Raw genomic sequence first — 144,179 nt, forward strand, 5'->3', positions numbered from 1 at the left:
CACTGCCCATGGGCAGGCAGGAGTTCAGCCATCTCCAGGACAGCAGGGCTCCATCACGCACAACAGTTACTTGGGAAGACAAATGCCATCATTCTGAACATCTCTCCCCTTCCTTTTTCTTTCCCCAGCTTTATGTACTGACTCTGATGTCATAAGGTATGGAATATCCCTTTGGTCAGTTGGGGTCAGCTGTCCTGGCTGTGTCCCCTCCCAGCTCCTTGTGCACCCCCAGCCTATTCACTGCTGGGGTGGGATGAGAAGCAGAAAAGGCCTTGGCTCTGTGTGAGCACTGCTCAGCAGTAACGAAAACATCCCTCAATTATTCAACACTGTTTTCAGCACAAATCCAAAACACAGCCCCATACTAGCTACTATGAAGAAAATTAACTCTATCCCACCCAAAACCAGCACATTAAGAAAACTGGAATTTCCTCGTTCCTCTGAAACCCATGTTAATATCAAAAGCTACTGTGATTTCATGAATACTGTTTAGCTTGCTTCTGACTTGGGATACAACTCCTACTTGATCATGTCCCGTTAAAATTGACGTTTCATTGCTATTCACAGGTAGCTTTGTTTATCCTTCACAAAATCCTTGTGGTTATTACTTATATTTCCTGAAGTCACGTATCCTTTTCCAGACCATAAGTAGAGACACTGTACCAAATTTCCAGACAATGTAAAGCAACAATTTCTTGTCTTTATCAAGTGCAAAGTATAGGAAGATTAACCCATTACAAAGATACGACATGACAGTGATATTTAGACTGACTGTGAGAGGCAGAAGTTGCAGAGAGTTTTTGTATTTATATGAAAGATGAGATGAAGTTTTACAATTACATAACAAAAGGGTTTGTATTGTGTCAGATTCATTTCCAAACCACATGCCTCAGAGAAGATCCAAATTCTTGAATGAGAGACCACAAAGCTATTCAGATAGATAAGCTATGAGAATGCAGGTGTCAGCTTCCTTTGGACTTGCTATATTTTAGTGAAGGGGACAATACATTTAGGCACGTGTCACAGTATGGTTTTAGTTGCATCTTCAGTTTTCAAGTGGAGTAGAAAGGCTGAATCAGGGCATTTGGAAGTTATTACAGGGAGGAAAGAGGGAAATCATTGATCTTTTTTTGGTTTGGGTTTAGATTGTTCCCAGTAGCTGATTCCTACAATATGTAAGTGAAATTTTTTCTATGCCTTTCAGTGCTGGTGATTCAGTGCCTAAAGGGAATCAATGAATATTTAAACAGATTGCACTAACCAGAATGTATAGTAAAAAAAACCAAACCAAAAACCTCAAAATCTGCTTGATGGAAATATAGTGATTTGTAAGCCTTAGTTATCATAAAAATGATAAAAGAAAAATAGAAAGGTATATTCTCCTCTATGCCTATATAGGCACTGGAATTAATCTCTGTTCCCCTTATAGGAATTGTATCTTCTGAAACAGTTGCAGGAAATGCTACAAGTCATTCTAACCTAAAACCTTATTAAGATTGTCCATTATTGTAGGTCTACCTCTAAATAAAAAGCCAAGTGAATGTCAAATATGTCCTTTCTCATGCTGCATGTTTGCAATCAAGTGTTAGAAATTAAGTCATATAAATTACACAATTTGGTGTAGGACTTTCCTAGATCTTAATGCACAGTAAATAAAATTACAAGAAAATAATCAGATGGGCTACACAAAAATGACGATCATATAAGATCCTAGCACAAATAAGAAGCTGCCAGAAGTTAGTTCTCTGTGAGTTGGGCTCCAAAGAAAAAGAGCTAAGAGTAGGAGATAATGGGCTTGGGAAATCTCACAGAAGTTAATGGTGCTTGTAGCACTGTGTGGTATCAACTTTGCTCTGTGGCCTCTTATAAAATATTGTCACAGCGCTACAAGAGGGACAGGGAGGGAGATGGCATCTGTGCATTGTGGGGTAGTGGGGAACACAACAGAGTCTACTTTTCACTTTGGTTTTTGGTCTGACGTAGCATTTGTGATTCTGCCTCTTCCCACGTCTACTAGATCTGTTTTTCAGGTGAGTAAATAATGAATACTACTAATTTTTACACCAAAGATGTTCAGGGATGAGTTTCCCGTGTGTTTCTGTGTAAGTTGGACTAAGTAAATCTTGAGAAAAAGAAAACTCTTAGTTTACTTTCAGGCTGAATAGACATATCTGCCATGTTCTTATTCCATGTTGTGTTGCTTTCTCCCTAGCAAAAAACATTTTTGATTACTCAGCTTGAAAGATCTCTCGGTACTGACTGACCACTGACCCCAATTCTCAACTTCTGTTTTAGTTATATTGCGATGGTTGCAACAAAATGAGATTTAAAAAAAAAAAAAAGTACATTGTATGCGTTTTCCCTGCCAGATTTTGGGCACTTTCCTCATCATATCAGAGAGAATACTCATCCTACCTGACTTAAAGCTGTACATGGGATGTATTGGGAAAGAAAGTCTCTTTCTCAGATCTTTTTCCCCCTAAAAAAGAGATCCCAAATAAGAGTTTCTGACTTTCTGTTCAATATTTAAATCACTTAGAAGCTCCAGTAATTTTTGGAGAGGTCTTCTGCCTTCTGCTTTCATTTCCTCCCTTTTAATAGGAAACTCTTTGTTCCTGCATCTGAAAGTGAAGAAAAGTACACTTCATTAAGCCTGCAATTGTTTAGAACTCAGAAGTGTAGATTGATTAGCAAATACTCTACAATAGCTCTTATAATGGAGAGCTTTAAATAAATGGGTTTTAAACTATTCTTACAGTTTCTAGTGCTTTTTATACAGTCTAAACATGCTGTGTACACTATTCTTTGACTCTGCTGTGTTCCTGGAGGGGAATGAATTGGAATGTTCTGAATGCCTTATGTAACGTATTTAGAGAACTTTTTTGTTTGTATCTTTGTTTGAATTTCTTGGACGGAATTAATTAATGGCAAAGTATAAAGGCCAACTTTGAAATCCTAGCTGACTTATACACTAGAGCTCAATTTGTATTCTACATCAAGGAAATGTTTGGATTTGGAAGAAGGACACCATTATCAAAAAGATTTCTGTAGATGGCTCTGTTCTTCAGAGCGCCATCTCTTTGCCACAGAAGTGCGGTTTTAACATTTGGGTAATTCAAAAGGAAATTGATTTTTTGATCAGAGTACATGTTTAATTCCTTATTAAAAATTAAATGCAGAGCAGGAAATAGAAACTGATTTGGGATAAGAAAAAAAATTGTAAAGGTTGGATTTGTTTAAAACAATGTTAATTTCAGAGGAAAGGTAAAGAGAATAAAGTCTGTGGCCTGCGCTTTTATGGTTCCGTAGAAATCTGATGGGGTGACAGCTTTTAGGAAAAAGTAAGATTCTTTTCATATCCATATTTGCATTGCAATTTTGTAACTGTATTCCTTCGTACAGTAGTACACTACTGTAGTAATATGTAAGGATTAGTTCCTCAGTGGGTATAAATTTGTCTAGCTTCACTGAAGAAAGTGGAATAAAGAGAATTTACATCAGCTTCCAGAGTCTGATCAGCTGATCACTGCAGCAATGGGGAAGTTGGCAGGGGAATCCTGCCTTTTATCTTTGCAGAAAAGGGGTTATTCATGAAACACTGTGTTATGTTTTACAGACAACTAAAGCACTGTCTTACAGTATGTTAGCATGTGTGTGCTTCACCACTCTGCCCGCTCCATTGTGAGACGGGCAAAGGAGAACAGGCAGAGGTTCTGCTTGCACACCTACACTTTCCTAGATTTCAGGTTCTACACTCAGGAAGGGCTTTCCTTGTAGGCAAAGCAACTCTGCCTAAGTAATAACAAAAGAAATTAAAAAAAAAGTAATTTGGGGCTATAATACATACACCAGCTTCTGTTAAAGCTACTGGAATTTCCCCAGAGTATATTGTAGGAGCAATATCAGCTCTTGGTCTGTATGTGGTGGAGCCCAAGGGAAGTTTGACATGTAGTATTTGCAGAAGACTACACCAATACCTGTGTTACAGCAGTAGGAGGCAGGATGCACAACAAGGAAGGCCAGAGGGTTTCAAGTCCATGCATTGAATTCAGGAAGCAGGAGGGAATTTTTTCCAGTTTAGAGATCTCGAAGCTTGGAGAGGGCCAACCTTGCTGATTTTTTTTCTGATCTATTCCTTGTGTTCTCAGGCATTGAAGTTTGTGTGGTCACTCAAATCTGTGCAAAGCCAGTGTAATGCTTTGGTAGCTCATATATAGTGCCTAGCAGTAGGGTATTAAGACTTCTAGGTAGATGAAAGATCTTATCTTTATGCTTTCCAGGATTATCCTCCCTGTCAAAGAGAGATTAGACAGGAGGGAATAAAGAGTTGATAACATCTTTTATGCTTTTGAATATTTGTAGGGTAGAGAGGGGATTGGTTGAGATGGTCTTTTCTGGTTTTAAAATCATATTTCTCCTCGCACTAGTAACTCTCTTTTTTTCTTCTCAAACGTTATGTATTTTCTGCCTCATTTATTTATCTCTGTGGCACCTTGGCATGGTCCTGAGAAATGTTAAACACTGTCCAGTCTGTGTCTTTAGAAACAGTGGAGCATTTAAGACAATTTTGTAGCATCAAACTCTAAGTGAGAATATTTATCGCAGTCCCATCATATTCCTTTGTCCAATTTCTCTGATACCAACAAACTTCCATGTTCCTACAAGAGACAAGGAATTAGGATACGGACGGTAGCTGGTGCACAGAAAGTAGTCCAGCTTCTCTGGCCTATTTGACACTGGGCGATCATGGATTTCCTCCAGAGCTGCCAAGAGCGCTGTGGACAAGCCCGTGTTTATATTCCTGCAGTACAATGTGAGCAGTGGCACAGAAAGGCTGCTGGGCTCCTGCCAAAGGGCCCCACAAAGGCAGCCAGATCATCTTCCTGCAATGCAAATACGATGACCGTGGCAGCAGGGGAAGCCTGGTTGCTCAGCCACCTCCTCCTCGCTCCTGCTCACCCTCCCCAGCTCTGGTACCAGGAAAGTATACGTACTGAGAGGGAGGCGACCAGGAACGCTGACTGCAAAGGGCTTTTGGGACGCATCCTTCCTTCAGAGCTCAAAGCTCAGACCTGTGTGACTTTGGGATAGGACTAGTAGCATCCCAGGTCCCTTATTGACCCTTCACTTTGGGTGTCTTTTGTGTTTGGCTAGTGGCCAGAGTGGGCAGGACTGTTCCCTGCATGAGGCCCCAACACAACTTTCAACAAAACCTCTCTTCTCTGTGCCCAGATGAGGGGACTGGTAGGAGCTGGGGGAGGAGCACCAGGAGGGCAGTGCGGAGCCTTCTGCAAGGGGAAGGGCCCACGGAGAAGTTGCCATCTCCAGCATGAGCAAGGGCGGCTCCTCAAGCAAGGATCCCAGCCGATCACCCTGTGCGCGAGGTACAGCAGTCCTGGGGCAGAGGGAGACTGGAAAGAGGGAGGAAAGGGAACTAGAAAAGAGAGAGCAACTAGGAGAGGAAGGTGATGAAGACAGCAGAGAAACCAGGATGAAGGGGCTTGGAAAAACATGACCCACTGCCTGCAGGGAAAATGAGATTCAATGAGAAGTTCAGATATGTGGAAAGTAAGGAATAGTGATGTTATGGGGAGCCGAAGGAGAATTTATCGTAGAATTAATGGCTTGATGCAATTCTGAGTATGCAATGACTGAGGGATTTGAGTGGGAATATCCATGTTATACAGGCAAATATAATGTGCATTTTTAAAAAATTTTTACTCTGCTCACGTTAGGTATATTTGTCTGGTTTCCACATGTCTCCAGAGTTTAACAACATAAAATTGTATTTTCTTCTACATTGCTGATCTTCTCCTAAGCCATAAAGTTGGAAAACTGTCTAAAAACAACTTTCAAAACCAAAAGTTTCCCTTCCTGAAATCAGCAAGTAAGGGATTCACTACTTGTCAGTCCATTAAGTTTCCCATCTGTTCAAAAGGTTATGGCTGCTTCCATGAAAGGAATACATTTTTTTATTTATATATTTTTGGAGGAGAGGAGTACATGATTCAGGAACAAGAGGAGGGCGAGTACATGATTCCGGAATAAGGTGTAAGAGATGGTGTCCTTTTCTGAAGGGATGGTTAGATCTGCTCGCATGTGAAAAAGCTCAAATATGGTTTTTCTCTTGGACTTGAATGCCTTTGGATTCCGGATGCTCGAAGATAAAGGTTTTCTTGTTTGTTTGTTGCTTGTTTTCTGAGTGGAGTCTTATTTATTTATATATGAGCAGAATGATCTATTCTACTGTGTGGGATGTCAGACTGTTTATTTTGGTACCTAGTTTGACAAATAGGTGCATTTACTGTGCAGCTGAAGTGGTTTTGCTCTAAGTCCCCTTAGGATTGTAAAACCCACCAGAGTAGTGGTTCACTGCAAAACAAAGAGTGAATAGTACTTGGCTTTATGAATTTCTCAACACTTTCCACACTCTGTCAAATTCGTGCATATAACCTTCCATTTTCATGAATCTCACATGGGTCAGCATGCTTGGATTTACTGACTTTTTTTTTTTTTTCCCCATTTACATTCTTATTGGAAAGCTAGTTATGAAGGGTATTAAGTTCCAGATGTCTTTATTTTGATACAAGATTGTTTACCGCTTGATTAGGAAAACTTGTCCAAAACAACACTGTATATGTCATGGCAGAATACTTTCTATACAAAATGTTATTTTACAGTATTCCCTATTCACAGTTCTCGTAAGACTTGCTTGGTACTTGGAAGGCATGCTGGAGACAGCTGGCCAGTACAGCCATTGCTTAAGCCTTATCCTATCGTTATCAAATGCACAAAACATACAACACCATATACAGGATAGGATGTCTATCCATGGAGTGGCTACAAGCCAGACTTAACTCGCTGGGTAGTATCTGCTCAATAAGAGAAAGCAGAGCTGGGAACAGCAGATATAGTGATGCATCTCAGCCATCTCTGAGCAATGTGTGAGTATATGCATTCAGGCTGATGGGGCTCTCCCATGTCCCTGGGACACTGGAAACACCCTGGGAGAGAACAAGTAGTAGATTCATCCCTCAACTTCTTTGCTGTCCAGCCAGACTGGTGATGGCTGCATGAGGCTCTTCTTTCACCTCTTTGGTAAATACAAATGAGGCAGCTTAAAATACAGCCTTAGTGTCCAGCTGGAAGAGAAGTGGTGACTTTGCTGGGAGGTCATGCTCTCCAATCCTCCGTCCTGCCTAGGGCTGGCCTGTCCCCATGAGCTCCACGCTCCTCTCAGGCAGTGGGCTGTAAGAAATTATCTGCCATGGTCTTTCTTGACTGCCTGCTGCTAAAATCGGTCTGCTGATATCTCACTTTCCAGAGCAACATTTCAGGATCTTCATTTTCATTCAGAAGGTGCAATTTTGTGTTTTGCTTTTTGGTGTGAGGGAATGTTGTGGTCTGATATTTCTCTGCAGATATAAATTTCAAGCTTTTAGGCTTAAGGGATAGGGTGGAGTAAGTATCTTCCTTTTTCATGCTTATGAAAATAACTGTGAATGTAAATAGCTACATTAATGAGGCTTATTGAAAGTATTTTATTAGGGAACGTGCAAGTCATTAACTTTTCAGTAGGAAGTGTAAATGGCCTTTCTTACATTTGCATGTGAAACTATAAAACTTAATTTCCTATGCATATAAGAGCATTTTTGTCCATCATAGTAGCCAAAGCACTTAAATAAGTAATTTTAGTTTGAAATAGTGCTGTCAATTAGTACTGTCATTTTTTCCTCCACCACCTTAACATTCCCAAATTCTTTCTGAAAAGACAGTGTTGTGAATGTAAAAATAAAAACATGGGTGATGTTCTGTGGGTAGAATCCTCATTTTTGGAAGCTGGTTTGGAGTGGATAAGCACCATTACTACTGAATGGAAAATTTTCTTTACCCAAGTAGCCAGCTAGTTTTACTAGTGGCTTGATAGGATGTTTTGTTGCATTTGTTTTGGAATTTGTCGGTGTTAAAAAGCATGCTTGCTCTGTGATTCATGTGCATGTTAGCAGCAATGTAATAGTGGACAACGTAGAAAGAAATAAAAATGAGGAATTTATTAACTTAGGCTATTTTCATAGGTCCTGAAAATAAATAACAATTTTATATCACCTTACTAAATCTAATTTGGCTGTTCAAATTGATGATATTTCAGTTGTTGATATCATGAGAAATTTTTATTATAGAGAACTTTCCCCTAAGTGAATGTATATGGCATAAAGTACAGAGCATTGGGCTCTGAGAATTATTCAAAATTAGTAGCTGTGTCGGGATGACACACAGAAGAGTAGCAGTGGTGGACTGGGGCACAGAAAGAAGGTCCACAGAAGAAGGTGCAGAAAGAAGGGTAGGCACACTGCTTACAGAGAGAAATGTCATGGCAAAATGAAAACAGAACGTGACTAGAAGACAGAAACCTAACACCAGATAATTTTTTTCCTAGTAGAAGAATGTAGTGAATCTTTGTGTAAGGGTTGTAAGAGATCCACAGGAAGAAATCTCATGGCAAGAAACATACCCCACTGAGGTCTAGTGCCATTTTTATCTACAATATTGTCTTTGTTGTTTAACTCCAATAGTTGTGAAATGTATCAAATTCACATGAAACTGAAACAATTTCCTTAGTCCTAAAACAATGATTTTAACATCCTTCCTATTTCTAACAGCAACAACAACAACAAAAAAATGTTGGAAATAATTTAAGAGCTTCCCTTTTATGGATGCACTTGTATATAGCACAGAGAAACCAAGTGTCATTGTAACAAAAATCATCATGTGCACTTGACAACAGCAGACCTTTGTGTTTTTCCTTAAGGCTTGAGTCAGCTGAGAAAAAAATGCCATGTTGAGCATTACACCATTTTTCTCTGGATATTCAATGTGTGAATTATTTCACTATTATTTAACTGTTTCCTTATATACTAGATTTCAAGAAAGCGATTTTATGTGTACAGTATTCAAGCACCCAAAAAGGCCTGCTGACATTTGCAGGGATTACACATAAAATCCTGCCGCAGATGCAGAGAATACTCAGCTTCTTCCTCCAAAAGGCTAGTCATGTCTTCACATATGATAAGATATTTATTGAGCACAATGTTAACAGCTACCATATTGCTGTACTCCCACGTTGACGCAAATGTTGGCAAAAGCTACTGTGCCAGCTGCCCACTTAGACACTCTAGTGGCACCTTTGCTATTCCTCAAATCCACAAATTGCTATTCTCATCCAATTAATGCTCAAACACTGGTGGGTTTTTTCTGCCTCACGTATTAGCAGATTTCTGTCAGAAAATAAAAGATGAAAATGGATTCACAGGAGCCTGTCAAACCAGACCAAACCCAGCAAAGTTAAGACTTTTCCAATATCAGAAAATACCCTGGAGTGGTCCATGGGAATATTTTGAAAGAGAACCAAGGATTAGAGCAGAGAGGAGATTAAACCTTAATTAAAATGAGCACTTGTATACAGTACATATGGTAGACAACTATTCTTACAGCTGTAAGAGAGCAGAAGTTTTCCTGCAGTTACAAGGTCCTACCTCACATCCTGCCCAAGAGTGGGTTTCTGCAGTGGCTGCTAGAGGACATATTGTTTAGGTCAGTATAGAAACATGCAACTGCAGATGACTCCCCATGGCATGGTGCTTCTCTGTAACAGGATAAGCTGACTTCCACAATCAGCATTTGTATCTAAACTGCACGTATGGGTTTTACCCTCCTGCTCATAAACTCTGCTCCTCCAGACCATGATGGTATGTTTACTATCAAGCCAAAGCATGGGGGCTGCATTCCCCTCCTGAGTGCACAGTAGTGGAGGTGACAATCATTGCTGGTAACTTTTCATCTCTAGAAGTATTTATTTCAGATCTATGATAGTCTCTGCCCACTGACCTCCAACAGATGCTGCAAGGCATATTGAAGACTTACATTTGTATCCCTTTTTATTTTTAAGTATGTTTACACAATTTGCTAATGGAGTTATATTTCTCATATTTAAAAAAATCAACTTGATTTGGTGCATGTCATCTCTGTGGTTGTGTAATCATTTTTCTCCATCCATGAAGCTTTATTTTGATTATCAGGAGGGATTTTATATTCTATAGACTTGTGATGAACAAGAAGCATATAAAAGATCATACTGGGGTGGTGATGATGATCATCAAATTGTGAGGAAAAAAACCCTGCAACTTTTGATATACATCCTTTCATAACTCAATGGCCACTTCAATATTTTGACATAGAAATGCAGAATACCAAAATATATCTAAATGACATGCCAACACCTTTCCAAAATACCAGCAGTACCAGTTCTTGTCTGGAGTTTGTGTACTAAGTCAAGAGGGGTTCTTCTGGAGTGTCACTGTTTGAATGCTTTCAAAGCTCCTGATGTTGTAATCCATTGCTATCCAATACTTTATTATTCTCAGTACGACAGTTATTAAAGAGGTGAAACATGAGTAGACCATAATTAATCCTTTCAGCAGTTCTAGTTTCGTACTCGCAGTCTGCATGGAACTATTTACTCTTAAGTAGAAACCTGAAGAGTCTCTGCATTGCTAGTATTCACCAGTATTCCTTTCTGACCTAATCTGTGTTATGGTGTAATGTTATTTTAGGGACATGTTTGATAGTTTAGGAGCAAAGTCTAGAAATGGATATCCACTTGTACATCTCTTAAAGCAGCGGGGCTTCTGCTGCTCAGACTCTCTGGTAACTTCATTCCTTTGCTTTATTCAGGGGTTGGTGCACATAAAGCATTCCTCCAGATCATTGCCAAATTATTTGTTTATAGTTTCAGGGCATATTATGTTTAAATTACTTGAGATAGTGTCATAACAGGTATAAACTAATTATTCTAATCAATGTTGAAATACAGTACCGTCAAGTTCCAGGTGTCATTTTAGAATATCTTCCTGTAAAAATCGTACTGAGGCTAATTGGGATGGATCCTTCTGTTTCAACCCCTGCGTCGAAGTCAGTGAACTTCCTTCTTGCTATCACTCTGGGAAGAAAGAACATAATCTCTGTTTTAGGGGACTTCATAAGAGATATTTTATCTTTACAGTTTTCCTTACCCTCTATTCCTTACTTGGCAAATAAATAGGTGTTATATATAAATACATAAGTATTTATACTGCATATACTATGTTATTAGGTGAATGAATTAAAAAGGCAACTCAGCAAAAAGGGTTGGGGGGGAGTGAAAACTATGACTTCGGTGCAGAAGGAAAAGCAAAAAGTTTGCAGAAGCAGAGAAATACTGTTACTTCAGAATTCTAATAAGCAGTATTAGTGACTTTTAAAATAATAATGTCTGCTGGGGCACGTACAGAGGAGCACTAAGAAAGCTCAGCTATCTGGTGACTGCCAAATGATCCTGCTTTGCAGCCACTGCCTCCAACACAAATAGCTCAGCTACATTTAAGTATCCTTACTGGAGGCAATCAATCACATATGGAACAGAGAAGTTATAAATAAGGTTTGCTGTTGATATACATTCAGTTATTTTTGCAGATAAGCTATATTTGCATCCAAAAGAAATATTTGGATAGCTGAATGTCTCCCTCCTAGGAGGAGTGGAGGAAAAAAAGAGTGCAAATTGTCAGCATAGGTCAAGAAATAATTGAAATTCATAATTCAGTGCCTGGATGCATTTCATCTTCGGAACCAAAGCGTTGCCACCCTGTGCAACCTTTCGAAAGACATTGGTGCCTTAGGCTTAAGTACCTAATGTCACAGTGAATGAAGAGATCCAGACAGCCAACTTACTGCTTGTGATGGAAAACAACACAGCAAGTGGAGGGAGGAGGAGCACTGTAAGAATACTATAAAAATTGCAGAGATAGTTTAAAGAAAATTGTTTATAGAAAAGGTATCTTTGAGCAGAAAGTTAGCTTCTTGAAATTCCCTATGTCTCTGGGTTTCTCAATGTGACAGTAGCAAAATGCTTTAAATACATTGATTTTTTTTTTTTTTTTAGTATTTTTGCTATCAATGTCTGCCCCACAAAGAACAATTGTTTGAGAAATTTCAGTCAAGTATTTATCTGCACACTGTGGGTTACCAGCTTTCCAGAACTATCTCGAGGAGTCTGTCTAAAGTATGATGAACTGGGTTGCATATATAGCACCAGCGAGACACACAAACAGATAACTTGCTGGGCATAGGACAGCAAAGCAGGAGACTCACAGTGCTGACACGTGCCACAATAGCACTGAGCAACAGAGCCAGAGAGCTCAGTAGGGCTAATGCCATTAGCTGCTGTGGTGACACGTCTACTCACAGTTAGTAACTCAGCAATAAACATGTGAAACTCTCATTTTCTTAATTGACTGAATCTAGTCAGAAGATTAATATGGCATCACTAGTTTTTCCCCATGAAACAAGAACATGCAGTATATCTTCCACTAGTTTGGGGGGGGGGCGGTGCGTGTCTGCTTACTTTCCCTCTTTTTGGACATTCTCTCTACCTTATATTTCAGAGCTATTCTGCAGGGCTTACGCAAAGACAGGTGCAAGTACTGTGTTTGGATTTCTGCCTGTGATATTTCATTGTAAATGAAGCCAATGTTAGGAGCTTTAACCTTTTTTTCCTCCAGTTTGGCCTTGATCTTACTGCCAAGGAAATACATATTAATCAAGGTTTTGCATTTTAAGGAAAAAATGCAAACAGGAAAAAAAAAAGACAAGTTTTTGATAAAATATGCATGTTTAGGCTGTGTTTTGTGTTTGAGAGGCTGATAAAGTCCAGCATGAAAAACATGTAATGTTAACTAATTTCAGAATTACAGCTTTTGAATAGAAAAAAACCACAGATATGAGCCCCTTTGTTTACACATAGTGTAGCGACAGGGCAGAGGTGAGATTTCCTTAGTTGCTTCTATCTTTAAGAATCCAGTCTTCACCAATGCATTATTCCAAATCCTTCACTGAATAATTTGCATAATAATTTCAGTTTCTGGGAGTCTCATCACCAGCAAATTCATTCATTAGGATGTATATGAAGGACAAACATAGAAGGAACAGAACACAGCTGAACTGAATTCATAAAAAAGTTTGAGCAAATGCTGGTGGATTTTTTTTCCAATATTTTCTCAGCTCTCTTAAGAACTGATTCAAATCTCATCTAAAAGCAGTGAAAAACCTCCATCACTTACTGAGTTTTGTAAATCTCTGAGCTTTCTATATATACCTCATGCTCAAAAGTAAAGACAGGACAGACCTCCTGATTTTGATGTTTTTTCTGTAGGTATGAAACTTGTTGAGGTATTCTCACATTACTACAAACAGCCTCCACCCATGAACATTGTTAATCTCTCTGGTATGTTCAGGTCTTCCGTGTGTTGGCTTTTTGCCATTTTATTTGAGCACAATGTTCTTAAAGCTTGCAATATGACACGTGATATAGCAAAGGAAGAAAAAGGAACAGACAGTAATAAATATGAATGAACAGGGTAAAAGAGCCTCTTCACTTTTTCCATCCATTCTGCTACTCTTGCTTCTTTATCTTTTGTTTTACATTCTCCTCTCTCTGCTATCAAGATTTTAAACATTTTAAGTCATTCCCTCTGTCTTTCTCTACTCCAAGCAGGAGTTATGAGGAGTGAGCAATAATGAATGAATGCGCTTTTCCTTAGGAGCAACAAGCAATACACTTAGAGCAGCGGCTGCTGATGCAGCACATGGGGAGACTTTGAACAGAGTAGCATGACATGGTTTCATAAATCAGCATGCAAAAAAAGTCAGACATTGTGTGTCACCACGTGGTAGCTGGTTAGGAAGAACAACGTGTTTTTCTCCAACCTGAACCTACCCTAGGAACAACCCATTTGCTATCTCTAGGCTCCAGAGTTTGGAGATTTTTGTTCAGTTTTGGTTTGGTTTTACTTAGGATTTAAACTTCCTTGCTTAGTTACCTGCCATTTCATTCACTGAACATCTGATTAGCTAAATACCAGGTAGTGGATTATCACACAGGATTCTGTGATGAGGTGAAACTCTATTTAAGTTTATTGTGTATATTTAAAAGAGGATGAATTGTATTTCTGTTGGCTTTTTATTAGCTTTGGATATTCAGAAAAGACTTTCAAGATTGCAACACCTGTGTTGAGCTCCAGATCCTCTGCTGTTTTGCCGTTCAAAGTTTGCTCTTTATGTGTTTTCTTTCTCAGTCCTTACATAAGGAGATTACATAAAAGAAGACTGTAATCTTCAAAATCATTTACCATATTAAACAACAACTACCATCAACGGATCTTTATCGTTTGCCTGAAGCAGAAAGGAGACACATAGCTGTACATTTGGAAACCAGTTGTTTACAGTACTCATCAATGCTTGCTGCCAATCGTGGGCAGATGTCATCAACAGTCGTTACACAGCTCTGAAAATAGAATCAAATTTGACCTGGACAGGTCCTCAAACAATTGATAGACTGCCTCTGAATGATGGAAATACATGGAGTCCATTCTCTCCACCAGCTTCCTGCTGCTCGGGGATCTTGCAGACTGAGAGCTAGGGTGGTGTGGGGAGCGGGTACTCTGTTGGGGTGTACGTGCCAGGTACTCAGTCAGGATGTACATGTCAAGCTGAAGTCTTCTCACCCCTAAGAGTACGGTGTCTCTGTGCATTCCTGATCTGTCTTCATGGAGAGGAGCATGACCAGCATGTGCCTGCTAATCCCTGCAGCAGTGCTGTGTCATCTCTGGAAATGGCAAGTTATATTTGCCCCTTATTGCTCTTCCTTTTTCCCCCACAAAACACTGGTAAGCAAAGAGAGTGAGCAGGAGAAAGCACTTCGGGGAGAAGGGCAAAGAGGTTTTGAGAGTTCCTCTGCCGTATGTGTGCTGCTTTGGCTGTCCCTGCCACTGCGCTATGCCCCAGGAAGGGAGCAGGCTTTGCCCACTTTCCCAAACTGTGTGAACTCTGCATTGAGAGCTGGCGTCGTGGCTCTGACAGAACTCCCACAATTGCTGTGTTGTGTGGAAGGGGACAACCTGCCATGATCTCATATTCATATGTTTTCCCAAATCTGGCTTCCTCTGCTTAGCTCCCACGAGAGGATAAAGAGTACAGAGAGCGGCTTCCTTTCCCTTTCCTTCCCCCTGTCCTGCCACAAGGCTTGAGAGGAACACTGCCTTCTCCTTTTCTTTGAGAAGTGCTGGCGAGCATGGGCTGTTACAGTCCACCGCACACAGTGCCTTGGCATCAGAAGCAGTCAGCTGCTCCCATGCTCCTGTTTGCTTGCTGGCATGTGGCAGAGGGCATGAGAGAAAGGCAAGCAACACTATACTTCTGAAATGAGGCATAGCAAGCGTTCTGTGCCCGCAGCTCCAGCCCAGCCTGCCAGTGTTTGTCTGCTCTTTAGTTAGCAGGTAGAACATTACAAGTGACTTGCACTTAGTTGCTCCCCTGTGCAAACCCCTCTGATCTCCAGCAGGCGTGGGAGACATGATTTAAGGCTGTAAGAAATGTGTTGCTTAGCCTTTTTGGAAGCGCACAGCTAGCATTCATGTGGCAATGTTATCTTTGAAAAACAAGGCTGTTTTGTAAAGGCTACCAATACCACTAAATGTAATTTTTAAAATAGGTGTCTGCCAAAACAATATTCTGTTTGTCAGAAATATCCAACAGTCCTCCCACAATGAAAGAGGGCTGGATATCTCTTTGCAATTTGCTTCTGCTCCTTTACAGTCTCTAGAAGGGTGCACGCAGAGGGGCTTTCTGTTTGTCCACTTTCCCAAAATGAGAACATCACAGCAATGATCTTTTGGTGACAAAAATGTTGGACTGAATCAAAGTTTGTTATGAGCTATATAGCTGAACATACTCTTATGCTTTATCTGTGCAGGGAGTGATCTCTTTATTTCACAGCAGTTGCAGCAACAGAAATGTTTTTGATTTTGTGCTTTTCCGAGCATTCTCCTTCTCCTTTTTGATTGTTGTTGAAGTTGTGACATGAGATCAGGGAAGCTTAAGAGCTTAAGTGACTTCTTAGCGTACCATCATTTCAAGATGAATAAGCGTTCATGAAGACAGCCTGCAGGAAGGGAATTGATGTACTATTTGAATGCCCTGACTTTATAATTCATACAAAACTCTCTCAGCAGGAGTGTGACCGGTGCTGAAAACTTTACCTTAGGGTTCAGATGGATCAAGCAGTAATAAGACTCCATGGCTAGTTGAGGGGGAGGAAGAGGAGAAAACAATTTAAAAGCAATGAAAGAAGATACCCACGATCATTGTTGTAGCAAAGCTTTTGCTCCCACAGCCTGTGGAACCACCACACAATAGGTTGGAGAACTGACCCTGCTCTCAGTTGCCTGCCTTGCAGCTGCACGTAGAGTTGCAACGATGGTTTGGGAACAACTGGCTGAAGGAGAGGCAGCTGGCTGCTCTGCTCAGCTGTGTTTTGAGATGAGCAATTTTCTGTTGAGGTCAGCAAGAGTTTGACAGCATAAAGAGTTCAGACTATCATCCCTAGAGAGGGTGGAGAAATCCAAAATGAGAAAATAGGGATTAGACCATACGTTCTCTCTAAAACTGGTTGCATGTTCTATTTCAATCTGCATATATTTGTCCATAATGTGTTTTTCCCAGCAAGAAACAGGAAGGAGTTTTTACTCCAAGATGAATTCACAGTTTGCATAAAGCTTGCATAATATTTCCATTTAGACAGTGCTGTCAGGCAGTCATTTTAATGAGTGCTGAAAACCCCAAACCAACTGTAGTCTAATCCCACTGCCTGCTCCTATTTCTGTATTGACACTCCTGGCACCTCCCAGGCATTTGCCTTCTGCAACCAAACAGCCGTACATTGGGAGTGAGCATCTTTGCCCAAACTGTCTGCTGTTTAATAATGCTTGCTGATAACAACTGTTCTCATCGGTTCTAGATGGCACGGTTTCAAATGCTGAAGCACTGTGCACCAAAATAAAACCCATGTTAGCCATCAAGTTCATTGCATATTTTTTTAGATGATATTTTGCAAGTTTTAATTGAGAAGGTAATTTTGAACTACCTAGTGGGAGAAGTGGGGGACCAATCTCTGCTTTCACAGCTGGGTTTCCCTATGTGTGTCTCATTTGTCAGTCGGCATTCCTTATCCCACTCAAGCATTGGAATAAGCCCTGAAAACATCTTGGAGCACCTTTCTCTGTTTTCTCCCTGAATTATTTGCTGTCATGTTTTTATCGGACATCACTGCTCCTGTGCTGGAAGCAAGAAGGTTTGCTTGCAATTCAGGTAGAGGCCAGTCATGTATTTTTGGTGTTTGTGATAGCCCTGTTATTAGCTCCTGAAGGCGTAAGACTTAGTGGTCAGGCTATAGATAGCCTATGGGTCTGATAACTGCTAATCTCATTAACCCTTGGACTTAGCTTGATTTATACTTCATTTGCTCCACCTGGTTTATGGTGATATATTACTCAACCTCAAGAAAGAACAAAACCACAGGGTAGATGATAAAAATGTGGTCATGGAGCAATGTTGCTTAGGCCTCAAACTCTGCAGAGAGTGGAGGATGTGGATATAATTTAGTGCCACTGGCACTCATTTCTATTGCACTATTAGGCAAACATGAATAGTCCTTGGTTGTTGCTAAAGAATTTCAGTTTTCCATCTCTCCTTAGGCTGACTCTGTGCCATATCTGTCTTTTCTGAATAACTTTGCTTGAATAAATTTTAAGAATGTAAACACACATGTAGTAATAAGTTTCTAGAGTTTTTACTATAAATGAACATTTGGTTCTGCTCCAAGAATACACACGGGTTTCAGTACTGTAGTAATACCAGGGCTAATTCATTCCTGGCAGGAGCTGTTTAGTGGTATACAGAAATTAAGAGGGTTTTGTGCTCAGTTTTTGTATGGCATTAGCTGTATCACTGTAGACATGTATAATTAGGCTGGTGCAACCTCTACATTAATTTGATGGAGCTACAGCTATAAAATATGTGTAAAAGAGTAGTGACTGTTCTAAAAATTTACGGAAATAAATTTTATAGCAGTGCAGCTATTGCCCACACAAAATAGTAGGGCTAATCTAGATGACTAGCATTTAAAGTACAAAACTGTATAGCTCTGCTTACACCATTGCTTTTGTTGATCTGCTGGATCTGCTATTGTAAAACTTTTCCGTCACTTAGATGCACAAATTCATATTTCCACAGCATGACAAGGAATATGTTATGAGACTGATAAAATCCATGAAGACAGCTTTCTTGTCTAGTGGCAGCTATTGTAAATAGTTATGCTAAGGACAAGACACTAGAAAATTTAATTTCACTAAATAAAAACAACTACTTCAACATAGAAGGCAATTTTTTGCCCTTTTGCTATTCTCTACCTCATTTCCCCTCCCTGCTCCAGAAACGACCAGGTGAATGTCATGTGGGCAAACCTAAAAAAAGTACTGTCAGTGGCTAAATTGAATTTATGTGGAGATATATTCATCAGAAGCTGACATAGAGACAGATGGGAGTAGATGAGGTCAGACTAAAAATGGAGAAAAGTAAGAACAGAGAGAATTAAGAAGAAGAAAAAAAATACTGGTATTAAAAGGAAAAAAGAGAAATAACTCTAGTAAATTTAGTAAAACTCATGTAAGACATCAGGTTAACAGTTAACATGGAAGAAAAAGAGGAAATTAGAGAAAAAGAATTTATAGGTGATGGTCTTCTGACATGAGTTCAGCAGGTCACAGATAAGCAATGATCAAACAAGTCTGAAAACAGACCTGTGTTCCATCACACAGGAGCGACTGTCAGACCTTGTCATTAGGCAACAGCTGTGACCGGATAAATGACTGCTTGTTCTGCTTCGCAGCCAACACTGGCCCTCTGAGCGTGTGTACGTTAAGCCCCCTGAACTTTGGACAAGGAGGTGAGGGGCTAGTGTTAGCCAAGGAGAGAGAGTCTTGCAGTATTTGTTTGCTGTTCTCATTTCTCATTCCAGAGTATATTGCAGATTATCAGAGTCAGCTGTTGCAAACACATATAAGACTAATTTAGGAGACATTCACAAAGACTACATTTAGCCTTGGGATGCTTTTCTCCCCCAGCTTCCTGTAGCATCAAGAGAAAACAATTCCTCTGGGCCAACCCAGAGGACCTACGATGAGCTCCAACTGAGACACTCTGCTGAGGATTTTATCACTCCCCACGGGCTGTGGGAAGATCCTGAGGCAAATAAGCTCCTTAGGCTAAAGGTGGCCTTTGCAACTGTCCTCCTGTGCAGCCAGGTTTAAGATCCAGGAGCAGTGAATCAGGCACTAACAGATTTTTGAGTCAGTTCTATGATTTTCAAGGCTCACAGAATGCCTCAATTCCTTCACTGACTTTAAGCACTCTGGGGCACTGCATATGTACAGCAACTGGAAATCCGTAATGACTGCTATAATATCAATAAATAACATAATGCAGGGCTGCCATATATTCAGAACACAAGTAACAGTGATGGGACACAATTCAAAGCAGAACATGGTTTAATTAAAATGCTTGTGGATGTTATTAACAAAACAGTGCTATAAACTAGCGGTCATTTTATTGTCTATTCATGTACTCTCTCTAATCTGCCTGTATATGGGTGCTAGGTGGGCATATATTCCTACCAGAGCAAACGCACGTAAAACACAGCTCTTAATTGCTGTTTCTAATGTATTTCCTTGTGAAATTCTAATAGTGGATCACATATTTAAATGATCATAGATCTGAAAGACAGTATAAGAGCTTGTAGTAAGTGACTATGATTCAAGTGAGTGAAATTTAAGACTAGTCTCGCTACACATCAAGGCTCTGAGCCAAGGAGAGGGAATGTCTGGATGTTCCTCCTGTCATTCATTTAACATAATTTCCCTTCTGTTTCCTTAGCAGTTAATTAGTTGTGTTCACGGTAGCAGTGGGGGATAAGACAATGGTGTCTTTCCTGTCTTGCCTTGTCACCTCAGTCATACATAGCAGATCTTGATGGTACAAAAGGTGCCAGGTAGCAACATTAATCTAGCATGACTGTCTTCTGCGCTTATCCAAAAAAATCTTAAAGCTCTATAGTTGTAAGAAAACTAGATCATTAGATGACATTGAGGAACTAGCCACTTAGACTTTCTTTATTAACTTCATGTATTACTGAACTATACCTCCTTCTTGGCTGTTTTTGAAAAGTTTTGATGTCATCCAGTGAAAGGATGTAGTATTATGAGGAAAATCTAAGGCACAGGATCAGTTGAGAGAGTTTAAGAAAAGCCTTTGTGGAAAGGGGAAGGGCAGTAGGAAAGACTCTAGAAGATACTGTAATGGAAAGCCTGCAGAAATGTGTCTGGTTCCAGTGAAAATGGGAAACACTGATGGGAGAATGGGTCATTGTGAGCTACTTAAGCAAGTAAAAGTAAAATATGAACTGCACTGGAAACAGAAAACTGGAGGGCCACCAAAATAGGCTTTTATATTCCAAGTTTAGTGCATGTGAGAAAAACAGGGACAGCATGAGGATACACTGAAACAGCTGCCAAGAGGTTAAAGATAATATGAAGAGACTGTTATAAGTCCTGAAGGCACAATAATGCAAAATTACTTGACCAAGAAAATATTAATTGTAATTAATTTGTAACACAAAGATAAATTTTGAGACCAGTTCTTATTCCCACTAAAACTAATTGGACTTTTGCCATGAAGTTTGTTGGGAAGGGGATTAAATTTTTAATAATATCTTGGTTAAGAAATCATTGATGTAATTGTGAACTGCTGGGAGAAAGTAACTAAGAATACATAATGAAATATCATCATTTGAACAAATGCATCTGAGGTGTCCCTTTGGGTATTTATAGAACTGATAGAACAACTAGTTGCTAAAAAAACCCACAGAGAATTGAGGAAGCATCAGGAGACTAATAAAGTGTCAGCATGTCACAAGTCTTTAAAAATTGAATTAAGAGTAACTATGGAAACTATTGTCTAATGGGCATGGCTCCAAATTGAAATAAATAATATAAATATTAAAGCAGAAGTGGAAAATGTATTCATAAGGTGGTGAAGAGTATAATGAGAGCCAGATATGACACAGATGTACTACAGTAATCTAAGGCATACAAATTAGAATGTTTATCCCTCCACTTCTTTTTAAGATGAAGCCAGAAGATTAGTAGGGTACAGAACAGCATCAAGACTTCACAAAGGCATTTGACCTTCTGCCACATAATATCTTAAGGGACTTGCCGAAACAAGTCAGCTTGAGCTAAAATTCACTTAAAGGTATCACAGGCTGGCCACTGAACTGTAGACAGAAAGTAAATCTGAATAGCAGTCAGCATTGTCAAGGATAAGCAGCCAGCAGTATCCTTTAAAGGTTAAGATATGGTCCAATATCTGGAGGAGAAAGCACTAATTAAATGTGAAAATGATACTAAAGTAGGAAGAATGATCTACAGCACAAAGAGAAGAAATACAGAAGGTTCTAGTTGTTCTCTAGGGATATTGTGGATCTAATAAAGTGAGGCTAAACTTAAAAGAAAAGCAAATTAATAAATTATAATACATTAACAGCACTTTGTGTCTATTAGGCAACAAGTAAATTTTATGAAGCTACAAATACATTCTTTTTGTCTATGAAATAATTTGTCTTTCTTAAAATCTTATTCAGGCTTTATAAAGCTCATCAGAAAACTGAAATTTAGAAAGCAGCAGCATAAATAGCATTAATAAAATGATAATCTGCTTGGTATCTTTCTGTTTATCTGAGAGGAACATTTTTAATTGTTTACATTGCTCAGAGTAGGTTGGGAGTTGCACAACCAGACGTTGGAGGGCTCCACACTCTGAAGTGTTCACTATGAACGAGGACCATGTGGTGGTGGTGGGTGGAAAGGAGTGAAGGCTTAGATACCAGGGTATTTCCTTCATTGTGCTGGGTCAGCCCAGCATAGTCTCCTTACCAGTGGCTGAAAATGGATGTTTACAGAAGATGAGCAGGGCAAGCACATGTAACAGTCTTCAGTAACTCTTCCTCAGACTCTAATAATGTTCAGATTAGGGACTGAATCACTTGTGGGTTTAGTAACTCTAAAGGATTTCTTTTCCATGAACTTTTCCAGCTTCTTCTTGAACAAATGTAAACTTTTAGCATCAACACTATCCTTTGACCTCACAAGTGTAACATCATTTGCATGAATTACCACCTCCTTCTGTTTGTTTTGAAGCTGGTTGCTATTAACTGCGTTTGACACCCTCTAACTCTTGTACTGGGAGACCTGGCGAACAGTCAGACTTTGGCTACCCTGTTTGTGCTATTCATGCTTTAGTGAATCTCTATCATGTATCCCCTTGGTTGCTTTTTTTCATGGACTGATTGTCTTTTTATCATAGTAGACGACTAGATTTTCCCCATACAGAAGCCATTTTCACATCATACCATACAAAAAACTACAGATTCATGAGTAGGTCCCCTGGCGCCAGAAGTCACAAGATTACCTCAGAATTGTGTGTTTGACGTTTTAAAGTATGCTTTATGGCCTTGCAAGAAAAGCCTGAATGCATGAACTGAATGCAGTTGTTGAAATGAAGTCTTCCTAACAGGGAAGAAGAGACATTTTGAGATGTATGAGCTACTGCATACATCTCACTGGAGAGTTCCCAGAAATAGTGAGGGCTTCCCAGCATCACGAGTAACACCAAAGCAGAAAACAGTAGACAGACCCCTTTCTAAGAGAGCTGCAGCCTCACCGCTAGACGTACGGTCAGGGGGCCTGGCTGCAGTTGTTACCTTTGCAGAGAGTGGGAGAAAGAGGGAGACAGGCTCACTCCAGAGCTAAGACTAAGCACTGCTGCTCTGCCTTGGATTTTCCTAGAGAAAAAAAGGGGGACCTGTGCCATCCTCATCCTTGTTTGAGCACTTGAGGAGGCTCTTGCTTTGCTATCTGAGAAAAACCAAAGAGGTTCCCAGTGAGATACTGTGCCTAGTGCTCTAAATTGTCATACATCGATGTCTGTCTCCCTGTAGGGAAGGAAGCTGTGTTGTACTGCACATTAACTGTACATAGTCAGGGCTTTCACTTAGGGTCTTAAATATTTTTTTTTTTTGTCTTTCTGTCACCAGTATGTGGATTTTACTTCAATCGCATGGTATTTCAAGAATATCTTGCACACAATTCTTTGCAAGTATGTGCCTTTGCATGCTGAAACACTGACATGTCCACTAAAGACAAAGAATAACTGTGAAATTGCAAAGCATTTTTCCCATGAAACTTCAGGAGGTAGTTGCTAAGCTCAGTCAATGCTCCTTTTAGGACTGACCTAAAATGCTGGATACTGGTTTTGACCTTTCCATTTCTCTGTCCTTTAATATTTTGCTTTTCTCCTCAAAAGTGACATATTAATAGAAAAAGAAAAAAAAAAGAAAGAAAGAAAAAGAAGACTGTCTTTATTTCCTCCCTTGTTTTTCTTCCCTGAAAACTACGTCTGTAGCCTTTCTGCTTTCTGCTTGCACAGTCCACTGAGCAATAACACAAGTCTTTTTTTATTCCCAAATGGGAAGGAAAAGCTGGAACACTGAGTCTTGCTAAAGTCTGAGAAAGGAGGTTTCTTTTATAACTTGCAAATAAAAACCTGCTAGTGTGAAATACAAAAGTGTTTTCAAATAGGAAGAGCTGAGTTGCCTTACAGCTCTGCGGTGTACTCCGCTGCAGAACAGTTTTCCCAAAATGGAGTGCAGCACAGGTGGGACAGACCTTTGTAAGGGTGTGTGGATTGGTTTGTGGGGAGGAGAGGAGCACACGGCACCTTTTCCTCTCGCTTTTATGGCTTGAATGAGGTTGTGGCTTTTAGGAAAGAAGCCACAGACCTCTCTGGCTGCCTGCCTCTCTGCCTGTCTGCTGTAGAGTGGCAGCCCTGCAGCAAGGTCTTTGGTGACCTACCTAGGGGGTTTTGAATGCCAGGCTGAGGCACAAGAGCCGAGATTGTTGAACCTAGCAAGGCTAGAGGTGTGTGTTGCAGCTCATGTTTCCTGGGACATGTATCATGCTAGCAAATGCTGCTTCTCTCTCCTTTTGTGAGGGTGCGATAACAACAGACCCACTCTTGTTGCGCTACAGAAATTGGTAATACTCTATTTAATGTTGAAAGTGCTAAAGGCTGCTGTTGTGGCAAATTCTTTGCAAGCTTCTGTAGTTCTAAACACATGATAGTCTGTTGTCTCGAATGTTGTGCTGCCATTGGCAGACTTCCCATTACATAATATTGACCCATATTTGTGATATGTGACTTTTTTTCCAAACACTGTCAGGGATAATCCGTCACAGAATAAACTTTCTGATTACATGCTGAGACTCTATCATCCTTTAGCACAAACGTAACTTGTGCTTCAGACGATGCTATTCCTTGTTAAGACAAGCAGGGTACAATTCTTTCAGGCAAGAAAAACACCAAGAGAGTATCTTGTGCTTTGAAACTGAAATGCCTAGGACTAAATTCACTGCAGAATAATTGCACAGAATCGCATCTGGGAGTAATTTGAGCTTTAAAAAATGTTGAGCCCTAGCCCAGGTGATGGGAGTAGCGATTGGCTGTAGGAAACATGAAGTCTGAAGTATGACTTTGCAAAATGCTGTCTCAGGCAGGACCAGCTTGTTTCATGGTTCAGAAAAGTGGAGCTGTGGAAAAGGTTTCTCTGCTGTACTCTTCCACTGAAGTCTGCCAGTGTTTGTAGACTAACCAGCCTTTTCTTCCAAAGAAAAGGGTAATGGTGCGGGGAGATAAATAGATGTAGCTTAGCCAGGGGTTATTGCTAACAGGCAGCTGAGAAATGAGAGGCTTTGGAGGAATGGGAACACCCCCAAAGCTATCTGCTTTCACAGAGCTATGCAAAATCCATCCGTTCTTAAAAATCTGATTTCAGTTGCATAGAATAGAAAATAGAGGAGAAAAAGGTGTATAAAATAGAGGCAGAGAGAATAAAACTGGAATTCTCTCAGTATTCAAGAACAGGGTCTGCTTCAAATGGACTTTATATAATGTAGCAAAGAAGTAACAAGATTGTGTGAGCTGCTGGAGCGTCTGCCACATTGTAGAAAGGAATGAATGTGGGACACAAAGCTGAGAGACTAAATACGCTGGCTTCACAGAAAGAAATTTTCCAGCCTTACGTAGGAGATGACTGTGTGCTAAGAACAGTTGCAATATCGAGGAGAAAGGTTTTGCTTCTGTGCAAGGAATGAATGCTTGTCAGAGCCAAAATTAAAACCTGATGAACGCGGTCTCACCCACTTTCATTTCTTCCCTCTCAGATTCTACATTTGTCCTCATTCTGTCTCTGCATTCATTCATATATTCCTCTCTCTTCCCACCTCCCCATTGACTCACACTCTCCCTCCCTGTTTGTTATCGCTTCCTTTTCATTTTCTTTTCCTTTAGGTTTCCTTCCCACTCATTCCATTTCTCCTCTGCCTGACCCCTCTGCATGCATTTTCCTTCATGGTGAAAAAACAGCAGAGAGACAAAGAGGAGGAAAAAATAGAAGATGAGCCAGGAAGGGAGGGGTTGAAGAGAAGGCAGTGCAAGAAGGGTGCTCAGCGTTGCACTTTTTCCCCAGACTGCACTATGGACTTTTGAAGATGTCATAGGAGTAAGGGCTCCTATAAACCTGTTCCTTTCTTCCAGGCAGCAGCACTTGGCAGTGGCTTTGTGAAAGGTAATGCCAGAGCTCATTTCCTCAGATTAGTGTCCCTAGAAACCATCATAAGTAATAGAATAATCCCAAAGTGCAGTGGAAAGCCACCTCTGAGTGACAAACATCTGGCAGTGCATGGAGCTTGCTACCACGTTGGGCGAGTGAGGGCTGGCAGGAGACCGGGTGCCTCTTGGGACTCCAGAATGGGAAACGGGAGCTTTCGGAGTACTTTGGCCTTGCTGGCATGCAGTGCTGACCAAGAAACATCATGGCCTCAAGCTTGTCAGGAGCCTTGGTGCAATGAACGGGTGTTTCTCAAAGCAGCTGCTGCTGGTGTCTCAAAATCCATGGCCAAATGGTGCCAATTTCAGTTTAGTGAAACAACAGGAAGGTGCCAGGAATGCTTATTGTAATGTGTCGTAGGAAATGGGCTGAAGCCACTTTCTCTGGAGACTGGCGACCCCATCCCAGCACAATGAGCTTAATCCCAAAGTCAGTCCGTAATCTGGAGAAAGCGCTGTGCTCCCGCAGCCCCCAGGCCCAGAGGCTGCTCCTTCATGTGCCCTGCGGACCTGCAGTGAGGAGGGAGCTGAGCTGTCACACCCACTGATGGTGCAGTGCTGCACAAGTTCTAATTTCGTCTCCTATTGCTCTTTATTTACTTTTTCTCCTTTTCTGGCCCCAATCTTGTTCTTCAGTCTATTAACTGAGATGGAATTGTTTCTCCCCAATTTAAAAAAAAAAAAAATCTTACTTTTCACAGAAGCTTGGTAGAAATAGCACCAGTAGACTGCGGGTTATTTCTCCTTCCCACAAAAAGAGCAAGAGGGAAGTGTGCAGGGCAGATAGCCAGAAACAACGCGTTCCTGTACCCTGTCCTGCCGTCTGCAGCCTTCTGCCAGCTTTTCTTATCAATTTAACAACGGCTAACATTTCTTTCTTCAAATTCTTGCATAACTGAAGGATCAAAGTGAACGCACAGAGCCTTTGCAGTTTAGCGTGAATTACGGACAGCGTTTGCGGCGTACTGTGTGCTTAGGGAAGGGAAATCAATAACGGCGGGTTGCTGGAGTTTTTGCCTTAACGTGCCTCTCCACGGGTCGAAAGAACTCACGGAAATGAAACGCCGAGCAGGAGGGGTGTGGGTAGCTGTGCCCGAAGGCGGCCGGGTGAAGCCCAGGCCGGCTCTTTGCAGCGGCTGGCGGGCATTAACCCCCCGTGCAGGGACCGGCCGCCTGGGCGCCCGCCCGCCGCGCGCCCTCTGGGGCGCCTCCCGCCGGCCGTTACTAACGGTCGCCGCGTGAAGGGGCCGGCGCGTGCCCGGGGGGCTGCAGGCTGTGAGGGACAGCGCGGCGGCGGGGTAGGGACCGGGAAGGGCCGGGCGAGGAGGCTGGCGGGGCCGGGGAAAGGAGAGGTCGGGCGGCTGGCGGGGCCGGGCGAGGCTGCCGGCGGCGGGCAGGGGGAGCTCGGCGGGCGGCGGCGTCGCTCCTTGCCGCCGCCGTTACATAAGGAGGAGTGGGGGAGGGGAGCGGGTCGAGCCGCCGTTTTGACGCGGCGGCCCCTTTAAACGCGGAGCCTGGGGTGCGATGAGTGCGCGCCTCTCTGCTGCCCCCTCCCCGCCTCTCTGCAGTGACAAATCCGCTCCCCGCCCGCCTCCGCCGAGCCCAGCCGAGCCGAGCGGCGCCGGGAAGCGCTGCCGCGCGGCTCTGCACCGCCCGCCCGCCGCGGAGCCGGCCAGCCCCAGTCCCAGCCCCCGGCGGCGCGACAGCAGGGAGCGGCGAGGGGCGCAATGGAGGCTCCGCGCCTGGCGCACGCCATGAGCAGCCCCACTAGCCCCTGCGAGGAGGTGATCAAGAACCTGAGCTTGGAGGCGATTCAGCTTTGCGATAGGGACGGTAAGTCCAGCCGGGCTCGACACGGCTAATCCCAGCAGATGCAAAATGCTGCTGCCCTCATGGATGCTAATGCAAATTAATCCCCGCGGCGTATGGCCCTTTGTTATCCCCCATGTATTTGTAGGTGCAAGTGTTCCCCACCCCTCCCGCCGCCGCCGCCACCCTCCTACCATTGAGAACAAAAGAAAAAAAAAGAAGGTTGCACCTTGCTGGAGGGAAGGGAGGGAAACCCGCCGCTCCCTAAGCCATCTCTCGCGTTGCAGTGCGTTTACCCCTGGGCGAGCCTGCTGCACAACCCTGCCCCTGCCAGGAATGGACGCTGGGGTTTATTCTGGGAGAGGCAATAAGGAGAACTAGAGCAGGCGCTGCAGAGAGTCCGGATCGGGAGACGGGGTAGTGGCCCTGGTGGTTTTTTTATTATCCGTGATCTCCAAACTCCTTTGTATTGTAGGGCAGATCCTGCGCTTAAAATACACAGACGAATCTTCTGGCTGGCGTGGGCTAACGGCGAGACTTGTTGCCGGTCGCTTGTGCGAGCGATACGGCGGGGAGTGGACCGACATTGGGGCTCGCAAGAGCCGCAGCTCAGGGGGAGACGAAGCGGTAGGCGGCGGGTCCGGAGGGCCCCGCGGTTCAGCACCGCGGACAGCACCACGCCGGCGGCGGGCCCGTGTGTGCCGTGCCGGGCGGCCGCAGAGCCAAGGGACACCACGGTGCCCTGGAGGCAGCGGTAGTCCTTCCCCCGGTAGACACAGCCAGAACAGATGAAGTTTGGGTTTAGAGTTGCAGGTGCGGATGTGAAAGATTATGTGGGTCGAAGCAACCAGAAAAACGTAAGGTGGTGATGAGGGACAGCCAAAACAAATTGACGTGCTTAAAGCAACACTGGAAGCTGACTATGGTACGAGTAATATTGTTTATCCATAACTATGACAAAACCGAGCAGAGAAACTGATAGTCAAAGAATGAAAAAGTATTTTCTTGTAGAGTGGCATATAATTTGTGTTCGTATATCAGATTATTCTTATCTTCTCATTTGACATTGAATTATCAAAAATAACTTCTCATTTATTGATGCAAAATGTGCTTTGGGTATGGAATATGTTACCTGGTAAATATACCAAGAAATGGAGATGTTGTGTCAGTGAATGGTAGAGTTGAATTCATGAAACTATTTCTTTGTTGTGGGTGTATTTTTGGAGTATAACTATTATAGGTGATGATTATACAAAGAGTGAGTCCACCTTTCTTGGTTATTTTTTTACAAATTAGTTGCAATGAAATATTTCACTTTTTTGACCTAGACAGACTTAATATTTGAAATGCTGGATTTTTGTAAGCTCTTTCTTTTTCTTGACATATTCAAGAAATTGATAAGGCATTGAAAAGTCTTTTCAGTAATTATTTTTATCGTTGGATTGGAAAGTCTTTGAATTTTTTGATGTTTGAATTAAGATACAATATGCACTTCCATCCACTCATGCCTAACTCACTGCCTAGAGAAACTGAGCTATGTTTACAGTAGCGGAGGCTAGACTGTTCTTTAGTTAAAACATCTTTTGATGTATATTTCTTTTTATTAATACTAGAGAGAAATTAAAATAAATTATGCAATACTTTATACTTGTCTACCCCAAGTAATTGTAGTGAAGTACTCAGTGTTAATCATTGCAGACTCTATTTGGTTCAACATACCGTAGTTAAGGACTGCTCCACTATGTGGAATAGTGTCATGCAGACAAATAAATGGAAAAATGCAGTCTTTTCCATTTTAATTGCCTTTTAAATAGGCTTCACCGAAAAACAACAACTTTCTTGTAGATCTGGCTTTGAAAACTAATCTTAATCAAGTAAGCCACTATCGTACAGAGTCATTGCTTCCTACAATACATGATTGAATTTCTGAAGGAGGCTCCTATATTGGGTATGTAAAATATGCAACTCAGTGCCTAATTTGGCACAAGACTGCTCTTGAACATACTTCAGTATTTCCTACAGGTGGCACTTATGTATCATAAAGCTTGGTTTAATGGGAACACAAAAACAAGCAAGCAAAGGTTAAGGCATTAATCTTTCCAGGTAAGCGTGCAAATGTATATGCAACACATTTAGATTCCTAATTCTGTACATGGGTTTAGTGAGTGCATTTGTATTATAAAAATTTATGATCTATTTTAGGGTATCTTTGTTGTAAAAGCTGTAGTTCTTTAGGTGATATCTTGGCATCACTGGGGTTAATCAAAGTTTTGTGACAAATAATATATTACCTGGAGTGAATTAAAAATATGCTAGATTTTTATATTCTGAAAATGTCCTTGATCTCTAAGGTGTAGTAACTGTAAAGGCAACCAATGAAATGATAACATTACATGTCCAACTATGATAAATTGTGCAGCACGCTTAGTTTGGGATTGCAAGCAGTGCTGCAGTATAAACATAAGTAATAATGGAATATTTATGCAGATAATAAAGTATTTTTATTGTTTTCTAAGATGAGGGAATTAATATTGAAACATTTTGTATTCAGAAAACTGGGTTATACCTCCTATGGAGGTACATGCAGAAGCCAGAAATCCAAGTACTGGAGTGACCCGTTAATAATATCACAACAATTCATATATTATTAGATTTTTTTTCTGGTTTTTTCAGTGTTTGGGGGTTTTTTTTGCAAGCACTGTCATCTCTCTTAATGAATCAAGACCATTTAGAAAACTTACAAATGTTAAATACAAGAAAACAAATGTATGCGTTTTGGAGATTATTTTAAAAAAATAAAATCAGCTACTAAGATTTGGTTTAAAGTGAATACAACACTACAAAGCCAATTATCAGCTCTTACTTTCAGCATTCTGTTATTTATAAATGCATCTTGCATTATTTTTTCTTATTATTTTAGGTGGATCTGCTGGCACAGCATAGTATTAGTCTATTGCACAGTCTAACATGTAGTTTCCTTAGAACTCTGCTGATCTCATTTTGTGTATAGGAAAAAATGTACAATTTGTTATTTTCCTTTGCTGTATTTGAACATTGCAGCCATATTTCTGTAAACTTAGTCCAGGAAAGAAAGTTTAATCTGTGCTAAAAGCTCCAATGACCTTTTTATAAAATTTGTATTAGCCCTACCTAGGGATTAAACCTTTATTAGATGGCTGCCCTTTGTGTCATGAGCAGGCCAATTCTATGAAAATATATCTAACTTCAGGAAATCATAAGCTTTTGAAAAAACTGTGCTTTTCACAGACTTGGTAGAACAGTCTTAGATCTTAGCAGCTGAATTTCCTGAAGCTCCACATTGTGGCTGCACAGCGCTCCCCCTACAGATACTGTACTTTGGCTGCCAGGGTCCTGCCAGAGTAAGAGCAGTGATGCTGTCATTTGCTTTCTGTCCTCTGACAGTTGGCATAGACAGCTGGGATGCAGAAGAGACCTATCGAAAAGCAGAGCAACAAAACTTCTATGAGGATGTTGGAACTTGGCGGGGACAGAGTGGGGAGAGGAGCAAGAAAACTGGCCCAGAAGGCACTAATAGAGACTGAGGCAGTGGCTGGTCAAGGGTAGAAGAACAGGAAAGACTTAGAAGCTGGGGATGTTTGTGAGGATTAGATTAAATGGGAAGGTGGAAGTGGGCAAAATGACCCTCAATGAGAACAGGAAAAGAAGATGAAGGAGCAAGGGAGGTAATTCAAGTTCAGGCAGGGTGTCCAGGGAAGTAAAACTGGGCAAAAAAGATGAGCGAGCATTCACCCAGATTAGATGAATTGGGTGAATGAGAATGGAATGAGAACTGGGACCCCGTGAAGAGTAAACCTGGAGAGGTGACTGCAAAGAAGAGAAAGTACAAGAATGTGGAGGGAGGAACTGGGCACTTTGGACTACAGAGGTTAGGAGTAAAGGAATGGGACTAGGACTTGCTGAGCAAAGAGACTGGGACTGAAAAGACAGCCTTAGGAATGAAGAACAGGACTTTTGATGTGTGACTGGGAAGTAGAAGAAGGGGTGGGACAGGAACAAATTCAAGGAACAGGGCAGAAGTGGCCATGTTTTGGTGGGACAGCCAGAGAAAGGTCAGTGTGTGTCAGCATGTGCCATCTTCCAAAGCCACACACATGACCACAGGATAACAAATACTCCTTGTTCATTTGCCAGCAGAGAGATCTAAAATCCACTGGCGAAGCATGACATCCATTTTCAGTGCTTAGCTACGTGAAGGATAGCAGTCTGGTATGGCTGATGGTTGGCCCATTAGCTCAAATGGTAGCATCTGTGCCTCTCGCTGTGCACCTACATGTTCCAGCACTGCAGGTTACCCATATGAGAATTGACATGACCCACAGGTAGAATTTTAATCTTTTTTTTAGGTGCCATTTTGTAAAACCTAAGAAATAGTAGACATATAATGGGTTACTAAGGGTACCAAGTTAAGCAGGCAAAGCTAGAAAATGGTGAAAGTTTGGTCCTCTCTGCAGAACCGGCATGCTGTTGGGATGCTTATGTTGTGCAGTGAATACTGGGGATGTTGAATAGTGGGTTATAAACAAGGTAGGGGAAGAAATAAAGGAGAGAGAAATTTAATTCTAACCTGGAGTCTGTTCCAGACTTTCTGCATGGAAATGAGCAAGAACTACCTACTTTTCAAAGGGGTTTGTTCCTTGTTGTGTTTCTCCTTTTCTGAGTGCTCGATCCTGTTCCATGGTGTCAGGGCTTCAGGGGTACTGAGAGTCAACAGCTGCAGCTGACTTAAGAGAGAGTAGGAGTTTGAACATACGAAGTGCAGTGCTAAATGCTTTGAGAAAAGAGATGTTAACCGCCTTAAATAGACACTGGAAGTTAGTAACAATCTTTCAACTTTTCTGTGCCTCAGTTTTCCTTGTGTACAATGGAAGCAGTATTATTGCCTTCCCTCACAGAGATGTTTTCAAAATAAACTAATGAATGTTTGTTAAGCAGCCAGGCACTGTAGTAGCCTGGAAAACCCACGAGGTGCATGTAAAACCCACGATGAAATTCATAATTTTGTCTTCAGAGCAGAATATGAATAATGTGTAGCAAATAAGTCCTGGGACTACACACTGAACAATAGCGAATAGCTGTTACAAGAAAAATAGTTCATTATGTATGCACTATTCATTATGTATGCTGAATGAGTCAGAATTTATGTGGAAAAAATAGTATGTAATCATGCAGTTAAAGACTATATCATAATCTGAACAAACAAAGGGCCCAATTTAAGGTTATTCAAGTATGCTTAATTCTGATGTTTTCTAACTATTGATGGCTTAAACGATAAAATCTCAGTAAAGTGCTTTCAAAGTTGGGTTTTTTTTTTCCTGTGTTCACTTCATATATTTGAAGATAGTATTTGGGTATCAGGATTAGAACCAGAATTGATGTCTTGGCCAGTTTCAGTTGTGTAAATTAATTTCATCACCTTCCAAACACTTGACACCATCAAAATTGTTTAGTCTAACAAGCTTGTGTAAAAGCATTACATCACACAAGCTGTCATTTCTGTCTTATGTAAATAACTTGCATCTGTGGCTTTCCACGTTATTTGAGCATGTGTCATGTTTTCTTATTTATTGAAGTTTATTATTATGCTGGATTTATTGGAGCATTCTGAAAGATATTTCTAGAGTTTGTAAATGGGTATTTTCCTGGCCATATCATGTACACATTTGCCTTTCAAACAGAAGGCATAAAGTGGTATCATCCAGTCTCTGAATGCATTCTTCAAATCCCTTTTTTTGGCATTATGGAGTAGTATCACTGCTACTTCTGAAATGTTATTCTTTAAGTCTCACAGGTGGGGAAAAATTGAATTTCTAGGTAGAATCCCACACGAAGGACAATTTAAGAGATCCAAATTTCACAGTAACTCTTAGTGTCCTGAATGGTTGGACTTGCATTGTTGCTTGGGTTTTTTTTAAACTATGAGAGTTCTGAGCACGGGAATAAACAATTGGTATTTTCGTGTCCAACATAATAGATAGGTGCTTGTAATTGTGATATTTTGACAGGACACAAAATTCAGAGGCATGTTTACTGTTCTTTTTATTCCTCTCTACAACTGCAGGTTTGGAGATTTAAATTCACTCTCTTCAAAATGCAGACCCTTTTCTCGGGTTTGAATGATGGAATGGCCAGCTAAGAAATGTATTTCTTCCATAAAATTTTGTCTAACCTGGCTGAATTTAAAAATAGTGATTTTTTTTTTAATTTTTTTATTTATTTATTTATTTTGTGGCAAGCAATAATGCTGCTTCAGGTAGGAGCTAAAATCTAGTCAGTGGCTTCAAAACCTCTCTTGTTGCAAAGAAAAATACTTATTATGGTTTTAGCTTTACATTCTTGCCAGATGCTAATATTTTCACATGTAATACTCCTTAGTGTTAGGACACAGAAAAATACTAAATGCAGCCAAGCAACTATTTTAAAGTCTTCATAAATGGTCTTTAGAATTGTGGAAGAGAAGAAAAACAATTATTTGCTTATGTCTTTCACTTCAGCGCACCACTGCAAGTATTTTATCCTGACTTGTTTTATATCATAAGCAATGATGCCACTAATAACTAGTGAGGCTTTACTACAAACTGACTATTCAACATCCTTGTGCCAAGAAATATAGTCATCCCCATTCTTCCTCTATATTCTTTAATTTTCAGAGTTATTTTCCTTCCTTCTTCCTCCTTCCTCATCTCCTTTTAGAGCTTTATACCACTTAAATCTGTGTAATTGATTATTGACTATTTTGACTGGCAATGACCAAGTTATATATTATTAGCTATTTAAATCTTGCCTGTTATTCTATTTGTGCCCCTATTGATTCAATTATTCTTCACTGAAACTTTTCTAGATCCTTTATAAAGCAACTGAAATGTTTGATGTGTAATTATGCCAGATTCACATACAGAAGCACTGTTCTCTCCCAGTGCTTATCACTGATATTACTAAGTTGAAACTCAAATCTATAATGTGGATTTTGTAGTGAATTTCTACTCATTGTTATAATTAAGGCTTTTTAAACATTACTGTCTCCCATGTATGTCCCTTCTTCTTTGTGTTTGTTTCAGATTATAGTTCCCAGATGCATTCTTTTATTCTGTAACAGAATCCATTTTATCATTTTCTGCCTATGTTTCTAAGCCATCTTGTGCTTGCAGCTCCTTCTATTTTAATGTTGTCTGCAATACAGAAATGTTATCTCTCTTTCCAGATCATTCATAAAGATGCTTATTTAGCCTGGAACTAGCCACAGGCTCTATGGTAGCCCAGCAGACACCCGAACTCCTTAGCTATTTTGCCATCTATCAGTCTCATCTCTGCCAGCCAATGTTCAGCTCTGCAGATCAGGAGTTCTTAATAAGTACAATGGCAGGAGTAATCATTTAGGGAAGAAAATTCTACTCCCTCCAGCATCTGAGAAGCAGGAATGCCAAGCCAACCCCTCACTTAAAATTTCATATATCTTCCACAAATCTCAAAGACAAAACCTGTTTTTCTTGAGTAAGAGTTAAGCCATTAGTATCCACTTAATCTGTTTCATCTTCCATTTCAAACTAGATGTAGCAATTTTCTTCTCAGCCTACTAATCTGATGGCTCTACCACGCCTGGCAAGCTGTGTTCTGAGCTCGCTTCTCTGAATTCGCTATTTACCCTGCAGTTATGCCTGTATATTCTCAATCAGAGTCTGCCATTTCAGCTTTTACAGCAGCTTTCCAGTGAGGTCCCTGGTCCCAGAGCCATAGCTTCTAGAACAAGCAGAATATTGCTTTTGTCATGTAAGGTGGGGGGAGGAGAGACTATGTCACATTCTTATTTAGAGTTCTTTAGTATTTCATCATTCATTTTTGAATGGGTTCTGGTCAGGCATTGTTTTGTCTCCAAAGGCTTGCTAAAGCTTATCTCCCTGACCTTGGGTTTTCCTTCTGGGACTTCCCTGCTTCATTAATTTTCCATTTTTTCCTCCCAAATCTAGAAAGATCTTCTTTACCAATCCTTTGTAATTTCCTCCACTTTTTATTATTCATTGCCTCTGTATACCATGCTGGAGGCCCCAGCTTTTCTGAATAAGATAATTTTCAGTTTCCTTTGTGCTGCTGAAGGAGTGCCAGCATCTTTAACCACAATTGAGGAAGTAATCTTTAAAAGTTCTTACAGTCTGGGTTTGTTTTTCTTAGTCCACTTGGTACAGTAGGTACATCTGCCGTGCTGCCAGCATGCATGGCCTTTTGTGCTTTATGTGACCTGGAAGTCTACATTTAATTCTGGCTGAACACATCCCAGAATCATCCACTAGGTTGTCTTTTCTCTTTTGATAGAAGTTTTAAGCATTTCACTTGCAGACTGCTTTCTTCAAAAATTTATAAACATGTCTGAAAAAATAGTACTAACATTACCACTATATGACACATTTTATAAAATATGTCACTACTATAGGAAAGTATGAACAATTACAATGTTTATGATGTTGGAACTAAAGAAAGCACTGCTCCAGGATCATTTCCTGTGGTTTTCACACTAGGTTTTGTTATGCAGTGGAGCTTCCTTTATTTGACCTTGAAAATGTTTCCTTCAGCACAGAAGCTTTGGTTAGAATTCATTGTAGTGTTTGTAGCTGGATCAATTTTCACAGCGGTGTTTGTAGTTGAATCATTAATCAATTTTATTTTATTGTTTCCAAAGAATGTTCTTGTTTTATTTATGCTTGAATGAACAAGCTGTTTTGCATGGATGTTTTCAAAAACAATGATTAGCTAGTTTTTATAACCTAACAACAGTTTCTCTGAGCCGTGACGGTTCTACCTGCTGCCAAAAAGGGGAGACCTTAAAACTAGTTTGGTGTTACTCTTTCATTCCTGCAGAATGACAGAAAGTATTATGAGTTGCACTCTTTCTTAGTTCCAAGTATAGAGTGGCATCTGACGTTTATTTCTCCGATACTGTTAAGTCAGACACAGCTGGCAGCTCTAGGAGAAGCATAGTTTGAGGAATTCCCATGTTGAGCTTTGTATATGCACTCTCATTAGGATAATTCTGCAGTTTGCAATTGTCAGAAGCATCCCATAAATTTATTCTCTGAGCTGTTCCATTGGCTTCAATAAGACTTTGTGTAAATTTGCATTCGTAACCCAGCATGATTAAGATCTTACAACTACTGTATTTTCCTAACTTTTGTTGTGTGTATTCTACTTTATTTCATATAGATAGACATTTTGGAATTTCTCTCTTTAAACTGCAGTTTATCTGAATTTTACCTGTCTTTAGTTTTGGCTTAGAAATAACATTTTAAAAAGAATATTCTGGGGGTTTTTTGCAGTTCACTTCTATGTGCATTCATAGCTGAAGACATATGGACTTCAAAATCAGCAGGATAAAAAGATGTTAAAAGACTCTTTCAACCTTGGCCAGCCATAAGTACTAGTATACAAGTATCGGTGAAGTGATTCATGCTGTGTCGTTGGTCCCTTCAATCTAACTTATGTAAAGGGAAATTATACATGAGTTTATATAAACTAAGGGATAAAATTAAGAACAGAGTGTGCAGCAGATTGTATTTTAATGCTTCTAAGGTACATCTGATGACATAAAGTAAATATACACTTACACTTTTATGATGGATTTTATGCTGGTAATTTAATATAAATGCTCAGTAGTAAACATATGGCTTTCAGAATGCTAATATTTCTGACGAATTTCTAGCCTTTACACTTTCAATGTAATTTCAAAGCATATTTCTAATCATAGGAACTGAAAATGCCCCAGCCTATCTGCTCACTGAATCCATTACATCAAAGAGTTCTGTTCCTCTTGTGTGGAACATACTGGATTTTTAGTCAGTATTACATGTGCTCTGATGACATAGCTACAACCTTACCCTTTGTGAAAGGACAGATTTGAGCAGTAAGACTTCACAGGCAGTTTATTGGGATTGTCTCACCTCTGCCCATGTGTAGAGGTTACTTTCTCTTCCCCCCTAGATGGAGGCACCTGAAACTCCAGGTACATTTCTTTGTTTCCTCTGTCTATGAACTGTTTTGTACCATGCTTTGGAACCTTGGCCCATTGAATATGTTGCTTCTGTACTTCACTTTGTCACTCTTTAAGTAGCATGGGGCTCTTAAGTCATATTTGATTTACAGAGATCTGAGTATAGCAGCCTTTCTCAAATATGAGAGTTTAATTTCATATTTTGTGACATGTCAGGTAGCCAGATGCCCCAGCATGATCTGTGTAGTAGGAACATGTCTGGTACTCTATGCTTTCTTGTAACTGTACAAGTACAGGGAAGACAGAATCAGATTCCGTATGTGAAGAATAACATACTGATTCTCCTCCTTCTATTTTTATATATTCTGTAATGCTCAGCTGGTTTCTGGGTTGCTTCCTTGAGCAAACCATCAACAAACCACCTAGACTGCCTGGTGAGGCTGTCAGCCCTAATGCAAGTGTGCAGTTCTTGAGATGGAAGACATACAGTGAAACTAAATTCTTCAGTATATCTTAGTATGCTTGTTATATTTAGCTCATATAGTAGGGAGTCTGAGTTGGAAAGCATTACCTGAGATGCTTTTAAATGCTGTAAATCCAAAAGATGAAAACCGAAGCTAAATATGAATTCTTTTAAAGTAACACACCCAAGGGGACTTGGATGGCTTAGTGATTTTGTAGTAGGTTGTGCAGCTACTCCTTTATAGGTAATAATTCAATTTTGTCTTACCGTGATCATAACTGATCACTTGTTACAATCTAATGACTGTTTGATAGCCTGAATTATAAGACTACAGAAGACTTCATAATGGAAAATATTTAAAGTATCCAACTCAGCTGTACTTTTTAAAAAAATTAATTCTGGAACTATTGAGGACCTTGGCATTCCAATGGTTTTGAATCTGACAGTTCAGAATTGTTATATGTTTCTTTTAATTACATCAAAACTTCAGTCTGAGTTTTCTCCTCTTCATTAGACAATCTTCATTAGAGACTTCTAGTAAACCCACACAGTCTATATGCCATACCGTGTCTTAGAGAGGGGTGAACTCTAACATCAACAAAACTCTGCTTAAAGATTTCTTTTGACTATAGTATTCATAGCTGTGTCATTTGTATATTCTAGTATCTGTGACAAGCTTGAATTCATTGTAGCTTTCCCCTTGATAAGTGAGTATGTAACAGGGTCCTCTCTAATTTCTGCATGCTTGCCTACCTTAATGAAACTGGCAGCAACCTAAGTTCTCTATGACCTCTCTACTCTTGTCAGAGGTTCAAAAGTTGGTAACAGTCAACCAGTGACAGACCCACATCCAAAGACCTTGACTATGTTTGGTTGCCCTGGGAAACCAGCTAAAAATGAAACAAAACAACTCCAGCTCCTTCCAGAAAAGGCTCTCAAAACCCCTATATCCTTTATTTGTCAGGGCCTGAGAGAAAGTCTGAAACCTGCATAAAAAGTAAATTTTAAAAAATTGTACAAGTTACAGAGTAGAATTTCCTGAACTATTGTGAATATGTAATACATTTCAAATCACAGTTAAAAAGCACAAATGGGTATAAACCCGAGCCAAATCCTATCCCTTACAAGAGATCTGTGTGAAAAGCACACAGCAATTACCAGTGTGCTGAAGTAAAGAAATGCTCATTCATGCTGCAGATTGCCTGGGTGTGCAGTGAGTTACAAAAGCCCACTCATGCTGAGCACCCTAATTTCTCAAGAAAAATGCTTAGTAAAATTGTGTTCCCCAGCCTTGAGTTCTCTCTGCTGCCCTTCAAGTGATGAGTTTTGCCTTTCTCTCTGGGCTTCCCTTTGCTTGAAAGAAAAGTGGTTTTTAAATGAAAATGCTTGTGTGATCAAGGCAGTTGCAGTTTTCAGACAAGCTGGCAGGTCAGATTAAAGCTCCTTTGAATACAAGGCTGCCTCTCCTTGCTAGATTTGAACTCACATGACTTAACTTGAAGTAGAGAACACATTTTTGGGTTTGATTAAGGCAGAGCTGCAATAAATGGCACAAGTTATTGCCAGCCAAATAAGAATGAGGTCAACAAGTATGAGCGTGAGGTCCATGGTAATAAACTGACGTGAAAGTGTTTGTTTGTCTCTCTCTTTTGTTGAGTGACATGTGAAAGCACAAATCATGAAAGAACACTCACTTCTCTAATATAGAGTTAATACTAAAACCAATGAAGATTAAGGCCAATGCTTTGCCCTCAGTTACACTGTGTTAGATGAAGAGCATTGGAGCAATTAGGCCAGTGACCCAGAGCAGTGTAACTTGGATCGGAATCTGGCCCCAAGCAACTTGTCCAGGGTCATACAGTCAATGTCTTCATCTATGAGATCTGTTTTCTTTCATTGTTAGTCTTGGAGACATAGGCAGTTCCACGGTCTCAGAGGCAGCTGTACTTGTTTATTCATCAGAAGAGAAAAACCTCGTGCCATAAGAAACACCAGATCCCCTCCTGCTCCAGAATCTGCCCTTTAGTAATCAACAGGGTGGGGGTCTGTTGAAAAAGGTCACTCCCTGTTTTCCAGCAAAACAGTACTGAGATAGCATCATTCTGAAAATACACCACAAAATGGGTCTGAGTGCAGTCTGAAGTATGGTCAGAATTTCATAAGGATTCATAGATACCTGACCATGCAGACTTCTCCTGCTAAATGAATAAAGTACACATGATAAATTGATCTGCTTTTATAGTAGTCTTTCTGATGTAGTTACTTGCTTTCAAAATATGGAATTCCATGTAATCGAAGGTATGCATTATATGCAAATTCTAGTATGTATAAGTAGCTGTAAAGTTCGTTTTAATTTTTAAATGACATTTAAATTAAGCTAGAAGATGGTTTAGAGCCTTTTACATCCCTTATTACTTTATTTCCCTTTCAGCAGCTGAGAAACATTCATTTTAATTAAAATTTGTTTTTTAAATACATCTTGTAGTCAACACATGCTGAGAAGAGCCGCTTACCACCCATGTACTGTAAGCTTGCTGTGCTGAGCAAAATGGGAGCATTACTTTAGTTAGTAGTAAATACTGTGGTGGTTTAGCGTTTGTGGTCTACTATATTGTCCTGTTTGATTTCAAGAAGGTAGAATTTCACTAGTCTAGCTCTCACAGTCAGAGGCATAAAAACCAATGGTTTGCCAGTAGGAGTTGTAGTGCAGTGGTAGCTATTTTTGCCACACTGCAATTCTCATTCCATAGAAGGTTGCAGAGAAGCTTGTTTAACTTCAGCATGACAAGGTACAGTAAAAAATAAACCCACGTCTTTAGTATAAGCAGTGTAGGAGAAGTGCTTATCAGTATAAGTCTTTTTGCATATACGAGTCACTCAGCAGACAGGATGATGGGCAAGATGCTGATGTTTGGCGGTGTTATTTGCACTCAATCTCAGCTTATGTGGCCAATTCAGTTTACTTGGTTTTGATATTCATGGGTCATAAAAGGAGATCCCACCACTCCTCTCTACCCCAAAGATTTGGTCAGTGCTTAGAGCATGGTAGGACTGGTACATCTGCATATCTTAGAGAAGGGGAAAAGTAGGCATGATGGCATGTCAATTTAATCTTCTGTGCTAGGTGGTTTTTTAGTGTCTTGCAGTTTTCCTGGTGCTTAGTGAAGAAATGTGTACATACATGATTATTCACAACCTTCCAGTTGCATGTTTTTATCTGATAATGAAATTCCTCCTTTTTCATAATTTACCCATATATTTTTAAGACAATGAAAATTAAATTTTGTGTGCGCACATGTGTGTTTAGCTTAGCATTTTACTGAGTTATCACTCCTCAACTTACCTGTAATAAAAATGCAAAAAAAAAGAGGAAAATTTGGGTAATAGTGGCCCAGCCTTGTGGAACACCAAGTACTTTATAGATAAGCATAGAGGCATCCAGTTTTCATAAAAATATTTTTCCAAAGAATATCCATAAGGAGTAAGGGAAACTCAAAAAGGTGTCATTGTATCAACAGAGACTTACATCTATTTCCATTTCTCTATCAGAAAGTCTAGGTTTTTGGTTGCTATTGACATTCTGAAAATGTGGTTTAGTTTTGAATGAGTAAAGTATAAATACTAAGCACTTCTAAGACATCAGGATACCCAATAAGAATTTAATCTTTCTGAAAGAATAAGGTCAGCATTGCCATATTAGCCATTGATCAGATTTTCAGTCAGGTTTCGTCTTATGCTTTGGGTTTGTGAAACTCATGTGACTCATGTGTGCCTCCACAATTCACTTTCAGCCGTAGGTATGAATTGTTAAACATTTGCAGCCAAGTTTTCAGAAGCTCTCAAGTAACTCAGCTAAAATCCCATTAATTTCAGTAAGATTCTTCTAAATCATTTAGGTACTTTTGAAGATGTTACCAAATGTTACTTAATTTTTTGCTTCAGCTAAGGATGGGTCAAAAATCAAAGGAAGTATTGACACTGAATTGAAACAATTGGCTGATAACAACAGAGGACAACTCACAGTGATAGATCTGATTTTTCTTTATGCTAATAACAAAGGAGGAAACAATTATTTTGAGAAATTAGTTTAATGATGCAATTAAATACATAATTTTTATATTAAAATTAATTAAATTACCATTATTAAATAATTTAGCTATAATTGCAGTTAGCAAGATATAAATTAATCCATATTCAAGCTTAAACAGTTCTGAGATGTTTGATCCTATTAGTGCTTTCAGAAAAAATATTGTGGGGATAAGTGAAAAACTCTGAAGTATTTCACACAGAAATTTGGAGAAATTATTCTTTATCCCTTTTAAAGTATCAGTCCAGAGGATATTTCTGAGTCAGTGAGATGCAGATTTCTTTGCTATGGGAGTTCAGAAATTAGCCGCAGTGTAATACTTTTTTCCCCACCATATTCTTTTTCTTGTTTCTCTTTGGCAATATGGTGGGTTGACCCTGGCTGGACACCAGGTGCCCACCAAAGCTGCTCTATCACTGCCCTCTTCAGCTGGTCAGGGGAGAGAAAATGTAATGAAAGGCTCATGAGTCGAGATAAGGACAGGGAGATCACTCACCAATTACTGTCATGGGCAAATCAGACTTGACTTGGGAAAATTAATTTAATTTATTGCCAATCAAATCAGAGTCGAGTAATGAGAAATGAAACCAATTCTTAAAAACACCTTCCCCCTACCCCTCCCTTCTTTCCGGGCTCAACTTCATCTCCGATTTCTCTCCCTCCTCCCCTGCAGCGGCACAGGGGGACAGGGAATGAGGGTAGTGGTCAGTTCATCATACGTTGTCTCTGCCGCTTCTTCCTCCTCAGGGGGAGGACTCCTCACATTCTTCCCCTGCTCCAGGATGTGGTCCCTCCCACGGGAGACAGTCCTCCATGAACTTCTCCAACGTGAGTCCTTGCCGGAGGCTGCAGTTCTTCCTGAGCTGCTCCAGTGTGAGCTCCTTCCACAGGGTGCAGACCTTCAGGAGCAGACTGCTCCAGCGTGGGTCCCCCACGGGGTCACAAGTCCTGCCAGGAGCCTGCTCCAGCATGGGCTTCCCATGGGAACGCAGCCTCCTTCGGGTGCATCCACCTGCTCTGGTGTGGCATCCTCCACGGGCTGCAGGTGGATATCAGCTCCACCATGGACCTCCATGTGCTGCAGGGGGACAGCCTGCCTCACCATGGCCTTCTCCATGGGCTGCAGGGGAATCTCTGCTCCGGCACCTGGACCACCTCCTCTCCCTGACCTTGGTGTCTGCAGGGTTGTTGTTCTCACATCTTCTCACTCCTCTCTGGCTACAATTGCTCCTGGGTTTTTTTTTCCCCTTCTTAACTATGTTATCCCAGAGGTGCTGCCACCGTGGCTGATGGGCTTAGCCTTGGCCAGTGGTGAGTCCGTCTTGGGGCTGGCTAGCGTTGGCTCTATCGGACGTGGAGGAAGCTTCTAGCAGCTTCTCACAGAAGCCACCACTGTAGTCATCCACCTAACAAAGCCTTGCCACATAAACCAAACACATTCCACCCCTCACCTCTGTGAATCACCTATTTAAGAATTATTACTAAAATCCACATTCATCACACAATCTTCACAAACTTCCGTCATATCAACAACAAAAAAATTTCCCCACACCAAAATCAAAATAACATCATCACGACACTGAATGAAAGTGGACAATTTACACACACAATCCACCCCTTGTCCCCTCACCACAGTTAGAACAACAGAAATTCTCCACAATCATTCCACTCTCTAGCTTTGTTCATTCTGTGTTTTGCCTGTTACCTCTCCCAATTACTATCCTTATCTTGACCCACGAGCCTTTTGTTATATTTTCATAGAATCATAAAATGGTTTGGGTTGGAAGGGACCTTAAAGACCATCTAGTTCCAACCCCCCTGCTGCGGGCAGGGACACCCTCCACTAGACCAGGTTGCCCAAAGCCTCATCCAACCTGGTCTTAAACACTTCCAGGGAGGGGGCATCCACAGCTCCTCTGGGCAACCTGTGCCAGTGCCTCACCACTCTGACAGTAAAGAATTTCTTTCTAACATCTGATCTAAATCGACCCTCCTTCAGCTTAAACCCATTACCCCTTGTCCTGTCACTACACTCCCTCATAAACAGTCCCTCACCATCTTTCCTGTAGGCCCCCTTCAGGTACTGGTAAGCTGCAGTTAGATCTCCCTGGAGCCTCCTTTTCTCCAGGCTGAACAACCCCAACTCTCTCAGCCTGTCCTCATAGGAGAGGTGCTCCAGCCCTCTGATCAGCTTCGTGGCCCTCCTCTGGACTTGTTCCAACAGCTCCATGTCTCTCCTGTACTGGGGCCCCCAGAGCTGGACGCAGTACTCCAGGTGGGGTCTCAGAAGAGTGGAGTAGAGGGGCAGGATCACCTTCCTCAACCTGCTGGTCACACCTCTTTTGATGCAGCCCAGGATATGGCTGGCTTTCTGGGCTGCAAGCGCACACTGCCGGCTCATGTTGAGCTTCTCATCAATCAATACCCCCAAGTCCTCCTCCTCGGTGCTGCTTTCAATCCATTCCTCGCCCAGCCTATAGTCATGCTTGGGATTGCGCTGACCCACGTGCAGGACCTTGCACTTGGCCTTGTTGAACTTCATGCGGTTCACACAGGCCCACCTCTCCAGCCTGTCAAGGTCCCTCTGGATGGCATCCCTTCCCTCCAGTGTGTTGACCACACCACACAGCTTGGCGTCGTCGGCAAACTTGCTGAGGGTGCACTCGATCCCACTGTCCATGTCGCCAACAAAGATGTTGAACAGTGCCGGTCCCAGTACCGACCCCTGAGGAACACCACTCATCACTGTTCTCCACTTGGACATTGAGCCGTTGAACGCAACTCTTTGAGTGCGACCATCCAGCCAATTCCTTATCCACTGAGTGGTCCATCCATGGAATCCGTGTCTCTCCAATTTAGAGACAAGGATGTCATGCGGGACAGTGTCAAATGCCTTGCACAAGTCCAGGTAGATGATGTCAGCTGCCCTTCCCTTATCCATCAACACTGTAACCCCATCATAGAAGGCCACCAAATTTGTCAGGCATGATTTGCCCTTAGTGAAGCCGTGTTGGCTCCTCTCCTCTGTCCAGCTGAGGAGGGTAGTGATAGAGCAGCTTTGGTGGGCACCTGGCATACAGCCAGGGTCAACCCACCATAGGCAGGAATCTTGCAAATTATCAGAGGTTGCTGTTGCGTCATGAAAATCATGAGAATTTGCAAATGTAATTTAGGAAAAAATTACAAAGGATAACTTCAGCTAGCTCTTAGCTTCTGTGACCTCCACTTCTAGTCTCTGAAGAAATTAGTCTCCTCTAAGGCAAAGGTAAATGTGAGAGCTAACTGTAGGTTCTCAGATTATCCAATTTAGGAATCTGCCTTTCTTCACTGAATGGAAAGTGAGCCTGAGGAGACTCACTGCCCAAGGCTGATGTTGGTCTTTGTTAGTATTTTCTTCTTTCCTAGCACAGTAAGATTATTACTGGTTTCCACAGTAGTGCATCATATCAATATTGCACATGAACATTGTTGCAAGTCATATGTATAAAATCTTTTGGACGGTAGCCTTTGTTTTTGATTAGAGGATGCGTCTTTTGTATAAAATTCATTCTAGGTGTAATTCCTCAGACATCTATGGTCTTATTGCAGGAGCAAATGTTGTTCCTGCTTTTTCCCTTGTTAGTGTGTCTACTGTCATTTTTAAGAAGTAAAGACATGTTTGGATTTTATTATCTTTAACTTTGAAGGAGTACATATGGCCCAAAAATTCCACTCTTGAGAATTTTGTACTTAAGCCAAAATTTATGTTCCACACAAATGTTATAATGGGACTAATTGCTTTCTGCTTAATAATTATACTAACCTTCTCTGTACAGATACTTAATTTCCTGTTGAACCTAACGTTGCATTCAGTGTCCACTGAGAGAATGCTTGACCTGTAAACCACAGCCCTACAGTTCTTATGGCATAATTGTATTCCAAAATATACCAGTGTAATTTATTTGCTAGCTGTCAGCTTTGCCACAGTTGCATTGTGTATTCCCATTGGTGTTAGTGGAAAACACACTTAAACTTGTCTGAGGAAACTAAGCCCCTGAAGTCCCATCTGCACAAGATCTCAAAATACATGATAGTAAAGTGCTTTTGCTGAGGGCAAATGAGCATCTCAGTTGAGTTAGTATTCAAGTAAATGGCAAAACTTGAAGACTGTGCGGAATTCTTTTCTTTCATTATGCACTGTCCATCAGTTGCTGTATTACATCTCCTGTCAGGTAGCAACTGAGTCTCTGAGCCATCTTCGTAAAACAAGAGGCTGCTTGCAGAACAAGGTTTCAGTCCTGTAGCTGCCAGCAGGCAGCGAGAAACGAGTCGTGGGACAGCACGGGGCGCTGGTTGGTGGGAACTAAGAGCCTGCACATTTGTTGCTGTCAGTGGCAGGATTGAGATATTGGGCTGCTCCTGATTTGAATCATGGGACCACTTGTAGAGTTCATTTGTTCTCCATGTAAGATGGAGCAAGAATTGAGTCCTTTGTAAGAGGCTGAAATTCTTTAATACAGAAACTAGACAATCTGGAGATTGCTCAGTGCTTTATGTAGGCACAATTTTGGGGTACTCTCCCTGTTGAAGAAGGCAGCTCTACTACAGGTACAGTTGTGCTTGCAGAGTCTAGTTGTGTTCTCTTTCTTTTGCGATGTGGAATATTCCTGCTGAAGTCAATCGTATGTATAGATTAGTAGGAAACAGCTAAATTAAGCCTTGAGTTAAAACCAAGTAACAAGAGAATCTGAACGTATACAAGCATTTAAAAAACACTCAGTAAATATAGATGTGTATATTATAGCTATAAATAAGTAATGCTTTATTTTCAAAACTATTTTTTAAATTTTTGGACAGTGCACATTATCTTAATAGAAAATGCAGAACAGTAGTATCAGACATGGGGAGGAAATGAGAATATTTAGAGAGGTTTATCCCTCTAACAGGATTTATAGATCCAGGTATTCTCTATCTAATGTAGGAATTGGTTTTACAAGGATACTTATTTAGAAAATATTCTTACATATGCTTATATTAATATAAAAATCTGCATTGGGAGTTAGTTTGCCAGGATTCTGGGGGAGAGGAGAGAGAGACATCTAAGAGTCTGACACTATTCGCTCATATCTTTTTTTGTACATGAAAAGAAGCACAAATAAAGCATAAATGTTACTTATGGATAGCAAGTTGAACTTTGAAATAGAATAGCTATCCTGGAGAAGTGCCACATAAATGGCCTAACAGATGTTGTTGTATTTGTATTTCCTCTGTGTGATTTCATTGTGTCTCTTGAACAAGGTGTTGCAGTGAACACTGAAATTCTTGATATTCAGGTTATTTGCTTAGTAAGGACATATTGTCCTGGTCCTGTAAAACAATTTTATATAGCTAGCAGTTGAACAGGGACCCATTCATTCCAGAGCTCAGGAGAAAAATATGATATTGTATTTTTGCTTAGTTAAAGTTGAAGTATGCAGCTAATATATAATTTCATGGCACTTTCCTGTCATTTTTGACAGTTATACAGAAAGAAGAATTCTCCGTCCCACTGAATTTTTGAGGAAATAAAATACCTCCCCAGTAAGTTGGAGAATTCAGTCTGAATTATAGTACTCAAATATTGTCAGTCCATATCAGTTTTCTAGAATTACAAACCTTAATATTTTACCTTTATAGAGCTGATATATAAACAATCAGTTGAAATATCAAGACAAGGAAAGGTAGAAATTTTTCCATTTCAGAAGGTATAAAGATGTCTCTGTTCATTTTATGGGAGTACCTGTTTCTAAGTGAGTTGTTTTCAGTTGTTACTATCAATATCTAGTAAGAGGATTTCTTACATCATGGTACATAGGTGCTCTTTTTGAAGTCCATCCCCTCTCATCAAATATTTCTACTTCAAAAGGTCATAGCTAATGTCTCTCATTGTATTGAAAATGTTAACTTGAGAAAAAGACTTTCTGTTTTCCCCAATGGATATATTTAAGATCTTAAAAAGGGGATTTTTTTAAAAAAATGTCATTTGTATTATAAGATTTTTGTTTGACTTTTGATATGTTTATTACCTGTGCTATTGGTAACTGTGTATAATGTAAACGTCATTTTTCGAGGTCTCAAAAATTGCTTTACCTTTACAGTTCATTCCTCTATGACTCACATCCTCATCTATGTATCTTTTGATTTTCAGATATCTTCCCAGAATGTATTAAGGATCCAGTGTCAGCTTTTAATTTTGTGCTATGTGGGTACAGTCTCACCTTGCTTATTTTCTGGCTCACAAACCTTAGTCACATTTCCCTTATCAAATTCCTAGGTTTTCGTGGAGCTGACAGTGCAGCACTTAGTGCACTATCTTCTGCGTGACAGCAGCCCAGATAAACCCCAAACTATGTGAACCAATTACGTCAGGATAGAAGAACATTGTGGTGACGTAGAAGTGGCATGGCGACTGTTCCACTGGCTTTCCTCCCAGTTGCTAGTTGTGGGATATCACCAGGGCTTCCTTGTGCTTTTGGCATTCCCAGTTAGTTCAGTAGCTTCTGAGTTTCTTACCTGCAGTAAAAAATTGCAGCAACCTAGAGGCTGCTTTGAGCTGCTTTAGCACAGACAGCCACACTCTGGATGAGTGGAACAATTACCACTGAATCTAGGCTTTCCTTTTTGTAGCAAACTTTCAATCCTGGGCCACAGGTCAGTGTTAGAGATGGAGGTTTTTCAGGAACCTCATGTTACATAGGCTTAGTTTTCTTTATTGTCTGTATAGTCCCCCTAAAATATGTGTTTTGTATTACCTAGTTTTCCATCTTTTTGTTTTTCTTTATTTCTTTTTTCTTTTTTTTCCTCATCACAAAGCCATTTTTCATCATATAAATGTCAAAAGATCTCACTTTTGGAAAGTGTCTTGAATTGTTTTCTTCCTTGCTGGTAGAGGTAAATTCAGAGAACAGCCTGTCTTCAGATAGAATTTGAGTAGGACCTGTTATTTACTTTGCTGTTCATCTACCAAGTTTTAAATGAGCCTTAAATGAGTGCCTTAACAAGTACTGACATTTCTGTATTTTCAGTTAAATTCTTTGTGAATTATTAGATTCCATGACTTTTAACACTGTTTATTTGAAATCTCTAAATATATCCATGTCTTCTGGAAAATTAAATTGAGTGTTTGAACAGATTTTTTTGCAAATTGTTGTGAAATCAAAGTTTAAGAAACTGCTGTCCTCAAGTATTTAGCTGTCACCTCCTCAGCTGAGAATGTGGTAGCAAGACTAGTGAGCTCTTAGGATGTTTCAGTGTAACTTAATAGCTGGAAAAGACAGGATTGTAACTGGAAATAGCTGTCACTAACAAGCATTCCACTGTTTCTGTTGTGCTGTGTTCTGTTTTAAATCTAGACCATATTAAATGCAAAGAGTTTCATCCTCAGAAAAAGAAACTCCTTAATAGCAACCATTTCAGATGCAAAGACAGGCGTGAGATTTACAAAGTACAAATTGACAGCCTAAAATGCCTTAATGTTTTTTACGTATCCTTTAGGAACATGTTTTCAAAGTTCCATGGCAATGATGTTGGCAGCTTAGGAAAGCCATAATAGTGATTTTTGAATGTCTCCTCCAAAAGCATCAGAAATCCGTGTTTCCCACAACATGACTCTAAAGACACTGAAGATTTATCCCTGAGTACAAAGAAACTTGGAACCAGATGATTTGTCTTTGTCCATACAACTGGAGATTTTCTAGTGTGATGCCAAAAGAGGCAAATCTATTTATACACATTGAGGGGGGTTCGTAATGGGTTTAAAGGAAAATGTAAGTTACGCTTCATTAAGCTGATGTAATTTGCATCTTGAGGGACAGAAGGACAAAGCCTTAGCAGGAAACAGAGTTGACGAGATTTTAAAGTAATGCAAGGAAAAGCCATTTTATCACTTTCTTCTCTTTTCTGTTGGTTGTTCTCCTGGCATGTTTTGGCTCTGTGATAGAAAGCACATTTACATCACTTCAGGGATGTGTAACTTCCCACCACTACTTAGGACAGTTCTGAATTTGCTTGAGTGATGTTTTAGACAGACTCCCGCTTAATTCCAAATTCTGTTTAGATTTTTTCCACGTATAAAATGAATAAATATTTTTTGTCCAGATATTGGACAAATACCTGAATTGGTTGAATCTAAACACCATGAAGGGGAAATAGCAATCTGAAAATTCTTCTTATATTACTTTGATGGTCATTCCCCCTAGTATCCAAGTCTAAATTGCAGATAAATATTAATATTTTACAGTTATATTTTGTCATCTATGATTACTGAAGGGATACTTTCACGGCTCCAGCAGAGAAAAGGTTTTCACCTGGCCCTGCCTTCTTTTAATTTCTTTTTTTTTAATTGACATCATTGTAGTTGAATGAGTATTTCACGAGTTTACTTCACACTGAGTACAAGCAATCACACTCATTATGGCTGTAATATCTGTAGTTTTTTCCCTGTTGATGGATAGCTAGTGTGTCATTGTATTCAGTCATTTGCAGGTTCTGTTTTTTGTGCATTTGTTTCTTGACTGCTGAATAACTTTTCATGCTCGCATAGTGCAGCAAGCTACATAGTTAATGCTGTGAAAGGTGGCATATTAGTGTTATGGATGGAGTTACAGGAAAGAGAGTGTGATTTGATTGCTGAATACAAATCGCATGAGTTCTGAATACTTAGGAGTTCTACTGCAGCATGTCCGGTATACAAACTTTGAGCATGAACCCATCTTTTTAATGTTTCCAAATGATTAATTAAATTCAAACTATGGGCAATACACATGTACGTATAGGGATTTTATGTCTTCATTAAATGTATATCATACTGTTTCAGTTGGGTTTTTTCCATTGTTAATGCTTAATAGCAGGAATGTATTTGCCAAGATAATATTAGAGTCAAAACTTCTATAAGCAAGGTCACAGGAACCCAGAAATGTATTATTTTATTGGTCTAGTTTCATAAAACTCACTTATGTGAGCTGTAAGTATGCTTAGAGGGTGGATTACAAATTAGCTCCTTCAGGATTTCTTTTATGGATAACATAAACAGTTTGTCTGTGAAATGAAAAATCAGTAGGCACATAGTCCTTTGCCCTGCTGTGAAGTTCTGCATTTTTAGAACTAAGGAAAAAAAATTATCAAGTATTCTAAAATTATAAAAATTCAGTGATTGTGAATGCTCAGTAATTACCAATCAGAGGTTGTGTTAAGGTTCTTTTCCACCATACTTCTATTGCTGCAGATGTTATGGTTCAGCTTGTTTTGAGTGACGAGGCAAATTAAACAAAACAAAACAAACAAAAAAAAAATCTTTTTCCAAATCTTTTCAGTGTGGACTTATCAATTTCCAAGTCTTTTAATTTGTCTCCAATAGTGACAGATGAAAGCCATGAATGTTCAATGGGAATTTTCTGCCTATTTTTCCCATTCAGTGATAATTTATGTAAGTAGAAGATATAATGAGGATACTAAATTAAGTGTGTCTATGTGTATATAAATAAAATTGGTTTGTTACCCATTTGCCAGCATTTTGGCTCAGCTGCAGCAGTGAGTATCATAACTGCTTTAAAATTGATTAGACAATTTAACTTGAAATTTAACTCTGGATATGGCAGAGAGAGATAAGCTTGTGAATAGGAGCATAAAACATTAATCTTGCAGTTCTCTAGCTGATCTCAGTAAAGCTGGCATGTTGTATTTATTCTTTGGCTTTGAAGAAATTTAAAGTCTTATGCTTCCAGTGTGACCTATGCACGCATGAGTGGTCTTTGACTTCTTATTATATGGGTCAAGAATCACTGGGCCCTTTTGCCTGTTCTAAAAGTGAACTGTTTTTTTGTTAAAACAGAGGTGTTTCTGCAGCACACAGGGATGACGTGCCTAGCTTTTTGGCAGGGGAGACCAGGTTTTTTTGACTACTAGCTCTTCTGTAAGTTTCTGCCCAAAAGAGACCTGAAAGCAGTGTTTCTATCCAGTCCCGCAGTGGCTTCCAGTGTTGAAGCAACATGAATGTGCAAAATTAAGTAGCCATTTTAATTGGAGGCTGATCTACTTTGATTTGGTATGAAGCTGTTCAGAGCAACATTTCCTATGCTACTTTCGTTTTCAGTTTTTGTCTGTATTGTGATGCTTCATCAAAGAAAGATGAGTTTAACCTCAATGAAGTGGCAAAGTGGCTAATATGAAAGCAGCCAGTTCTAAGGCCTTCTCCACCTATTTTCAAATCCATAACAGTAGTAACTTCCTTTCAGCTAGAGTTTTGGAGTCCTTTAGGGCAAATATATGCTGGTTTTGAGTAAGTTCAGCTGCTATTTCTGCTTTTAGTAGACATCCTATTTCCTGATATTGATCTATTCTTTAAATTGATCCTGGTATAAAGAAGAAGTGGCTTTAACTGGACATGCTTTCCAGTATGAAAACCAATTCAAAATATTCACCAAAGCACAAGTGGAATAAAGGCAAGGTACAAATGTGTTACCTTTTAAGTCAGTTATATCTGTCATTTTTGATCTCCATGACACCTGTATTTCACTTACCACACACCTGAAATCTCTGGTTTTAACTAGCAGGTAGGCTGCTAAGCAGTCTTTTGTAGCAGCCAGCATTTTTAAGTGGTTTGGTTGACAATATTATCAGACCCTAGTTGAACCCCCACTTTAACAGCAGATAGTAGTATTTTCTTAAAAACTTGACTTCCAAGTTTAGCTCAAAGTTACCCTTCTGCTATTGAAAATTCTGCCCATTCTTACTATTTTGTCTTATAATTATATAACTATATATTATAGTAGTTGTAATGCTTTTATAGTATTGATAAACTCTAATGGAAATATTCCACATAATGTAGTAGTTATAAGTGATGTACATACATTACCAGACTGGATAGGATATTCTTACTCTCCTCTGTACTGTCATCTTCCTTTCTTTCTAGTTAATTATGGTACGGTCATGTCAAGCTCTGTGTCTCATATTTTGATGTCATACTCTAGTACGTTTCAGGACAGAATGCTGTCCTAACACTGAAAAGCACTAGTTTTTGCAGGACCTGCATTCTGATTTAGAGCTTGTGCTTTACAAGAGAATGTTTCTTCAGAACTTCTTGGTGGCCTGAATGCTAGGGGGTCTGCTGTGGGCAAAGCTGATCACCTGCATGTTTGGTTCCTAAAATCAGTCAAATCTAAGAGACCAAGAACATGCTTTTCATGCTCTGTCCTTTTTTATCTTGTTCCCATGCAATGGTACACCGATTGCTATTCAAAAGTCACCATATACCAATCATCATTATCCTTATTAATACTATGTATCATTATCAAATTCCTGTTATTGTCTGTCAACTCAATGGATTTTGACATTGAGGACTACACAAATATGTATCAAAATATAAGTGTACGTTACAAATATCACAGATACTTTATATTCTAAATAGAAGGGAAACTGGAGTAGTGCTTGCTGGTGGTGATTGTGAGGTGTTTTACTTGTTTCATATTCTGTTCATATTCTGTTTGTATTTCAAAATCTGTAAAATGATTTTTTCCACTTTCAAAGAGCTTTAAAGATTCCAGAGAAGTATTTATTTTGGATTTTGTTCCATTACAAAAGAAGGATAGCTTAGCATTTAGTAATGCAAGTGGTTTCTTTTTCTCAGATTTATATTAAAATGTTGCTAAAAATTACCTGGAGATTTTCTGCTAGACATTTACATAAACTATTTATTCACTTCCTAAGCAAAAAAATTAAAAGGGTCAGGAGTGCAGACATCTAAAAATATATGCCAGACATTAATTCCAAGAACTGTACAGAAAAAAATACCCATTTACAGAAGCACTTTTGCTCTTTGACTGTCATTGGTGTGCTCCAAAACCTTTTTTCATCTCTGTTACTTTTTGTCAATGGTCATTACTGCTTTACACATGTCTTCTGAAGCTTCAACTAGCTTGGCTGTTTGTAACATGGCTAAGGCCCATAGGTATAGTGTATAGAAGCTCACTTCTGAAGGAAAGAAGTTGCACATTAACGTATTGTGGATATATATGGCTTGGTGGTTCCTGACTGCATGTCTCTTCAGGTCTTTATTCATTTATTTAGTGTGCTGGGATCTGAGTCCATCCAGTTCTCCCGGTGGTCTGAGAACCTCAGCAGCATCAGTCCATCTTCTGCTTAAACACAGAGCCTTGCTCCTGGAAACGTGATCATATGTAGCCTTTTCAGTGTGTCTGGTAGAGCTTTCAGTCATTTTTTCAGATACAAAATGCTTACAAAAGAAAGCAATGTCATTTTCTCCCTGGCTTTCTGAAATGTCACGTTGGGAAAAGAACTTACCATGTATTTCACATGAACAGAAAGCTTTCAATAATGACTCATATTTCTGAGTCTATTGCAGCCACTGCAGCTGTTGAAATGTCATTGTGGATGGGACAAATAGAGCAGGATTTTGAGCGAGACGATGCACCATCTGACTTTGATATTAGTTGAAAATGAAAAAAAAAACCCAACTAATAGGGTGTTTGAAGAATAGACAACCTGTTGGATGTAAATGCATAAAATGGAACAAAAATAGAGAAGTCTTATTGTTGATTCTTGAAATCATCTGTAAAATTACTTTTTTCAGACTATTAGCTGAATATATATGGATTTTGTAGACTCTGTGATTGAATTTCACATACCTATGAGAAGAATTTTGAACGATCAGGCCAACCTTAATATTCCTGCATTGAAGTGTCGGTATAATTCTTTGACAGCGTTTGTTGAGAGGTTGAAATGTCCACAATGTTTTCCAAGTCAAATTTTTGTTATTATTACTGACTAGACTAACCTTCTGTGTCCAGGTTTTTATCAGTTATGACAGAAGTGTAAATGCTATCTTTTTCTATAATTAGATGTGAATAAAACTAATTCTGACAATGTGCTGCCTCACATCTCTGCATGGGCTTCCTATCTTCTTCATCTGGACAGAATTTGGGAGTTTTCCTCTCTTTTTTACATTTGCCTTGTTTTTCTCCTTTGTTTGTTTCTATTCTTATCTATATTGGATTTTTTTTTTTATGCTGTGTTTCTTTACTCCTTCTCTTGCATCATCTTCTCTATTTTTTCTTTTTACTCATCTTTCTGCTTTTTTTTTAAATTCACTTTTGACTTATGTCTTATGTAGTGCAAGATCCCTAATGCTTCTGAGTTTTAATGCTTATGGAATGCTCTACAACAAGTTTGCCTTGAGAACTAAGGGAAGACCTAATTTTAGAACCTGTGATGCTTTTTGGATCAATGGGCATGTGTTCCTCTACCATATGCACTTAGAGAAATTAGAAAAACCCTCCCAAGAAAACTGCAGGGTCTCAACTGAGCAAAGAGAGTAGAGAGAATAAATACTGGAAAATGAAATTGGTGTGTATGTTCCTTTTACTGTGATTCAACACAATGATCTCTGTTATTTGTTTCATTGTGAAGGAAACAGTATTTTATATATGTGTATACATATGTGCATATACATACACCATCTATAAACCTTGAAGAGATTGGTTTTACTTTGTGCTTGAAAAATAGGTTTAGCATGAATATGATTTCTATTTGTATTTATTTCACTGACAGGTATGGATAGGGCCACTACGTTAACTGTGGGTGTTGCTGGCATCTTAACTAAACATTGGAGCAGCAGATAGCTTCAGATGGAACTGGAACTGCACACTACTAGCCAGTCTATGCAGCCTACTTACATGTTATTAGTGCTTATTCACATGAGGAATTTCATCCCTTTCTGATATTTCACTGACATTGAGACTTGCATAATTGTATCTCATAGTTGCTTCTGAGTACCACCTATAAGACTTTGTGAAAGGCTGTTCAGAGATGTGATTGTATTGGAGCACAGAAAACAGGTTAGGTCTTTCTGACCTGATTCTAACTGAATGAATTATGCTTATTTTTTTATGCAGGGAATAAATCACAAGATAGTGGGATTGCAGAGATGGAGGAACTTCCAGTCCCACACAACATCAAAATAAGTAACATCACATGTGATTCCTTCAAGATTTGTTGGGACATGGATTCTAAATCCAAGGACCGCATTACTCATTACTTCATCGATCTCAACAAGAAAGAAAACAAGAATTCCAACAAATTTAAACATAAGGTAATTTTCATTTTAAAATCAAAGTGGAAATACTTGATTTTAAATAGATGAATCTCAGTGTTTAATGCAGACCATGGGAAACAGGTATTGGACATCCAGCAAAAGTGGGTTTTGATTAATCTGATTGACTTTTTTTTTTTTTAACTCTGAATACCTTCTCTGTCTCTAGCCTATGTGTTCATTTCATAGAAAACTGAACATTACCTTTCCTGTTTTATTTGAAAACAATTTTGGAACCTGTACAATATATTGTGAGACAGACTTTTTTATTCCTGACTAGTTCTTAATCATTATTTAAACAATTTATGTATTCTGTGCCTGTCCTTGTTCAGTGACAGACTCACGAGAGCAACACATGTAATTTCAACAGACGAGTCACAAATTCTAATGCACTTCTAGGAAGGCTTCCAGCAATTTTAGTTTGCAGCGTTCAGCGCTGTGACCTGAATATTCATCTGGCCTCTTTCCTCAAGCCACCGATGCAGGGACATATTGAATACATTGCAGAATCTGTACTTATCAAATCCAGCAAAACTTCCTTTGGCCTCAGAATAGTTGAAACACTGAGATTTCTAGAGAAACATGGAATGAGATAGAAGATTAAACAACACAATCATCTGCAAATTGAAAAAAAAATGTTGGCAATATCTCTAAAAGATAAGGCACAAATAACCATCCAGACACACATGAGAGCTCTAATTCTATCAACACCTAAATTACTCTTGGTTTATAGGCCAGTGGGATAACCAGGAAATATTTCCATTAATTTTTCTGAGTCTTTTTATTGTGAGAGTATTTTTCCTGTGACTTCTGTTAATAGCAGGTGTATAATTTTCATGTTTCCTTATTTGACTTTTTTTTTTTTTTAATGTGGTTGGAAGTAACATATGTATTAAGTGTAGTGAAAAATCATTTACTACTGCTTGAAATCAAGAATTTTACGTGTTTGGCCAAGGTGTTGCAGTTGCTACCAGCATGCAAAACACTACCAAATTTAATATTATAATAGGCATTTATTATGACTCATTTTTAATGGCAGTAGCAAATAAAGTAGGGTATATTTGGTTTTTTCTTACTGTTATTACTTTTGGAGTGACAGCTTTTGTATTTGAATTCCCATTTTATACTACAGGAATAGATATACCTTCTAATATAAATGCTTACTGGGATGGATTCTTTTGTAATTTCTTCCATTTTTTTTAATATACATGTTTTCTCATTCATGTGCAAACTGGCGTAAAGTTGTAAAATTTGTTTTTGTAAAAGGTAGAGCCACCCTAGCAGATCAAACACTATATACACTTCAAAATCTAGATCACAGTGATGAGACTAGTGTTAAAATGGAGAGGGGGGGAAAGGATATTGGTAGTGTAATAAAGAAAAGACATTAGATTTATTTTGTTTTTCATAGCAATTCCCTAGCTTTTTACTGTGATGAAATGTTTAGTCAAAGGAGAGAGGTAATTGGTTTTGTAAGAACAGGAGACTAAAATCTGTCAATTAAAATGATGAATAAGTTGGATGTTTTATGAGAATTAATTTAAAATTTCTTGTTATTAATTGTGTTAGTGACCTGTTAAAGCTTTTTCTGTGGGGCGTTGTGTTTTGGTTTGGTTTGGTTTTGGTTTTTTCCCCGAGCCAGAATGATGGAAATCCAGACAACAGACAGGGTGGGCAAGAGAACTGCACAGACTGAATACTCTAACAGCTGTCTGTGCCAGAGCACATACGTGTTTGCTTTCATGCATCTTTAGTACAAAGTAAATTATAACACACTTTCTAGAATGAGCTTTTGTTGAGCAATTAAAAATTGCTCAAATTCAAAATTTGCCCTAGCCCTAGTATGGCTAGGGACAAGCATCCTTCCTCCCTATAACGAAGTTACACAAGTTTCACAGCTGACGCTCAGCAGCAGACCTGCTGGGTAGGGAGCTGATAACCTGGCAGCTGCAGCATCAGGTACTCAATCCTCCCAGAATGTAGAGGGAACTGAATCAGCCCCCACGCATCCATTGCCTTTGTTGTTATACAACAAAGCTGTTGTATAAAGGTGAAGAATATCACTGCCACTTCTCCTACGAGCGCTTTTTAGAAAGAACAGAGTGCGCCCTACCACTTCGTTATAAAAAAGAGCATTGGGACTTACTCTCAGGAGTCATCTAGCAGTCAGACTGTGGAAGGAGATGGGCATCTTCAGAGGAAAAAAATCATCCTTCCTTAGGGATGAGTAGGCTAAATCACTGTCTGCAAATGCCTGTCTCTCTCACAGGTGATAAACCAGATGACCAGCTTAAACTATTTTCTAACTTGTAGAGTTAGTGTTAAGTCTCAGTTTGCTCACATGGCTGTGAGCAAGTGACTCGGCATATAGACATAACCTGTTAGGTAGATGCTGTACCTCAGGAAAGGGGGCTGTTTGTTTCCTTGTGTACCCAGGAGAGTGTACATCAATGATTCATCCTTTCAATACTTTTTCTTTTGGCAAATATATAAAGCACATCCAGCATATTTAGGGTGCGTATAGTTTTATTATTTATGACTATAGTCATCATATCTGTGAAAGAGGTGGTTTGTATTGGTAGTAGTATGTAAAGACTGGAATTCTAATAAGACTTTATCTTTTTCTCAAAGCAATTTGCATACCTCCCCTCTTTTTTAACATATGGAAGTATGATATTCCCATGTAATAGAAATGAGGCTCAGATATTTAGCAAAACTAGGACTAGAACGTGGGTGTGCTGAGTTCCCACAATGTGTTCTATAAGCAGATCTGGCAAAGGGAAGGATAAGATGAAATGGAAGAAAGCTGCAAATTGAAAGCTGCTGCTTTGGCAACTAAAAGGGACAGCAAAGTAGGGATCTTTTCCCAAAAAGGAGAGAGGTAGTGTGACTCGTATACCTTGCTGCTTAGTTATTCAGCGCTTCCAGGTTGTTCTTGGAAATTACTGCCGTTTAGGTACCTTTAGAGTTGTCTGGTGGGTGCTGGTGGTGGAGCAGCCATCTGCCACTCCAGAATCCTGGCTGTCCTTGAGCTGGCATGTAACCTCCTTTGCACTTCTTTGGGGGCTCAGCCAGCAATGAGAGCTGAGCAGAAAAGAGACGAAAGGAAGAAATAGAGAAGAATCCCCAGAGAAATTTCATTTTTTTCCTGAGGTCAGTATAGCAACCTTAAAAAAAAAAAAAAAAGTGTTTGCTTAGAAAAAGAACAACAGATTAGAGTTGTGAAAAGCATCGTATCTGCCCCTCCTCCCCAGCTATGCAAGAGATAAAACCCTCTGTTTAATGTGGTTTTAGGTAGTCTGCCCCTTTTTGGTACAGTTAGAAGAGTTTCCTGATACACAGCTGGAAGGTAAGGCTTTGATGCAGGGGGGCAACAAGGCTGTTTCATGTTACATGAAAACTGACAAAATTAATGGGGCAAACCCCACCACCGGGTTGTGGGCACAGAGACGTGACCCAGGTGGAGGCAGTTTTTACCATGCCAAAGAAAAGACGACAGGAAGACTAATGATTGTAGCTGTAGCAGCTGCTGACTGCATTAGCAGTACCAAATTCAGTCCAGTGGGATGTCTCTGCAATATATTTCCAGGGTGGTAGCTTTAAATGTCATTTGGGGTTTCTTTTATTTTTCCTTGTAATTTTTCTCTATCTATTATATATTATTTATTTCAGAGGACATGACTGAATACTTTAGAGAGAAAGTTTTCTCCCAACTGTTATTTGATTTAAATGAGAATTAGCAAAAAAGAAATGACAACAAAATCTTACCCTTGATTATCCGTCAATCACATTTCAGTTCTTGTAATATTACAAGCTACTAATTTTTCAGTTTCTTAATACAGAAACTGAAGAATGACAGAAAAACAATAAAAGAAAGATATTTTTCCATGATAGAAGATAAGAAAAAAAATAACCCACCTTTCAGGGCTTGCTTACAGATCATGAGCAGAAAATGTCTCTTTTCTATTTCTTTTTTCCTTAAGGGACTACTGTGCTAGTATTTATAGGTGGGTGACTGTGGACTGGTGTATATATAAGTGGACAACTATAGATGTTATCTAAAATGCCCACTTTTCACACGGCAGCCATCTTATTATTCTGTGATTAGTGATAAATATTCAGTATTAAATACCTCTCTCACTCTATCACAGCTCCTCGGGTACACCATGTGGAGAATTATTCAACTCCACTGTGAGTCTTTTCACTCACAGTTCTAGCATAAACTGTGCAGTTTGGTTGTTGTTTTTTTTTTCCCCTCTTCCTCTTGATGGTCTGTGCTGCAGCCTTTGGTACTGTAGAAATTAGGGATTTCAATAACAAGCAGCTATTCTTCTTTGTTGCACTGTGGTGTGATACACTGGAAGAGCAAAACAGTATCTGAAATGGTGGTGGGGTCGGAAGCAAGAGGTACAATAACAGGTGCGAACTATCCAGCTGTATGTTTGGCTTGTTCTGGCCCTTCCTGTACATAAGAGTGTTTTGATAGATGTAAAACACACAGTTACTCTTCAAGGTGTTTAATTTTCTCTGTTGAAGTTTCATTTGGAAGATATCAACAGCAACGTAGGTAGACTGACTGACGGCAGGAGGAATTTTGTTTGGTTACACTGACTGAAAAGAAAACTGCTGACTTGTGTGTTGTATTGTCTTTTTGTTTCCAACAGGATGTACCCACTAAGTTGGTGGCCAAAGCTGTTCCTTTGCCTATGACAGTCCGCGGGCACTGGTTCCTGAGCCCAAGAACAGAATACACAGTAGCAGTGCAGACAGCATCAAAGCAAGTTGATGGTGATTATGTTGTTTCTGAGTGGAGTGAAATCATCGAGTTTTGCACAGCAGGTAATATTGTCAGGGAAATGCACATCACAGAACGTATGCAATTAACGCTAGCTTTGCTGCCTCAGTGGATTAGCCATCTACCAGTGCCAGCTAGGCTGGAAGACTTATAATAGTCACACCTGGAAACTGGAATTCTAGCTTTAGGCTTTGTATGTCCTCAGGTTTGGCGCATTGAGGGGCAGCTGGACTACCCCTTTGTTCCACAATAACTCAGCTACCCCAAAGTGCCATGCCTGGCACCCCTGCTTGTCCCAGGCTAAGAAAGGAGACTGGTGAACCAAAGTGGAGCAGGGCCACTTGTGTGCCTGTTGATGGCTACTGGCACCTGTAGAGAACAGACAGAGAGGCAGCTCCGTAACAGACAGCTTGCTTAAGATATTCTGCTGCTCTCTTTGCATGCTACAAAACCCAAGCATCACCAACACCATGTCACGAGGATCAGTTTAGTCTGTCATTGATTTATAAGTCTCTTCCTTTGGATGTTCATCACCTAGTGCCAGTGTGCCTGCCTGTGTGAAAGCTGAGTGCTGAAGCAAGCTCTCTATGAATCCCATGAAGGCTGAGATGCCATTCAGGCTGGGTCCTAAGGAAGCTTTTTTAGTTACGTGAATTGTTATTGGCTCACAACCGGGTACATAGTAGCAAACAGTTTGTCAAATGACATAAGCTAGAGGGGCAGTTCTCAGCTCCTCTGCAGTCCCAAAAGTCAAGGAAACCAGCTCTGACACAGGAAATTTTGAGCTCAAAGTTGGTGTAGGCTTACAGAGTATTCATGAGGAGAATCAGACATGCATGTTCCTGCCATTTGTCTGTTGCCACCTTTGGAAACTGGTGCTGGGCTATATATATTTTCTGTATAGCTGCTGCTTGATGTGCAGTATGTTACCGAGGCTCTGTTCCCAATTTTAAGTCTGTGCATCTGTGTAGCTTTTGGAGAGTATTGTGGTTTTTCCTGCCCCCCATACTAGCAGATTGTCTTTTCTTTCCAGATTATTCAAAAGTTCACCTAACACAGCTATTGGAAAAAGCTGAAGTGATTGCAGGCCGTATGCTTAAACTGTCTGTCTTTTATCGGAATCAGCACAAAGAATACTTTGATTATACCAGGTAAGAAAGTAAACATATACAAAATTGGGAAATTAAGGGAGTAATCAAAATAAGTAAATGGAGGCAGCTGTGCTAAAGCTAGAGCAGAATGTCTGTATGCTTTACTGCCAGTTCAGAAGAAGAGAAAAAATAAAATATAACTAATTTCTTCTACCTTGCTTAACTCAGCACTTCCATTAGTGAATAAAAGTTTGTGTTTTGAAGCAGAAACTGAAGGACTCACAGGGTCTACAGCCTGATTAAAGTGTCTGTTGTCATAACAGTGTTTAGTAGCCAAATACTTCTATTGTACTAGAAATTCAGTGAGGTGTCTAATAGTAGGAGTGCACAACTGTGTGCATAGGCATTTGCCTGCATATAAGAGTTCCATCTCCAATATTTGCTCTCCACGTACAGCCACCCCATTTCTATGCCCAAATGCAGTAATAGGCGTTCTGCAATCCAAATGTTAATTGACAGATTGTGTGGGGAGAGAGAGGGGATGATGTTTAGACAATTTTACAACACTGCGTTTCAGTTGGAATCAATAAATGGGGTAGCTGGAGGTAGGTCCCTTATTCCTGTTGGAGACCCAGTGTGCCTTCACACACGCAACCAGAAGCGTCATTGCAATACAAAAAAAAAAGATGTTTTAATAGAAGGAGTCAAAGCTCAGGAGCAGCCACCACGCAGAGGTAACCTTGCACCGTTGGAAGAACGTGGGTGAGAGGTAAGCAGTGTGTCGACATCTTTTTTTTCAGTACCGTCTCAGAAGAGTGACAACACTGACTGTGCTTCTTTAATATGCAATGAGAGACGGGGCTGCTGCTGTGCCACAGAATTCAGGTTTTATGTGGGTGTCACACTAGTACCTGTCTAGAACTGAGAAGTTTTTAAAACTGGTGAAGAAAAAAAATACTTAGGGGAATCCAACTCCAAAGAGTAGACTCCACCACCCTTGGAAATGTTCTCACCTTGTAGTCAGAAGTATCTGCTGGACTGCAGGAGTGTCTTGTATGTTCCAGGCCATGGGGTTTGCTCTTCCCCTTCTGTGTTTTGGAAAAATTATTTTATTGCACATAGTGACAAAGCTGCAAAACTCAATGGAGGTAGAGAATGAATTGCAGTTGTTGAGGCTCCTTGAGGACCTTGTAAATCTCTGCTGCCATCCTGGACCAGATAACACAGAAGACAAATGCCTGTGGTGGTTCTGATTTCATATAGTTTTGTTTTCAGCTACATAATCATAGCGCACCTGCTTCTGTGTTCATAGACCTTTGAAAATTGCCGCGAAGGTGTATTTATAGCTGTGAGTTTGGCCTTGTTCTGCCAAATGTGACTCTAATTGATTACACTGTATCTTTTCCCCTCCCTCCTGTTAAGGTCTTTCTTGGTTTGACACAAATAGGAACTAGTTTGTTTTCCCTCTTGTTAGATAGACAAAAAGCTGTGTTTTACCAGGTCAGTGTGAAGCTAGAATACCTGTAACTGTCTGATGGTTGCCTTTTCTGATCAGAAATGTACTGATATGGTCACAAGGGCTAGTCCTTCCACAATGCACCCTTCTGAATGTTATGCTAAAATCCCTTACTGCATGCTTCCTTTTAGGAAATCTTCCTTGTCATACCATGCCTACCAATGGCTTCTGTGGTGTCATAACTAGTAGATAAGCTTGGAAAAGCTTATAGAGTAGCTCTAGTAGCATTGGCAAACAAGCAACCATCACAGTGCTAAAGCAGCAACCCCTAAATGTAGGGTTTGAAGTGTGAGCTTGTAAGTAGTGTTCCTGTTACTCTGCTGCTTACCTCAGCTGGGAGCGCCATAATGCAGCGCAGATCCCCGGGAAGAGTGACCTATAATTAGCCTAATTGGCCACTGGATGTCAGTATCTTGCCACAGAAATGGAACTGCAAGAAGCCTGACTTTTTAGGTTGCAGAGGCAGTGGTTATTCAAGCTGATTTTTTTTCTCCCTAGTAATGGCTTCAGTCATAAAATACCAGTTGTGTCTGTACACACACACACCCCCAGCGCAATCAATGTCTTGTGAAATAGGGGTTGAGAAAATAACTATGTAGTATTTGAATGGCCCAGAAAACTTTTGAAATTTATCTTAGAGTCAAATTAAGACATGCTGCTGAGGAGATTAGAGATAATGAAAAAAAAAAAAATCACAGTTGGAGATATTACTGAGTTGATATAGATATGTTTTGTACATTTACACTGAATTTGTTTGCTTTGACTGCTACCTCCCGCTTTAACCAAGTGAAACCTTCTCTCATACAGCACCATTTTACCTGGAGCTGTTCAAGTTAAAAGCAGAGAGAGAACAGACTTTCTTGGCTAGTTTCCCCTCTCAAAAAGAAAAAAAAAAAAAGCAAGAGGACTCTCCAGCCCCACAGCCTCATGCATTTTTAATCTGTCGATGTGTATAAAGGCATTTTCTAAGGATGCCTAGTAAATCTGGTGTTTTGCAGGACTTACAAAAGGGAATGTTTCCCTTTCTGGTATCACATGGTTGCAGGTGCAGAGAGCGCCAAAGGTGTCACTACAGCACTTCCAGGGAGCTGTGGGGCACAAGTTCTGGGGAATGTACTGCTGTACGTTAAATCTCAGGTGCTAAGGAGGATTAGATGGGGTGTTTTGGACTGACTGTTCTCCTAAATTTAGCAGCCTAATGCTGCTGAGTGCAATTTGGGATTTAGAGTTTTAAAAATTTACTTGTTACATCAAACGTTTCTTTTCACTGGAACCAAATTGAGCTCAGCTTGCAAAACAAAAAAAAAAAAAACCCCAAAAAAGTGAGTCTTGTACATTTTTTCCCCTTAGGACTAGTGACTGCAGAAGCTGGATACCAACCAAAGTGGAAACTAACCAAATTCCCTCACACTCTGTGCCCAGCTCTGTTCTGATTGAAGTCAGCAGTAGACAAATTAGACCTGGAATTATAATTTGGGGGGGGAAACTATGGCAGAGACTACATTCCTTCCTATAAGCTCTCTGAAAAACATCATTCAGAAATAAATTTCACTGGCAGTTTTCTACATGAAATATATACTGCCTATGCTAAAAATACACATTAACAAACAGTATATCCAGCATATTGAGACTGACTTGCAATTTTTAATATGTGATTAAACTAAAGTGTGATCATTGTTAGAATTGTAATGGAAGGCTGAACAAATCAGCTAATTAAAGATATTGGTGATTTGGGGGCTTTTTTGTTTGTGCTATTCTTTGCCTACATATAATATGCACACGGCTCACAGAGAAGCCAGACGGGAAAAGCAGATTTTACCCTTGAGCAAGAGTTATTCTAGCTCTCTCTGAGTGTGGCGTCACTTGATTTTCTTGGTCCTAAGTTCATGACGCTAACCACAGTTCTCAGTTTAATGGTTTTCCTTTGTGTCCCTTCAGTACTGTTACCAAACAGCACGATGTCCTAACTTTCCACTTCTTTCTGTAGCACGTGTTGCAAAATAAACAATACCGTTCATTTGTAGAGAGCATCATGGGAATGCTATGCAGCCCTCTGTTAAGGATAACAGTGGCAGCCATGGCTCTCCGATCAGTGGGAAGCTGGAAGGCATCTTCTTTAGCTGCAACACTGAGTTTAACACTGGGAAGCCACCCCAAGATTCACCTTATGGAAGATACAGGTTTGAGATTGCAGCTGAAAAACTCTTCAACCCAAACACTAACTTGTACTTTGGAGACTTCTACTGCATGTACACAGCCTACCACTACGTCATTCTCGTTATGGCCCCTGTTGGATCACCAGGAGATGAATTCTGCAAGCAGCGCCTTCCTCAACTAAATATAAAAGATAATAAATTTCTGACCTGTGATGAAGAAGACGGTGTCATGGTTTACCATCATGCCCAGGATGTTATTTTGGAAGTAATTTACACTGATCCTGTGGATCTCTCCCTCGGCACAGTTGCGGAAATTACTGGTCACCAACTAATGAGCTTGTCTACTGCAAATGCAAAGAAAGATCCCAGCTGCAAGACCTGCAATATCAGTGTTGGACGTTAAGACTTCCCTCGTTACTTAGGAGCCTTCAAACCTCTATTGCCCATTTTCATAGTCAGACATTTTTGTCAGAAGCATGCACATGCCGCTGTCACCAAAAGCAAACATGAGTCTTCAAAATCTCCAATAGCGTTTTTAGTATTTCTTCTCTCCCTCTTTCCCTTCTGTTCCCCTGATGCTTTAAATGATTAGAAGTCCTGGATTTCTTTCTGGCAACCATTTATACCTAGATGCTGCAAAAATTGTTTTCTGTTTCTTGCCAAACATAACAAAATCCTATATAAACTGCTTTAGCAAAATAAAAATAAAGGCTTATAAATGGTGTTTAAATATGCATTCATTTTAACTACTGAACAAATACTGAGATAACTCCAAACAGCATGAAAGGTTGTAATTGCAGCATGATTTAAATTTCAGAGCCTAGAAATGTCAGCACTTCCAACGTGTTGTTTGACAGTGTTATTTATGTTATTTATATTAGCTAACTGAAAACAGAAACTGTGTCTCGACATAATAAATATAATAGAAAAATATTTTATTTGTACTGTTGTATAAAATATTATACAATCATATAGAATATATAGATTACATTTTAATATCAATTGTATACATATGTCATGAAATCATTTTCCCTTATCAAAGATGTAGTTTGTAAACTTCAAATAGCTCTGTATCTGTTCCTGTTGCTCTAGATGACTTTAATTAAAACAGATTTACGAAGGAGACCATTTCTGATTCATAAAAGTTAAGTTACAAATCATTAAGTCAGTACACTGAAACAACAAACCTCTGAGAAATAAAAAAAATCTTTTTTTAGTGTTCATACTTTTTCCTCCAAACTACTTGAAAATGGGTACTTCTTCAAAATCATGCTGAGCCATTACATACAATATAAATACAAACATGGTTGGTACATAATAGGCTTTATAAAATGAAAATCTTCTTACCAAGATAGAAAACAGGTTGCTTATTCTATGTGGTCAATACAAAATGACAGTTAAAGCAAAACACTAAACATGATTCAACTTACTCAAGTCCATTTTTTTTATTTTATTCTTCCTTCCTTCACGTCTGGGCTAGGTATTTCCCAGAATCCGTGCTTTTCATTTCTAGTACAAAACCCTCTGATAATCCTTCTGTTAATAGTCCACTTTTCACACAAATGATCTATCACAAGTAGTGAAAAAATCTCCTTAATATTACAAAGTGTGATACTCTGAAAGTTAAGAAAGATGCATAATTCCAATGGAAAAATATCTTTTTTATAATCTTATTTTTAGTAAACAAGAAGTCTAGCGTTCCTCATCAGATAACTGTGACACTCAATTATATACCATGTACTTTATCTATCCAAAATATCTTAGCATAATGCAATAATCTAGTCTTGTTTTAATATATATATATGTGGCAATTTATAACACAAGAAATACTTTGACATTTTACAAAGTGCATGCGTCTAAATGAGCTTTGGTAGTTAGAAAAGCAAATGTTATAGCGTCAGGCAAAATAAAGTGCAAAGTTTAATACAGAAATAAAATTAGCATGTAGTTGATCTATTTACTGAATTTTAAGTACCGTGAGCCAGGTCCTGTGAACCATAGTGAAAAGGAGAGCAGCCAGTACATTTGTTTTATCTCTTCCCAGTAAACTGTATCTATTTCATTTTTGACAAACACTTTCTCTTATTTCTAAAAACCTAATAGTTCTATTTGGCAGTCATGCTCTGTCCTTTTTTTTTTTTTTTTTTTTTTTTTGCATAGGCAGCATCCCTTTGCTCTACTCCCAGAATTTTAGACCAAATCCTGGCACTGGTTCTTTGCATGCACCTTTGAAACTGCTGGAATTGAATGGCAACACTGTCTTGAAAGACAGAGTACATTCATGAGTTTTTCCTTCATTTGTTTTAAGCTCGTGTTTCTTTTGCTCCAGTGAATCAGCACACTGAGAACCAACATTAATAGTTAATCATAGTGCATGTTCATTCTGGAAAGAAATGTGTGGTACATTATCATGTACTAAGATGTACTTAAAACCTGGAGAGCATTTCCTCACACTTTTTAAAACTAAGAGCAGGTCAAACTGACGATCTACAATACTTCAGTGTCCTTTTAATTTCTAACATTCTCACAGTGCACTTCAAGGCTTTTTCAAAAGGAAAAAATATATACTATAGTCCACTCCCCCGTGCTTAATATTCTTGCATATTGCTGTCCTCTCTCATCTCAGCTAGTATAATTGGTAAAGTGCATCAAAAATCTCAGTGTATCAAATAATTGTGCAGCAGACCAAGACCTGTAAAATTACTTCCTCTTTTTCATTACTTGTTTGCTTGGGTTTTTTGCTAGAGAACAATATCACAGCATTGCATTTGCTTCAAATCGTTTTGGAAATATCATGCTTACTGATGAGAACCTCCAAGAGCCTGATTTTGGCTTTCATGTGCTTGTATTCGGAGTATTCCTCGGCCATTGGCACCCGATCTTCTTTTTGAGGACTCCTATGAAAAGCAAATAAAAGCGCCATCACTTTTATGAGCAAGAGGAGAAACAGCCTTTAAAATTAATTCTGCAACAACTACTGAGGATTGGGTTGGATTATTTATTTTTCTTCCTAACTGTAGGTGGCTAAAGATAATTTGGCAGGACCAAAAAGCTCTAATAGCCAGAAATGAAATAATAGTATTTAAAACACTAAATTTTCATATACCAGGTAATTTTCTTTCTTGTCAGCTATGCAAGCATAACTACTTCATTCTCAAATATGTGAAGAAGTTATTACGCAGTGCTTTGAAAACTGCTACCAGAATACTACATGCCCATATCCTCCATGGTTTTCAGCAAACAAGTTTGCTAAGTGAAGGAAGGACGATAAACAAAGAGTGAAAATTAGCCAGTGTTTATCTATGGGTGAAAGAAACAGTGGTTTCTGGCTTTAAATCTGTCCCAACTGCCAAATGTGATCCCTGCAGGCTGAGATCCTCAGAAAGACTCTTTAGCAGGAAAGATCCTGTGCTGAGCAGGGGTTTATACCCCTTGCAGGCATGTCCTGAAGATCCCAAAAAATCCAGACTGTCCTCAGGGATGCCCACGTCCTGGAGGAGCTAAGCAGGGAGATGGACATTTCCACAGAGACCAGATACCTACATGGGTAGCAGTCCCCAGCTGCAGTTTGTATGGCCTGCTCACCTAAAGGTACCCACCCTAGCAGAAACAAACACATCTGCATAGGAGCCCAAAGGGGAGGAGGAAGGCTTTTTTGTTGAGGTGGTTATTTACCTTCCTGTTTGTTTATAGAATTGGTCCTCAAACTCCCTCAGAGCTTTGCGAAGCCTTTTCTTATCTGCTCTTGTTTCTCTGAGATGTTCAAGCAGAACGGGCCTGAAAAACAGAGACAAGAACATGAAACCTCCACATGGCTTTGGGTAATAAGCAGCCTGTTGCTGTGGGCTACAGCAGGCGCTCCGTGCCTTGAGATGGTCCACCACATCCCTCCAGCTATGGCTATAACTGACTGCACCATCACACGCAATAAACAGTTGTGGTCCTTCCCTTTTACTAGTACTCTCATCCTTCTAAGTGAAGGCAGAGACTCTATGGACAACATGGGAGGAAAAGGATTGAGTCTTGTTGCGGTCTTAATTCTGTGTGGCATTAATGGTGTTGACAGGGCTCAGCATCTCACAGGTAATGCGTTGCATCTCTGTAACTGAATTAATAAAGTTAATATCCAAACCCTACTCCTAAAAGCAAACATCACTGTGATGCAGTGGAAATGCTAGTGGTACCCAGAATCAACATTTTTGGAGGCCATGTTTTAGCTGGTATTTGGCGAATAAGGTTTTTAAGCAGAGAAAGAATTCTGTTATGATATGTGCAGCTGTTTGGGTTGGTTGTTCGGGTTTTTTTTCTTCATAATAACACAATGCACAGAAATATCTTCACAGCATTTGTGAGCAAACTATTGCATACATAGTTGAGTTGTTACATAGTAAAACAAGACATTTTTATTTACTCTCAAATTTGGTAGCGCCTAGTCAACTTCATTTATGCATCTAAGAGCGCCCAATCAAAACACAAGAAAAAGATACCATCCCATAAGCTATGAGAACACGTCTGTTCCTGGGAGGCATATTCCCCAACAAGTTTCAGAGCTGAGTGGTAACAGCCCATGTGCATCTTGAGATTTGTTTTCTCATGCAACCTGAAATTCTTAGGAAGGAGGGTGGTTGTTATGTTTCCTGGGCATCCAGACGCTAATGACTATTCTTACACAAGGAAGAAATTGATTTTACATGCATTCAATGGCCTCCCATGTGACCATGTATTGCGTGATCCCTCACTCGGCTCTCTTGTCGCCGTCTGCATGCCTCATCTCTCTGGCATTTTTTACATCATTCATACAGCCAATCCCAGTACGTACACACAGGACTATCTGCTTGGCCAAACTGTACTTTGTTTTATCACTGCTTTGTAAGAACTTAAGTAGTTAGATATCTAAAATTTTTGCAGCAATTATAGATAGGGCTGCATATTGTTACTATGCCATTATGTCATCTCTACCCCTCTGTATATGTAGTTATTTCTCCTATCTGCTTACATTCCTTCACCTTTCTCTTCATGGACTTGGCATAAAGATGTTTGAATAAATAGCTCAAACCACAGGTATGCTGTCCAAACAACAACTATCCTCTGTCTTTTTTCTCCCATAAGATAACATTGTCTCAATTCTGTGGTATAGAATATGTCCATGAATAAATATGGATCATGGTTCATTTACAAAGTCTACATGAACTATTTTAAAATATTTGGGGGGGGGGGGGGGGGGGGAGCCAGAACTCACATTGTTGCCTCATGTAAATTGGACATCGACAAGGCTGTTTGCCTGAAAACTTTCTTTTCATCCAGAGGTGAAACATATGCAGGCTCACTCTCCTCCTGAGAGTAACACAGGTGCTCATCCACAGGGAGGCAAGATATTGGCCCAGATGATAACTCATGGCTGCTCTGAGGATGGTCTTCATCTGAGTCTTCCTCCTCCTGCTTGTAAAATGTAAAGCATTATTAAATTACAATTTTTGTTTACATTACAATACTAACAATTAATAGGATGACAACGTAAAGAATTAGGATTTAACTTCCTGGATGTATTCATTGAAATAGATTACATGTATTGAAAGCTTTACCCAGGTCTATGTGAGATACTGTTCATGAGAGGCCTTGTGGGGCCCACTGAGGTACTGTGTATTGTCCACCATGACTAAACAGGACAGAAGCTGGCCCTGCTTCTGAGTATCTCCAGCCAGCAATTTATTTGTTTACTCAAAAACCTTTGTAAGTTGCAAAGATTTAAAGACGACCGTATTTATGTAAGCAGCGCAGTCTTGCAGGAACTTGTACTCCTCTTATATACCATCTACTGTTTGTATTATGTCCAGAAATTCTGACTGTAATAAGAGTTGGAGGTAGAGATTCCACAGTTGTATAGCTGCAAATGTTAACTACCAAAATAGAGTGATGTCGCTGTCTTCCTCATGTTCCTTCATCCTCAGAAGAAAAGTTGAGCTTTTGAAACTAAGCCTTAAACGTAGAAACTCCATGGAGCAAAGCTCCTAAGTAGCAGCACAAGGAAACTTCAGTTAAATTTTTTAAATAAAATATCCATGTGCATGTGTAAAAAGATCTACATGGGATTTTTTTTTTTTCCAAAGAAGTCTAAAGCTGCACTGTCATCTAACACGACAATAATTCATAATTTGTAAAATCAACCCAGCCCCAATTACTATTAAGTTAATTTTTTTGACAGAGCCATGCTAATTAACTTCCAAATAGCCAGGTTCCACTCCTCTACTCACAGTGAGACCAGGACTGTTGCATTACACTGATATATTATTAAAGTACTACAAATGATATTGATGTGATACATGATTGATAAAAGCATTGCCAACAAAATATAAAAGATAGATACAGTGACAGTATAGTGCTCCACGGAAAGAGATAGGTTTCAATCTGTGTTGCATATGTTAGCCATACTAGAAAACTAATGCCGGCCTTTGATCTCTTACCCAGTTATTTGAAGTGATTGCCTCAGAAACTGCCGCCGCACATCACAACCTTTGGCATGCTTAGAAGTTCAATTTTACAAAGCATTTTCTCTGTTTGAAATATCAACACCCTGTATTATCATAGAGTCATAGAATGGTTTGGGTTGGAAGGGACCTTAAAGATCATCTTGTTCCAACCCCCCCCTGCCATGGGCAGGGACACAGTCTCTCTTCAAATAACACTAGTTCTATCACTGCCAAACTGACATACAGGTTCAAGTCAAAGACAGCATTTAATATGTTTTCTTGACAATGGATATGAATTCTTTGACACTTACAATTGTTGTGATCAAAGATGGAGTTGCGAGAAGTTTCTTGATAATTCTGTATCTGTCATAAAGGGGTTTTATGAGACTCTTTTCTTGCTTAGTTACCTAAAGAGAAATCATAACAAAATATACTCCTCCAAAATTAAAATAAATAAATTTCTCATTTGCTCCTGTAAATTTGAGACAGGTATTAGAAGAATATGACCTGATGTGTATTTTGCTTCCATAGATATTCTGTGGGAACTGTAGTTTAATCCATACAATGTCTAAAAAGGAAAATGGCAATCTATTTGCTAATGGAAAATACCCAATGCGGATGCCTCACTTCCTTGAGCCACACCACCCATGCAGATGGTAAACTATTCTTTGGCACTTTCTGAAGATGCTAATAGAGTTGTAAGAGTTAATATGCTGCTACTGTGCATTGCATTGATATTGCACTTACTTAACTGCAACAACGGCAACAGGCTGGCTACAGTAACGTGACAGTCTGCCTGGGCCAATACACTCAGCAGCCCCATGGGGCTGGAGCGCACTGAGAATACAGCTGTACAGCCCTGTGAAAAACCACCGAAGTTTTTTGCATAATAGGCTAAATTTCTGATTATTTTCCTGGAACCCCAGTACACTCCATTCAAATTAACCTTTTGATAATGCTATCGTGTGATATGTGTTCAATGACAAAGCATGTCATGGGTTGCTAGTTCAAACAGCTAAAGTAGGGAATCTTGAGGGTTCAGCAGTCAACGTTCAAGTATTGTGAAAAATGCATTTGCTGCACCAGGACATCTCTTTGCTAGCAGAGGGGCACCTGTTTTGTCGGCTAATGTCACCAGAGTGGCTCCACTCAGGCAGTTACCAATTTGTCTTCCCCAAGTCATCACCTCCTGGCTTTCACAAACTGCCTGAGCTTCCCCAGATCGCTCGTTGCTGGGCCCCTCCAGCTCTGAGCTGGGCACAGGGCCTGTGTTTGCTTGCCACTGAGCTTGGGCCTTGCTGGCCTCACTCTCCAGCTGTTCTTGGTGCTCAGGCTGCATGCAGACTCTTTACCCCCTTCCCTCAGGAAAATAGATCAATACAGATACAAAGATTAAGATTTGTTTCTCTAAGATATGTGATTATTTAAGTATGCAACTGTTAACTGTGGAGCTTCTCCAGATTGCTTGCTTATTTTCAACAACAACAACAAAAAAAAAAAAGAGATGTAAAAATCTTGCCTAACTTCCATTTCTCTGCTTTAAATTCTTGACTGTCCCTGAGCTTTCTATGACCTGAAGTCAGAGCTGCTTGGCAGGCCTAGGATTCCCTCATGGCTGCTTAGTATCACTGATCACCTCTTCCCTTACGCAGCTGGCATCCTCTTTCTTAGCTGGTCATAGCGCTGCTTTAACTGTGAGAAGGAACACCCTCTCTGAACCCCGTGCTACAAAAGCATGCCCAATTAGTCTCTTTTCTATCTTTGAATATTCAAGCCTCTTTTACCTCCATATAGCACTAGTAACTCTATTTCTCTTTTGTTCTCCTTAGGAAATATAATTTCTTCATATCCTTCCTATATATTCTCTCCATCCCTCAGTTCTCATTCCAAGCCCAAAGATGATGATGGACAAAAATTATTTTATCCAAGATGCAGGGAGATCAGATTCAGATCATAATTTTAAGAGCTGGCATATTTTTGGACATGCACTGGTGCCACTGCCCTTTTCCTCTACCACAACAATTACTAGCCAAAAACAGAGACAGTCATAAAAATACAGGCATAGACATTAAACAGGAATTCCTCTGCTGTGTTGTCGTGGTTTTACCCCAGTTGGCAGCTAAGCACCACGCAGCCGCTCACTCGCTCCCCCCCCCATCGGGATGGGGGAGAGAATTGGAAAAGTTAAAGTGAGAAAACTCGTGGGTTGAGATAAAGACATTTTAATAGGTAAAGCAAAAGCCGCGCGCACAAGCAAAGCAAAGCAAGGAATTCATTCACCACTCCCCATGGGCAGGCAGGTGTTCAGCCATCTCCAGGGAAGCAGGGCCCTGTCACGCGTAACGGTTACTTGGGAAGACAAACGCCATCACTCCGAACGCCGCCGCCCCCCCTTCTCTTCCCCCCAAGCTCCTTATAAACTGAGCATGACGTCATATGGTATGGAATATCCCTTTGGTCAGTTTGGGTCACCTGTCCTGTCTGTCTCCTCCCAACTTCTTGTGCACTCCCAGCCATCCCGCTGGCAGGGCAGTGCAAGAAGCAGAAAAGGCCTTGGCCCTGTGTAAACACTGCTCAACAATAAGTCCATAGAACAAAAACATCTCTATATTATCAACACTGTCTCCAGCACAAATCCAAAACATATCCTCACACTAGCTACTATGAAGAAAATCAACCCTCTCAGCTGAAACCAGGACATGTGTATAGACAAATTTTCAAATCATCATCTCACCAATGGTGACAATTTTTTGTTTTGTACCAACATTCAGCAATGATGTCCCTTGAAAGGATTTTAATTAGTAGTTTTAAGTGGTGCTGTGAAATAAAGGAAAACACAGATGACAGGTCATGTTCATTTTTTGTATTTTGTGTCTCAGATGGTGCCCTGTAAACTCTTCTCAGCTGCTAAGCATTCTAACCTTTCATATGTCATAGCACAGCTACAGTATGCATGAGCCAAGTCTGCTGTGGATATATATAAAATCCTCCACCTTTATCATCAAAACCTGCAGCTTCCAATCATGAAGAGACATGCAGGACCACCAGAAATTTGCCTTTTTATTTTTAACAATATGAACAAGATTCATCAGTATCAGACAATAACATTTATACCTGAAGATTAGTTTGAAATAAAGTATTTGTTAGAGAAGTTAGACAGCTTTTAATTTACCTATCTTTCCATGGTATACTTACAGGTCGTCCATGAATACTCTCAAAATACAGTAGACATTTCTGAAGATTGATTTTTTCCAAAGCCATTTGTTTTTTTGTCATATCCTATTTAAAAAAGTTATGTATAAGATTATGAGTCAGGATTTCATGACAAGGGTACAGGTAGGTATCTGTTTAATCATCTGATCTCCCAGATAAACATCAATAATGAATTCTGTTTCTTCCCACGCTGAGGGCAATGGGGACTTGGCATTGACTTAGCAAGAAGAGTCCAAATTTACATGACTGGAGTTTTAAATGAATCGAAGCACATGTTGCCCTCTCAAGGCCTAATGCAAAGGCGATGAGAGCTAGGAGATACTTCTGCTGATCAGAGGAGTTGCTGCATTAGGCCTCTACCAGTGGAAAATTAACAGTATTTATTCTGTCTGGCCAAAGTGAAGTCTGTGGCCTGAACTTGCGCTCTTTCTTCTGGAGAAAGATGCATGAATGAAAACGTACTGAAAGGCTGGAATCTTATTTTTCTCAGTGCCATTACACAAAGATCTAATACCTGATTGCCTTGATTTCTTTCAAAATTATTATTCCATGAAAGCAACTTAACAAGCTCAAAGTCAGAAAACAGTATTAGGCTATTGACAGAACGTTGCATTCTTATCTGGAAAGTTTCCAAGGGTACAAACTATGGTCTTAGTCAACAAAGCAAGAATCTTCGTGTGGTGTTGTATCAGAGCCCACATCTGAAACCTTTTTCTGGGGATGCCGGTTGAGAGAATATCTAAACAAGCACAGGTTTTTGCTTGAATATCACAGCCAAACTGCATGGATGTGGGGTATATCTATCTCACGGGTGGGGTTTTGGAAATGCAGGCTCAGAAATGATGACTGCAGCATCTGAGTAGAAGGTGTTGGCATTGAGGTTCCACAGATATCAGTGCAGCACTTTCCTAGAACATTTTTTTAATGTTTAGGTAACATTTATGAATAGTTGTTGCAACTGAAAAATGAAAGAAATATTTTACTCATCCATTCTAGGGAGAAATCAATTAATGAGATCTGTATGTTATTAACTTCTATTTGCCAAATCAGTTCATAAATCGTGGATAGCATTCCCCATTATATATTAAAAATGATGTAGTTGTAACAAATGAGAACAACCACCTTGCTAGACAAAATACTCAGAAACTTGCGAAAATGCAGAGAGGACATTCCTCAACTTTTTAATTATTCATCAAGAAAACCAGATTTGCCCTGGCTGTTAAGGGATGAAGAACAGAAAGCTTCAGCTGTGCAAACACAACACATTTACAGAGTGGAACGATAGATTCACAATGAAATGCCTAAATATCCAATCATTGTGATATCACAGCTAACACCCCATAAGTGCTGAGCATACTAGAAAAAGGTGCTACCTGTAAAATGAAATGGAAGAATAATCTGATCAGCCAGCAGGACATGACAGCCGGACAGTATACATCTGTAGAACTGTTATGGGGGAGCTGCAGAAAGTGCAGCCCTTTACGACCATGGGAACAGAGGTGGGCTTTCTTCCGCAGCCCCAGGTGTTGCTCTGCTGAACACCGAACACTAGCAGCTCATTTCTGTTCAAAAATCACAATATGAATCACTGGTAGCAGAAAGATGGACGTTGATTTTTCAACAATGCGATTTATCAGTGTTGGTGATATACCATTGTATGTATAGGTGTCTGCTGCAGGGAGCATACTATTTAATGGTTATTTCTCTCCTCCTATCCTTTACCCCCTCTTTCCAAGAAGATCTGCTCCTGCCACTTGCATATTTTCACTGGGTCAGAACAGCAAGGAGCACATGAAGCTAATGTAATTTTCCACAGTCTCTGCCAGATCACAGCAGATCTATATGAATTAGGGCCAAGTGTTGGGAGGCGTGGAGAAGAGCTCACCCACCACAATGAAGTAATGTGAAGAAGGGTGGAGTTGGGGGGACAGGGTGCCTTTCTGCAGACTAGGGTTTTTCATTGACAACTTGGAGGAGTATTTTTAATAATTAGCCTCTACTTTTTGAGAATATATCAAGCCCTGAAGAAGCGATGCTCTTCTAATATCAAAGGAGTACCTTGCTATTAACTTCAGCAGGAGCAAAAGCTTTTTTGTTTGCTGCCCAAATGCAAAAACAGTGCAGAACCACTAATCACATTTTGCCTTAAAGGTCTGTATGAATTAATTACTCCAATATTATCCGTCATTCACGTTTAGAGAAAAGCTGCTAACTAGAATGTAGGAGTATTATAAAGTAGCTAATTAGTTCACTTATTACTAGTTCTGCAATTAACATGAGGTTAATTCTTGCAAAAACTATTAAGCCTGGAGCAGCTGAATGGTTAGGAGGAAACAGGGAGTGATCATTAATATTGATTTTACACATGAGAAACAATCTCAGGAGGGTCTAGCATTTGGGCCTATTTCATTAGCTCATTTTATTAGCAATCTCAAGATGGGTTTGTATTCAGCTAAGTTCGAAATGTCTGATAATTTCAAAATCAGAGAAGGCAGGTGGACTCACAAACTACAGACCTGTCTGAGACATCTTAGGACTGTGGGCTGCATACAGCAACATGAAATTTAATGCTAATTAAATAAAAACACTGCTTCACAGCCAAGGAAAGCATGAACTGAAGCAGGTCAATAACGAGAGGACAGGTACATAAAGGTAACCAGCCTGAGAAAAGCCTTGTGGGACAGACCGCAAATCTTCAAACTAAGTACAAGGCAAAAGTTGTTTGTTGCACATAAAGAAAGAAGAAGGAGAGTACATGTAAAGCCAAGGTAGTAGTTTGGTTTTCATAACTTGGGAAAAAGGCACATAAAATATTGTATACAGTTGTCTTCCTCACTAGTAAGTTCCCTGAATGCTTGTGCCTTTGAAGCTTGCTGTTGTTTTTCCAGACAGAAACCGCAAACTCTGGGGACAGACAATACGATGGCGAGGACTGGGCCTGGCTGAGCCCTTCCACTCTCAGAGGCAGCACTTTGTTTCCATGCGGGCTGCGAGTCCAGGTTCCCAGGGCTTATGAAGTCTGCCACCTGGGGATGTGTGGTGGCTCATTACAAAGCAGCATTTAACACAAAAATAGGCCGAAAAAATTTAAAGGAAGGCAACAAGTGACATGACACATCTATCGAACGATGCCAGTTTACTTCCGCTGGGGGTCAGGCCAAGTCTGACTGTAGCCCCACAATGAAAGGCCACGTTTGCTGGAGAGCCACAGCTGAGCACCACGGGGCTGCTGCCCCTCCCCACTGCGACTGGGGCAGCAATGACATCCCCAGCCATGAAACACTTGGGAGTTGGGATTTGAGTTTGTTTTTTGGGGATTTGGTGGGGTTTTGAGTAAAATGATTCAAATTATGTCTATCTGCCTTTTGGCTCCTGAACTCCTCCATTCATGGTCTTAATCTTTTTTTTTCTTTTCTGAAACCTTGTACCTAAAAATGAGGTGAACTGTTAAATAAATCACGAGCTCCCAGCACAAGGAGCTAGTGACCCTTTTTTGGGGTTACTGAATCATTCACAGGCCAATCCCGATTTTCTCTAGGTCTTCTCATTCAATAACTTTACTTGAAGGCTTTTTTGTGGGCAGGGTGTTTTGTTCTGAAAACCACATTCTGCTATTTCATATTCAGATCTGATGGTTTGTCCTCTTTAGACATACCGAGTGGTTCAGGATTTTACTCCGCATGTCTTTTAAGGACGCTCATTCTCTCAGCTGTACTTCAGCAGGGCCTTAGAGCCTTTCCATAGCTGAACTTCAGGGGAGAATGCAGCAGGCTTTCATGGAAACACTATCCTTGCCCAAAATAACTAAATCTTGAAAAAAAGAAACATTTAGCTGCTATTAGTTTACGATTAATCTTGCTCAGATCCTGGTACACGATCTAAATGTTATATACAAAATAAAATATCTACAGTAACACCAAAGTTGCATGTAGCTGAAATGAAGCCTTTGATCTTTGCCGTAACCAGCAGACATCTTTGATTAATTTCACATCATCAGCGCTATAAACCTCATTTTCCCCCAACAGTCCAGGATGATTCATAATCAAAAACCTATCATTTTTAATGTTATACTTAAGGATCTACTAAAATATATAATTTTGAAATGGATAATTTGCCTTCATATTGTTCCTTTTCAAGCTTCTGTTCCATAGCAGGTTTGTACAACTATTATCAAACACCTTTGCTAACATAGTTCTTTCAACACAAGTTGTCTCTACAAGAATACAAGAAGAAAACAAGTAAGATCTTTTAAAAATATTTGACAACATTAACTTGTGCAAACATCTAATTTACATTACAGAATTCTCTGTGAGAATATTTCAAGCCAGCACTGCCACTGCACAGATTTAGGAGATTCTTTCTTGGAAAATCAGGAAAAGTCCACTAATTGAAAAATGAGTGGGACAGAGACCCATACCCAACTTAGCCTTAGAAGAGAGTTTTTCTAGACAGGTTATTGCCACTGACATCTGTTTTGGTGTCTGATCTCACTCCTTGCATAATAAAAAAAAAAATTAACAACTGAAAATATTATCACACAGTCTGCACTGTTGGGATTTTAGGACTATATACAGAACACCATGGTTTTATTGTCATCTTCTGTTTTCTTACACAGGAGTTCTGGTTATGAAACACTTTTTCCATTTCAGGTTTTAAAAAAAAGCAGTTTATAAAAAGAAACAATTAAAAAGTCAGTCATGTGTGCAGACCTCAAGATCTCAGAAGCACGACATCATTATGCACAGTTCTAGCTTCTATACAGTAACTAGCTGTTTAAGAACCAAGAAACGAAATGAAATGAAAAAAAAAAAAAAACCACACACACAAAAAAACTGATCTCTGCTGGGTACTTTCTACTACTGAAATCCACCCAAAATCATTTCTTAGTTCTCACATAGTTTGGTATTTAGTTCTTCTTCACTCCTCCTTGCCCTCATCACCCCCTCAACTTTTTTGTTCATCAGACAAGAGTCTAAACGTTACTGTGAACATTTAGATTTTAGGTACCTTTGAGGCCAGAATGCATTGCCTGGCTTGGCTGTATAGCATCAGGAATAGCAATAGCATTCGACAACAAAAATAGCCCTCAAAAAAGTATTTTTATGGACAGCGTGTATTGCAGAACAGCTTCAGACAGACCTTATAGTAGGGTGACACACAGTAAAGTGAAGGTACAGCACAATTTTAAAATATGTACTAGTTTAAAAACAAAAAATAAATTGCCCATCCAAGCAAGCATATTTTGTGGGATATTGCTCTTAAATTTAGAAGAGTAATTGAGAACATGGAAGAGCAGAGGCAGCATCAGCACAAGGAAACACACAATGTCAGAAGGGCAGAGCAGTCTGGATGGTTGTGCTGTCCATGTGATCATAGTCCAGTGCTATCAACTGGGCAGAGGCTTTCAGTATTTCTCAAGTGGGAGGGGACCTTTATTGTCAAAATAACATCAGGAACGTTTTTGATCACACAGCTTCTGTGGACTCAAGACAGGGATGTTTTTGCTGTCACCACCTTCAATACACTAGAACATGCGCTCCCTGCACACACAACCTCAAGCAGGCAGGTTTCAGCAGTGCCTGGCAAACTGTTTTATACATGCATCTCTGAGCAAGGAGTGCTCAGCACTATTTGAAAAAAACACCTGCACCTCTTTTTCTGTGCAACTCTTCACAGAAAAGTCACTTCAGAAAACTGCACTAGAGCTCCCATCTTGTTAGAGAGAAAATGCACTGCAGTGCCAGAAGAGAGAGGATGCACACCCGCCAGCATACCCTGAGATGGCTGCACACTGGTTAGTATCTGCCTCAGATGATAAAGTTCTGAAAGAAACGGTGATAGTTGTTAAATACCTTAATAGTCTCAGGAAGGTTAAAGTGTTGTCTTTTCTCCTTTAATCGTCTCAATACACTATCCATGGTTTCTTCTACTGAGGGAGCTGGTTCCACGCTTGTGGCCTCCTGTGTCCCAGCCTCTTTAGGACTCCCAGTGCTTTCACAACAATCATTTCTTTGGGGTACTCTAGAGATACAGTTTTGCTCTTCCGACATTCTGAGTTTCAGCTCTGAAAGGCAAATTACTTGGCAAGTAAATAGATTAGAAATATTTGCAAACAAGTTTCCTCCGACACTACAAGAAAAAAAAAAAATCCCTACTTCTTGCATACAATTATTATCATACCACAGTTGGGTAGGAAAGTAACTCTGCTTCACTTCAACATCTAACATCTTTTACCTGGTTAAAGAGAAATCCAGTGGTCAAGGGATGAGATGTGTCCAGGCCAATGAAACTTATAGCACATATGTATTTCTCTTTTTCCTCCAAGCCCAGCTTTGACATAAAAGGTGTTACCATGAGTGAGGACTGAAGAGGCACGGAGTGAAAGAGTGGGGTCTGTGTAGGAATCAGTGCAGAATTTCAGTGGGAGTGAGGTTAGGAAAGGGGCTTAAAAGGACAAACAGCGCTGGAGAGTACTTGTGGGAGGTTTGGTGTGGGTGGGATATTGAAGCAGAGCTCTCTCTCCCCCTTCTCCTCACTAAGTACATGCACTCTCAAGTGGTCTGATGCCTGGATAACTAAGAACATGTACAAGCCTGCTGAGGCAATTGTTGTCTAAGGATGCAGTCCTTCACAGATGCCTTCCTGGACAAGAGGCCATGTCTCTGCAGTCACCTGCCCCACTGTCCCCCCAGCTGTGCTTGCCTGCCCTCCTGTGCTGCTGCACAAGTGAGGAGGAGAGCAAGGACGCTCCCCTAAGAAGGGCTGGGGAGGCTAAGCTGTGCTGTGGAGCCCACCATGCCAGCTGCCAGCCTGCATGGTCTGTATATGCCAGGTCTGCATAACCAACCCCCCCTTCTCTAGTGCCATTTCAACCATAGCCCCCCCTTCCAGAGGGCTGCATTGCCATCCCAGCCAGGCTGCTGAACTAGTCCTCACTAGGAGGACCAGCCACTTTGCTTAAATAACTTCCTTTGGCAGAAGAGCACCTGAGCGACCCAGCAGAAGACATATAGGTTACAGCGTGTCCTAGCTTCCCAGTCAGCAACCGGCCTGGATGCAATAAAGTATGTAAGTAAGTATATTAGCTTGACATCAAGCCAAAGGCCCTGGAGCTCAGCAACCCATACAGAGCAGCAAGGAAATTGAATTAAGGTCTGAATTAGCTCCCTTAAAACCAGGCTTTGTTCCTAGAGTATGCCTGGCTGGTGAAGGACCTTGGCAAGGCAGGAGATTGATGGCTCCAAATGTGTTAAATTTATTGAAATCTGTGCAGAAAGAGTAACATAATTTTTAGCTGTGACAGTCTGACAATACAGGCCAGGTTTGCAGGGAAAAATACTCATTTTTATTACACTAGGAAGGAGGGACAAGCCTTACAAAATTGAAGAAGGATCTACAAGCACTTGAGTGCTTTTCCATTTCAACTGCACCTGTCTCATGAACCTCATAAATCTTGCTTCACATAAATGCAGTGTCATTATTCAGGATAATAAAATCAAGGGTGTTCACAGGATGAAGGCATTTTGGGTATGAAGGTGAGGCTAATCTATGATAGCTAGACCCCCTGGCTAGCTGAAGCTATGGTTGAGTCACAGAGATAATTTTCAGAAAGTTAACTATGTAGTTTGGCCATTTCCTCTCATTTGCCCTTCCTGGATTTGTAACACAAAGTTCAAGGGAAAAAAAATAAATCTAGTAATTACACAGCCTAGTATTTAAAGGAAAACTTTGCAGAAGAAATTTACTGAAAGCTGAGTTTCTAATTCTTTATTTACCACAATCACACCCTCTATATCTACAATTTTAACTATATCCAAAACAAATGATGAAACATCACAATTTAATTACTAGTGAGAATCTATTTATAATGGGGAAAAAAGATTTAGGTAAAATATAAATAACGTTAAAAGAAAAAAATAAATCAGTCCTGGCTACGTTCTCCCTTAGGGCAAGCATGTGACAGACCAACAGACATTAATGGTATGTGGTATGCAGACAATCAAGGGCAAAACGTGACCCTCAAGACCAAATCTAATATCTGGAAAGATCTGTTTTTATGATCAAAAAATAAAAGCTTTAGGGTTGTGTAACTTCAGTCCTAAAGAAACATTTTGCACCTATATTTGTACTATTACAGGGACACTTTTAACTTTGTAGGTCTGTATTACAGACACTCATAAAAATATTCAGACTAACATTGCCTTTTGCATGAATGCTGATAGTAATGAGGGAGAGATGATGTCTTTTTCCCCTTCCCCCTTTTCAGCCTTGTTATGAGGGTTGAACTGGCTTACTTTAGTCCTTGCTTTTAGGAATCAAGGCAAGGCATATCACCTAACATCTTTGTTGTCACTGGGAGACTTATTGTTGTGCACTAGTGAAAAATAAGCAGAGCACTGAGGTTAGAAAACTAACTCTAAAATATTCCAGGTACACTCATACTTCCAAAAGCTTCAGCAATAAAGTGAAATGACATGCTATTATGTACCTTTGAGCTGCTTACGACCTTTGGCCAAATCATTCATCCATTTCAGAACTTCAGGATTGGAAGTCTTGTCACCATGTGAAGGCTGAATGTAAAGAAAAAAGGAAGAATAAAAAAGAAGAGGAATTGATGGTTATACAATCAAACTGATAAAAACCTATCCACACACACAGTGTGCTAAAAAATGTCTGTAGTTCCAACTGCACTATATCATGATGTCATGTAGAGCATTTGGCTTGATCATGGTACTTGTGCCACAATGGGGATCTGAGTATTTTGGCTCTGAGCCTAAAAAAACATATAAGTCCTTGACTAAGTGGATAAGTAATCTCAGTGACTAATCTCAGTGACTTCAAAAGGACTGATCAAATACCTAATGTCAGTCTAGTTCCTAAGTGATTTTCAGGATGGTAACCAAAGCACTCTGTCCCTTGCAGGGATAAGCTTTTACTGCTTTAAGGCAGGGATTCTCTTGGGAAAAAGCACTTTAAACATTTCAACTGAACTGCTTAACTAATCAAATGAAAAAATCCTGCACAACAGCAATTTCAAAAGCAACAAACAACAAAAGCTTTGTATATCAGTTCTTTCTTTGCATTTAGAAATTGCCTCCAAATTAAAATCAATTCACACTGGATCTTCAAAACTCAGATATTTAAAAACAGTTTCACAAAATTAAACCTCTGAAATAAATTCTTTTCTGGTCACAGTGTGATGACTGTTTAAGTATGAAATTTTACTCCTAAGAGTATGTTGTGACCGTAAGGCAGTACAATTCACAAATGTATATTTAAGTTTGCAGTCATTGATGAAAGTACAAGGTAATATACAATTTGCTGAATTTTCATTTTCATGTAGTCATAAAATATCACAAACTTCCCTGTTTCATGTTGTACACATCCTTAGCATCACGGATGCTTTGATATGTTTATTCTGCACAATTCATATTACACAAACTAGGTCGATATGAAGGATGATCTTGCATATGCTGCACAGAGTACGCTGTTGACCTCAAACAACCCCCCACCAGCAACACACCACAATTTTGATTTCTCTAATTTCTGCCATCAGCTTCCATTGAGCCCTATGCTTTGGAGGTTTACAGGAGTCTGGCCTGAATGAAGGAATCTGCACAGCAGAGCAACAGTTTCCAAGCAAATGACTTCTACAAAGTAAATAAGTAGCTTTTCATCTTTTAAATCATTTTGGTTCACAAGCCTGTCAGCTATATTTCACTGATTCAAACTTCTCGCACATCTAGAAGATGGATATTGTGCAACAAAGGTAATCCAAAGAAAATGCAAATTACCGTCTCAGAACAACTGCATACACTAAAAGATGATAAAAAGATATTCCCCCATTGATGATTTTCCTATTTTACTTTACCAAAAATACCCTTTTTGCCTATTGTTTTGCATCAGTTTAAATACACTGGGATTCTTGCTTGCCTCTTGTAGTATTTCCCTTTATCTTTTCAATTATTATCTTACCAGGTATTTTTTTTCTTGCTCAAACTTTTCTTCATACTTCCTAATTTTTCTCTTGAGACTCTGAAGATGCTTGGTAAGTTGTGCTACTGTTTGTGGTTCTTTGCACTCTTCACAGTTACATCTAGAAGAACTTCTTGGCCTGCAAAAGCCAAAAGCATATTAGCTGGATCAGGGAACTGGCTATAATGGACCATGCCTTGTTTCAGGCACACTTAACATTTTCCTAGCACTTCAGAATTTGCAGCTAGGTTCTTTCACAGGATAGGGATAGGTTAGTTTTACAAAGTAAGCATAAAATAATTGCTTTTGCTTAAAGATACCCCTAGGGTTTACTAATGAGTTCACCATCTGTCTTTCACTCTCTCTTTTTTTTTTTTTAATTAATTGTGGGATTTCTGAATATTTCTCAAAAGTTTGATCTAGTAGGTCACAGCCTGATCCAGTATTTACATTTAACACCCACATATTACTTTACAAATCTTCCACCTGTAACAGGAGACTGTAATGACATGATTTGTAAAAGTAAGCTCAGGGAGTTTTTTATTACTGGGAATAAACATTATCATTTTGGAGGCAGTTTAGTTTCTGATTTTTACAATTGTAAATCAATAGATCTGATTATCATTTGTAGGCAGCTGATAGCTATGTATAGAAGTTTTTAAAAAAGTTTGGCAGCTGAAATTTTTAGTATTATACCTTGATAGCCCTTTTTATCTTATGTTCATTCATCAGACTAATTACTAACTAACATTTAAAACTGTCCTTGCTAACTATAATTAACAAAGACTTCAAACAATATTGTACTGTGTTATTACTGAAAAAATGCTAGATCTTATTTCTGGTATTGCAAATTAACCATGTTGAAATAGGCTACAATATGAAAATTTCTTGTTTATGACATAACAGTAATTGGAAAACACGAAGAGTCAAAGATCGTGGATTGTACAAAAATTATTTACAATATCTAAGAATTAAAATATATTTTCTTACATCATGAAAGGTTGAGCACTTGGTGGAGAAGGGGCAGACTCTGTGTCCAAATTAAATCTCTGGCTTTGGCTAAAGATAGAGCAGCGTGGTGACAAGAGAGGATTGTCTCCATCCGTAATGTGATACAGCAGTCGACTGGTCCCTAGGGAGTGATGTTCTTGTGGGCTGCTGTCCATGTCATTCTGCCAGTCTCTGTGGGCTGGCACAGGCTCTAGAAGGAAAGCATAAACCAATATGGACTGAGGGTCACTCACAAGATATTTAGCTACCTAGATAAATACAGAGCTGTACTTACAGAAGTATTCAAAGCATAAGTATTCAAAGTAAACAGCAAATAGTTCAGCAAAGTATCACATGCAGGATGAGCATAATACTGAGGATGAGAAAATAGAAAGGACAGTTACTGGCTAAATATAAAGCATTTTTGAGTTCCACAGAAGAAGGTGGGTACATGTGTTTGTAAACTATGAAGTGTAATACAAAGATGAAGAGCTTCCCAGAATAGTAGCATTAATTATATTTTATTAATTATATTTTTAATTATTATTTATTAATTATAATTTCCTAGATCTGTTTGCTTTTAAAAGCCACGTGCCTGAAGAGGATGACAAATGTACAAAACACGTTTAATTTTGTGATTTAGCATTTAGTCCTTTGGACAAGAGAAAGGCAGATCAAAATATAATGTGTCCTGATGCAAAGAACCTCCAGTGTTGCTTGCAGTATCCCGCGGAATTGTGTTAAGTTTGAAGTAACATAGACATAGGTCTAAAGAACACAAGATATGAAAGTAACAACAACCACCAATAACATTCAAGGTAGTTATTCAAGGTAGTGTGCAGTGACTGCTACTTGGAGGAGCCGTGCTTATGATACTATGCTAATATTGCCTTTACTATAAATGGAAACCCCGCCTCAGCTGCCTCAAGAGGTAACATTTGAAAAACAGCTGTACATGGATTTACTCACAGAAGAGCAGGCAAGCTTAGAAAAGTTCTTTCACCTTCACTTGCTTTCCATTTTCTCCTCTGTACGTGGGACATGACGTTCCCATGGTGAGTGGGTATTTCCTTCAGGATTTTAATGGAACCTTTGTAATGCATTTTATTTGACCTCTGCCCAACAGATACTGAAGCTACAAATCCCAATTGCTGCACTGGGACAGTGGGGACAAACCAGCTCTGAATGGCACCCTTCATAGAAAGCAACTACTAATTTAAAAAAATAATAGCTACAACGGCCTAAAATACCATTTTATCAGGCACTATCTAACTGTTTTTGCTTTACAGACAACAAAAAATTCAGTTGTATATTGTATAATCACAGTTTAATCTGTCATGCAAATGTTACATGTGGCTTTTGTATCTATAAGTTCATCTGGTCTAACAGCACCATCAATTATAATTGTAATTATGTCAAGCATTTGCACAATGAGACAATGTAGTTGATTATTAATTCTAATCTAGTATCTTTCCTCTAAGTATTTCATACTCTGTAGGTCAAATTCAACTCTCCGTGATATCAGAGCAACACCCAAAATTTCTAAATCATGCATGAGATTCAAATCCTCCCATAGAGCGATCCAGAAAGGCATCTGGGAGAAGCAAGGGTAGAGCACTGTACCAATCATGGGAAATGATGTACACAGAAAACATACAGTGATAAAGGCTTGAATAAATGTTGTTCTGCAAACAAAGGTGTCTCTTTCTGGCAAGTAATTTTTCCTTACCCTGCAAGACTTAAAAAACTACTAGTTTTGATTGGGTTTTGTTTTATGGGTTTTTTTCTTAAACTTTTGAAAAACAATATTGTCAATGAGAAGCAACTGGCTTGCTTATCTTTGTTTCACCATCTTTGAACTTCAAGAAACAAACAGTCACTGTGAAATAGGTTGACTAAGAATAGTTCCACTATTTCTCATGCTCTGTTATTAAAAGGAATATTTTTTTATAGTCATATTAAGTAGCAGTCTCTTAACTGTAAAATGTAAATGATGTTATAAAAAAATCAGCCAGTCTGTGTATGACAGGGGCAGGAAAAAAGTTTCCAACCTTTGAACTCTGATTTTCTGTGGACCTAGAAGTACTCCTCTTGCAGGAGGCAGTCTGTACTGCTGATAAACTATGTGGTCACAGACATTTGCTCCTTTCCACATTTACTGCCAGGCAATTCTACTAGGCCCAACACAGTCTCAGAAATGGAAGACAAGTACACATTCAAGACTAGACACTCCTGGAAGATAAATGGAAAGGACAAGTAGTGGCTGGAGCAGCCCCAGTGTAAAACCAAACACACAGAGCTGCGAGAGTTCAAGGAGGTTTTTTTATTTGGCTAGCAAATGAAAGGGAGACAACCTGCACACCAGGTGAATTTGGGAGTATTTCCCAAAGGCCAGGGCTCTTCCATTTCCTTGGCACCAGGGCTTCCTGAAAGCATTGCTCCACTACAGCTCACGAACTGCTGCAACTTTGTTAGGGCCCTAAGAAAGGTTTTAGTCCCAAGTCTATGACAGATGCATTAAATGGCTACTTACTGTCCAGAAGTGGTCAGCAAGTCATTCAAACTGATCCATTTACATGACCCAGTTACTAAAATATCAGAACATGTCAGGATGATGACAAGTTATAACGAGCTCCATTTTTAATTGCAAATTAGGGCCATCATCCTGATTCCAGCTCTGTGCAGATCCTAAAGACACTAAGCATTATCCTGAGAGTAGCCCATGAACTGACCAAACATCTACCATGTTCATGTGTCTCATCTAATCTTAGCCTCTATTTTTGCAAAAACTGGGAATTAAAACTACCTCTAGCCAAGCCAGTAAGTTGCCCCTTATCTGCATTTCCTCCATCTCGTCTACTCACTCCAGCTTAGCACTGACAAGAGCTTACCACAGGACTTAAAGCCAAGATCTAGTATCTTATAATATGCAGTATGCTTCAAAATGTGGACTTCAGTCCTATGACAAGAAGTCATATGTTACATGTCTGTATGTGATATTCTTTAAGTAAAATAATAATATGCTGAAATCCATTGTATATAAAAAGAATATGCAGATGTGATGTGTTCATTCCTCAATGTGTTATGTCTGTGAATGTCAGTATCATAATTTTTAATTTAAAAGACATTTAGAACATCTTGTAGTAAAGTTCAGCTGCTCACTGCTCGAGTCACATATTTGATGTATACCATATCCCAAAGCTATAAGAATAACTCACACTCTGCTTTTCTTTTTTCCCCTTAAAACCTAGCTTAATCTTAAGCTCTATCCTTGCAATTCTTTATGGTCTCATTTTGACAGCTCTAATTCAAGTTTTTTCATATTCAAAAGTAAACTGGAAATTGTTGACTTTGCTCAGAGATAAGAATTACTGTTCACTTTAAAATTTGCATCCTGAAATACCCTGTCATTTCACTAAACTGTTCTAGTTTCTTTCACCATACATATAATAGGGGGTTTTTTTCTATTTTTTGTTGATGAAAGAAGTTAAATAGACTACACAATCATGTTTATTTTAAAAATAATACATTTGTACATTGCTAATATTAATTTTTTTATTGCCTGATTCACTGAGCCACGGCTAATAACTAGAGACATAGTATATATGGCACATCATCTAAAAACATTCCTAGCCTGGTAAAAATCTCTGGACTTCCATCCAAGTTTGAGCTGAAATAGCCAATAGTCCCATGTGAAAACTACTTAAACTGAATGTATCAGACAATTTCAGTAGTAATTTAAGAGGCAGAATTACGACTAGCTCTATCTATGCAAAATGGCAACTTATTAAAAAAAACCCCCACAAACCACAAAGCAGATGTTAGCAGGAATGAGCGTACATTAAAATCCTCTAAATAGGTAAGCTCTAATTAAAGCACAAGTTTGAACTCCTAGAGTGACAGAGCATGCTCTGAACTGCGTGAGAGAAATGCTACATCATCCAGTATTTGTCTGTGTAGCTGGAGATAGGCAAAACAGGAACTAGAGAGGGCTAGGGGTCACTAACGGTATGAATTAAAGCAAAATCCAATCAAAATAGCAAACATAAGCAAAGGAAACAATTATGAACCATTCTAGCGATGAATTATGAATCTACCAGAACAAAACAATTCAGTAAACTGTTGGAAGAGGAGGAAAAACCCACCCTGCCATAAAGGAAAAGAGTCAATGCAGATTTCGTATGGGCTGCAAAATGTCTCTGCCTGTGCAGCACGGCTATGAGATCTGTCTCTGCCTCAGATCCGTGCCAAGGGACTAGCAGCAGTGCTAGTTCCATACTTGTATCCAAGAGCTATTAAGGTATTTGCCTAGCTGGGATAAAGTATCCCTTTTTTTTTTTTTTTAAACTAAAACTCAGGATATTCAGTATTTTTTGCACTCCTTCATCTTTATAATAATTTGGATTCTACATATCATTTTCCTTAACTGTGCAATGCAAATCTCAAACTTTAGAATTAAGTAGAACACTATCATTTGTGGGTTTTTTTAGGTAAATAACATACTGTTATTTCTTGCTGAAAATTCTGAGCAAACAGCCTCTGAAATAAGTTCTTCTGAGCCCGACCTTTACAACCTTTATTCTGACATGAAACATCAATTGCAAAGGAGTTACTGACATATCTGCCTTAATTTTGACCATACATGGCAAATGATTTATGTATTTGTGTATTCATGTCACTTGTCTGTGAGACGTATTAGTCATATTGCTTTTGACCTATTTTTCACGAACAGTGATTCCTCTTCTACAGAGCATCATGACTCTGCCAGCCCTGTGACTACAAGCTATGAACTGACAAAAATAATGCCAAGCCTTAGGGCTATTTATTTGCAAGGACTGGTTTCCATATTGAGGAAAGAGGGAGAGATAATACACCACAGTTTGCCCAGATGGGTAATAATATGGGTTCATAAATGATTAAAATCCACATGCTGTAAAACTCACCTTCGCTATCTCTCTGCTGATGCATTAAATTAAAATCAATAATAGGAGAAATGAAGTGATATTGCTCTGACAAAAAGAATGACAAAAATAGAATTACATGATGTGGCAGGTGATCTCACACAATACAGACGTAGGAAGTAGAGAGCCTAAATTTACTTGAACAAGAAAAAAACAGATTAAAACTGAAAAGAAAAGAATCAGGATTCTTAAAACCTGTCTGAAAAGCAAGACTCTCTCTCAGAAAAACAGAATGTTGTAGCCATTAATTTCTGTTCTTTTAACAGGTATCACCCCTTTTTACGTTACAGAGCATTTCCATCAGGAGATGGTGCTTTGCATTAGCTCTGCACTATTTCCCAAAGGACTGCAAATCTGATATTAAACTGCAAGTCACAGGGCTTTTTTATAATTGCAAATGAGAACACATCATGACATGATTGCTTACCTCCATAACTGGCCCCATCAGCTTGCACACTGGTTTGGACTGATGAAGGGGCTGGATCCTTGGGTGCCGGCAGCTGAGGAGTTTCTTCCTGGGTTGGCAGAAATGCTGAGCACAGATCGGTTTCAAGGGCTTGTAGCTTCAACAAAGAATTCTGCAGACAAAAGCAGAACATTGGGCTAGATAGAGAACAACAGAATACAGCGATTGCTCTTCAACTCACTGAGCCCATTAGCAGCGCCTGCAAAGGGGTGTTCCACTAGCAGCTCTGTGAGGATGTGCAAGAGAACAAACGTGCACTATTCCACCAGTTTCTTGACTTCTGGTTATTTAAGTCCCAATTTACATGGATTATTCATGACACGTGGGAAAGATGACTTCGTCAGCAAAAGACGATTTATTCTAGGAAGCCAAACTGAGACGGTGTCCCTTTTCTTGGTCTTGAAGCAATACACTAAGCAAGTATTTCATTCATTGGGCTGACATCACGATCTGATGATATTATGTCCCTCCCCATTTACCATTCATAAAAAAACAAATCTCCCTCTCCAGCCTATTGTGCAGTACGCAGCAGTGAACAAAGAGTTACTGAGAACACACTCCCTCATGGGATTCTTGGAAGAGATATTTTTTAATTGGCTGTTTTAGAGTGACTTCTTTATGTAGACTTAGCTTTTATGTAGGCTGCTGCTGCTTCTGCAGGGCAACCAGATAATTTCCTAGCTGTTGCAAAGGTAAAATTAACAGATCATTGTCACTTGCTGCAGATAAATCAATGAGGACAAAGCTAGTTATCTATAACATCACTTCCAGCTACTGTGTCATGCTTGGTCCATTTCTCATTTAAATCTTTAATGCTGCATGCAATATTCAGCTGTACAATCTGACACAAGCATCTTGCTGTGATGTAAATGCTGTGAAAGCCCTAATCACCATCTGACTGGACAAAATGAGTCACTACCAATACCCTAGTATTCAGTTCCCCTCTCGCAGGGGGAATATAGCTTGCAACATAAAACAAAACCACACAAGGCTGTCTTAATAATCACACAGCTAGCACGCACAGAATTATACATAAAATGTTGTCACTCAAATGGTACATATTTGTGAAAAGCAATTTCTGAAAACAAATCTGAGTTGCAACAGAAAAAAAATTCCTCAAGTTTATACTCCAAAAAGCTCCTTTCCCACTCCGTCAAAGACCTGAAACCAATTTATTGATTCATTTAATGAAATAATGAATTTATTTATTGGAATAATTTCCTTTATGTAACAATATGTCACTTATGTAGTGTGTAGTTTAATATGTCTTTGCATTAATTTTATTGTAATACAGCCCTTTTATAAACCCAAGGATGCCAGTGGTTTTAGGTTAAAAAACAAAACAAAACAAACAAACAAACAAAAACTCCAAACTAATTTGGCTGAGAATAGCAGGGAAGATTTCAGCCTTAAACCTTTCATTTCTTTTATAGAATTCAGGCAGTGAAAAGGGAGAACAAAGTAGCTCTTTCTAGGAAATACCTCAAAATAGGGAAGTTTCAAAAAAGCACAAGATCACTATAACTAGATCCTGCGACCCTGTATGTGCTGTCAGGAGTGCTTCAAAATCCACATCCCATTCCACAAAACAGATTAGGTTACAATCAAACACTTGGACTTTGGCCTCAGCCTAGGTCAAAAAGGAAATACAGGAACACCTTCCTTCTCCTGGTCCCAGGGCGAACAGGAGCTCTGGCCATTCCTATCAGAAGCAGCTTGATATCAGAGATGTGTGAGCAAAGAAATGGCTTGTGTTATACATTTATTTTAGAATTAAGTCGCTCTCATCTGTTGTCAAGATACATTTTGACATCTCATCCTATAATTCCAGAAAAGAAGTGACAGCAAGATCAGGCACTAATTCATAATGAAATGCTTAAATGTAATACTGTTTTTTAAAAATATGGCATGATACAGAGCTAGTTTCTATGATCTGAGGCAGAAGATACTTCTACTATTCCCAGGTACACGTTACATTAACTACCTACCATCCTCTGGCCCAGCTGCCATTTGTAAGGGTAATTTACCCATCTTGACCAGCAGCGCCTCATCTTCACACCTCAGCCTCTCCAGGACTCTTGAAGGACTGGCATCCTTTCCTTGTCACTTACTGACACTGTTTGGTCCAATATTTTACATATATTACTTCAAAGTGATCTGGTTCCTTTGACCTGTCTCCTAGAAAGAGTATACCAGGTGTGCAAATGTCCCCACCATGGGCTTTATCAGCGAAGACCAATATAGCGAATTCACTCAGCCTCTCTGTTCACAGCCATATCACCTTAGTGCCCGTTTTAAATGTCAGCCAGCCAGCAGTCCCGGCGATACCCTACCTGGCTTTCTGCTTTTGGTGTTTTTAGTAGACTTCTTACCATCAATTTGAGCATCTCTTATGAGCCACTTTCAAAGTCTTCTCCAATCCTCTACAGTGCTTTCTTGAATTAGAGACAGAATGATAGAAAACATCTCACCTTCAACAGCTTTCAAGTGGCAGTGAATTCTCCTTGTTAAGAGAAGGGTGCCGACTTGAATCGTACCCATGGCACTGTTTTGGGAATAGTTTTCATGACACGACAGGCTTCGTTTTCCACTGCCTCTCACCCCAGCTAGACCCAAATGAGGCGGCTGTGGAATTATCACAACAGAGGGGCAGCATTTTACAGTCATTAATGTCATCTAGGAAAAGATGACTGTGCCAGTTACAAACCAGTGAGGACTCTGATCCCAGCCCTATCAAGAGAACTGCTGATTGCTACCTAGTAAGGGAAACATAGGCAAACATACCAGAAGAACATACCAACAAGGTGAACGTAGGCAAATAATTGACAAATACACCTAACCTTCAGACTGTTACTTCAAGCATTTGACAAAAATATTCCCATATCAAGAAAATATATTGACTTTGCATCACTATTTCTTATGATACATTAATATTTATGGCAAGTTCAGTATAAAAGCATTCCCACAGACTACATTGTTAAACATTGTATTTTGGCAATGCTTATGCTATAATTCACCAGCTGGTTTATATTCAGTTGCTCTAAATGATATTTTTCACCCATCTGTGGAAGGTGGGTGGATGGCAAATTTCCAGTCACTGCCAAACACTAAAAAAATTCATATAATAATAATAGTAGAAATACCTTATATGATTTCATGAATGTATCCTTGACAGAGATTTAATGTAGGGAGAAAAAGACTAAGTAGCTTTGGTCATTTTGATGTTACCAGGGAGATGATGAATCTGGAGTATGCCATCAACCTCATCTTACTCCTGAAACACAGCTGAGTACTACGGTGCTTCCACAGCGCACTATACATGAAAAGCCACCACATATTTATGGGAACACATGTAAGGAGACATAGCTTTAAGCAAAGGCCAAGCACAAAGCTGCCCAGGGTCACCAACTCATGGGCAACAGGAGCGTCTTAGTAAATGGTAGGGATGATGTTGCTGCCTGCCCTGCTGCATGTCCTGTCCTGCCCCTTTCAGAGAGCTGCTTGAAGTACCAGCAATGCCAGAGCAGCCAGGCTGGATCCTGGCAGCCTCAGACCTCCTGCTTTGTGGCGGGAGCAGTGCAGTCCCCTGTTTCTGCAACTGCAGCCCAAGCAGAGTTGCTCTGGGAGGGGACACGGCCATATTATCAGCAACTGCCAGTGGGTCCTCTATCCTTGGGCTCGCTGGAGGAGGCCAACATGCTACCAACTGCTGGCAAAAGGAAGGCAAGAAGAGAAAATAATAAAGTCTGAGCCTTGTTTTTATCTTCTTAAACCTCCCAAGTTCATCTGAAATCTTACTGACCACTTCCAACTTCCCCCTAATTCTTCAATACTTTCCAATACCAGTTTCCTGTACTGATGTGACTGCAGGTGTCCTGCAACAGTGGTGGGATGTGTACTCTTCTGCGCTGCTCACGCTCAGCAATACATCTAATCTGGAGATGAACCAGCCTGTGCACATGCTAGTTAAAAATCCTTGGTGGTCCAGGCCTGCCCCTTGGGCCCAACTGGGCCATCTCTGGTTTAAAAGAATTTGCGAAACACATTAGAAGCAAATACAAACAGCTAAAATACATGGAGAAGGAAATGTTAGGTCATGATTGGTACCATCATAAATTTTAGTAAGCTTTTATATGAGAAACCAATATCACTGAAGTAATTTAAGCTATGGCGTATTATACCAGCTAATGATCTCTGTTCAAATACTTTAGATTTGATGCTCATTCCAGCTTTACTCTGGTGCCTAATACCAGTGTTTCTGATGCAGTAATTCATGATCCATGCTAATGCAAATGAAAGGTCATATTAATATTTAAAATGGATCCTTAAGTTTCTTTGGAAAAATAACCATATTGTTGCCTCTTAAGAATAGTATTTTGCAAGTTTGAAAAAGAAGCAACTATAATTGTCTTGGACAAAGGTTTCTTATCTCTTTTTCTGTCCGCTTAAAGTAACTGACAATTCAAAGAATTTGAGCTATGCCAATTCCACTGAAATAAGAAAAAATATCCCACATTATTCCAGATCAAAGACAATGGAAAAATAAAGACATTTACAGGAAGTCTGAGGAAAACAGAGAGACAGTGTGGTATTTCTCTCCTATTTGGAATTTCTGCTAATGCTTTAAGAAACCACAGTCATTAAAGTATCACTCTTGCCTGCTGGAGAAAACACCGTACAAAAGGATTGTCGTTTGCAGAGCAAGCTCAGCCTGTAGTAAAGAAACCATCTTGACTAACAAGTAAGCTTGTAGACTGTACCCCACTGACAATCTCTCTTTCCACCCAATGATTACTGAAAATCAAGAGCTGAGACCTTAGGGCAAGGAATTATTGAGATGATAGATAACCTCTTACATCTAAATACCCCACACCTACATTCACACTGCTAACTCCCTCTGGAGAATGGGACACTGAATGAACAAATACTCCCAATTTATCACCAAAATGTTGTGGCAATGAGTGGGAGTCCCCTGAAATATCTTATAACCTTTTTCTTGGTAGGTGCCCTCTCTCTTTTCTTGGTAACTCCCTCTCCAGCTGGAGATCCCTGCATGGGACCCTGCAGGATCAGCTCCATGTGACGGTTTGGTCAGCACATCCAGGGTGTTGTAGCCTGATGGGACACAACATGCCAAATGGAGCCTCACAGCCCCGCACTCTCCCTTACTGCACCAAGAGCTACAGCACTGCCAAACCTGCTAATCAATCAGTGTCCACTGCACATCCACACAGAGAGCAGATAGCTAACAATGGCTGACAGAGAGCCTCTGCTGTTAGAAATAATTTCGTTCCCTGAAAAAGCATGGCTATTATCAGTATCCTTTGTTTTGTCCTTATGGACATCCTAAGGTCTGGTAAATTTAAGACCTGAGGGAAGAGGGAAAGGGAAAAAGTCTGCCCTACCCATGGACCCCTCCTGGTCTCAGCCTGGAGGCTGACAGGGACAAGGGAGGAGAAGCAAAGTCCAGACTTGCTGCTTTCTGCATAAACTGAAACCATCCTGCTCCGCACATTGTGTTTCTGAATATTAAGGATGCCTGCACCCTGCCTGTGGGCCTGCTCATGCCCCTCCGGGACAGGAAGGCAGCTATTTATTATATCCAGTTTATTGATGGATTTACTGGATTTATGAAATCAGATGGGGCCGAGAAGGAGAATAATCCAAGCTTTCAGTATTTAATGGCCTTTGAAGTGATTCATATAGAAAAGAAACTGAGCAAATATCAACCCGTTCAATTTCTTCACTCTAAGGAAATTAATGCTTTTATACGTCACATTAGAACAGTGACATATAAAAGCATCTCCCTTGCTTTTTAATCTGAGAGTTCAGGTTAAAATAAGATAGGTGTATTTTATGTGAACGCAAATAAATCTCTGCAGCATCTGTTATGACAATATTTGTGTCTGGAGGCATATGACATTTTCAATACAGAACTTCCTTTATGGGGAACAAGCAAGCAACAATAAGATAGAACAAGATATGCCCTGGGTCTGTGTAATGCCATGGGTGAGCAGTGAGGAGAAACACCACTTTCTCTAATCCAAGAAGGGAATTTATTTTCTTATGAAACATATCCATTTGGGTTTGCAGTAGACCTGAGACACAACAGAATCTAACATTTTGCAAAAGAAAGGACAAGAATGTAACCCTTGCTCATTCCTCATAAATTATTAGCAATTTATTTTAATTTCTGATCTAATTATCTGGTTTAATATCTTATACTGATTTTATTTATTATAATATTTTATCTTAACCTTTGAAGAATTCTTTGCAAGAATTTTAAATGGAAGGTTTTAAGTGGAATCTTTGGTAATTATTAGCAATAGGGCTTCTCAAAAGAATCAATAACTTGATGATTTCTCCCAAGGCCTTAACCGGCTAGAGAGAGGCTGAGTATATTCCCTTGTATTGGTCACAGAATGTGCCTAACTAGTTATCACTGAGATTTTTCAATAGCAACAACAACGACATAAATGCACAGGAAATAATTCATTGTAAGGAGAAGACTAAGTCTGAATTCCTTTAAAAGGACACATTGTGGTTTTCCCCTAAAGAAAGTCAGGCGTCTATTAATAGACACAGATGTTCTCTAGTTCATTATGGAAACAAAGCTGGGGTTTTTTTTCATTTTCTGTTGTTCTGTTGTCTCGGTGTACACTTAATATTGTCTGCTCTTTGTTTAAGTTCAGTATCGTCCACTGCCCTTGCAGTATGTAAGCATACTCCATGCTAGTATGCTGATACCCTTGTTTGCCAGAGATGCTTTATAAGGTTTTCCAGTTTGAATAATTGCAAAGCTTTTTTTTGGCCTCCAGTGTATTGCTGATCATGAGAATCTAGCCCAGGCTCATCCATTGTTTGACATGATCACACAAACAGCTTCTTTGTGCTCTACTCTCACACCATCCTCCTGCCATAATCCCTGTGAAAACAGCTTTTGTTTCAAGTGTCACAGGTGTTATTTGGCTTTTCTTGCTTCCTCTCTTCGCTCCAACCCTCCTCTCCTCCCATCTTACAACAAGAGTACCTTTTAGACTACATTGTACTCTTCATAGTTTATTTATGCAGGATGTAGCAACCTTGGGAACTCTTTATTTTTCAACAAAACATAACTGATAGCTGAACACATATGAGCTGTAATATGAGGAAAAAATCAAATGTTCTGAAATTATGGCATTTCACTCAGTCAATATTGAATGTTTAATTCTTTCCTGTGCACAAACCGAAAGCAGCATAAAGTTGGATTAAAATATTTTAAAATCTCTTGCTTATGGCTTTTAAACTGTTATAAGCAGTCTCGTATCACATTTTTAAGCTTTTCTTCAAAAACATGACTAGAATGATTAATTAAAAAGCTAACTGAAGATTCTCAAGTGATTACATTATTCCAAGACGTAAAATTAATGAAAACCAAATACCTAATTCAAAATTTGTAACACTATATTTCAACTTTTGATTAAGCTTACCTCATTTAAGCTGTGAAATGGCTCAGTTGCTTCTTTTGGTGAAATGCATGTGTTCTGATCTATTCTACAAAACAAAACAAGAATTTTCACTCAATAGATTGCTTATCTGTGCAGCAAATATTTCAAACTTTTCATCATGTCTGTACATAAATTACAAGTTATGGGATAAAGTTGTTTTATTAAAAAAAAAATATGTCTATGAAAGTTACATGTGTATTTTTTACCTCATTCAAAACAACAGTGATCTTACTGGAGTCCTAAATAATATATTTAAACTGTGAATGAGGTCCTGGAAATTATGACATTAAAATCCAGGCTCCCTCAGTCACACAGAAAAAGTCCTACAGAAGCATGATTAGCTCTCAGTATCTTGGTGAGCTAGGGTTAAAGCCAAGAAAAAGCTAAAACATGTGTTTAAATCTAAGCACAATTTGTCCCACATGCTTTAGGCCACGAACAAGAGTTTTTCTGTATCAGAGCCATAAAGAATAAATCTTTCCATATTTAAACTTGATGGTATTTCAGGCTCCCAATCTTCAACTTTCTGCTTAAGTTCTGTTTTGCACATTTCACAAAGACCCAAGGGACTCTCGTGAGGAGCTGGAAATCCTTTGAGTAAGAGAGATCTCCACATTTTCTCATGAGTGTCACTTTGCAGCCATCAGAGATGTCCAATACCTTTGGTTCTCCCTCAGTGTATCACTGCTTCTCCACATGGAAATGGGAAAGGAAGGTCCTGCACTGGCAAGGGGAAAATCTCTTCCCTCTGACTATGGCTAATGAGACAACTGTGTCCCATCCAGGCAGATGTGGTCATGGCCTAGGGCTCCACACACCTACCAGCTTACAAACTCGCTCTACCGAGGAATGGCACTGAAGCCTAACAAAAACCTCCTATAGATTAGCTGAGCAAACTGAATAGCTTCATACCACAGCTCTGCCCTTCCTCAAAGCAGAGGCCTTCCACACTCCACTTCAAAGCCTGACATGGGTCTATCACAAATTGCAACTCAGCTGAAGCAAGAAAACGATCGCTGTCTCAGAGAATGAGAATTCTCATTGCTGAAAAGGTGTCAATGTTTGCTGGCCCCTGTGAGACTCACTCACAGGCATAATCAAAACTAACACAAAACCCAGATTCCTTTCGACAAAATAGTTCATATTTTTCAACCTATTGTGCTCAGTCATCCCAGCAAAACCAAACAGTTCTAAAAGTCTCTGGAGACCTCCAAAACAGTACAGACAGATGTGCAGACCTTTGATGTAGTTCCTCATAGATTTATGAAGCATTTAAAGACTGAAATGATGGATATGCCACTTTCCTTACCAACATAGACACTTTAGATAGCTACACCAGGGTGAACAACCATTTGCCTCCAAACAGGATCAAAGGTGTGCAATTCGCAGAGGAACAAAAATGAGTCATTTTGGTGGTGGTACATCAAGTACCAGAATGAGAGGTCTCACAGGTCAGCCAGCCTGCACCTCCCTCAAGACACACAGGTATACGATCAGAAGTGAGCAATTTCTGGAGATACTTAAGCAGCAAGGTGCCTTGGCTGACTGTTGTACAAGCACCTATCTACATCTCTGTGTAGCTCTCCACATACATGTTCTTTCCGCCATCTCACCTGAAAATGAATAGCAAATGTCTCCATAATGTGAAGAGAACAGAAGGAAAATGGAATTACAGAAGCAAAAAGGTTAATGCCTAACGACTAATGTTTAGCTTTTAGGCAGCAGAGAGGACAGTATGAGGCAGCAGAAGAGTTAAAGAAACCTGAAAAAAAAAGCATGGGGAGAGCAAAAGGACTAATTTAATAGGAAAGAGTGAAATATTTATAGTTTGGTTTAATAACGTGTAAGGAAGGACCTGCAAGGCTACAAACAGCTGAAGAATTAATTCACTAATGAAGAAAAAGAGTGATTTATTGCATTGAACTAGAGCTAGACATATAGGAAAGGAAGAAAAGGACTTGTGTCAGATTTGTACACTTCTGGTATTCATCTGGATGACTCCTTTCGGGGTGCATAACACACAGCCAGTGTGAACTCTCCTTAAAAAATACCCAATAAAAACAGTACCAGCAGTTCTTACAGGTGCTATACGAAGTTCTACATAATCCACAGCTGTATCACTCATGAGTCTTGCACCCTGGAGAGAAAAAAGCTTATAGCACCCCTGAGGTACCACCTCTCTCTCATTCAGGATGATGTTCTTGCCTGCTGGTTTAGGGATGCAAAAGTCTTGCATTTTACTGTTTCTTTTTCACTAAAAATACTGGAGGAAGATGCTGTTATTTTTGCATTCTTTAGATTCTGGAAATACTGAAATCATTAAGGTGAGTAACCACTTTTGTGTGAAGACCATTTACATTAACAGTCTTATATGTATGCTGAGCTGATCTTACTCTATATAGAGAATGTTGGGGTGTGGGGTTTTTTTTGTTTTCACCAAGATTAACTGCTCTGCTAAGCAAATGCAGATTATCTGATTGTCACCAAGCAACAAAGGGCTTACAATTTAATAACTATGGGTTGGATCCTACTCTCATTAAAAATCAATCACAAAATATCCATTAACTTCAAAAGCAGAGGAACAAGCCCTAATTTTCCATCTGTGCTGAGTACATTAAAATTATTTTAAGCCTCATCTGAAATTTTGAGTAATTGCAGGCACCCCTTATTTTGTATAATTTACATTATCTAAAATAATGAAAATGGAATTCTCTCTGTGGCTACTACTCAAATATATGTTATATCATTCTTTATAAAATATGACAGGCCTGATCTCTCACCCTCCCTATAGACTGGTGACTGGCAACTGGCTTTGGCAGAATTATCCTATTCTGCATGGCACAGATGACAAAGATGCAACCTAGTAACATGTACATTTGAAGCTTGTGGACATAACAACAACAACAAAAAAATTCTAAATACTAATTTTCATAACAGAGCTCCTACCAGACTTCAAGGGAAAGACCTATTTGCATGAGCAGTGAGCTGTTTAAAAAACAGACCAGAACATGTGAATTACTGAATTATGCATGATATCACTTCTAAACTCGCATAAAGTTCAAATAAAACCACATAATTTTAAAAACTAGGAAAAATGTTTAAAGATAACCCAAGCAAAGTCACTTCTTCCTTCCCAGACTAAACCCAGAAAGGAGCATTACATTCTGTAATTTGCAAGTATCAATCCAGACCAACCCTGGATTACGCCATCCTCAGGAGACTTACATGTTTATGCACCACAATGCCACACGTGCTTAGTGTTTTGGGCCAATTAATGCATTAGTGATACCAGAATAAATCTTGGCAAGCAAATCACCCACTGTGCTGTGGGATGAAACCCACTTTCCAGATTCACTTTCAGTCTATCCTGGTCCAATACTCCTAACCCTGTCTCCAGTCTAGTAACCAGTTGTACTCTTCCCATTGTGAGGGTGGCCTGCCAGGTTAACAGCTCAGAAAGGGTCATCTCAGTACCACATCAAAAGACTGATTCAGCCTATCCAGAGGCTACATCACATGACTTCACAGAAAGGCAGACCCCACAACCAACACGCCTCAATGCCAGGAAAACAGGTTCTGAGACCTCCACAAATGGCAAAAAACATTATGAAATTCAAACGTAGTCACCACCTTACTACATGGCTGCAGGCAAATGTGTCAAAAAGCATGCGTATGAATCCTTACAAAACAATACAGAACTGCAACAGGCTTTTGGATGAACATAAAGTGCACATTTGCAGTGCAAGAAACAACACTATTAAGGGCCCTAGGCCATTAGGATACATCCTAGGCTACTCCTTGGGCAGGCCCTGAATGCTGGAATAAGCAGCCAGACAGAAAGCCAATGTAGCAGCACCTGTCTCATCAATCTCAGCAGTTACGTAAAGGCTAGCTGTGGATGACCACACTTGTTTTTCTTGTAATAAGTGCCCCTCATAGTCACCAGGCATGGTCCTTACTTGGGCTACAGCAAGATGCTGTTTTGTGTTTGCCCCTCTGTCCTCTCCCCACCCCACCTTTTTTCTTTTTTCTTTTTTTCTTTAAGTGTATTGCAACCCAAGAGCTCACTCAGGCACTTTCCATGCCTTACGAGAAGTATCATTGGAACCATAAACATGAATAGTGTAACATCAAGATTCCTGAAGAAACTGTTCTTAGGAACTGATCAATCATTTCCCAGCAAAGCAATGTTTCATCAGCAAATCCTGATCTGCTGACAGAGAGCTATTCGCAGACACATACTGGTTGTGATGAATTTTCACCAGGTCTCAGGCAGGACTCGGAGGGAATCTGGTCAAGTTTTCTCCCTGTGTGGGAGCACAGCCCCACAAGCTCTACCTCACCCGCACAGGTCTGCCATTTGGCGCAGGAACATCAGCACTTCTGCAGCTTCCCTGCTCCTTCCCACACATCCCTGAGTTGTAGCTGTTCAGCAGAAAGTGTGGAAACTACGAGAGTCCCTACCTGAACTGCACTCTCAAAAGCTACTTCCCTTGAAAACTTGAATACTGAAAGCCTCACTAGAGCTTGGTCTCCCTCAGGGGAGCACAGAAACCCTGGGAGATTCTGGCTGAGCCTATAATCCAGGGCAGCCCAGGGTTCCCGGTATTTCCAGTCTTCCTGAAGAACAGTCATAGATCTGACAGCAACTGCCACCCTATGGCCTCTGCAGAAATTAGGGACCAATCCAGGGACCAGCTGAGTCCTACTGAATGAAACCACTCCACTCCCGTTTTATTTGGGGAATGGGGTAGAGCAGAAACTTTCAGGAATTTTTCTCTGACAGAAAACTTAACCCCAAAATGTAGTTCTTGGAATGCAACCTTCTCTGATACACTGGCGTTTCTATTGCCCAGGAGTCCCATATTTCAGCCCCCTCTCTGTGTAGCAGGCATCTGAAGAAAACATCATCCTCTATTCAGGTAACAGTGTATACATCTATGCAATCCACATCAGTTTTGCTGATTGCCTTTGAGAAGGCAATTGGTAAGAGCAGCTTTTTGTAATCATATGTATTGTTCCATACTGGCTTTTCTATTCTCTGTTAAAAAAGGCAATTCTCTTTATTGTAACATTTGTTCCTGGGGCCTGCATATAACTTTTATCTCCCAAAAGTGCAGATTATATTACACTCTTATCCAAACCCAACTACACACGATGACTACAGCAGTATTCAACGTAATCAGTAGCAATAGTATTAGAAATTCATGTCCTTGTAATAAAATGTAAAGATTTTCTTCCATGCAGATGGAATTTCATATTCTAAATTGATGATGATGTTCATAAATCATGCATGATAAACACCTCTTGAAATTAAAATCCTCAATTCACAGGTCAGGTATAGCTTAGCCAAGAACAAGACAGTATTCTCTCATTCTTCTGACTGTAAATCTCTTCACCAACAGATTCTTTAAAAAACTGTACAGTTGAGAGCCATCTAGAACTTTAAACTCCAATAAGACTAATGACAGAGCGACAGCAGCCTGCAGAAACTAAATTAAAGCAGAAGTAACAACAAGCTGCACTAGAAATAATCAAACTTGCTTCTTAGTATGAGACAAAAATAAATCCTTCTTCTCCTATCCTCCATACACACATCTGATAGACAGAGGAGCCTGCCAGTGGCACCCCTGCCGCAGCGTGGCCATCTCCTCTTCTCCAAAGGACCAGAAAGCTTTTGGTCTACAAGTTCAGGATCCTATGTAGATGTAGTGTTCCAAAGCATTGCTAATTTTAGTAGTAACCTAGCAAAACCAGGATGGAAGACAGTGAAACTCAAGTTTTGTGGGCTAGCAGATGTGTTCTGTCAAAATCTAGCTATGGTTGCTGCCTGCTGCCAAGACTCAATAGTTAACCTTTGACATGTCCCAGAGCAGAGAAGACAGAAAACAAGGCAAGACATCGTACCCTGGCAGCTATGTTTCACAGCCTGTTGCACGAGCCAGTTCTGTGATCCTGATGCAGCAGCCAGCAATCTGCATGAGCAGTGACATAGGCATGTAATTGCTCTGGCCCCATCAAAGCTGATTGACGACAGAGGGATGGGGCAAGCTGCTGGTGGCCCTTAAGAGGAGTCACCAGACACAGTGACCCTCAAACTGAAAGTGGTAACTTCAGCATATGTAATTCAAGGTCCCCTGCCCCAGCTGGGTGGTGGGAATGCTTTTTCCAAGGACAGTTAAGACAGTTAAATAAGTGTGTGTGTGAGGCCAGGGACCATGTGTTAATGCTTGCTTACTCCATGTTTCAAGTTCCTTATTTGAGAGTAAAGTCACCTCCATTTTGCTGTAATATAATCAAACTAAGACATGGCCAAAGCTGAGATTTGATTACTATGCTTTCACAGCTCTTAGCATGGGAAATCCAGGTACCATTATTTAACAGATTTAGCACTTGTGGATAGCAGGCTTCCTAAGGAGCTAGCCTGGTGTTAAACAGGAATAAAGAGCATAGTGAACAATGGTTTAATACCAGGCCAACTAAAAAGGCCAAACTGTTGAAGTGGGCAGAGGAACTTTGCTGTGGTTGCTGGTTTTTCATGCACACTCTACTCTGGTTCTTATCTTTAAATTCCATGTTTCTTTCATCATGTTCCTTTCATCAATCAAAATTAACCAATGTTATTTCATTATCTACCCCTACACAGACCTCCTACCAGCCGAGCCACTGGGCAGGTCTAACTCTGTGATACCAAACTCACTCTGCGTCTCTTTACAAGAAATCCATGTGATCTTTTCCTAGCATAAAGAGTGCCAGAAAAAGAGAAGGCAAGCTTCCTAGGCTGTGGCTAATTAGAAACACTTTCTGAGATGCAGGACTTTGCGGTATCTCATTGGATACAGATACAGGCATTGGAAGGTGAAAGCAGTTCTTTGTGAAAGCTAATTAAATGCTTGGTCATTCTGCTAAAGCTTCCTTTGAGAGCACAAATTAATATCATTTACAATGTTGCCTACTAAAAGCTGTGGTGAAGGCAACCAGTTCATTTCACATAAAGCACCAAACTGCCATTGGACAGCAACTGTCACTACTAACCTAGTCCTGACCTGAAACAGACCTTGGAGGCAATGAGCTCTGTATGCCCACTAGCTGTGCCCTGACCCACTGAGCATCCCAGCTGCTGCTCTGGTCCCTCCAAAGAGAGGGACAGAGCTTCTGCCACACAGCACCAAGGCTGTCAAAGAACAAAGAGCAGAGACCTGGCTCACTTGCCGGAAACTCTTTGTGCACAGCAAAGCAGGGCCAAATCAGCACCTGAGATGGGAAATTTGTAAAGTAGTGCCCCAAAAACTGACAGCCATGAAGAGCATGATCTTATTTACACAGTCCAAGCCTGTCACTGAGAGCTAAATCTTATCCTTAGGAGACACCCTCACTGGTAGACTGGGTCAGCTGGGCAAGTTGAAACCCCATTTCTAGCCTTTTGCACAGCCATGAAGGATCAGAGGAGGAACTGTGACTTCCAATAGTTACCAGAGCTGAGTTACTTCATGATCAGCTGAGTTACCTGAAATCAAGACTTGGCTTATGCCTGACCTGAACACCCTGTAACCTTCACAGCATTGGAACAAGCACAGTTACCGCAGCACCCAGGGTCTAAACTGTACATAAATGCATACTCATGCTAAAATCAGGTGTGCAACTTCCCATTCCCATTTCTCAGTGAAAATACACCTCTGAGAAAGAGTGAGGCAAGTCAGCATTGGGGGAAAAAGAAGTGCCAAGATATTTTTGAAACTTGGCCCAGAGGAATTGAAGTTTCTCAACTGAGGATGTTCTTCCTGCTTGAAATGCATGGGTTTAAAGAATGATGAAATTTGCATTCTTATCATCATCCCTTTCACTTTCTCCAAACAGTTCTAGGCATATAAACACAGAATACAACTGCCAATGAGAGGCAGAAGTCTGAATATTTTATACAAGAGGCAGCAAATGAATTAGCCTTTCCTACAGTTAATCAGAAGTGAAATGCACTGTCTTATCGCAAGACATACCTTGGTTGAAATCTCACGACTGCTTCCTGGCATCTGAAAGCCACATTCTGTTCATAGTCATTAGCTGAGGATCCAGCCTTCCCCTGCCACTCTGGAAGGCCCGGCAATGCACTTTCTAGCTCCTGCATAAAGGGAAAAAAAGAATGTTGAATGCCCTATCAGTACCAATTAGGCTTAGCTGAATATTTTGCTTTAAGAAAAAAGAGCTCCATGAGACCGGATGCAGATTGTGGTTCTTTGTTAATTTTTAGTAATAATCTGGAAAATCTGGAAAATACAGACTAGAAAAAGTTCTAAACAAAGTAGTATCTTCTTTCACTGTAAAACATTCTTTGAAACCAAAGCAGACTAACCCCTCTTCTGTTTATTAGCTAAATAACCCATGTCAGCTTCTGAGCTAAGAGGTGCTATACACACAGGGGGTTTTGGGTTTGGGGGTTTTTTGGGGGTTTTTTTTTTTTTTTGGCTTATATACACATTCAAATTCCGTTTGAAATTATTTACTCACATATTGGTAATATTTTAGTACCTGGACATCATCAGAAAAATTTTGACAAAAATTTGACAAAAGCAAATGCAGTTCACTTAAATAAGATTTGTAAGGTTTAACCAGTTTTTTTCCTTCCCTAGCATTTGTGTATCTTTATGAAGAGAGTATTACCGCAGGAGGAGTGAAAAGCAGTGAGGAAAAAAAAAAAAGTTACACCAGCCAACCTGCCACACAGAAAATAAAAAAGCCAATTCAGTCCAACAAATCGAAGAAGGGAGTAGGAATTAGAAAGATATGCATTTTACTCCAAACTTCTGAAAACCAGGTGTAGAGCTGTGACAAGACATGTTCAGCACTTCTTAATTGTCTCACCTATAAAATGGGTTATAATATTTCCCTTGCATTGCAAAGGGGTAAGTTACTGAAGTTCTTTGAAACTGCCATAAAGTGGGACCTTTTCCTACTTCTGTATTGGCTTTTATCATACAATATTTTATTCTAATAGTTTACAAAATTAAAATACAATGTGCTTTGCAAAACAGTAGTGTTCACTTCCCTTAGTAAAGCAATGTATCTGATTTTGCTCCAGTTTCAAAGCTTAGTTGGAAGCATGGAAGTTGGAAGTTTGGATAGGACTGTTCAGATGGAAACCTGGAGGGCTGAAGGCATTCTACATTTACAAAAACAGTGACTGCTTTTACTTCCTTCCTAGTCTGTTCCATCTTTACAGATTATGAATAAAGCTTGTTTAGAGATACATTGTACTTAAACAAAATTAAATTACACTTTTATAAAAAGTTTTAAGAAAATTGCCCAAATGGTCTTCTCTCATGAGAAATATGCAGTGCCCACTTCTCAAAATTAATGATGAAGGACTAAGGGATCTTGTAAAAAAACCACACACCTGGTAAAAATAAAGGGAAAGCTGAGGACAAGAATATATGCTGGTACTCACTTGCAGGCTTGATGTTTGAGACTTGGGTGGGGTTTGGTTGTATTTTATTTTATTTTATTTTATTTTATTTTTCATTGTTGTTGTTCATAAGTTATGTCACTAGGATGTTAAAGAGTAACAGGGAAACACCCTTGATGGAATCTCTATTTCTTAAGAGCAATGAAGTCCATTCCTGATGTGTCAAAGGCATCCAACAGTATAGTCCTGTCTTCTATTGTATTTTTGTTTCTTCTTCGCTACAGAGTGAAGCTTCTACAATGAGGCTGCATCTGGTAAGCAGTCTGTGAAGAGGGAAATCTCCAGGCATTGCTGAGAAGCCTCAGTGCTGCATAATCACTACCATGATATTTGCTTTGTACACAAAATAATACATGGGTTTGGGAGCAGTCAAAAATTACCAGCATGGAAACACATGTTGAGATAAATCAGCTTGTGTTTCACAAGCTAAATTTTTTAAAAAATCTATTTTCTTTTAAAAAAATCACAGCATGTCATAACCCATCTCGGTCAGAACATCTGAATTACAGTACAGGCATATAAACCTTTGCTGTGTTTACACAGCAGCTTAATCTCCTCTTGAACACCAGAAAGTGCCTTGCACCCTTCATATGCTTTATCCAACACACAAACACTTCTGTCTCTTCAAATGAAAGCACCAGGCAGATATTGTACCAGCATTTGGGATCACAGCCCTGGCATACCTCATGGTGCTGTGTCAATACAGAAAGTAGGACTCAGGCTGAAGTCCTGAGCAGAATTGCCTCCTACTTCTCCTGAAAGTGCCAGTCCATACAAGAAAATAAGCAGGTACATTTAATGGACACTGAATTGAACAGGTTTAATCCACAATGGGAGGTATGGTTTAAACATAAACAGAGCATACCTAAAAAATGAAGTGGAACTTGCAGACTGCCTGACACATTCATGTGTTTGTATAGCTAATGTGTTAACTTTGGCTCTGGTTTTTTTTTTTATTCCAGTGCCTTTAAAACCACAATTTTAATGCCAAATTACTGGAAGTTCTTTGAAACCAATGCAATTTGCCCACTTAATTTATACTCAAAATACAAAATTTCACACAGCAGTTTTCAGCATTCTTATATCTAGGCATTGATTGTCAAGCCACCGTTTCATTTTTATAGTCATTTACCTTGATAATATGACTTTAAAACTGAACTTAATGTTTAGTCTCATTTTATAAGTATGTCTAAGTATCAGTAAAGAATTTGAAGATGATTCATTTAATAATCCATATTCATGCCTGTGCATCAAAGGTGAGTGACAGGAGAAAGGATTAGGGAAGGAAAGCAGACTTTCCATTCCTCAACATCTGTTCTCACACTGACTCTGACCATATGCTTCCTCACCTCTTGAAGTCATATAAATCCTAATTAATTTGATTTTCTATAGATTAACATTGCAGAATTGCTAAAGAAGCTCATGAAACCATAGGAAAGAGGAAATCAAGTACCTGGAGTACAGCAGTGTAATGACATTCCAGCAGCCTGCCTCTCCTCCCGTACTTTGGAAAGGTTACAGCTGCCCCCATACCCAGCTCCTGCCCCCAGAGCAATAACTGCATGCAATATCCAAGGTACAGCTCTATTGTAGTGACACTTTATCAGCTGATAAGTGGTCAAGTGAAGTCACTTGGTACTACACTTTTATTAGACTTGGTTCTGTTAATCATCACTGTAAATTTAATAACCTTTTCTTCATCAAGACCTAGGGTACATAACCAACAGTACTACACTTGTTTCAAAAAAATCAGAGGAACAGGAGTCACACTCCAGCAGACTGAGAGCCTTGTGAAGCTCAAAATCCCTGAGTTGGCCATCTCTCCTCTACTTGAACACAGAGATCTGTTCCCTCTCAGTGACCTTTCTACAATGGAAATCCCCTGGATTCTCACTAGTAGAAAGGCACACAAACTTGGTTCCCATCCAAACAGACTTTAATCCTTCCAACACATGCAGCAAACTTCTTTATCTCCCAATAGCCTATTCTGATTTTAAAGGGACAATTTTCTAAAAAAGCAACTCACGGATTTATAACACACAGGAGCGAGTAGCAAACATTTCCTTGGCTTATCAGAGCAACACCTTTAAAAGAGATACTGTCACTGCAATGTGGTCACTGTTTCTTTCTGATGCCACAGAGAAGTCAGCTTGGGGAAGCGAGGAGACTGTTGAAAAAGCACTCTCAAACGCAGGAAAATGAGGATGAACAGTTTAATCACCATGTGCAGGACATCATCCTTTTCTTTCATAAATGCATATACTCAGATATTGATGTTTGTCAGCTCAACATCAGCTGCTTTTAAGTACATCATTTATCTCCTTGAGTGGCTCGGTGACAAGGTGTTTCACCAAAGGCAGGCATACACAGTTGCGCTGCGTTTCAAAGCATCAGTCTGGACCACTTTTCCCAATAATAACAACCTGCCGTATACATATAAACAACAGCTACTAGAAACAACACAGCAGCACTTTGCTTTCAGCTTCAAAATGGAGAGAAGCAGCTGCTACCAGTTCACAACTAGGGCTGCTAACACAGCTGCAATAGGGTTTGGGAGATCATCAAGGATCCCAATGAGAAACCACACACAGAAACAAACTCTTCACAGAACTCTTCTGCAAGCAGAGCCTTGTTTTTCATAGGCATCTTTAGCAAAGCCAGGAGCTAGATGCTTTTTTGTTTTAGAACAAAAGCCCTTGAAGTAGCTGAAGATGCAGCTAGCAAGCACTCAGGGCCAAGGAGCATGCATATCCTCACTAATGAGAGTGAAAGCTATGCGAAATAAAGGGCTTGGTAGATGCTTTCTCCAAAATGGCTTCCTTCTGCAAACCATTGCAAGAGGGAAACTCTTTCTTCTACAGCAAGCACCACTGAACTCAGTGTAGATACACGATATCCATTGAAAAGTGTTCCACAGTACTAGAATACAATTCCCTCTATGAATGAATGGAACTCCTGTTATGCAGGGATTTTTGCTTTGTGTTGGGGTTTTATATTACACTCAAATCTCTACACTGACTCTCATCTCTCAAGTACTCCCATCAAATCAAAGCTGAGATAAAATAGTGGCTACATTATCTTACCTCTTTCAGTATGTCAGAGATGGAGCAATGGGTAGTGTGGGGGCCCAGGACCACTTTTGTCTTTCCTAATTCAAACCGTTGAGTCACTGACAGTTATCTGCCTGACATTGTTTTTCCTTCCAGAGGCTGCATATCTAAGTTGCACTGGTATTTTATGGCAGTCTAATTATATACTCAAAAAGTTTCCCATGAAATAATATCAACATTTTCAGTTAACCACTTCAGGGCATGTAAAATACCATAGAGCAGCAAATCTGTGCTGTGTTAGCTTTCATCAGGTGAGAGATAAAGGCATGACATACACAGGGAGCAGGCAGACAGGAGACTAGGAAGTAGGTGAAAGAGCAACAGATGACTATGAGACAGATCTTGCCCTGTTTATGACTTCTTCATGACTCCTCTTCCTAATATGCCTCCACTTGCCCTTCAGAGGGCAAAATTTCCTATCATTTTTCTTATCTGCTGATAAACGTGCACATCTCATCTCCCTGCAACCTAAATAACATTTCCTAGTAACACAATACAGTTACAAAAAAATCAGCAGTTATTACTTAATCTCAGGGATGAACTCTGGCAAAAACATGCAAGAAGATTAGGGCAAGATTTGACATTGATCTTCTGAAAGAGACTGTGATAATACCATTGGGATGCCACTTGCTTTTAATTTTTCTTCTGTGATTCAGAAGGATATTCCTCACTTAGCGGGTAAGACATGCCATCCAAAATGATTAATTCCCAATCTAAATCTGAAAAAATGAACCAAAATAATTCCTGGTCTACAATGGGTTCAGAGCACTTCAGAAAGTGTTCTGCAAATTTCTATCCACAAGCAAGAAGAGACAAGAGACAGAAAATAGCCAAATACATTATACATCAAAGAAGAGATGTAAATACAGACATCTCTCACGCCTTGTGCCTACTACAGGCCAACAAGCTACCAATGTTAACATCAACTATCTTGGTTATGAGAATATTTCTAGCTGAGGGGTTAAACCTGGACCAGAGCTCTATCCTTTACACTGCACATGAAACATGACTTGGGAAGCACTGGGGGAGAACAGAGGCACTTCCAACAGCTGCTGGGAGGTGACAAGTCTGGGCTCTACATAGCAATGTACCTCCACAGACAGCAGTAGAAGCTTCTTAATTTCTAGTCTTCTTTTATAGCCTTTGGAAAAATTAAAGTTCTGCTCTGCCCAGCTCAACCTGAGGAAGCCTGTGGGCAAGAACACCGGTACCAGAATCTGCATTGGAATAGATTTATTATTTAAAGATGAGAAAAAAACAGAAAGTAAGGTAAGGGGAAAGTATGAAATCTCCATTGGCAGCCAAAATACCAGTGCAAGAGATCCTCAGTCTAATAAACGAAGCAAAAAAAGTTTAATCAATTGCTGCAGCTACCAAGATTTTCATTTATGGTGCAAGCAGCCACAGGAAATCTAAAGAGAGATATATACACATCTTCAGTTATGCTCTCCACTCGCTTCTGGTAGCAGTTGCAACACACCTCTCTCTGCAATTCCCTGGCTGAAAGAAATTGTCATTACAGGAGGGTTCCAGGACTCCAGGTCCCTGAAAATCATTATTCTGGGGTCTTAGTCACATCATGGATTACCAGCGAGCTTCCTTTTGCATTTCAAACAGTATGTGTGCTCACACGCTGTGCCAGAAACCTACCCTTGGTAAATTTAGTTCTTTACCTGACTTTCCTCATGGCTTTTCCCATTTTCTAGCTTTGCAATGGGCTTAGGTTTTCTTAGCTTTAAGTTGCCCATTTCAGGCTTTACAGCGTAGTCAATTACGGCCAGCTGCTTGTGCTGCTGAGTATCTTGCAAAGGCAGCTGCCTTTCCTCTAAGACAGCAGCGTTGTCTGGACAATTTTCTTTGTTATCATCATCTCTGTAAGAAAATAACATTGAAATGCATCAGGCAGGACTTCAGACACCTGTCAAAACATTATGAAGGAAGAACAGCAACAAGCTCTTAGCTATTTATGGCATTTTAATTTTACCAAGTTGAGTAGTCTACACACCAAGTGCTACATATGTTAGTAAAATGAATCTGAGAGGCTACTGTTTATCATCGAATCACAAGCTAAACAACTGTTGGTATTATTACACATTCAACTGTTGAGCCATTTAAATAAGACTAGTTTTATGGTTCATAGCCCTATGGTACATATTCCCCAAATAAAATCTGAAACTGCCTTTTTCATGCAGAAGACCTTGCCCTGTTCAATGATTCACACTAGGTTATAATCTCACAAAAATGTCATTATATACAATAATTCCTCCATATAGCACCTCCCTTCTGACAGTCTCTGGTTTAGAGGGCTTTTGGACAAAGTGAGGGAGGTAGGCATACAAAGTAGGGTTTAAACAGCCAGAGATGTGTTTGGGTGAAAGGGACAAGTATGTGCTCCCAGTTTGGAGAAAAGCTCCTCCTGTATAACAGCACTTCTGGTGCTTTAAACAGACACTGTTGCTCACAGATGCTCAGTGAACCACTGAATCTGGGACAGATATTTTCAATCTCCACCTAGCCTACAGAATGTAACCTCTCCTAAGACAACCTTGCTAGTCTTTTCCACACCTAATCAATCCAACCTTAGACTGGTCTAATGCCTTCCACTGGGATCATCTCCCTGGCACCATTAAGAAAGCTACTGCAATGCAGAATGCGAGGCTGCCTGCTTAGCTGGCAGGATGAGCAGATCAGCATTGCTGCTCTGAAATCCCTGGCTGCAGGTGAAATTTCAGATGTTAGCTTCAGCTGGTAAAATCCTAATGGTTAGCTGAGAGATGACCTCTCTCCTGGTGTGAAAATTCCACAACTGAGGGAGTCAAGGACTATTGAATTACCACCCCCCACCCCCCAAGATTTTTTTTAGAAAGCATAACTTGCTAATTCAGTGTTTTCTCCTAAGGATTCTAGGCTGCCAAACTCACTTTCCATCTGTGGCCCATCAGCATCCAGATGGCTGCTCGCAGGGTGCCTGTGGGGTTAAACACCATTGCTGCCCATGCCTTCTGCAAGTGCGCTCCAAGGCAGTTGTTATAGTTACAGGGTAGGGTGCTTTATATCCTATGGGCATTTCAAGAATGTGCAGAAGTGCTGCTAATTTTAAGGTATCATCTGATTTAAAATCTTTCTGGAAGGTTACGTTGTATTCTCTAGCAATCAACATATACTAACATAGCCATGAGACATACATGCCTCAAGAATACTTCAGTTAAATTATCAGCAACGAGCATATCCTTTCACAGTTGCGAAACTCCACTTACTACTACATTGAACCAGCTGCTGTACAGTAAAATTCAATGTATTAGCATCAGAGCTGCATCTGAATGAAAGTAATGACGTGAAGTTCAGAACTCAGACCATAATATATTTACTCACATAATAACAACAGTAATTAATCTTAATATTGTTTACACATTAGTATACAAGAAAAAAATACATTTCCCAGAAATACTAATAGCAGGTAATACCCCAGAAATTCTACATTCTCTTGAGAATAAACATTTCTTTCTAATGGTTTAACAGAATCACTCTGACAGCTTTATTTGTTGCCAACAAATTTCAGACAAAATTTACAGTAGAATACCTGGGGCTGGAACTGGCTGCTTGATCTTCATGTGCAGAGTCTGAATCCCCGTCACACCTTGAAAATGGATACAAAATAATTGCTGATTTTCTGCCAGATGCAGAGATATAGCTTTTAATAATATGACAGTGCAGCTCAAAGTATAAACACATTTCTCCTCCTCACACCTTAGCTGGGGTCATTTAATGCCATAGCTGCTCAAGGGAAGAAGAGCATTTGAGATGTTAAGTGTACACAATTTGGTATACCATTTTCAGCCAGATGGAAATAATGATGACAAAGAATTAAGATGTTACCATAAAAATTACAGGAAAATTACAGCAAACTCTGTATTTTAATTGCTTATAGTACACTTCCTGTTTAAAGAAAAAAAAGAAAAAGAATTAGAAACACTTAGCTAACGGTGTTTTTCTCCTAGACTCACAAAAATATTAACTACAGTAGAGCAGTCATTCTTTGTGCAGCAGGAAAAAGAATCCCCAAATAAAAGTGATCATTAGTCTTAAAAAGTGAACTAGCAGAATTTTTAAGATGCCTGAAGAATCATAGTCAATTACATCCCCTTAAGTTACAGACAACAAAATTGTCATAAGGCTGCCTAATCAAAAGATAAGTCTCGATAAATATGCTAACCACTCGGCGTTGAACACTGTACTGTGCAGCATGGCTGAACTTTGCAGAATGATAGAACTGCAAAGCCTATGAGCAGTCTTTCGTCAAATAAACATAGATATATATGCATACACTCCTAACAAATATGCATACACTCTTTCTAGGTATTATTTCTGGGGAAAAGTTGGGGCCCTCTCCTCATCCTCTGTTCATACTCACAGGGCACAGACACTGAGCAGGCCTGGATCACTTGAAGTTTGCTGGCAGAGGAATCTCTTCATTATGGGGGAAGCAGCCTGTACTTCACCGACTTGTTAAATTTTCAGAAGAGCTGCCCCACTTTGGACAAAGCACATTAAGTGATAAATTCATGGCTCTGCGTTGCAATTTGATAGCAAGGTTTGTAATATATTCCTCTTTCCCACCAGTCTTCTGCTAGTATCTTTATCAAAAGCCAGACTGCAGCAGAAAATATTTAAAGGGACACTCAAGTGTTTACACTTCCTGAATACATTAGTGTATGGATGAAAGCATTTGCTGCTTGCAACTGGAACAAATTAGTACAGTTGCAGATCCCCCCTAATCACACAATATTCCTGCAGTGGGTGCAGGGAAGACAGGGGTTGATGTACAAAATGGATAAATTCACTGAGGAAATCTGGTTGCCTTTGCCTCTGGATGTCAGCCACACCTTCCCTTCTGGTCGATACTGATTACCTTATGGGTATCTGACACCAGCAGCAAGGTGTGAGGATAGGACGTACTGGGGGTATGAAGAAAGAAGCCCAGTACGAAAGGAATCTGGAACCTGGATAGAAAACATGATGGAAAAATTCACAGGGAGAAAAATGTAGCAAGGAAATACACTGTGAGGAGACAGTGCCAAGGTCAGAGCTGGATGGACAGAGCCCCCAGCACAGACATGAGAGTAGGGTAAGATGCCACCAGGCATGTTGTGCACCAGGGGCCAAGACACAGTCACCAATGCATGGGGACCCTCTAAAGGGACAAACTCTCCCCCTCCTGCACGTGCCACAGGAAGAGAAGGTGGGAGGAAGTAGCTCTGCTACCAGCTTCACTCACCCCCCTCCTCTCACCAGTTGTCACACTTGGCAGCCTTCAGTCCTGAAAGACCATTTTGGTGACTGGGAAGACAGATGACTGAGCACAGGTCCATCAGCCAAGTGTATGTATGCATACTTGTGTGTATACTCCTTAACTTGGGGAAGTGCCCTGGGGGTTGCTCTCCCGGAGTTGGCTGTAATAAGGTGATCCTGAGAGGCAGAGATCCTTACTTAGCATCCAGCAACCGATAAAAGTCATAAAACAAGACAGAACTTATAAACAACATAAGTGAGCATGGCAACATGTATTTGAATAAGTGGAGAGCAGTAGATAGGAAAGATAAGCAATAATGAATCAGAGAAGACCATGTCCATCATGTAATAAAAAAAAACTATGAGGAAGTTCAGAAGCAACACACTCTGACATTGTTAATAGAAATTTTTCGCTTTGTAAGAACAAATATTAACCAAGAAAGTTCACTCACACAAGACAGTGCTTAAGGCTAAGACCATAGCAGGACCTTTAAAAATATGAATCCATGATACAATGTAAATATCCATCATTAAAGCAGAGAGTGTTTTTACCTTGGCTTCTTTAAGAAATGCAGCTTATGTGTTCATGTCACTTGTCTGCACATATCAACGCAGACATGCATACACTCCTCTCTCACCAGTAACTTGTAAATTTTGTTGTCCAACTTTAGCTATATTTAACAGATAGAGGAATATTCAAGACTCTGGTAAGTTTTGTAAAAGCCTGTGGCCACATAGTAGTGTTCCCACCAACCCAAAGTGAGCAGCATCTCACTTATTCCTAAAACATCAGAGAATACGCCAAGGCAGCTTCAAGTCATAAATCCATATGGGGTGAAGCTTGCATTGGGCAGGAAGTATGTCTTTTGACAAAACCAGTGATGTGAATCCTTTTCCTTCAGTGCCCAATCTAACCACCGACTGATGGATTTATCTCTTAAAAGTAAGTACATCCATTACTGATCTTATGGCACTGGCCAGAGACAGGGCAGAGATGGGATCCCAGTCTAGATGGACTGCTGCTCCGACTCTTTATAGCACTCTGGTTTAATGGGATAAGCTTTTTTCACTTTCTTCCAATTTCACCTTTCCGTAGGAGCCATTTCAGTACAACTTGAAAACTGCTCCCTTTTGCTGACTTGACCTTTAAGATGTTCACATGAACAACTTCAAAACCAGGCTGCACGCATGGCTTGCTGGAAGCTTAGCAGCCCCAGGCACTTGCCTTGTCTGGAGAAATGTTCCTGAAAGTATTGTATCACTGATTTTATATTATTCAGGAAGCCCTGATTTTGCCTTTGCCACAAGGAAAGACAGAAACTGTCAAATGGGGATGTCTAAAGTTGCATGGCAAGCTCTCTCTTTATTCTGCTAAATAAAAGTAACCTATTTTCAGATATGGCCAGCACAAACAACTAGTGCTGAAATCAGTAAAAATTATGTATCCTCAGCAGTTCTCAAAAACAGGCTTTGGGGGGAGGATCTAAACAGGATTTAGGGAAATCAACTCTGGAAACCAAATTTGTTCATTCAAACAATGATTTTCAGATATCATTGTTCGCTTGCTTTGTTTTTTGAAAGCATTTTTCTACTTCTATGTTTGGGAAGATAAGATTAAAATTTAAAGCCCCTGAAACACAACCAACAACAGCTTAAATGAGGGGGAGTCACCTGCCAGGCAATGCCCGGCCCAGCCCCAGCTCTGCCATGCTGCTGCCTCTTGGCTCAGCACAGCACAGCACCGTCTGCACCCCTCTCCCTTTCCCCAGGGACAGTGCTGGCACGACGCAGTCAGCTTTTATGCCATCCTGCCCCTTGTCTTAATGGTCTCATGAAGCCCCACAGAGAAAGGCCATCACCTTCAAGTCCCAGAAACCTCAAGGGTGAGGCAGACACAGGGGCTGCTCCAGGGGAATCTCTATGGGAAACAATGGATGTACTCAGGGGCAGAAAAAAGGGAAGGAGGGAAAAAATATGAAAAATATACTATCTGTAATCTGGTTATTCTTCTGTGAAGGGGGAGCATCCCCAAATTTTACAGACCACAATTCACAGCTTAACTAACAGGGACACAGGAAAACCATAAAAAATGACTTAATGATTTATTAGCTTCTGTTACATCTTTCTATATCTGCCAAAATCACACAAAAAGAGTGACTATGTTAAAATATTAAATAAAGCAAGACAGTGTAAGCAAATAAAGCGAAGCAGTGTATGAGAGGGAAATTATTTGGATTCCTATGAAATGTTACTTTTCCTGTAGTGATTATGACAATACTTAGGGATGGTTCAGATGATTACAACTTGGCCTGCTTTCAGAATATATCCTGTCCCCACAACACTTAGGCAAACAGCTCACTGTCCAGCTAGAGTTTTTTAAATTATGAGCATTTTAGCATTGTAAAGCTCACCTAATACACAAACAAATCTATAAATCATTTCCTTCCTGAGAAACTGCTTGGCACATTACTGCTGAAGAATCTTCCTTAAAAGCTTTGGAAACAATCAAAAGCATGCAAAATAAAAAAGTAGAGAACACCAAAATTGAAGTGGTTTAGACTGAAATAAAACAAAGATCGTTTCTTTTGTAATAGTTCCTAAAGTCTTTGCCTTTCTAACTTTCTAAAGTTCACCCTTGTCCTGTTGTCTCTGTAAAACAACAACAAAAAAAAATCAACATATGATCGTGATATATATGAAAGGCCTTCTAAAGAGTTTATGGAATTGATTACAAAGAAATGATGTATTTGGTACTTGGCCTGTCTAAATAATGTATAGTTATTTTTCTCAAAATATTTGCAAATTATTCATTTTTCTAATAATGCTTGCAGGAAGTACAGACCATGTGTTCTTAGAAAACTGACATACTTGTGTTTGTCAAGATCATCAGTACCAGAAATGAGCAATATTTTCACAGGAGATTTATCATGCGAACATGAAAATCCTGCATTTAAACATGCATGATATGCATCAAACATATATTCTCCCAGAAAGGTATTTCACTGTAAATGGTCACAGAGCATACATGTAAAGGCAGTTTTTGCATGCAGTCCTTCTCACACAGTCAATAATAGATTACAGAAAACTGAATCACAATACATGACAGATAACTTGGGACTTCTCACATCTACTTACAATTATTCTCTACAGTAACTAAATCCAAATAAGGACATCTTTAAAGTGTTCACTTACTCTGCTAAAGCTGTTGTGTTGAAGGAATTATCCTGAATGCTGAAACAGAAACAAGAAAACATCAGCTAATTCAGCAAGGCAGGCAGGCTCCCTGTATCCTTCTCAGTTGTAGGAACACATGCACAAACATGGCATTGCAAGGCAAGTCTCTGTGTGTTAGCTCTACACGCACGACCGTACCTTCGGCTGCTCTGCACATGCTCATAATCAAGGAACCATAGGGGTTAGTCCTACAACACTCCCAAAGCCCATCCAGCAGCGCGTTGAATTAAGACAGGGATGCAGGTAGTCTGTGAGTCTCAGAAAGGGATCATATTCTTTTATAACTACAATAGTGCTGCTAATAAAGGCTGAGGTTTACAAACAAGTATTTGGCATTTTGTCCTTTAAACATTTGCTCTATTGTTATTGGCTCATCAAATACAGTTGTTTTTATTACTTAAATAGGGTTGCTCTGCTAAGATCTCTGGAGGTTTTTTCTTCTTGTTTAGTGGTCTCTTACACACTCAGCTCATGGTCAAACCCCAGGGGAAGCTATGAAAAAATAATCTGGCAGAAAGGACAGTTCAAGTAGCAAAAGCTTATTAAGCTAACAGCAAGTAATAGATGAAATCATTCCTATGAAAGGAAGAGACTGCTGTGCTCCTGCAACAAAATGTTTCAGACCTGATGTAATACATTTAAGTAAGGGTCAACTCAGGATACTGTACACTGCCAGTTTTGAGGCAGCGGTGGAATTCCCCCTCAAACACCACCTCTCAAATCCAGTAAATACACTGTTGGATCATCCTGAAATCTTATAGCAGCAGGAAAAAAAAAAAAAAATATCTCACTGCGACATAACAGAGCTAGGATTTTTTTGTTTGTTTGGGTGGGGGAGGAGAAGGCAATGCAGACAACAGCATCTTATGAGCACTCCTGTTTGTGACAATGGCACCTCGTAAACAGCACCAAGCAGAGCAGGGATACAGAGAGGCGCCGTGTCTGCCTCCCCGCAGCAGCTTGTGCCGCTGCGTGGTGTTGACACACATTTCCCAGGCAGCAGTAGCAGCAGCCACAGCCATGACAACTTCCCTTATCTCACCAGCAGCGCTAACAATGTATCTTCACCTCTTCCCAGCCTTCCTTACCTGCTTGTACATAGTTTTGCTCTTTTCTTTCCCATATTTGTATACATATGTCAATGTATATAATGGCACGAATTACCTGGGGATCAGAATATCACAGCCAGTCTATAGGGAATTCTGCCCTACAGAGTAGCAGGTTTTGTGAGAGAAGGCTGGACAGAAAAGCTAAATTTAAAGGGTAGCATTTAGAGTCTTGCCTTAGACCTAAAATTTCAAAATTTTTCTCTTCCTGTTTCCAGTTTCTTAGGTCTGACCATACAAATATAAATTTCTTTATTGTTTTTCTATTTGCAGGAGAGCACCTGAACAAAAGGTACACTTCTAGCTGTTGTGACAATCAAAAACTCAATTTACATGCTCAAAAAGTAGAGGGTCATTAAAAAATCTGATATGACTTTTAATAAACAGATTTCAAAATGCTTAACTGCTTGGCTCTTGATTTTTTAATGTTTAGGCTAGGTTTACAACTAGCATTTCAAGTGTGTAATGGAAGAATCACAACTTTTTTTCAGAAAATCACATTGATAAGCATCACAGCCTGGTTAGAGTAAAGCTTAAAGAGAGACTGGGTATTTAACCCCACTCCCTGCATACACCCACACAAGAAGGGGAGCAAACACAGAAAACTCTTGTAAACATAACTTCTCCATTTCTACACGCAAAAGTTGAGGTCAAGTTCTCTGCTAATTCATGCCCCTGTGCAAACTTAATGCAGGGCTTTGTTGTTATTACTAGTAATAGAATATGATTGAAGATCAGTTTGGAAAACGGGGATGCTTTGGACTGAGACCAAGTTTAAAATGTCATCACTTTTCCATTGTTTGGTCTGAACTTCAGTGATATACAGCTTTTGCTAAATCTCTTCTAGGCAAACACTTTTATTTCAGGTCACTCACAAACTTCCATTTGTTTTAGAGATGATGCCTGACCAGTGTTAGTGGATAGTCTCTTCCTGTAAGGTTGTGAAATCATTCAACACAAAACAAACTTCATGTAAAACAGAATAGTATTAATAAATACATGAAAGTAAAGGCCAATTAAACCCAGGATCCTGTTTCAGAGCTCATCTCCCAGTCATACAGATGAAGCCATCCTGCTCCTGGGAGAACCTGAGGGAGCAACTACAGTAGACACACAATAACTTATTTTCCTCACGGAAGGAAGTAATTTCTCTTTAGCAGCAAAAGATCATTTCACCAACAACACTGGCTTGAGCCTATTGGCTGACTCCACTTCCTTTTACTTGTTTCCTGTCAACGTGGTCTGGGTGAGACTAGAGCAGGCAAAGAGCCTCTGGCCTTACCCCACCTTACAAGGGACAGCCAAAGATGCTTGAACCTGCATCTCTGTTTCCCTCTAAGTTCCAGGCACAGGGAAAACACAATACTGCTGTTACCTCCCATTTTCAATAATGACATTAAAGCCAATTAGGTCTGTAATGCTGTAAAACACCACTCTTCAACATATTGCAATTCTCACTGCCAGATATATTTCATCACCACAGTCAGATGATGCGTCAGGTCTCCCATCATCCCGAAGTCCTGATGAAAATAATGCTACACCTGTATGCGAAGTAAGCTTTGGAGTTCACCACTGAGTAGCAGATATACTTTTAAGGACTTCGTATTTTGAAGTCATTAAAACATCTTTCTGAAATTCTGAAAATAAAAGCTTTAAAACCATTTTTTTGCTCATTTATGCTGAAGTGATTCATATTTTTGCAATATCCTATCTATGGAGAGGCACTTTCTCTGTTAAAAAGCTTCCCATTTTATACCCAGTTTTGTTCTTACCCTCTTTTGCTGAATATTGATCAAGCCAACATAAGTATCACGTCAGCTCTCAGCTGACAACAAAAAATGTCAGAGACCTCCAAAGCAAACACCTACATATATTTTGGAGATACCAGGATTCAGAAATATGAGGCTGTTCACTTCTGAAAATTTGACTAACATACTGCCTATTTATGGCTGACAAACAGATTGGCATAGGAATTCCATTCTTTATTTGGTTTGTAACACCAAGACAATTACTGCTAGGTCAGGAGGAAGATTGAAACAGGAATCACTTAGCCTCCAGCTCAGTTTTGCATGTAATAGAGACACATGCTCAATATAAATGTTAGATTCATAAACTCAGAACAGCATTAGTTGGCACCATAAACATGTATCAGGCAGTGAATGCTTTACAAAGACAGAATGGTCTAGGTGCGGAAGACTGCAAAAGAGAGAGGCAGTGCTACAAAAGTGGGCAGTAGTAGTTCTGGCTTCAGGAGAACAGCAGAGTGCGCAACAATCAAGATCAAAAGGCCAAAAGAAAAGGAGGGATGGTGAAGCTTGCCAAACTAGACTTGTCTAGACGGTCACAAACACACACGCACCCCGCTGCAGACTTCGTGGCAGCTTGGTTTCACCTGCAGAACAGAACCTTTGCCTCAATTTCCAGAATTTGCTCATCTCAGTAAATGACTGTGTTCTCTTAAGGGCATTTCTGACTCATGTAAATGATGAGGCCTTTCAGCCTTAACTACAGAATAATGAAGAATTTGTATTGGGAAATAAACTGTATGTTTAGAGGGAGAATTACATATTTACAAAGAACTCTAAACTCTCTAAGGTTCTGGGAAAGTTAGTATTTCTGCAGTTAATATCTACTATCTAATGACAAATTCAGTGCAAACCTCTAGGGTATGATTAGCATTTATTGCAAAACTATTTTCTTTATTATTTGTTATTCCACAGAGTCCAAAGTGCATGTGCTTAAATTGCTGCATCAGAGGCAATTACATTTTGCACTGTGGTCAGGCCATACAAGGGACCTGCACTAGATGCTATGGAGGAACACGGGAGACAGTACGACATGCTGTGTGTGACAAGGAGCCCAAGGCAACTCCCTCCAGCTCTGGGAAGAAGTTACTCATGTTCCACTACCCAGATAAAGGGAAAGTTGGAATGATCTCCCCCCTACTGCCTCTCCGTATGAAGTCAAGTCATCCCTGCCAGAACCAGCTGAGCTCAGAGGCTCATAAAAATATTGAGCAAATTTGTTTGCCTTGGAGTACGTGTGTTCCTGCCAAGTAGCAATACCCTGAAGTGCTCCAACAGTCCTTCATCTCCCTCTCAAATTGTACCAACAAGGAGACACACTCACTCCTACCTGTATGTATACACAGCGTGTGCTTTCATGGACAAAACATATTCAACTCTGCCAAGGAACAGATTAAATATGCTTGCTTGTCAGGTCATACTGCTACTTCTGAGGTCACGCCTAAGACAGAACAGAAAACAAACTGAGGGACTCTGTAGTAACTCATCTCTGCCTTCAGCAAGTCCATTCTCTTCCAACAAACAGGACTTCCTTATGGGATAAAAGCAGGGGTCATTCTGCAGCAAAATGTTAGCACTGTGGATCATTTCAGTGCCTTGCCCTTTCTTCAAAAGTGACTCTGCAGCATACTTTTGCTATTTTCCAATGAGTAAGGCATAAACCAAGGAGCTGCCATGTGAGAGAGAAGTCACATGCCTCTTTCCTGTAGCGATAAATGCTGAATGCTACACTCTGTGGCTCAAAATATTCATGTGTTCACTGACTCGCTTTCTTGATGTGCAGTCTGCCTTTTTATGGGTAATTCTCAGAGACATCAGAAAACATCTTCAGACAAATTAAACTAAAATGCAGCAATTACATGTAGGAGCCAGTCGGTGAGCGCTCAGTCCGGTTTCTGTATCTTTCATTTTCTCAGTGACCTAATTAGCACATCATCTGAGTGAATGGACCTGGGAGGGGGGAAAGCATTCAGCTGATCTTGCTGTATGTCTTAAAATGCACAGACAAGCTCATGCAGGAAGAGACTCGAGCTGAGCGTAGGTGCGGACACAGTTGTCATAATCCAATCCAGGGCAATTCCATAAAGCGTATATATATATATTGAGTTGGATAAAGCTTTGTGCAACTTCAGAGACCTTCAGGGTTAGATTTTCTGAAGATATTTTAGTGAGCAATCAAACTACACATACTTCCTTAGGCAGGCCTTCTAAGTGGTGGGCCCATGAATCCCATCCACATTCGCATAGTACACCCAAGCTTGCACAGCGAGAGGTACATCTACCCTGTAGTTCAAAAGGTACAGCTGTATATCAGTCAGAGCCCTGCTCTTTTAAAGGGAAAAATATCATGGAAATGCACAATTTTGTGCAGATTGGAAATTCTGATTTGTGAACCACTTCAGTCCCATCACTTGGGTTACATTTCTGCAGCTCAGGTGCACACACCTGAGCAAGCACTAACCCTGCCAACAGGGAAACCTCCCAAGAACACTAAGCTCCCTGCCGGAAGGCTACACCACTACTGGTGCCCTGGTTAATTAGCATAAGCCTACTTCATATAGGTCTGCTGACTTGAGTAAGCGTGCTGAGCTGGAAGTATAGAACTGTGCCTCTAATTTTGTTATTAAAGAACAAGCTGCTTTATGAAATCCCATCAGCTCTGTTGAAAATCTCTGTAGAGATGCCCAAGAATCATTATCCAGCATGCACTAGGCTGCATGATAAATCCAACTGTACCAGTAAAACTGGTGCTAGTGACTGAGCCATTATAGGCACTAAAACTTGCTTGACTGCAGTCATCCATTGCAGATAATATAATACTGCCCACAGATGACAAAACTATTTCCAGCAGGTTTACACCAAAGTCAGGCTAGACTCAATACAGCACTAATTCAAATTCAGTTTTTCCTCTGAGCATTGCAAGATGGGGAAAAATACACACACACACCCCCCCCAAATCTATTGAGGTGCCCAGAATGCTTCAAAAGATCACTACACCTAAAAGTAAACATTCTTATTTAAGAAGCCTTGATCGTTACCACTACTTAAGAAAATATCAAAGTTGCAAGAATGACCTCTCTGAATTAATTTAGTGTGTCTGCAAGCTCACCATGTTCCTTTTGCTTGTGATAGCAGGAAGAGAAGAGAGGCAAATAAAGGAAAAGACATGGTACAAAATAAAACTTCTTCCCTGGAGCAGAGCATGCATGGGGTATGTGTTTAGATAATGGCAGCAATGGTAGGTTTTTTGTTTTGTTTTGGTGGGTTTTTGGTGGTGGTGTTGGCTTTTTAAAACACCGTTCCCTCTATTTTGTTCGAGCTATCTCATAGTGCAGGAATGCTGCAGGGTCATGTTCCTCCTTTACGCTCACGGTCTGATTATTTTAAAGGCCTACTAAAACCAACAGAAAACATTACCAGTATTAATTAATATTATACATAGTAAAGTTATTAAGAGGAATTAGCATCTTGTGAATGTCAAAATTAAGGAAAGCCAGAATTAGGAAATTCTATACTTTGTGTTCCTTCATCTGAAGAGAAGCGCAGAGAACTAGACAGCTTAGTCAGGAAGAGATTTCAAATCTCGCATGTTCAAGAATTTCCTTTTCTTTCTAAGTGTGCAGACCTTGCTGAACAATTTGAATGTGATCATATAGGTAAAGGCCAGACTGTAATTTATGAGCAAGAATGCCAAATTAAGGTTTAAATGTATAGGTTTCCCAGCATTTTCCAATACAAAATTAAATGGAAAGGTAAACTTGAGCTAAACCACATTCTCAAAAAGTTGAATATTTGAAAGTAAAGGGAAAACCAAACAAATAATTGCTCATACATTCCAAAAACATTAATGCCTTTTTCTGTTGGGTCTGTAGATGAGTGAAGCCACACAATTTGGTTCTTGTTAAGCCCAGACACGAGAAAGACATATGCAATTTATGTAAGAAGGTGCCCTCATGATTCTTGGCTGTTTCTTGTGGAGATGACTGTTGCCATCTACAGCAATGCTGATTATGTTGGGTAATCTACTTGTTTTCTGAAAGCAAAAAATAAGCAAGAAAGCACATGCTTTTTTTCTCAGATTTCCCTTTGCAGAGGTCTTCCTCACCACCTGGGAATCCAATTGTGTAACCTGTGTGCACATATACACACATATGCATGCATGTATAAACATGTTTGTGTTTCTTCCAAACATCTATTCACAGAACCATAAAGCTAAAAGACTTCAGTATTTGCCTTTTTCCACATCTGTCTGTAATAGTGCACTTTCTTGTGAGGTACTTTGCAAATTTTGCTCACTATCCTCCATGTAACTAGTAGCATAGTACATACTACCTTGGTTCGCCCATAGCTTTATCTTCCCAGCAGCACAGAAGCCAGAATGATATAAAACAAAATCTATACCAATGTAGAAGTCACATAACAAAACCAACTTACAGCAATTGCTGCCTAATGTCAGAGCTTATTCTCAGTGACATATAGGCAACACCTCTTTAATTAGCATTATCGAAGAGCTCCATTATCAGCAACTATGTATTTTCAAAGGGCACCTGGCCTTCTCCCCAAGCATGCACTGTGCATCACATGACACCCACTGATTAGTCCTATTGATGTCTGAGGGACAGAGCAGGTAACATTAAAAACAGAGTCACACTGAACTCCCTCTAAGCCTCTTCCTTGTTTATAAAACACGTGTGTGTGTGTATTTCCACGCTCTGACTACAGAAAGCATCAACAGGCTGCTGTCAGAGAGCTGGGCAGCTGTACAGGGGGTCTATGCAAAGCTGTGCTAGTTTACACCACCCAAGTACGTTGCCCACAATATTTATAGCCCAGCAGGGCTGATCCCTCTGACCTGATGTGCCTGAGTACTTTTTGGGTATAAAGCCACACAGACCCTTCAAGTCCTTGAATATTTCTTTGTCATAGTTTGCTCCCTACTTTCTATTTTTGTTACACTGCAGGAAAATCTAACTGGTACAGACAGATTATAAAGTATTAACACATAAGCTAATCAGAGATAGGAAATGTAAAACTACACCATTGCATGACACTTAGCTTCAACACAAACTACTTTCTATTTATGAATTTAGATCATACTCAGAGAATTCTGAATAACCACTACTGTTAGTGTGACACCAAGAGTGATTACTAAAATACAGAAAGAGAATAGTAATAAATGCAGTTACAAAAGTATAAACTTCACATTAAGACTCTTGTAGCATAATAAATATGCTTCTCATTTGGAAATGAAAGCAAATACACGCAGTAACACATGGATGTTTAGGAGTGAATTTAGCTTTACACTGCACTATTCTGCACATTTGAAATCTCTGAAAAACTAAAAATAACATTGCTTCTTACATCTGAAAAAACAAGGAATTTCCATTTACACACACAAGATACAACTGTACAAGACACAGGATCCCTCAAAGAGCTCTTTAACCCCATTCACTGCTGTCAGTATCTTTATACATATGAATCTTGTTACTCCTTTGTCGAGTGTTTATTAATTTCAGGGGCAAGTAGGGTCAGAAGAGAAGTTGATGTCATTAAGTCAAACTTGATGTAACGCGTTTATTTACACGTCCTTTTCTGAACTTGCTGGATGAGTCACATAAATATAAGACCAAGACAGATTCAACTTTTCACAGGCCTCTCTGGAGCCCCGCCTAAGCCATGGTAAAAGCCTACCAAGAACTGCATTTAGTTAACTTATCTCTGGCTGTCAATTCAGCATAATATTTCTTCCCAACCATCTTACGTCTCATAGAGGGGAAAAGCTGTCCACATGGCAAACAATTTTGGACAGGGAGAAAAGACAGAAAATGTGGTGGGCAAAAGGAATGAAACTGATATTGGAGGACTTAATAGGAAGGCATGAACAAAATCCAGAATAAATACAACCAACAACATAAGCAAACAACCACACAGTAAAGGGCAGCTGGGGGAGGTGTCTCCACTTCTGGGCATTAGCCTATGTATGTTTGTGAGGGTATATGAAGCTCTAGTTCTCATTTCCACCATGAAAAATGCATGGTAATGAATCCCACCTTTTTTTTCTTTTTTTTTTTTTTAAATGTTTTTTCTGAATTTCTATTCACTATAATGTATAGTCAATGATACTTGAAAACCACTGATTCAGACCATTAACTTTTCCAATATCACAATCTTTTACATCAGAAAATCTCATCAGTTATGGCATATTCCCCAGCACTTGTATTTCACTGAAATTCCATGAATAAGCCACTCAATATTAGCAGTCACAGTCAATGCTCACGTCCTGCTCAGCTTGTACCTCGCTGTTTTAATTTCTTCTCATAGCAAGTAGTCGTCCTCTATTTGGCTTTTATTTGTATCTAGGCTTACGATCTGTGCTAGTGTCCTACCACCTACTATTTTTACTTACCAGAAGGACAATGCAGCGCTCCTTAATACAGATAAAAGTTTTTTCTTCCAAAGTTTCAGAAAATGTTTAACTCTCAACACATTTTAGTTTGTTTTGTTTTTCCCAGTAAGCAAAATATTTTTCTTCTTTCTTTTAGATTGAGGGAAAGAGAGAGGAAATTCTATTTCACCCAAACATACATTCTCAGCAGATTATGTCTTTCAACACAGTAAAACAGCCAGAACAGGACACAGCACTCACAGAAATTAAATAATACAATCCTGTTACATAATATTCATCTTTGTGGCATAAAACCAGAACCCTACAGAAAATATAAGTAAATGGCACAGAGATGTCTTCTACACATTTGAATTTACCTTCTTATTACTTAAAAGCATTTTCTTTTGTATAATGGTTGTTTGGGGAAGAGATAAACCTGTGGCAGGCACTGAAACATAGGGAACACAGGAGCTAATTTCTTTACAAAGCTGAGGAAATATCCACATAACCACACACCATCTGTACTCTTGGCTTTTTATTCTCCTGCCGCACTGCGTACTGCTTAAGTGTGTGTGCTTTTATATTGTGAGCTGGCTTGGTTCCCCTGCTGTGCAAGAAATATCCTGAGATAGCACCGAGCTCAAGCACATTTGCAGACGTGCCCTGTACCAGGGCCACTGGGGCATCTCCATTTCTTAGGTAACGGAGTTTCTTGCCCTAAATACCAAGATCTGAGTTCTGACATAGCCAGACCACAGGTGATCTACCATCCATGGCACCACAGAAATACAACAGCCCATGATTTTCACGGGGCCAAGCTTTGCAGCAATTTCCAGCTCCTAAGGGGAGGTTCTCTTCCAAGGGCCAAGACAAATCTCACTTAATGAGACTTTGCAAAAGACCTGTCTTTTCATTCTGACTTAGAATGTCTCATGGACGTCTCCAGAATTAGTTCAGTAAACTGCCATAGCACACAGAGAGGACAGCAGTCAGTCCTTCAGTTATAAAATGCATTCCATGTTCTCTTTAAGTTGGTTATTCATTTTAATATGTTCTAATCCCAGGTTAGCAACAGCTTTTAGGGCTCAAAAAGAATTTGAAAGCAAGAATTTTCTCTGGGATGACCTTGTGCAGCTTTACAACAACTGATGACACTGAACAAATGACCCCTTCTTACATAAATTTGGTCCCAACGAAAACTATTTGTGACTCAAGTATTTCCTGCATAGATGTGCTGAAAGGAAGCAAAAGCATATGGGAAAGACATTTATCCAGGAAGCAGCTTTACCACTTTGCTATCTATTGCAATAGTTTTGTTCCAAAAGGACAGTGAAAACTACTTTTCCCTTTTGAGGCATTTAAATCCTTTGTTGTAAAGCACACTGAGTGCTCTTCATGACATCATCACATTTTCTAACTCAAATTGTCTGTCCCCTGACCTCTTTGGTAAACTAGAGAAAACTGTTTTGGGTTTTACATTATTCGGCAGAGAAGTAAAAATGAGAAAGACATTTTCATTCTAATTTTAATAATATTTTTCATCTAGCAGTCATGCAGCACCAATCAGCAAGATAGTAGTCATGGAAGAAAGCTTTATTTCTAGGTGAGCTATCCATTTTTTGAAAGAATAAGAGTCTAGAAAAATTCTCAGAAGCAGAGCCAGTGAAAAATAATAAATAATCCTTGAAACCGTGACTGTATTATCTTTTTTTTTTCTATAAAGATTACAAGGAAATGATGCCTTGCCTTTATATTAATAAAAATGCTGACAGTACTTATTAAAAAGTAGCAATGAATATTGTGGTCTAAATGTAGGCATATTCAGGAATATTCAGAGCTACAGTAACTTCCCTCTCTTTGCTGATGCTTGAAGAACTACAGCCTATATTTTCCAACCCAAATCCAGGCTTCCAAACCCACATTTAAGCACCTACACAGTTTCAGACTAATTTTAGGTAGCCACGAAGCTGAAAATATTTGGCCAATACATATTACGCTAATTTTGTGTCTAGAACGGTGGTTGTAAAGCTCTGGGATTATGCCTAACACAACAGCTCTGTTGACACTTGCTTGTCTATCTCCTTGACTCAACACTTGGCACATAATTCATTGCTTGTTTCATGCAACCAGCTACTCAAGAGTTTTGAAAGAACGGGCAAGATAATGACATTGTAAACTGCCCAGTACAAAAATATATTCAGACAGGGCATCACACAGAGTAGGGAAAAGCCATTCTCCAAAGCAGTAATAGTTCTTAATACAGCATTACTCATAGCTGCGTGGAGAAACAGGAAAACCAGATAATCTATAGCTACCAAAAAGTAAGCATGACTCAATTGGAATGACTCATGGTTGTGACTAACCTGTTTAATAGCTCTCTTTTTAAAAAGTCAGCCTTTAAATCATTTCTGCCTATTCTTTCTCAATTGCCTTGCCATAATTTTAAAATGATTACCAAAGCACAATCACAGTGTAGATCTAAGGAAATCACAATGATATATAAATGTATCTTAAAGCTTTAAATAAAACATATAAGTAAGTGTTAGAAAAGTGTATTTGTCTAGAATCTAGCAGATTATTTCTGAGTCAAACATAAGGCCAATACAACTGAATGCCAGACTGGAGGGATAAAGGGTTGAGTCATCCTGCTATCAGGTGCCTGCACCCCGCCTGCAGGTGCTCTACAACTCATTGCTCAATCGCATTATAGTTTTGCACAGTGAATTTCAAGCAGAATAAAAAAGTACCTGAGTCCTCTCTCAGAAGCAAACGCAGATAAGGTCAGGAATAACAATGCTTTTAAGGAGAGCTTGAGGAACAGTTATCTTCTGGCAAAAATAATGTTGCATTTTTAAATCAATAGGGATATTAAATCTATAAAAGAGAGGAAAGTTTAGAGTTCATTCATTGTTAACCCACTCTTCAATACAGGGTAAACATTCCTCTTCATATACCGTTAAAATGAATCCCCACTATTTAAAACTTTTATAAACACATAAATACTGTTTGCACCTGTGATGTAAAGTAGGCAAATTAATTTATTACTGGTCCATTTTTACAAATAGTCATATGCCAAACAGCAAGTAGGCAGGAGACAAGGAACCAAATCAAACCTATTCTTCAAGTGCATCACCAAAGAAAGCTTTTTAATTTCAACTCTTCCACAAAGTGTCCTGTCACCCTTTGCAGCAAATGGTGTTTGTATCCACCCAATGCAGCCAGCACTAACTGAAAAGGCTGTGAAATCAGCTGAAGAGACATACTGAAATTGCCCATTATATGGTGCTGTAATTCATCTGCTATTCTACTCTATCATTTGGTGAATCTATAGAGGTACCATGTTTCAAAATTACACTTACTTACATCTAAAACTACACATACAATAAATCATCCATGTAACATTTCTCAAGAGTCTCTAAGCAGGTTTATCTGACATTGCCACTAATGGGAAAGAGGATTAACGGGCTTTGTTATTATTTATTACCCTCCCCTTGACTGTAGAAAATCCAGTTTATTTCCCCAAGTAGTTGGCAAAGGCCTTGATCCGAATCCCTACTCACAGCTTTGGGTGGGAGAAGCACAAGAAAGGGAAAGGTTTGTGCTCTCACTTGGGGGATCATGCAGTAACCATGGACATACTGTAGGGACCATTTGATTGATTGATTAACAACTGCTGTAGACTAGTCAAGCATCTGTCTCTACTATCTGGGAGACAATTTCCAGGTAATTTGTCAGAAAATGTTTACTTATGTGTGCCGATGAACTCCTGAGTTTCCACGATCCTCGGCATCCTCACTTCCTTGCTTGTGCACTGTACGCTTTTCAACAAATCTGAAACTGTTTCATACTCAAAAGTATGATAAACTGATTACAATTAATGCAGCAGTCATTGTGATAAACCATATAATAGGCCTTCAGGAGTTTCATCTTATGCATCAAATCTGCAGAGGCACTGTAAATAACATATATTTACAATGCACACATATTCAAGCTCTCACCCAAACACCTTTTGGCTCACAGCAAAATACGACTATTTCCTCAGTTTATTTTTAGGAGGTGGTCGTTTAATTTATTGGGAAATATTACATTATGCAAAAACTATATTATGCAACCCTTCATTTCATTAATATTTCGTTTGTTGGCAGAAGCCTGTTCCCACTTTCAAAATCCATTATGGATGTAGGGAATGATGCCCATGAAAAGGATGAGTCATAACACTGCTGCCACTCGAAATGAATAATCATCAACTTTCTTCACAATGTCCTCTGATCTGTGCAAAAAATAACTTTCCACTTTAACAGAAAAACTTTGAGAAACAGTAAAACTGGAAAGACGTCTCAGATTTAGTCTCGAAAAACAGTGACATTTTCCCATATTGTTTAACAGTAGTCTTAGCAAAATGAAATATTTATTATCAGTAGCAATCTGTTTACACAGCAATACAAAGTACACAACTAGAATAACATTGGGACATACTCCCTCCCATGGCAGTGAAACTACATACAAAACATAACATACATACAAAAGAATTAGTAAGAATTTCAGAGAGTGAGGAATCCCTGCAGATCTCAGGTATTTGGACAGGCTTTTTTTACCTGGCTGTATTGTAACAGTCTGCAAAACCTGCAAATGAAAAGTCACAGCAGCTACCCTTGAGCTTGATTCTCAATCTCATATAGTGAGTTACATAGGACTTCATCAGTAACAGGCAGTTCCCCTGCTGCAGAAGCACAGCCCTGAGATATGCACACAATAGCCAAAGCATGCAGCAACCCTCTTCTCCAACCTCATGTACGTAGTTTCCTGGAAAGCTACCAAGTTGTTAGTGTGTTAGATGGGAGATTCCTCACTGTGGAGCTCCTAGGAGATTAGTAGCTAGATTAGCCTCATGCAACAGAAAGTTCTGTTTTGCTGTACAGATACCCTAAAATTACCTTGCTATCTCCTACATTGTTGTTGTATTCTCTTCACCTGCTTCATCTCCCACTTGCAAAGCTGCTGGTCTCCTCAGGCTCTTGGGGACAAAATTTAGAAGTTGTTACTTAAGGTGTCTCTTTGGCAATTAAAGATTTTAAGGAAATAACCTCAAAACTTTATATATAAGCAGACCACCTGGTTCTTCCACAAGTCAGAAGGAGGCAAGTAGCATGTCTCCTTCCAACTTGGGACCATTGCCATCATTTTAAAGTGTCATTATAGCATTGATGTAGACAGCACCATTTCTTGGTGCACAGCAGTCATCTAAGGCATGAAACATCCTAAGAATCTTAAGAATCACATAGTTCCCGTAACTCAAACCATCAGCCAGCCATCTGTGTTTCTATATATGTTTCCACAGTGCGCAGTTTTCAGAATATAATTTTTGCTATTGCTTAGGTCAACAAGACATATTCCTTAGCAGGAAGAAGTCACCCAATTCTAAGATTAAAAACAACCACTCAATTCTGAGAATCTGAAAACCTGTCACTAATCTAGCAAAACATTCCTGTAAATACATTTCAGATACAGACACAGGCAACATCTACATAACAAAGTACTTTTCTGCTACCACTCACACAAACACCAATTAGAAATATATCAGCTCTATTTGAATGGAGCTTCGTATTACTTACTTTGAACTGTTTTTAACATGACTTTGTTAAATCCCTAGACATTGAATACGAGCTTGAATATTCTTTTCCAATTGCTATTCAAAGTAAGATCAAAATTGAAAAGGTCTGGAGCCATAAACAAAGACATGAAAAAAGTGTTTGCTGCTTCCTTAAAAATCAGTCTAAGAGAATAGAAAGGGACAAAAAAAAGTTAGTGTCTGGCAGGGCTGTGCTGATGCTCTTGAGTTTACTGACACTGTCAGTAATCCCAGCCCCTTGTTCCACCCACCATGTATGCAAAAAAGCCTTTTGACTGTGGGACCAAAACCAGATTCAGGGAAGGTAAAAAAAGGGAGAAATGGCACTCCTCTTACACCTGAAAAAATTAAAAGTTAATGAATTGTTAGGGGTGAGGACAAATAAAACCTGTTAACAGATTAAAAAGGGTAGAAATATCTCAGTTCATGATTGTCAAGAAGGCTGACAAAACTTGAATTGTTCAAGTGGGTTGGGAAGATGCACTGAAAGAAACAGAGGAGAGGGGAATCAATCTCATGTTGAACTTGAAAAAGACAGAGAATTGAAAGGACCGAATCTTGATAAGTTTTCCATAAGCACAAAAAGAATTAATTATAACTGAAATATTAGACTAGAAGAGAAAGCACTGATAAGAGGCAAGGTAATTTATCATTCCTGTATTTATACACACACATAAATCCCTTTTTTTTTTTTTCAAAACCTGTAATAAAGACCCTGCAAACCAAACTCTTTAGATGAGCTATCTTATGAGTGACCTATTCTTACTGTGCATTGTAAAGACACTGTCACGCCTGACATCGTTTCCAGCTGTATCCAAAAACAGGCTGTAGGATCTCTGAAAATTTGCAAATCTAATTAATCCAGGGCAGAGGTTTGGGTTGGTAACTATGCTTGCTTTATTTTGCATTTCATTCAAAAAAATTGTAGATGTTGCACTATCTTTTTCATGGAATTAATGCTTGGAAATATGCATGACCATGAAAAGCCATCTGGTAATTCTAGCCAGGGAATCAGGCCCAGTGACTGCTCTTTAACCTTAGCACCCTAGATAGTTAGGATTCAACATTTATGAAATAGATACGCAGACGGTAACATATGCAAACAGGAAAACACAATCTGCATTTCTCTTTTGTTTATGTATTCATTAAACTGGATTTCTGCGTGTGCAAATGATCAGTTGGTTGCCTAAGTATGTGTGCAATACTTATTTGCATTAAATCATGATAAAACAAATGCAAATTATATGGGAACCAGACGTTTTTTCATATTGCCTATTTTGATCTTCTGGCAGATTGCTAATACTCTGGGGTTTAGAATATTCTATGGAGTACAGTTTATAACTTAACCTCTGTGAGTTTGGAACAATTAGAAATAATTACATAACTGACTGATAAGAACTTGGATTAAAATTAAAATTACCATAAAATTAAAAAGAAATATTTTTGTAACCTTTTTCCTTTCTGGATGTGATAAAAGCTAGTTTGACTTAAAAAAAAAAAAAGTTTTCATTTATTAACAGAGTTGTATGAATCTTTTTTTCTTATACAACTACCTCAGATGAGTATATAATTTATACTGTGATTTATATTTATATCAGCCACAGCCAGATTTACATTTTAATTCATTCTCTTCTGTTGCCAGCTGTGATTTGCAGATGTTGTGCACACAGGTTTTCACTCTAAAACAGAAGCAGAAATTCTGGCATGTTCCATGTTTGGAAGACATTCATATCTGCAAGGATAGAGGTTAAACAGATAGGACAGATGGGCAGATAAGACTGCGGGACAGAAATAAATTAGGACTTGATGTTACCTGAGCACCAATTTATTTGGAAGCTAGTATGCTTTCAACAGTGCAGCATAAAGGAGTCATTTTCTCTAGTTAAAATACTTCTGTCCAGCTGGATTGAAATATTTCAGTAATACTCTTAATGGATTGATTTTTTTCTTTAAAAATGTTTGATTTTTGTGAAATGCTAATGCATGAAATGGGAATGTGCCCAGCTAATTTACACAGTGCCTAAGAGCAACCCTTGTATGGATTTCTAGAACTAAACTAAAACCACACTTGTTCAGAACTCCATCAGTTAGTCATCAGTGACAAACTGATGAAAAAAAGAAGTGAAAAGTACCAACACAGTACCTATTTTTATCCTAAATAAAACATTTCCATTTGGAGATATTTTAAAGGAAAAAAAAAAGAAAAAAAAAGAAAAAAAGAAATAGCTTCATAGAGTGACTTACAAAGGAAAAGTAAGAAAAGTGATGCTTACCCTCTCCCTATCCTTCTTTTCTCAGTCTCTCAACCTCCTACTGTTCCCATAATTCGTGCACAAATGGTACCAGGAATCACTGCTCAATGTGTCTGTCCCGGAGTGTGAATACAAACTTTGGCTGTTCATCTCCAGACAGTTTGCCCCAAACTGTGGGCTACAGAAAATTAATCCCTCCTGACCTCTCCTTTTAAACTGTTCTAGATTGTATCATAACTCAATACAAGGGAGGATTAGGACTCTGGATGCATCTCTTAGTTTAGTGACACCCACTTGCCCACATGAATCCCATTCCCCAAACTTAAACATTATGGAAATATTTCAATGAACTTAGAAAAGAAAAATTACTTGGGAGGTTAGGGACTAAACTTTTCATCAAATGTGGTCTTCATAACACTGCACATTTAGTCAGTATATTATTCTATTTACAAGGCAAAGTAAAGCTCTGACTAAAATATACATTGCTGAACAGAAACACAGCCAAGTCAGCCTCTGGCTGGAGATGACCTGAAATTGATTCAAACATCCTAGCACTAAGTATGTCTCACTTGAGACATAATGCTAGCCAACAGGAAAGAGTAGTTCAGGCGCTCCCGTGCCATTCCTGCTTTCTGAATGCATCCTCACATAAGACCGTGTTCAATAAATCTGTTCATCACTTTTGGGGAGGGATGTCACAACCTGAGTTCCTGTGCTAGTTTTACCACACCGTGAAACAAATAGATACTCTTCTAGAGGATGAGGCAAAGATGTGTCAATCTTTATCCACAGCAACTTTGTCGGATAAAATTAAAAGCCCAGTGCCTTTCAACAGAGATACTACAAAGCAGTCAATGCCCTCCCTCAGGAGGCTACTAAACAGACATTTAGACATTTATTTTGCAGAGAAATCCTAGATTATACTCTGTCATCTGAGCTAACTAAAAGTCTTTTATTTAGAGTAGTATGACATAGAAAGAAGTAATAAGTGCAGCTTAAAACTGCAATTGCATTGCTTGCAGCCAGTTCATTGCATGGGCAAAGAAAGGATTGTCACAAAAGTAAGTATGTATATAGATACATCCAGTTCTAGTTTCTAATTTTCACCACTAAAGGCATCAGAGATTTAAAACTGGCACCATAACTCAGATATTTCAGTGGCACTGAGTTTAATGTTCTTACCACTTGCAATAACTTTCAGGACCAACATCATTTTAGAAGTAATGGTATTCATTAGAATACTAATGGCGCTCAGTTGCATCAAAGAAATAGTGTGCATAAAGCTGTTTTAAGGTCAAATCCAGCACACAGTCACAAACGAAACAGAAGGGCTATAAAGAGAGAACCAACTCAAGATGGAAGTTTAATTTTGACTGACACAAATCAGAAGTGTGGGTTAATGAATTATTCCCAGTGAAGTAAATAAATGAGATGTTCTTCCTGCCTGGTGTACTGTAGGCATTTTCACTTAATATTTCACATCAGATGGATGAATCACATGTGTCTTGATCTTTCTGCATGGAAAACCTTGACTCATCTTCCCAGTCACTACTAAAAACCTTAGTATAACACTCTGATAAGCAACAAGCACAGAGAAACTTATAAAAATTATTTGCTTATTAACCGTTTTAAGTATTTTTAACTGAATATCTGTTTAAAAAGGTGAAACCAGAAGCAACATGCTCTGAAGCCACTTAATGTTACAGCAAGCTGTGCTCAACACACCACCTTGGTGGGACATGACAAGGGTGATATGATCTGTCGCTGAGTCCTGCATGGCTTCGAATCACCTGCAGGTCAACTGACACTGTGTTCAGGTACCCAAAGCTATACAGGGCTTTGCATACAACAGTTACATCCCATATAACTAGAGCAGAATGGCTGTTATGCCCCTCAGCTCTACCGTGCCCAGCATACTCCAGGCTACCAGATGCTGCAATGCAGACTTGTTTTGCCTGTCTACATGTTCTCTGGGAAACTGATCCAGCTAATTTATGACCACTAGACCATCAGAGCATCATAAACTATTTTCTCAAGTCCTAGTGATGGGTTGCATTAATTTTATTAAAACACAAGTTTCACATTAGATTTTTGATCTGTTCTTTTGACAAAACCACTAATGCTCAGACAGATAATTTTCATCAAGCATGCATTATTTTCTGCTGGGATACAGTATATATTCTGTTCCAAATTACATAAAGCCTCTGTGCAAACTAATGATATATTATCCCCTGCGATACCTTTATGTACCATAAACAGTCCCAGAGTCCCTAAATTATTCAGCATGATGTACTTCAGAAGCAGAATTTGCTCATATTTCTTTAGGTGAAATGTAGTTGGAAACCAAGTGGTTCTATTTAACCCTTTCCCCAGTAAAGCAGGGTTCATTTGGTTAACTTTAAGCAAAAGAAATGTATCTTTTCTTTTGGACTTCACTTTCATATTTTAAACTAATCTAAGAGGTCTGACTCACCCTATTTTACCTTCGGTTCAAGCCTCACAAATAAGAACATCACAAAAGCTAAGGAACTATGACAGCTGACAAAAAGCACTGTGTAGTTGAAGATAAAGAAGAGAGACAAATTAGTTAAGTGCTGAAGTAAATTGTCCAGGGATGTTGCTCAATCTCCATCTCTGGTGGAGAGATCAGGTTGGACAAATGTCTGTAAGGAATGTTTTAAGTGGAGTTTACATTGCCTTTGGGCAGAAGTATGGATTAGATGACCTCCTGAGGTTTCTTTCAGATCTGCGTGTTTATGAATGTAGTAGCATTAATTGCTGTCTGTCTTTGGAGTAGCCTTCATGGCCCTTTTAATTCAGGATGACATTCAAGAACTGCAGCTACTATAGCAACATCACAGAGCTACTTCACCTTCTTCTACGGGGGAAAAGGACAATCAGTAATAGTTCTGAGACTTGCTATAACGTGTGCATTTTTTTCTTCAGCTGACTATATCTTACCAGGTAAGACAAGGCGTTTTAAAGGATTTCAAGCAACAGGCTTTCTAGTTGGCTGGCAAAACCTTTATAAATCATCTAGCAAGAAGCAAAAAGCTATGTAGTTCCAGGGTTCAAGGAGTCAAGAGTTTGAGAGCTGCTTGAAGGGAATGAGGACTAAGAAGGGAAGGCCTTTTGCACCTGTGGGCTCCTGGCACTGCCTCAAGGCCATCTGTGCAAAAATGTGTGGGAAGGAGAGCTTTATCCATTCAATGTATTAAATGTTTTTTCTGTTCCGTTCTGCTTTGTTGCACTTACACTTCTTCTCAAAAGCCTGTCACCATTCAAAACAGCTACTACAAACTAAAATCATGCTTCCCATTTTAAAATTTCCTTAGTAGGAGCTAAAGGATGGTAATAACAGCATGAAAATCAGGCATCCATTTTTATCACCTCCTCACTGCCCAACATCTCCAGGCCAGAAACAGGTTTTCAATTTCTTTTTTGGCATCCACTGCAGACCTGTTTCAGGAACACACAGTTCTCTGCAAGCAAGAAATCCAGAGATACAGGCTGTGTCTTTGTGGAGCAAGCAGACAGAAACTGATACTGTAACCCTTGTGCATTTTGGAAAAGAAAAAAAGAGAGAGAAATTTTTTTAACTAAAGTAATTATTTCTTACCCTGAAACTACCTAAACTATGGCTTGAAACTAATAGGCAAACTGCAGGAGAAAGCATATCCAGAGCTCAGTTTTTCTTTTTTTCACTATATACCTCAAAGTAAATGACAGCTGATATAACAGAAAATTAGCCTGACATATTGAGAGAAGTAAACAGGGAGCAATTCGGAGAGAAGAAAACAAGATCGTACTTGCCTTTTATTCTTTTTGGGTTTAAAGTGGGCACCTGGCTGAAACATTAACTGTCATAATAGAACAGTAGCGTATATTTCCTCTGCATTATTAGGTTTTTATTTCTGTTTGTAAGAGCTGATTAGTCCCAAATGTTGAAGGAAGAGGAGAACAGCACACGATGCATTAAGGAAAGTTTTGCCATGCTTCAGAGTGGGCAGTGGAGGTCAAAGCAGCAGCTGCTTTGTCAAAGTAACAGAGGCAGAGTCTATTGTGAAATTTGGGTTTCATTAACATGAATATTAGAAATGTTTCATTAGTTTACGCACAGTCAATACTCAGGTCAATTGATTCCCAAGAATTTTAAAGCTTTCTAAAACTTCTTGGAAAAAAAATAAAATTTTGCAGTAAATTTGGTTGCAAGATTGATCTGTGATCAGTACCACATCTGGACAGTCACTATACTATAAATGTAATAAAAGGCAAAAATGGTTTTGGGGGTATTTTTTGCCTTTTTTACAGTCAAAACTTTATTACCATAAAGTACTCTGATTAAATTCCTCTACTTGTTTTCTAAAGACACTAATTAAAACTAAAATCTTTGATTATGTAGCAAATAATTTATGAACGAGGTCAAACTACTATCATTTCAAAATCCGGTAAACTCTCGGGAATATTTTTGTTGACAGTGCATAGGTTGGTTTTCAGCAACATTTAAGATACCTGACATTTGAAGAAATATGCACAAAGTAGAATATACACTTTTGAAAAGGGACAAAGATGATATTCAAACAGACACTATAATAAGGAAATCTTTCAATAACATGAAATAAAATAGCTAAAATCAGAATGTCAAATGAAGAACAGAATGTAAGTTCCTAAGAATCTGCAAGAAAATGACCAAAATTACTTTACTGTTCTGGAACTTCATCACAGCATCTTTTGCACCCTATTGAATGGAAAAAAAAGAAGAAAAAAAAAAAGATTCCTTTATATATACGCAAACACACATACACAGAGATACATTTACATGTTTCTTATATATAATTTTCCCTGCTTGTTGATGTTTCTATTTTTAACTCCACTGATGTAGCAGAAGTTCAGAGTTCTGCTCTGCTTAGTTATTTCCTAACTTTTCATTAAAAGCTGTCACGGTCACCAGTAGGACCTGTGCTCCAACATTGCAGTTGGAATAAAACACATTTCTGATTGAGTTTTGCATCTCTGGAGCAAATGAGTGACTTCAGGATAGAAAATGATGCAAGTGATGAGTACCTTTAGGATCAAAGAGCTTCACAGCAGCCTGGTATAAAATTTTAGTACGTGGTGAGATGTTCATATCTATTGATCTATTGAAATTTTGGCTCCTAAATACCTATGTCACTTTTTACAGTAGTTCTTCGGAAAACATTGAAAAAAATCACCAAATCACCTACTAGAATCTGTCAGCATGCACACCAGAGCCCTAATTCATCCTGAGAGTAGACAAACACATCACCAGCACCAAAACCCTATGTTGCAGACTAATCAGCAGTACCACCAGTATTCCCACTGGAAAGGTCAAGGGCTTGGTGTATCAGTGGTCTTGCTGCCCAGCTCGCCTCTGGAAGTGTTCAAAGCACTTCAGTGCCCACTTTCAATCATGGCAAAACTTTCCTTAACGCAGCATGTGCTGTTCTCTTCTTCTTTCAGCATTTGGGACTAATCAGCTCTTACAAACAGAAATAAAAATATAGTAACACAAAGGAAACATACCTCACAATTGACTACATCTGGCAGGCCATCATGTTCTCAATAAAAAAGGATCATTTTAATGGACTTCGTGCACACTGAAGAAAAAATCTCAAGAGATCACCAATGCCTTTTTGGTACATCAGAGCTTAGAAAGCTCTTCAGGCACAAGGCAATGTTTTTCTACTTAATTGTACTTAATAACACCTGCAAAAACATTGTGCTGCTGATCAGCAGAGATAAACCATGTAGGGAGAACAGCAGGGTCATCTCTATGATATGCCATCACTGATGATGAGTGGCAGACAAATCTCAGACTTTCTAAACAAGAGAGACACATACCAAGTGATGAAGGACATCCTGTTGTCACACAGTTCAGATGCCAAAGTTTATGCCAACCTTAATAACAAAGCAAAACTAATACTGGAACTCCTAGAATATCACAAATGCCTAAATGTACATCCAGAATTAAGCAAATGGTTGTTTTCCACATTTTCAAGTATTATCACAATGCTTTTCCTTAGATAAACAAAAGCATTTCAACAGCAGCAGTACTGGTTTTTTATATGGTGTTGTATTTGTTGGGGTTTTCTCCTATTCTCATTGTTTAAAAAAGAACGAGTATTGACATCTTGAGACCTTTACAGTTGTCCTGGAGTCATTAATCTGTCTGTCTGTCCTAATACAATCAGCCTTTACTTATTTTTCACTGATATTGGATGATAGTCTTGCACATCACCCTGACGCAAGAGCTTGTTCATGGGCATATTTGTACCAGAGACCATGAAAAGTAATACTAGAAATAAATCACTTTCTTTTAGAGAGAAGAAAATTCAGTAATGTATTTAAAATGTGAAAACATTTCAAAAAGTATATCATTCTCCATTACCAGTAACCTGAAGAAAGTAAATTTTTCATGCTTTAAGTGGAAGCCAGAATGGTGACTGTCATACAATTACAGACTCACTGAAATCCCACCAAGAGGCAAAACAATAAACACACTTTAAACCAAATCTCTCTGCTAAGCAAATCTAACCTTGCTAAACTACTTGAGAAACGTCTTCCTTGCAATTTC

At 39.5% G+C, this 144,179-nt stretch overlaps 2 protein-coding genes across 5 annotated transcripts; one reads left to right on the plus strand and one right to left on the minus strand.

The window, feature by feature from the left end:
- Positions 1-5,259: 5,259 nt before the first annotated feature.
- Positions 5,260-66,168, plus strand: PHYHIPL (phytanoyl-CoA 2-hydroxylase interacting protein like). 3 transcript variants are annotated; one of them, XM_054832270.1, is made up of 5 exons: positions 5,260-5,384; positions 56,004-56,200; positions 60,865-61,039; positions 62,029-62,146; positions 65,627-66,168. In XM_054832270.1, the coding sequence occupies exons 1-5, from the start codon at positions 5,330-5,332 to the stop codon at positions 66,159-66,161; spliced, it is 1,080 nt and encodes a 359-aa protein (XP_054688245.1). In that variant the 5' UTR covers positions 5,260-5,329; the 3' UTR covers positions 66,162-66,168. The 3 variants fall into 3 exon arrangements, with proteins under 3 accessions (XP_054688245.1, XP_054688244.1, XP_054688246.1); XM_054832269.1 differs by lacking the exon at positions 5,260-5,384 and adding an exon at positions 27,140-27,537; XM_054832271.1 differs by lacking the exon at positions 5,260-5,384 and adding an exon at positions 28,301-28,438.
- Positions 66,169-66,377: 209 nt separating this feature from the next.
- Positions 66,378-120,497, minus strand: FAM13C (family with sequence similarity 13 member C). Of its 2 annotated transcripts, XM_054832266.1 has the most exons (16): positions 120,366-120,497; positions 115,465-115,521; positions 113,558-113,756; positions 107,312-107,433; positions 99,300-99,363; positions 91,792-91,942; positions 86,404-86,614; positions 85,414-85,552; positions 83,927-84,008; positions 81,291-81,502; positions 75,421-75,504; positions 72,537-72,632; positions 70,998-71,197; positions 69,434-69,535; positions 68,561-68,655; positions 66,378-67,325 (listed from the first exon to the last, which is right to left on the minus strand). In XM_054832266.1, exons 1-16 carry the CDS (start codon positions 120,425-120,427, stop codon positions 67,204-67,206), a joined length of 1,998 nt encoding a protein of 665 aa, XP_054688241.1. In that variant the 5' UTR covers positions 120,428-120,497; the 3' UTR covers positions 66,378-67,203. The 2 variants fall into 2 exon arrangements, with proteins under 2 accessions (XP_054688241.1, XP_054688242.1); XM_054832267.1 differs by lacking the exon at positions 75,421-75,504 and having other exon boundaries at positions 67,187-68,655.
- Between the last annotated feature and the right edge of the window lie 23,682 nt (positions 120,498-144,179).

This window comes from Grus americana, chromosome 7 (assembly GCF_028858705.1).
Source record: "Grus americana isolate bGruAme1 chromosome 7, bGruAme1.mat, whole genome shotgun sequence".
Taxonomy (NCBI): Eukaryota; Metazoa; Chordata; class Aves; order Gruiformes; family Gruidae; genus Grus; species Grus americana.

Excerpts from the sequence above, each read along its gene's own strand:
- FAM13C (XM_054832266.1), bottom strand. The coding sequence starts at position 120,427 with ATGTTTTCTTGTTTCTGTTTCAGCATTCAGGATAATTCCTTCAACACA. Across the intron at positions 107,434-113,557 it reads AAAGCCATGAGGAAAGTCAG|GAGCTAGAAAGTGCATTGCC; the intron begins GTAAAGAACTAA and ends CCCTTTATGCAG. Across the intron at positions 75,505-81,290 it reads ACCTTCCTGAGACTATTAAG|GATATGACAAAAAAACAAAT; the intron begins GTATTTAACAAC and ends TTTTTTAAATAG.
- PHYHIPL (XM_054832269.1), top strand. The coding sequence starts at position 27,432 with ATGGAGGCTCCGCGCCTGGCGCACGCCATGAGCAGCCCCACTAGCCCC. Across the intron at positions 56,201-60,864 it reads CCAACAAATTTAAACATAAG|GATGTACCCACTAAGTTGGT; the intron begins GTAATTTTCATT and ends TGTTTCCAACAG. Across the intron at positions 62,147-65,626 it reads GAATACTTTGATTATACCAG|AGAGCATCATGGGAATGCTA; the intron begins GTAAGAAAGTAA and ends GTTCATTTGTAG.